Here is a 142,067-nt window from a genome sequence, read left to right as displayed (position 1 = left end):
GCGGACCGTATATCATGGACTGAACACAGTCATGTGCATTGGGCCTTAGAGTCTAGCGTCAAAATCAGGTGAACCTGGGCCGATATCGGTGATCTAGGTATATATGCTCAATGCTTGTCAAGCCAAAATTGGGGTTGAGAGGAGGCTCTCTGTTACTGTCTCTCAAGGGCCAATGTATGCATAGAGCCAACCCTGGTTGGAAGCCTCCTTTCATTTGGGAATCATGTGGGGCACCAAACCGTATAAAGAAGGAGCCCTTGACTGAAGATGACATTTTTGGTGTTGTATAGAGGGTTAACTGCCCTACAGCTCCTATTGGCTAGGTGCCACTCCCCCGTTTGATGCTCCCCTAAAGGGACGGTACCGAGTGATGAAGGGATATGTAGGTGATAGTGGTTTCCCGCTTTGCAGGATATGTAATGTTTCTCCCCATGTATTGCAGCATAATGGTCTCTCCCAATATGATTTAAGAAGAGGAGACGTGTGTTCTCCCTCTTTCTGACTGCCTTCTCTGGAGTTGACCGTTCAAGTTTTCCTTCAACTATAAAAAAAAAAGTAGAGTAGTAGAGTAGAAAAAAATCGATAATATATTAAGACAGCGTTTTAACTTTTATACTGATCTTATGATATATTTCCTTTACAGCTGTTTGTTTCAGTGCTATTTGATACTTTACAAACAAGTCACAGCTGGCGGTCTGAGATGGTGGAGCTGAAGTTGGACTTGCCCGCTGGGAGTCTAGTGGCAGGCATACGGCTTCGGATCTCCTTATTTCTAAACATAAAATAATGGTTATGTGGAGATTTCACAACAAAATTTTTAATAAAGCTGTGACCGACCCCTGTCTATCAAAAGTTAAAAGGTGGTATGTTTTTATTGTGGGAGCGGGAGGGCAACTAACAGTTTGGGCTTATGGTCTCTGCAGTCTAACATTCTAGAATCATATAGATAAATGTAGGTGGATTTCCCTTTAAAAACATACAATATTTACTCACACACATCACGCTTTTTTGGCATTATTAATCGTGTATTTTATAGATTTACATGCTTGGTTCTGGTAACTTTTCAGTGGAAAAAAAGATAAGTCTAAATCTAAAAACAGAGATCAGATTACTGCATCTCTCCAGCATATATCACTGTAAAGATAAAATAGAATAAATTCAGCTGATGTAAGACCAATGACTTATCTTACAGATTATCTAATTACGGTAAGGTTCTCATATCACATAACACTGACGGTCAATTACATTCTCTGCTCATGGTTGGCGGTTAATTGACAGTTAGTTGGCAGCATGTTACAATGAATATGTGATAAGGTAGTAGTGTTCCTGCACTTATCATTTTTGGTTTTACCATTCTCTGTACAAGCCGGGCTGATTCTAGCTTTTCTGCTGCCTGAGGTAAAAATTAAATCGAGCGCTTCAGCCGCTTCGTTCTAGCGATTGGTGGGGGTCCCGGTGCTCGGACCCCCACCAATACAAACTTCTGACATGTCACTATGACATGTCAGAAGTTTGTCAAATGTTTAGCTACACTTTAACCATTTATTTATGGTTCGGATGAGTGACATCTTCAGGAGGAGTAAAGATGGTGGACTATTATTAGGACTCTCTCAGTGGAATAATTTGTTGCAGATTTTTGTTCTAGTTTAGAGGAAAAAATGTGGGAAAATTATAACTTCTAAGACTTTCCAAATTCTTGAAAAGGTTGTTCAATTAAAGCAGACAATGCAGTGATCATAGCCAGAAAAGTTAAAAAGGAGCCCTGACATCTGTTTAGATTACTTGAACCATGAAGAACCTAACAAGTCAATTAAATGTTGGATATTATAAATTATTGATATTTTATTTACAACTAAAAGTCCAAATTCTGCCTATTTGAATTTGGTATAATTTTACAAATTCTTATGATGTTCGAAACGGTTTATCTGAAGTAGCTGATAAAATGACTATAGAATTAGTTCAATATGCAAGAACAAAAATAGAGGAAACCATCTGCATGGCGGGGCGCATGCCGGCTAGTATCGGGGTTGTGCTGTCTTGTCATTCAGGTGATGTCACAGCTCCCTTCTCTGCACTGTGCATGGCTCTACCAATCGAGGCCCGGCCATACTGAATGAGGTCATCTGTTGAAGACTTTAAAGGGGAATGATTTCTGGAGTTCCTTTCTTGGTCCTCAGCCCTGGTGGTGAGTTTCCCAGCAATTTTCCTGTTGTTCACTGCGATTCTTTATGTTTGACCTATCCTTTGTCGTGACTCCATTTCATCCAATTAACCCGTGTACCGACCTCTGACCTGACCCTGACCCCTGATATTGATTACTGGACCTACCATTGCCCTTTGATAACCGACCTGTTTGACCTAATGGGAACTATCCTGGTGATCGCGGCCCGGAAATCTTACCAGCAAAGTCCATGCCTCCTTAGGGGAAGGGGGGGTTAAAGAGTGAAAAATTGGGAATTCCTTAGACTCAGATCATTATTGCGTTGGCGCAAGCTAACCCATAATGCACAATCATTCATCGTACTTGGCTTCTATCAGATTGTCTTGCATTGGAGCACAACTTGTCCACAAAGTCTGCATGGTGTCATTGAAGTCTGTTCCCACTATGGTGTGCTACTCTGAATCATCACCCCTGATATGTAACTCTAGTTCCAACTAGCTATAGAGCAGAATTCAAGTACGCTCTTGGGTTTATAGTCAAAAAGGTAGCATTATACATAATTTACAAATTTCAGTAAAAAAAACTTTGACCTAGAAGAGTGGATCTGTTACACTGAAGAGGCTAGGTCTTCACCCTCACATTAGAGGGTTGTCCCATCAGGACAACCTCTGTCCATTTGCCCTGTTAAGGCATATGGATATCTTCGAGTGGGGTACCCCGCTCAGGACCCTCCTATGAGCCAGAGCAGAGAGCCTTTAACAAGCAGTGGCCCTAACGCTTGTGGATTCGGGCTATAACTGTATTACAGGGACGGCCATTCATCTGAATGCTGTGTAGTGGTAACTTCTCCTTGCAAAATCTGCTGCAGGGAAAATGTCTGGCTGGTGTGTGATGAGACAACTCCATCATTCCTACAAGGCTTTTAAATGACAGTTTGACTATCTTAATGCTCTGCCTGTACTGCCAGGATGTAAAGTAGAGAATATGCTGGGTAAGCCAAGTGGTTTATCTGCACAGGCAGCCCAGTACTGATTTGTTTAAAACAACGGCACCCACTACATATTTGCCATGAACGCACAAAATTCCACTATGGATATTATTTAAAAGGGTTGTCCTATCTGGAAAATCACTTTCCATATGCTCTTATCGGACATCTGCATGTCAAAGAGAGGGATCCCCTGCTTAGGCAGCCACTACTAAGAGCTGCTCCAGCAGACTGGACATGGCCATGTATAACGTGATTGCGCATTTATTTAAATGAGTGCCAAGTAATACTAGTGGAGACATTAGTGGCCACATGGACCTTCATAATTTGCAGTATTTTTCTTTAAAGGTCGCCGCCATGGGCTAAAAACAAATTTATGCCTATTAGCTAATCGCCAGGGTGGTTTTGTATTATGAAGCGGTTGTCCCTTTAAGGTAACAATGTATATTATGAATGGCCAATTATTTACATAAAATACTAGGTGACTTGTTCAGTTCCTAAATTAACCTAAACATTACATTATAAGTATATTGTGTACCGTCAGCAGATTTTTTTTGTGCTCTGTAAACTTTTTTTTTAATCAAAAATTGCAAGATCTATCCTGTCAATCAAAACATGAAGTTCCTGTAGAAGAAGAGCGGTATGCTGACTACAATGTATAGTTACATAGGCTTGTGTAGTGCGGGAGGTAAGGACTAACCTGAGTCTGTTTCCTCAGCTGCAGATACAGAGAAACAATACTGTATTTACATGCAACTGATTGGCAGGATGAAACTCACTTGTTAAGGCTCTGTTCACATCTGCCTCATTATTTGAGTTTTTCTGTTCCATTATAGGAAGAGCTGGATCCGTCACATCGGTGTCACAGGACAGGGAAGCAAGTATACAATGGGGTAACCTTTCCATTATCTTCTGCAAGTATAAGTCTATATACTGTTTATAGTCAAAGGGTGCAGAACCAAATTGACTCCCAGTACTTTTGGATGTCCAAGAGGATTCTTCAAGTTTGGCAGTAGATATAAAATTTGCGCTCGCATTAGCAAATGCATTTTCCAGATCACCATCATGAACCCCAGTCAAAAAAAGCATCATTGAGAAGCAATTCGATCTCACGCTTATAGTTGGATGTTGTATCTGCTAACAAATGTTTGTATACATTCTCATCCCATAATTGTCCCTCAGCCTCTATAGAGAATTTCTCTCTGTCCATAATGACAGTGGCCCCACCATTATCTGCCTCGTTTATTATAAGTGATTAACCCCCCTTCAAGTTTTCAATCGGTTTCATTTTCCCTTTACATAAATTAATGTTTCCTTTATCCTATTTTATGATTCCAATTTTCTTTAACCTAACTGGACACCACCTGCTGAAACGACTCCAATATTTTACTTGTTCACTTGTTAGATTTTTTTGTTTGTTTTTAAGAATAGAAGCTTCAGCTTTGTTATTTTATGTGGAATACAGGGATTACTAAAAAAAAAAAAAAAAGGCGTCAGAAGAGCTGACTGGTCCTTTTGAAGAAGGCCCTGTGACAGAGCGGACCGTTGCATTGCATTGACATGGATAAATTTTGATTTAAAAAAATTAGATTTTCAACATTTTTGCTGTGATTTCTTCGTTTTGTATTTGTCTTGGAGCCTGGATCAAGGTCACGTTTGTCTGTCACCCTGTTTACACTTTCATTGTGCTGCTCCTTATTCATATATACAGTATATCTATATTTTCTATCTATATATTTACCTATAGATGCACGCTGCAGGCGCTCCTATTATAGAGATATAATGTACAGTGCAGGGACCCCCTGTATCTTAAAACTATCATTTAAATGGCATTTTGGATTTCAAGGCAAGGTTTGGTGCTGCAAAAAATATACAACCAGCAGTGAAGTTGGCAAGAAAAAAAAATATTGTTTAGTTTTACATAAGTATTGCAGTGTATTATACCAGCGGTCAGCAAGTGTGACTAAAAAAACCAGTTAAAGAATATGTTATAGAAGAAGAATAAAATAAAAGTTTGATTCAAAGATCGCATATTTTCCCAAAATATGTATTTTATTATTATTGAAAAAGAAACAAAATTATAATTGGTATTGTCTCATCCGTAACGACCCAAATGATAAAACTATCATGTTATTTATCCTGCACGGAAAAAAATAAAATAAAAATATGGCGATACAAAAAAAGTTTCTTTAAAAGAAAAAAAAAGTTATTTTATTGTTCAAACGGTGTAAAACAAGAAAAAAATCATAAATTTGCTATTGACGTAATCGTACTGACCCACCTGAAAAAGTTAACATTTCATTTATAGCGCACGGTGAACGCTATTAAAAAAAATCAATGGAAAATAAAAAGGGGCTCTAGTAAGGTGGGAATGAAAAAGAATCCTGGTGTGTAGGCCGGAGGGGAACATTCGTTCAGTTTCAAGAAGTGGTTATCAAGGCCCTAATACAGTACTTGGGAACCAGGAAGGGGAGTGCCCAAGCACATCTGGTAGAAGCGAGGGTGCCCATATTGTACCAGGGCAACACTTTCCCAGTGGAGATTCCCAAATAGCAAAGAAGAGAAGGTCTCAAAAAAGGTGCAGAGTGTGTTTCAAATGGGGGATAAGAATGGACACTATATTTCAGTGCGACACTGTTCTTTGTATAAAGGTATGCTTCTATGGATTAGTTTTATAATTTATCTACCCCATTATTATACCACCTTATTATGTGCTGATATACATTAATATACCAGTAAAACCCAAGCTATACTACTACCAAGCAAAATCCGTGCTCCAAAAGCTAAATGGCGCTCCTTCCCTTCTGAGCCCTACAGTGTGCCCAAACAGCAGTTTACATCCACATATATGTCATTGCCATACCCCGGAGAACAGGGGTATCTGTCTCTAGTGGTACAAACTGGGCACAACATGTTACGCACTGAAACGGCATATCGGTGGAAAAATGTACATTTTCACTTGGCATCATCCACATTAATTTCTGGAAAACACCTGCTCACTTCAGTCCTTGAAAAATGCGTTGAGCCTTCTGACGTCCTAAAAAAAAATAAAAGGACAATTAAAAAGTAACGCCAACAAGCCAAGTAGACATATGGGGAATGTTAATTAATAACTATTTTGTGTGTCTGTCTTACATATTTTGAAAAGTGCTATTATTTCCAAATTTTGGATAAATGGCTGCGGCAGTAAGGGTTTAAATCTATGTCTCTGCAGGGATTTGGAGCAGTGTTTCAGAAAAAAAGAACTACACTCCTTAACATTGAAATTGCAACACCAAGAAAGGCAAGCCGTAAGGTTAAGCAAATCAAGGAAGTAGTAGGTGCTGCTAAGATCTGCAAATGATTACATTTTCAAGCACCTAGCTCCAATCTGTGGCATGTGGAGGGGCATAAAAGCCAGCTAGAAAGCAACGTTTTTTAACCACATGAAATCTCAAAAATCAGATCAAGTGTTGTGGGATGATTGTGTGATGCCTCCTGTTCGACGACGTGACAGTTATCGATACTTGTCACAAACTGAGAGGGACAGAATCCTTGAACTGTGAGATGTTGGTTTATCACCACGGCAGACCGCTACGTGCCTAGGCTGAGATGTCAACACTGTTCATCATTGCATATCCCAGAGGCTGGGAGAACAAGAAACGGGAATAACAGCAAGAGGTGAGCGGAGGCGAACATCTGCATGGACAGATCATCTGATTAGAAGGGTGGCGCGTAGTGATCCAACCAGTGTTGACACAAATCATCAGAAAAAGTGTTTGCACGACATTGGACTATCAGTCAGATGTCCAGCTACAGTTGTTCCATTGACCACACTTCACCACTCCCAAAGGTTATCATGGTGAACAGCAAGACGGCAATGGAGGTCTATCCTCTTTAGCGGAGAGTCCCGCTTTTATCGGAGATTGGTCTGGAGTCCACGTGGGCAAAGACATAAAGGCCTTCACAAGGGAACTTCACACTGGTCCTACTCCCGTAATTATGGTGTGAGTTGGTATAATGTAAGGTACACAGACCCCTCTAACCTTCATGTTAGGTAAACTAACAGCTCGGCGTTACTTTGATTTGGTCGTGGAACCAGTGGTACGGCCATTTGTCTGGTGTCCCGGAAGTAGTTTTTCAACAGGGCAAGGTCAGGCCGCATGTTTCTCATGCTACTGTGAACAGCCTGCGTGGCCTAAATGTGCTACCATGGCCTGCAGTGTCTCCGGACTTGGTTCCCATCGTGCATATCTGGGATGTCATTGGTCGGCAATTGCAAAGGGGGCTGCGAGCAGCCAATCTTGATGATATGCGTACCCAAGTGCATTCAGCATGGCATAACATTCCTCAGACAACCATTAATAACCTTATTGATAGAAAGCCAAGGCGTGTAAGTGCGTGTATTTCTGCGCATGGCTCATACCCGATACTGAATAAATCAAGATGTTTGGAATATTTTGTTTCCATTTTTTTTATCATTTACATATCATTAACATGACTATCTATCCTGTGATTTCCGCAATTCCAATACTTTTCCTTCTTGGTGTTGTAATTTCAATGTTGAGGAGTGTATGACTGCTATAAAGATATAGTAAGAAACTAATAAGCATGAAAAATGGTGTTCAAAGGTAGACATCCAATGTCATATTGTCCTTCAATATCAAGACTTTTATGGCAGCAATAATGGAGTACAGAAGTGTTTTGTTGTTGTCAGACTTCTTATAATTTGTTAGTTTGTCCTTGCTCACAGTTTGTGTTTTGTCTTGTACATAAAAGTAGTTAATCTACATTTCTTACTTTCATGGAGCAATGTTTTTTTTTGGTTTTTGTGAATTTCCTGGAATTAAAGGAGTATTCCCAACTTAGACATTTAAACTATTGTCCAGTCTTAAGAAATTGATGGCCTATTCCTTCAGGAATTTTGAAGCAGATTTTGGAATTGACAGCATTTTGACCTTTTTTTGCGGTTTTTTTTTAAGCCGTTGAAGCCAATGCAAAAGACGCAGGCAAAAAAGCACTCCAAACTAGGAGCCGAATCCCCGGCCACATGGAGATTCCACTCCTTCAGGGAGCTACAGTGGCGCTAGTAGATAGCAGAGCAGGGAAATAACTCCCTGCTCTGCTATACTGTTGTCGCTGCCATGGGCACAGTAGTGACGCCACTGAGTAAAGAAGCGCCCGGGCGGAAAGACGGCTGCCGAGTCGCCGGGCCCTGGCGCTTCTCAAACAGCCAGGGGAAGGGAGCCAGCGCAGCGTCCCCTTCCACCTGCTGGAGTGATGCGCTTTGTGCAATGGCACAAGTCGCACACCCCTAATGCCGGCCCTGTGCGCTGCCATCTCTCCTCTAGTCCCCACCTGCAATCTACAGCATGTAGCCGCTGCACTAGGCGAAACGGAGGTCGAGTGACCCTGTGGATATGCCATAAATGTCTAAGTTGAAAATACTCATTTAAGAAATGTATTTGGAAACATTTCCTTCCTTCTTGAATCTGATATGTCTGAAGATCTGTTTCATATTTACTAGCTTACTCATATCCATCCGATGATGTTAGGAACATCTAGTACCAGGCTTTGTATCACAATATACTGTTTTATAAAACCAAGAATTACGGTAAGTTATGTCATTTAACATCTGGAAATAAGTGGCTTCTTCTAAATAACTATTCTTCTATATGAAGAAGCTGTAATTTACATTCCTGCAGGGATGGAATCTGAATGGTATGTAGTCCGTATAAATTGCACAAAATAACATGACAGATACACCGACCGTACCATCATACCTGAAAAAATATTATAATAATAAACTAAATTGTAACTTTATTTTTATGTATGCCTGCATATTTTGCCTTTGAATAGGTTGTATACCTCAAATAGACTATCTCCAAAATGATTCCAGTCCTGGTAATCACCAGTTTAAGAAATGTCATCCCCTTATGCCCTGAACAGGTTTGATTGTGGGACCAAAGAGCTTAAATGCCAGAGTTAAGAGTCAATGTAAATTACAGATCTGGTCCTGCACCTGTGACCACCTTGACATAATAGTTTATCAAGGTACCAGAAGTACCTTAGACCCATGACGTACGATGATGTTGAGTTGTAGGAAGGTTGTTTTTTTTTTTGTATTTTTGAAATGAAAAAAAAAAAGGACCGGTTAAAAGATAAAATTAAATAATTTAACAAAAAAAATAAAACCAGCACTCTGGTCTACGAGTCTGGTATTGCAGCTCAGCCCCATTGAAGTGAAATAGCAGTCCCCCTTTTCTAATCTCAGGAAGCCCCTGTCAGGGTAGGACCACACATAGAGCTTTTCTGCAGCGGAATTGGTTACAAATCCACAGCAAAATTGACATGTTACGTGCGGATTTTGCAGCATAAACTATATGATCAGATGATGAACAAGCGTATGCTCATTCATCGGCTGACCGTTGCCCTGTTTAAACAAGGCAATGATCGGGAAAAAGTGATGCCAGCCTCAACTATGTTGTAAAGTAGAGTGAGATAGTAGGCAACCACATCAACAGCATCTCATGCCAGACAATTTACTGAAATGTGTGCAATGCTCTATTTTTTCCATTTTGCATTTATTCATCTGCACCCGGGGCAGAGATTGAGTTTGCTGCCCTAGCCCTGTATCCAAATTACTTGGCCAAGATAGAGTGGCATGCTAACACCATTTATGAAGCACCACAGCTACTTAGTTCTAGCAATTGGTGGGGTTCTCAGTGTCCGGACTCCCTCTGATATTTCTTGTCATCTTGGAAGGAATATGAGATCCCAGTAGAATAAGGGATTCCCTTGGATCTGTGGGATCCTGCTGACTGGGCTTAGTCCCATTCACTACTAAGGATAGGCCATCAATGTGAGTACTAGACAACCCTTTAAAGGGGTATTCCCATTTAGACATTTGTGGCATATGCACAACATATGCCATAAATTTCTGATAGATGCGGTGCTGTGATATAAGCCCAGCACGGGTGTCTTGTGCCAACTAGAGCAGGTGTTAGGCGGCCTAAAGACAGCCAGGCTCGATCCCGCCCGTTTAACCCCATCCCTTAGATGCCACGGTCAATAGCGACCACGGCATCTAAGTGGTTTTATAGGGAGGAGGCCTCTTATATCCCACCGGCACAATCACGGGGTGACGATGGTTTTTATGGCAGCCATGAATGCCTCTTAGGCCCTGGCTTTGGCAAGCACTAACAGAATGTCAGTTTTACACTGGAATATTACACTTTAAGGCCCCATGCACGCGGCCGTGCCCGTAATCGCAGGCTGCGATTGCGGGCACGGCCGGTCGCCCACATTTTCGTCCCGTGCTCCCATACAAAGTATGGGAGCACGGTCTGTAAAAAGCAAAAGATAGGACATGTCCTATCTTTTGCGGTACACTTCTACAGCCCGGACACCTTCCCGTAAATAAACGGGAAGGCGTCCGTGGACAATTGAAGTGAATGGGTCCGTAATTGCGGTACGCAATTACTGACGATTTTTACAATCATGTGCATGGGGCCTAATACGGAAGTATTGCAGTGTATTATAAAAGCAAACAAACGTTCACAGAGTGAAGTCCCATATTGGGACTAAAAAAAGAACTACTAAATTACTAATAAATACATGAAAAATCCAAAGAATTTTTTTTTTAAAAAACACACTCTAAAAAATGCTTTATTATAACAAAATCGAAAGAAAATTAAGAAAGCTAAACATAATTGATATTGCCGTGCCAGTAACGAACTGAACTTTAGGACTATTATGTTTTATTAACCTGCAGGGTAAATGCCATAAAACAAAATATTAAACATTAAATAAAATAAATGCTGGAATTGCAGTTTTTCGTTTATCCCGCCTTCCAAAAAATGCAATAAAAAAGGCAATAAAAAAGTTAATCAATAAATTTTATGGGCGTCGTGAGTTTGGCACCAAGTGCTCCAGATCTTAAGAAACAAAGAATGGGTATAAGTATTCCAACTAGAAATTTCCTCAAATCTATATATATCTTGTGCATTATCAAGCCATTCTTGTAATACGGGAGGATTACCATCCAGCCAATGAAGAGGAATCAAAGCTCTCACAACATACAACAGATGCGTTAACAAATTAGTTTTAGATGGGCGATAAGTCTTGGTGTTGCTTTCTCTGCCTTCCATCTCAATCGATAAGGGAGAAGAGAGTAAGCCTATGTCTTCTGAACGTTCTACATCGGACCAGAAGTTGCGGATTTTGGGACACGACCACCAGATATGAGACAAGAAACCTTTAGTGGTGTGACATCTTCAGTAAAGATTATCTACGAGATTTAGACGATACAATGCCTCTGGAGTCTGGTACCATCTAGCAAGTAATTTAAAGGAACTGTCTTGCATTTTAATACAGTGAGAGAAACCATGGGAATTTCTCATTAAAGCTTGGAAATCGTTATTTGAGAAGATGGTGCCCAACTCGACTTCCCAAGACCGAAGATACATCGGTTCTCCCGGATATTGAAGAGACATGAACTTATTATACAATGTGGATAACATTTTCGGAATAGGTTTTGGTAACACAACAAACCATTCAAACCAAGAAATATCACGTGAAGTTGGTACTATGGAAAGGAACGTTACACGATTTGTTAAGGTGAGATAAATGGGCTAGACCTAGCTGCCTTCCCCCCAGAAACTCCACTCTTGTGTAGATGGAAAATTGCGATCTGACAATAGTTGCGACCACGGAATGGACGAGAGATCCTTCCAAATATTGAAAGGATCCTTGAAAGAAGCATCTAGCATATATGGAATAACACTGGAAGGCGCTACAGGAGATGGAAAAAGTGACAAATTAAGTTGGGAATTTAACTCATGCCATACGGAAATAGTGTTCCAGGTAATATCAGAAGTTTTATCTAAAGAATTAGTGGCCGGGAATTCAGTCCACAACAAATGCAACTGATCAGCACCTAGCAAGGTAAGTTGAACTTCAATTCCCAGCGTCCTAGGAGGAGAGCTAACCAGGTCAAGCCACCTACCAAGTTGAAGAGCTCTGCAATAGGTGTAAACGTCCGGCAAGCCTATAGCATCAGAACATTTAGATCTAATCAGTGTGTGATGTGCAATTCTAGATTTCCTATGAGCCCAGAGATAGAGAAAACTTGCGTCTAATATTGGAAAAATAAGAAATAGGTAAATGAATAGGAACCATGTTCATCAAATATAACACAGTAGGCATAATATAAGTTTTTAAAACATTTTTACATCCCATCCATGAAAGCATAGGTATATCACATGTCTTAAGTTTGGATTTTAAAGACTCTCTGTTCCACTTGAGACCATCAGCCCTCTCTGCAGGATCATTTTGCCTGGGGCATAAACAAGATTTTCTTAAAATTTCCAATCATTGTTGAAAATCCTTATAAAGCCAGATGATCGCAAACAAGGCTTAATAATTACTTATGGTATTCCAACCGAAGACAGCATAAATATCATCCTGATCCCATGCCTGCCAGTCACATTATTTCCTTAGTAGTTCCACAAAAACATTTAAACCCTTTTAAGGATAAACCATCATTGTCCTTTCTGCTGTTGCACACTCTTTCCATTTAGTTTGATAACATTTGGATTTTTTTCTAACTTGCCATGCTATTTTTTTTCTTCTCAAGACAGACAGATTTTTTGAGTTCATAATTAAGATCTATTTTTCTATTTTCAGTGAATGTCATTTTTTAATTTTAGTTTCATTAATTAGATTATTTTTTCGATTTTATTTTTCAATTACATTTATCCAAGAAAATTAGTGACATGCTCATGTTTTTCTTTTTTTATTACTTTCTTGCTGAATGTATAACAGTGGTTACATTAATCCAGTAGACTAAAAAGACAAATTGTCAAAAATGATCATCCCCAATGTACTTAGAGAAATTGTAGTAAATTCAAACTTTTGGGAGAGAGCATATGAATGAAGATATAGTAGACGGCTAGGTCAGTATAACTGTGTAAAAAGGGATGGTGTGAAAAATGGAGAATATAGGGGCAATTACACCACAGGACCAACCTAGCGAGTTGCTTGATGCCTAATAACAGGGAGTAGACCCTGTAACCCTATGAGGGGGAGAGCAGAAAGCAAATTGAGGTGAGCATATTCGTATGGCCATAATATAGGCAGGTATATAGAATTTTTTTTATGGTGGTCAAGTCTTCGAGTATCTGCGGGGAGAAGATGGAAACAGACCACGGAAATTTTTTCTGGTGGAGAGAATTCCAGGGTATATCTGTTCATCTTATGGGCAATTCCATGGTTCCTCATCAGCAAGCTTGTCTGTAGGACAGTCGGTGGCTGGTAAAGTGGCCACAGCAATCATAGTGCAACTAGTAATCAAAATATCAGGGCGGTCAACTGGAGCCAATTAACCTGGATGGACCTCGGAGAGAAAAAGGCTTGACAAAGATCCCATAGAGACGGATCGAAACGTTGCCTGCCTGGGGTGAATAAAGACACCACTTTTTTTTCACCAATTTCCCTGGAGTGCTGCCTCTTCATTTTTGGGGGATTTTATATAATATAAATATATATACATACACACAGATGTAGCCAAGTTTATTTTGATTCGGATAATTTGCTGCAGTGTAATATCACACAAAAAAAAAAAAACATGAAAGAGAGAGAAAGAGAGAGAGAAAGAGAAAGAGAGAGAGAAAGAGAGAGAGAGAGTTCTCACTTTAAATAAGTATTAACACCAACTTAGTCAATGAGCAAATACCAGCTGTATAGGTAGAAAATTATCAAAATAACGAGTAACATGAAAATACAATTTAGAGAATCTCAACAAAAAGCACTTGGACATTTCAACTTTATCAATGTACAAAGTGCATCCGCTACGGATTCCCTTATCAGTTTTAAAAAAAAAAACTTTACAGGAGACTCCTGACTCGGGAAATGTATGATTCTGTGATAACATTCAAAAGCATTTCCTTGGAACTCAATGTTTTCCTATGTAAATGAAGGGACGGTTGAACAGTCAGTGCTCTAAAATATGTTAGCATTGCAGGTTTACACAATATTCTTTATGATAAATTTCATGTAAATAGGCACATTAAACAGTCACATATTTCACAATTCTCAAAAAAAAATGATCAAATGATTCTTAAAGGACGAGTGTCGCGGAAATTTTTTTTTTTATATCAATTTGCTTTTAGTGTTTTATTAAACATTTTTTTTATTTGTGTGTTTGTGTTTAACTTTTTTTTATTTTTTCACTTTTTCTTGTCCATGGGGGCTGCCATTTTTTTTTTCCATCTCTGTATGTGTCGATTAACGACACATACAGACATGGAATACGGCACATACAGTCCCATAGTGAATGCGAACGGGGCCCGTTCCATCCACTATGCTGTACGCCGTCACAAACAAGGAGATCAAATGTACTCAAAATCACAGGAAAAGGCCATACTTACTGATACAAGGGCAGGTAAAAACCAATTCCCAGCAGAATGGAAACAAGCCACAATGCTATATGGGGCAGGTCAAACAGGTTCATAATACTGATGAGCATCCACTTGCACACCTGCCATTCATATGGGGAAGGAGGTTGTTTAGTATTATAATTGCACACAGGTAAGTCTATAGGGTGCCAGTCACGCAGTTACGTGTAGTTGCTTTTTTGGGGGGGATTATGAGATTAGAAAAAGGGCTTTTTTTTTTTTTTAATCTTAACCAATGAAGCCGCTCATCTTCATGTGCTGTGTCTGGTCTTGCTGCTCAGCTCTTTTTACATGAATGGGTCTGAGCTGCAATACCAGACAACTGAAATTATTGTGGACATGTTTATGGGGATGAAAAAGTAGATTTTAGACAACTGCATCTCATTTAATTGATAAGTTTATGTAATGTTAAAGCATACACACATTATATATATATATATATATATATATATAGTAGATCATATACACTGTTCAGCCATAACGTTTAGGCCCCATGCACACGAACGTGTTTTTGCGTCCGCAATTCCCCTCAAAAATCCACGGGAGAATTGCGGCCCTATTCATTTCTATGGGGCCATGCACACGACTGTGGTTTCCACGGTCCGTGCCTGGACCACAGAAAGAACGCACGTCTTATTACAGCCGTGTTCTGTGTTCTAGGCTCATAGAAAATAATGGCCGCGGCCCGCAGGCAGCTCGCAGGAGACACTCCGCGGCCGGCCGGAAAATCACGGCCGTGCACATGGCTACGGTCGTGTGCATGAGGCCTAAGACCACTGACTTGAATAATATTATGTCGCTACAATGGCACCTGTCAAGGGGTGGGATATATTAGCAAATGTACAGTCAGTTCTTGAAGTTGTTGTGTTAGAAGCAGAAAAAAAAAATGGGCAAGCGTAAGGATCTGAGCAACTTTGACAAGGGCTAAATTGTGTGGGCTAGACAATTGCGTCAGAGAATCTATAAAAAAATAAAATAAAAGGCAGGTCTTGTGGGGTGTTCCCGGGGTGCAGTGGTTAGAAACGGACAATAGTAGTCCAAAAAAAGACAACGGCGAACCAGCAACAGGGCTATGGGTGCCAAAGGATCATTGATGCACGTGGAGAGTGAAGGCTAGCCATACAGGTCCAATCCCACAGAAGAGCTACTGTACCAGAAATTGCTGAAAAAGTTAGTGCTGACTATGATAGAAGGGTGTGAGAACACAGAGCATTGCAGCTTACTGCTTTGCTGCAGACCAGTCAGCGCCCATGCGGACCCCTGTCCATCGCCGAAAACCCCAACAATGGGCATCAGAACTGGACCATGGAGTAGTAGAAGAAGGTGGCCTGAACAGGTGAACCACATTTTTTTTTTTTTATATATATTATGTGAACTGTCGGGTGCATCTGTCATTTACCTGGCAGAGATGGCACTAGGACGCACTATGGGAAGAAGGCAAGCGGACAGAAGTAGTGTGATGCTATGAGCAATGTTCTGCTACAAACCTTGGATCCTGGCATTCACGTGAATGTTAATTTGACACAACACCTTCCTTAACATTGTTGCAGACGACGCACACCCCTGTAACGGGGTTCCATAATAACCATGGCCTGTTTCAGCAGGATAATGCGCCTGGCCACAATGCAAAAAATTGTTCAGGAACATTACAGAGTTCAAGGTGTTGATGTGGCCGCCAAATTCTTCAGATCTCAATGCGATTCAGCATCTGCTGCGAATAATTAGTTGCCAGATACCACAGGACACAGTCAGAAATCTTGTGCCGTCTATGCTTTAATGTGTCAGAGCAGTTTTGCCTGCACCAGTGGGATCTACACAATATTAGGTAGGCGGTTTTTATATTATGGTTATTTTTGGTAATATTTCACATTTTAATGTTTCAGACCATCCAACAAATTTTAATCTGGAAAGGCAACTTAAGTAAAAACACAAAATGCAGCTTTTAACTTTCAGGACAGCCATTTATTTAATATTGTTTTTCACTCCCCGCTTTCCAAGAGCCATAACTTTATTTTTCCGTCAATAGAGTGGTGTGAGAGCTTATCTTCTGGGGCACAAGTTGTAGTTTGTATTGGTAGTATTTAACCCCTTAATGACCGGGCCTGAAAAGACCTTAATGACATCTAAATTTTTCTGTTTTTGCCTCTGCGTTTCAGCAGCCATAACTTTTTTATTTTTTCTCTGACGTGGCTGTATGAGGCCTTGTTTTATGCGAGAGAAATAGTATTTTATTTTTCCCACAGTTTGGGGGTAAAAAAATTTTTTTTTTACGGCGTGAATATAGGAAAAAGCGATTCTCGCAATAGTTTTTTTTGTTTCTTTTTTATCCCGTTCACGTTTCACGCTAAATAACCCGTTAGATTAATTCTTCAGGTTATTACGGTCGTGTAGATACCTAATATGCGTAGGTTTTTTGTTTTTATTTAGTGTAGGGGCAATAAAATGTATTTAATGCAAAATAAAGACTTTTTTTTATTTATTTATTTGTTTTGTTACTTTTTTTTTTTTAATCCCATCAAGGGATAACTTTATTTGTAACTTTATTTTTTACTTGTAATGTATTAGCATACTTCTGTACGCTAATACATTACACTATGTCACTATGACACAGGCTGCTGATCGGGCAGCACATAGTGTGCCCGAACAGTAGGCACACGGAACAGACAGCCCTGGGGTTCTTTATAGGTCCCCAGGACTGACTGCAGAGGGATTCCCCGGTGTTTGATCGCATCACTGGAATCCCGGTGATGCGCTCAAAGAGGGAAATTCCCTTTGATCATGCCGCGATCACGGACCGCGGTAATCAAAGGGTTACACAGCTGGGGTCCGAATGTTTGCCGACCCCAGCTGTGTTCAGGAGGCTGCTCTAAGATTAGGAGCTGTTAGTAACAGCTCCTGCTTAGAGGATAAGTGCTCACACGATCGCTCATCAGCCTGATCTGCAGCGACGCCAAAAGACGTCTCTGTAGATTAAGCACCCGCACCGCCTGACGTCAAAAGACAGTGGGCGGTCGGGAAGGTGTTAAAAGTACCATGGAAAGTGACATTTTTTTTGTGCGGGATGAAATTGGAAAAAACAGATTCCTCCATATTTTTTTTTAGGTTTAGTCTTTACAGCTTTCACCATGCGGTAAAAATGACAACTTAAACTTTATTCTGTAGCTCAATAAGACTACGGCGATACCAAACTTATCTTAATTTGTTAAAAATAAAATGGTTTTGTTTCACCACATTCTGAGAGCCAAACGTTTATATTTTTCCGTGGATTGAGCGGTGTGAGGGCTAATTTTTTGCAGGACAAAATTTATTTTAGAGCGAAGGTGACCAAAAAAAAAAACAAAAAAAAAAACAATTTTGGTGGTTTACATTTTTTTTTTCAAATTAAAAGTTACATAGGATGGCAATGTATGTTTTTGGAGTGTGGGGGGGGAATCCATGCGTGGAGAGAGAAAGAGAGCGAAAAAGAAAGCGATGAGAGAAAGAGAAAGAAAAAGAAAGAAAAAGGAGAGAGAGAAAAAGAAAGTGAAAGAAAAAGATAATTTTTTTTTAATAAAAAAAATAAAAAATTGAATTTGTACCAGAATTTTCGCTCAATTGAATTCTGAAGTACTTGCTGTGCGCCACATTTATTACGTTTGACACTTTTTGAACCATGCTAAAAAAAGGGCGTGATCTAGTGGAAAGGTCGTGGCTTAAACCGCACCCATCGTTCGCAAATACCTGGGGTAAACTTATCCAACCAAGAAGTGATTAGGAAAAAATAAAAAATAAAAAAAAGTGTCTAACTAGATGCGGCAAATTATAGAACATGCACCGCTGTGATAAATTTGGCGCACCTTCTAACGGCCTGGTTTATACGGTCTTAATCTTACACTATTAGTAAATTTACCCCAATGTTCAGGCAGTATTGTCAACTGAATTTTAAAAAGGTTACTATATATACGGAGCCATTGCATTTCGGAATAAAGGTTTCCTTGATTTCACAATGTATTGATAATCACAGCTTATAACTTTGTGGTTTCATAATGCATCTTGAAGGAGTAGAATTACACAAAAATGATTCAGCAACTTGCATAGCACTTTGATTACATTCTGGAAAATGTAATCTCTTTCTGGAATTTTAAATCTTTCACAATTTATTAAAAAAATAAAAATTTGACTGACAAAATAGTTTAAATGTAGTAATTGGAAATTAATAATGTATAGTTTACAATGATTAAAATAGCAACTTTAGAAATGTATTATAAAAGACAATCAGACCTTGTTAATTAAATTATTGGAATTTTATTCATAGAATATATACAGTCTTATTCCAGACATACATGCAAAATTAAAAAGTTTTATTTACAAACCAAAGGAAGTTATTGGGTAAAGACATAGAAAAGTTGGAAGCATTGACAAAATTTTTTTTTCCCCCTTTAGAATGAAAAAAATCTAGAGTTCAAAATTACTTACAAAGTAATAAGACGGTCAGTATTACAAATATTTACATACAAAAAAACAAAACGTAAAAAAACTAAAATGAAAAGCATGTTCCACGCAGACACCATTTTTAAAGAGTCTACGACAAAAGACGACTGTGCTACTCAATAAGCAATGTCTGCTCTGACGGAAATCAGTATTTACAGTAAGGATACTACAACTGAGGCAAAATATATTATTTTCAGTATTTAATGAAATTAAGCAATCACAGCGGCGCAGAGCGTACATTTCTCAAATTTATTTTGTAGATTTTAAATATATATTTACTTACACTACTATGCATTGAACATTTAAAATGTCAGATCTGTATATCTCAGAATTAAGATAAGCTCATATTTATTTTCTTCAAGGAGATTTCCACCCTAGAATACTGTTCATATATTAGTAAATCAGAAGTATGAACAGTAAACCACCTCTCTTCTGTTGTGGCAGCCATGTGTGTAAAGGTGACAACAGGAGGTGCAGTCATATTTGTTGTCACTTATGAATTAGCGTCAGAATAGGTTGATAAAGTGGCAGTTTTACCACCAGTTTCTAGCACTTCCGGTTGTCTTTTACAAACATGGCCGCCTCAACTAAAACAGAAAAACTCCAATAGCTCCGAAAGTAAACCAAACATCACGAAAATTAGTGATGACTTTACGTTCTGATTTACTAGTATAGGGTCAATTTAATGTTACGGGTGCAAATTTGTAAAAACAGAAAAATGTTTACATGGCAGCAATGAATGTTTCATCCTGTCTTATGGCTAAAATACATTTTTAAGGAACGCCGATCACCATGACAGGCTCTTGGTTGTGGGCTTTGTCCTACCAAAACTGAACTAACGGGTGCAGCTCAACTCACAAAGTAGAATGAATGGCACATTGGGCCAAAGAAAGCGGGCTCTGCCCATTGACTCCCTAGAACCAGGGTTAAGGTCTCAGGTCAGAGCTCATGGAAGTGTGTCGTGTGATCTGTGTAGGCTCTGCTAAAATTGACAGCTTACCGAGGAGAGGGCAAGTTCGATTATTCTTGGCCATTTTGGAGACTATTAAATAGGCCAACTGCACCCATTGTCTTTAAGAAAACTTCTTCCATTAGCCCTATTAGGGCATATGGACATCATAGAGGGGGGGTCTCCCACTAACAAAGAGCTGCTCTTGCTCTGGTAAACCCAGCTCATCTCAACGGCTGCCATGTAATACTACATTTCCCACTGAAGGGTACATGTTGGACTGTTCACAGCTTTCTCTAGCAAAACCAGCTGATCACTGGGGTTCCTTGAGCCAAAAACCTAAAGGAAATCAGCGGATTGCCGTGGCGGCTTGGATTACCTTCATGAGACAACCAATTAAAGTTCAGGCACCTCTTCAGGTACATGATCTATCTTCAGTGCAATTACTTTTTAACTTCCTAACTTGAAGTAGACACAATACTGGTGTAAAATGTTAAAGTGTAACTAAACATTTGACAAACTTCTGACATGTCATAGTGACATGTCAGAAGTTTGGAATGGTGGGGGTCTGAGCACTGAGACCCCCACCAATCGCTAGAACGAAGCAGCTGAAGCGCTTGTGTGAGCCGCTTCGTGTCTGTTCGGCTTTTTCCAGAAAGCCGATGTATCGGACACGAAGCGGCTGAGCGCTGACACGAGCGCTTCGTTCTAGTGATTGGTGGGAGTCTCAGTGCTCAGACCCCCACTATTCCAAACTTCTGACATGTCACTATGACATGTCAAAAGTTTGTCAAACGTTTAGCTACACTTTAAGTCTTCTAAAAAGCACATAGCCAAGATAATATAATTTTGATCCTTTAGACTTGAAATGGTTTCTCCCAAAAAAGGTATAGAGGTGGTTAAAAAGTATACAACAAGATGACATTGTGGTAATTAGGTTCACGGATCTAAAAGAAGACTTAAAATAAAATCATTTCCATTTCTTCCATTGTGAAAGTTTCTAGGAATAGCTAAAAATAGAGAATCCGCAAAACATTTTAAAGGAATTTCACAAGAAAGGAAATGTTTATAACCGGAGTGTCCAAAATTGAGAAATGCAATGGGAGAGTTATGTGCACGTGTACAATCTGGAACCTTGTAGATACTCTCTATCTTCCCATTTTCTTCCGGTCCTTATTACATCAAAGTTTATCAGCTTGAACACAGCAGTGTCCGTCTACACAAAGGTCAGTTCATCTGCAGGCGTTGTTAGCTCAGAGCTTTTCCCTGGTTAACATACTAAACAATGACAGCCATCACCTTAGAAGAATTACAAGTTCCTTCTCGATTACCTGGGAAATATTCTAGAGGTCAAAGAAGGTGCCAACCATATCTCTACGTGCAAAATGGTTGATTCCCTTCCCGGAGAGTTGAGAATCGGTGTTGTGCCTAGTGAAGGGTCTGAGGATGTGGTACATGACACAGGGATTCACAGAACACCAAAGAGCATCAGTGTCATTTACTGTCCTTCCGTCTAATCCTTGCACTGGGAATACCAGTATCTGTCTTGCCTGGAGTTGTCCTTTAAAAGGTTAAAGTTAACCCCCCACATACACACTTCCCCTCCTGAATACACCCATCCCTTCTGTACACAGTCAATTGTATCAACAAGAGCACCGTTAAAATATCGGTCAGCTGCCTAGTGACTTAGCTTTGCCTGAAGATAAAAATCATCAAGACAAAACTATAATATAACTGTGCCGCATTTCCAGCAATCACTTTTTAATGTAACTGGTTCGGACTATATTAGATTCTATATTTTTGCAGAATACTATGTACCAAGTGATTTCTAAAGAGGCAGCAGAATATGTTTTTACATTGGCAATAGAGTATTCAATATGGCTTTATAACTTCATGTCATAGATAGGATCACTTAAATACCATTGTTTTAATGGGACATATTTAGAAGTTCAAGAAAATAAACATAATACTACACGGATATGACGTTACATTAGACTACATTTCTTCAGGATTTTGCTACCAGTCTTATTGGTCAGGCCCATTGTACACCAAGGTATAAAAAGCAACAGTAACTGGAAAGCGGTGGCAGGAAGTGGGGTAAATATGTTGGAAGAATCAGCGAGTTTGATCATAACGCCGTTATGATAATATTTTCCATTATAATTTAGAGAATTTGGGGTGGAAAATAATTTGCGGAAGTCCAACCCATCTGCTTGATCAACTATCAAAAACCATTAAAACGTTGTCTTGATGTGTCTTATTTTTAAGCATCTCTTCATGTTATAACATGCATGGGCAGTACCTCAAATTCCAACCGAATCGTCATACAACTGGATATCATGCAAAATAAAAAACTACGTAAGCAACGTATAGGTATGGTGACGGTGAAACGGGCAGTGGATTAGTTGCTTTACTGCCAAGGAAATAAAGCAAAAATTAGACCAAACTTGGCTTATATAGCCAGCTGAAACGAATGCCCACTTTTTTGAACTTTAAAGCCAACATTTTGTGCGGATTCATTTCTTAATAAATTTTTATAGCAGTCCACAAGATGTCAAATGTCCGATAAGTGCGGGTCCCAGAGGTAGGATCCACACCTATCTCTAAAACGGGGCCCCCTAAAACCTGTTCTAGCTTACTCTGCTCTGCTGCCACCTGGCCACTTCCTGGTTAGGTGGTCGGGAGTTACGGAAACAGCAGAGAGCTTGCTGTGTTATGCGGTTTCCGTAACTCCCATTGAAGTAAATGGGAGTTACGGAAACAGCGTAGCTCAGCTGTTACCATATCTCACAACCACCTAAACAGGATGTGGCAGGGAGGCAACGGGAGCAGAGTAAGCTAGAACGGGGGTTCAGTGGGCCCCGCTCTAGAGATGGGTGTGGGTCCCAGAGGTGGGACCTGCATCTATATGCTATAAACGTCCAAGATGGAAAAACAGTAAAACAAAAAATAAAAGTACATTACACAATATTTTCTGATAAAACACGTATTAGACTCGCATCCATCCCAAACTTTTTATTGGAACAAATGCTCCCCGCTTGAGGGCCCAGGTTAAAGAGATTCTTAATGGCTATAGTAAGCATCTCTTGCTCTGTGGTATCCTGCAAATCCATGTATTACACGGACAGCCAATTGACTCCCAGAAGATCTTTGTAATGTTTTATTTCCCCTGTGGTGGCGCTGCAGGAAAATTGATTACAGCTGATTACTGGGGGGACACCCTCTAAATAGATCATTGCTTTGGACCATCCCTATTTTGTTATCCGAGCAGACAGGATATGCAGAAATGTTGTTGACTATCAACTACTGACCGAACTATAAATGCATTAAGATACACGATTGAGTTATTTGGGGGTATTTTAGGACATAATTTAACCAGCAATTTGGCACATTAGTCGTGTCTGTGACTGAAAACATCAGATTCGAGGGAAAACCTTGTGGTACACCATTTCTCCGAACCTCATTTGTAATTTACACCCTAATTGTTGGTCATCTCCACTATTGAAGCCGAAGAGAACGAAAAGCCTCTCTATACTGCAGTAACTCTATACTCCAATTACGGTGCAATTCAGGTTACCTAGAAATTGTTTGTGGTCCTGGCTGGATGAACCACTTAAGTATATGTAGCCACATATACTGAAGTGGTCACTAAACGTTATATTGGCTATATAACAGACTGCCTCTCCATAAAGCACTGACATGTTTAAGTCCCTCCTACTCAGACCGCAGGAAGCATGGGACGATTACACAGAAAATCATGCAGCTTAAAAGGCTATGTAAACCTTTGAAGAATTTGTGTTTTTACTAAAACCATGTATTCTACGGTTTAATGCAACCTTGTGATTGGTTTTGATCAAAAATAGTTTTTACTTTGAGATATAGCTTCTCTGTGTCCTGGATACAAAAGCTGTATAAGACAGGTCAGCAGGACAGACTGCTTTGGTGACAGAGGGTCCTTTGTGTCTCTGACACGCAGGATCACATCTAAGTTATAAATATCACACACTATAAGGCCTGATTTACACGAGCGTGTGCGTTTTGCGCACGCAAAAAAACGCAGCGTTTTGCGTGCGCCAAAGGCACTTGACAGCTCCGTGTGTCATCAGTGTATGATGCGCGGCTGCGATGATGCGCGGCTGCGTGAGGCTAGTCGACGTCAGTCACTGTCCAGGGTGCTGAAAGAGTTAACTGATCGGCAGTAACTCTTTCAGCACCCTCGACCGTGAATTCCGATCACCATATCGAGTAACCTGTTTAAAAAAAAAAAAAAAGGAGGTTCTTACTTACTGAGAACTTCCCAGCTGTTGCCTTGGTGACGCGTCCTTGGTGACGCGCCTCTCTTGACATCTGGCCCCACCTCCCTGGATGACGCGGCAGTCCATGTGACCGCTGCAGCCTGCGCTTGGCTGCAGCTGTCACTTGGACTGAATTGTCATCCCGGGAGGTCAGACTGGAGGAAGAAGCCGGGAGTTATCGGTAAGTCAGAACTTTTTTTTTTTTTTTCTACACGTTCACGTATATTGGGATCGGAAGTCGCTGTCCAGGGTGCTGAACCAGTTTAACTCTTTCAGCACCCTGGACAGTGACTGTCTCCTGCCGGGTTCGGTCAAACCGAGTTCGGCCGAACCCGGTGAAGTTCGGTACGCTCATCTCTAAGACACTCCGTTCGGATGTTTGTAAACAGAAAAGCACGTGGTGCTTTTCTGTTTACATTCAGTTTGACAGTTCTTGCGCGAATCACGCAGTTCGCACGGAAGTGCTTCTGTGCGACCTTCGTGGTTTTCACGCACCCATTGACTTCAATGGGTGCGTGATGCGCGAAAAACGCACGATTATAGAACATGTCGTGAGTTTTACGCAACGCACTCGCGCAGCGCAAAATTCACGCATTGTCTGCACTGCCCCATAGAGTAATATAGGTGCGTACGACACGCGTGAAAAGCACGCGCGTATATTACGCTCGTGTAAATGAGGCCTAATGCATTGACTTTTTTCAACCGTACGAACTATGGGATTTAAAAAAAAAAAAAAAAAAAAAAGTCTTCAAAAGTTTTACATAGCCTTTAAGCATATGTTCACACAACTTTGCCCCATACGTCAGATGAATGAGTCAATTTGCCATATATTTACCGGGTTTCCATCAGAACAGATTTTTTTCCGCCCCGTATAAAGATGTAGGTCGTGATACTATTGAATGCTTAAAAAGTGTTAAAGCATATATATCCATAGCAGACTTATACAGCTGTATGACAGTCGTATACATTTAGTCGTACATTTTGCAGGAAAAAGTTGTATGCTATATTGTACGAGGAAGGAGGAAACACTTTGAAGTAGATACACTTCCGCAATCAGGATGTATGCATTTTTATTTGACAGTCCAATTATCCTGCACTGAACTGTCCCCTATTGCTTCTTAGGCTATGTTCACACGGGGTATTTTGCCGAGTTTTTTGACGCGGAAACCGCGTTGCAAAACTCGGCAGAAACGGCCCGAGAACGCCTCCCATTGATTTCAATGGGAGGCGTCGGCGTCTTTTTCCCGCGAGCAGTAAAACTGCCTCGCGGGAAAAAGAAGCGACATGCCCTATCTTCGGGCGCTTCCGCCTCCGACCTCCCATTGACTTCAATGGGAGGCAGGAGAAAGCGTATATCTCGCTGTTTTATGCCCGCGGCGCTCAATGGCCGCGGGCGAAAAACGGCGCGATAATTGCCGCGAAAATCGGCGTGCAGGGAGAGGAATATCTGCCTCAAAGTTCCAAACGGAATTTTGAGGCAGATATTCCTCCCCCAAAATACTCCGTGTGAACATAGCCTTACTCAAACGTCTCATTTTCATGGCACTACCTCTGCTACTCATCATCCTGTAAGGCTATGTTGACATCTGCATTGTGGCTTCCATTTATAACGGAAACCGCTACGCAATGGATTCGGACGGTGGCGATATCATCTGAGAGTTTGCAGACTGAAAACTGGAGAATTAAGTTACCACTATCTGGTATAAATAAAATCAGGAGAATTTTGAATGAGTACTGTAAGCGTCTATGTGAATGAACGAAGATCACAGCATGAACTGACTTGAGATCGATGTGAAGACAGTAAAGCAAAGTTACTCAACTTCTCATATACATTTCAACTGTAGATTTTGTTAAAAGGTGAAACCGCTTTAAATCCAAATGGTCACATGATTACCAACAGCGCCGAAGTAAAAGTCACTTCCTGTTCAGCTGGGCGTAAACTTTTTTTTCTTTTTTGTTAATTGTAATCATGACGTGCCTTTGGCATTTAATTCTGACCAGATTTTTGAAAATATTTCCGTTCACAATTTCTTTATCCTTAACTGATGAATAAATCAGTAAAAACAAAAATAAAGAAAATTAAAAGAAAAATAATGAGTTCGGGGGACAAGTTGTTTCCTGCTAATGTCATTCAAAATGCAAATATACATACTCACACACTCTGCTGCACTTCCAGTGATGTACTTCGGATTTCTATTTTAGCTTAAAAATAATAACGTTTACAATTTAAAAAAATTTTTTTCAATAAGCAAAGAAACGACATTAAAATATCCTAAATTATATATATAAAAAAAAATAATAAATAAGTGAAACCCTGTTAATATCTTAACATTACAAAACTGACATCACAAAGTCTCCATTCACTTGGTAGAAATTCTGAATCTATGACGTCAGCTACACAGGCACTTCACATGTAAACAGTCTACAACCTAAGAGATTTTGGCACCAACTCAGACTATAAAAATAATAGATAAAAAAATTACAAATATATACAGATATAAAACCAGAGAAATGAAGTCGGTATCATCGTGTCGCAGTCACAAAATGAAAATACCAAGATGCCAAAAAGTATATAAAATTACCAGAAGTGCAATAAATAATCAAATACCTTAAAACGAATTCTACTGGCTTATAAAACAGAGCGCTCAGACTATTAACACTGCGCTAGCGGAAAACTAAAACATGTTAAAGCAACAGCTGTATCTAGAGTTAATATCCACCCTCTAACACCATTTGTTTTATCCAAACACATTCTGTGCTGGTTACATATTTAATATATTTTTGCTCTGTTTTTCTAATACAAAGCATCCAAATCGAAGAAGATATAGATTTAAGACAGAACGTTCGGTCTGTCTTCAGCCGCCACTAAGTGGTTACGGTTTATACATTAAACTTAAAGGGGTTTTCCAGCGCTAAAAATTGACAGCCTATCCTCAGGATAAGCCATCAATAGCTGATGGGTCTGGGTCCAACTTTCAGACCCCCGCCGATCAGCTCTTTTGAATAGGCTGCAGCGCTCGTACAAGCGCCGCTTCCCCTTAGTTTCTTCTTGCTCATGGCGAGTCGACACGCATTGAAGCTGATGGGACGGGTTCCAACTTTAGGCACTCCCGCTGATCAGCTATTGATGGTTTATCCTGTGGATAGGTCATCAATTTTTACTGGCTGAAAAACCCAGTATGCAGTAGTCTCCTAAGCTCCCCCTAGTGGTGGCTGCAGGAAGCCAGAATGAGATCTTTTAACTACATCTATTAAGAGGAATTAGGTTAGGGCTGGATGGAGACTTTGGCTGCAACACAGCTTGCACGGCAAAAAAATGTTTGTCACCCAGATAATGAAAGTCAATGTGCCCTGCATTGCGACCCCCAGGTTGCAACGACAGCCGCAAAAAAAAAACCCTGGTTTAGCTTCTTTGTGACTGTCGTGTCCTTGTCACAGAAACCTGGGGGTCACATTGACTTTTCTTAACTGGAATGCAGGCAGGGCGACACACTCATCTCTGGTCGTGCAACCAAATTTGTGTCGTGGCCAAAGTCGCCGTTAAGCCCCTAGCCTTAACGCTCTGTATCAGAAAAATAGAGCTCAGATTCCTATAAAGAAACTCATTAGCACAGAATTTTGGACATAAAAACAACATGGTGATACAAAAAGTGGACATTCACTTTAAAAGCCAGCTATAAAAATAAATTCCACATTATAAACAGCCATAGTTCATTTCTAAAGGTGTGTTTACAATTTCCGGTAAAATTGAGATTGCCGCGATTTTCACAAAACTGTGGCAAAGAGACTCAATTTGATCGCGGCATGTTAGCACACTCTTATTTAACGGATTTATAAAACTTTTCAATCAAACATAATATAAAAGCCACATGGGTTTTCTGTAGTGGATAATTTTAGGCTAGAGCTACAGGGTAATATGGACCACATGACGAGCTGCATCCCTTTGAAAAGATCTGTAAAACGTGCAGCTCAGATTTGTCAACTTTGGCTATTGTCAGGACAAGCATAAACAATTGGTGGATTGCAGTGACGGCACTGCATGCTACCTGCAGACATTGAATGTAGCTCTAGCCCTGGAGATTAATAACAGTATGCAGTAGTCACCTAAGCTCCCCCTAGTGGTGGCTGCAGGAAGCCAGAATGAGATCTTTTAACTACATCTATTAAGAGGATGTTCTTACCCTACCGCCTCCTCGACACACATAACTGAGGTAAATGATTGTTCCTCCCTAGTATACTTGCAATAAACGTCTCCACCATCAAAAATATAGAAATGGTGTAAAACCAGATTAATGCCAGTTCAGAGCTTGCCTGCAAAATTATGAAGGAGTTAATATAAATCTGCGCTTATAAAACCACCCATGTGACATAACTGCCTCTCCAAAACGTGTGTATGTGAATGTATACGGTATATTCATAAACAAGCACACAGATTATGCAGTCGGCAGCAATTTACAATTAAAAGCATTAATAAAAATAAGTTTCGAAATTAAAAGTCTAAAAAAGTTCACTGTAATTTAGTACATTGAGTGAGGGGACAGTAGCTGTGCACAGTTCACATGTTAGGTCTAACAGGACTGTAGAAGAGAAGGCGCCAGAGAATCCACTATTGAGGCTTGAGAATGAGACTTTAGAACGTCAGTGCTTGTAGTAGTAGTAGTCGTCGGCATTCCATGGCATTCACACGGAAGAAAGATGGGAAGTTCTCAATAATGGAAGTTCCAATAGTGCTTGAACTGTGACACCAACTTTCACCAGCCCCCTCTCTTCTAAGATATGGTGGGGTAAACATAGCCTGTCCTGCAAGACAAAACAGATCATTCACCACAAAGCTGCGAACAATATGTCAAAGCCCTTACATACACGTTGGAGTGGGTGATGGATGTGGACAGTCACTCCACTATCCTACCCAAAAACAATTAAAAACAAGTCAGAGCAACAGTGCTGGGCATGGACCTCTACATTCAATGCATCAGTTGGGTCTAAAATGAGAAAATCAAAAAATAAAACTGCAGTACCCCTTTAAGAGTCTTTGGGAAAAACACAATTGACATGCGTATCATCAACTTCTCTAAGTAGCCTGCTAATATAGCCCTTGGATAGCAACCTCACTTCCTCTCATCCCCAATCTTAATTTACTACTACGTGTACACAAAGAAACTCGCTAAGTAACTGGTCCTTCCACCTTCACGCTCTGTGCTGTAATAGTACGTTGCGATAAGAGGTTCTACGGTTACGGTGCCGACTCTGATCTCAGCCAGTTAACCACTTCGATGCAGCTGCTGAAGAGTTGGGCAGGGGAACCTGACACCTCATGAGCTCCCCCTCAACACTTAACGCAGATTAGTTTAACAAAGCAGCTGGGGGCCTAACAGAGGCCTCCCCGAGTTTAAAAAGGAGCCTGGTCTAATAGATTGCCTTACAGTACATCACAGGCATGCATTATAAATGGGATCAAGTGATCGCAGCTTCAAGTCCAAAAGTAAAAATCTAAATGAAATAAACACCCTTTTTTTTCTACAATAAAAATGTTAATAGTATACCAATAGTAAACCGTAAAAAAAAAAAAATACCATTAGGTATTGCCACAATCACAACGCCCCGTAGTATAAGGTTTACATGTTATTTATACTGCAACGCAATCGGCGTGAAAAAAATATATTTTCCTTGTTGCTTCTATCACTATATAGCACAACATATTGTGTAGCACGGTGACACTTTCTACTTGAGGCAATGGGGTTAAGCCGGTGTCACGCATACAGGCACCAGAACTATGATAATTACATGGACTGTTCCCCACAGGTTCTCCACAGGGTGCAGGAAGATTCCAATCAGTTATTAAGGACTACACAGATTCCTTTCACACAGTTTTAGTGAATAGCTCAGCTTCCCTGGATCTATACTTCTTATCTAGGAGAATATTGATGGAAGGATATTCACACGGTCCTCCTAGCAGGCATAGATGGTACTGGCTCTTACTGCACATGTGATGCTCCGAGCAACATAAAATCGTAGAATCAATATGGTGTCTGATCAGAAGTAGGCAGGATGCTGGACTGGGGGGGGGGGGGGGGGGTTCCCCTAGAAGTATTCTTTAACACAAATATTCAAGAGTTCATGATCATTACGGTGTCCAATGTGCATCCCTCTTATTAGTAGCCGTTTTTCCTCCCACAGTCAGACTCTGAGTAAGGGGTCAGTTTTGCAAATGATGACATGAATAGATGAACTCATTAAACTCACATGTGGAACGCCAAGTTTCTTACATGCCTCCAGAAAGTTTTCTACATTACGCCTGCATTTTGCCATGCTGAGTTTTGGCTGCAAAAAAAAAACAAAAACACGATATCACATCTGTTAGACACAAAACAGAGCCACGACTGGTAGTTTTGTTACACAGGGAGCGACTTCATATTTTAACGAAACTTCAATACAAATACTTAAATTTATGGCAGCATTGGCTTCCTGGCTTTGTGAGACCTGAATCAGTTATCTTCCATTTAAAAGACTAGGACTTAATGGTCATCCAAATACAATGGTCATTCATCCAACCAAAGTTGCAACATCAATGTATTAGTAGGCTTGTTCCAGCATGCACAGTGCTGAACTCAATGACTAATGAGTCCTGATCACTGATGCCTAAAAATAAGGGACCACAGCCCTCGATAAAGTGAAGTAAGGCTATGTTCACAGAGGGCGGATACGCTTCATAAAAGTACACAGCGTATCTGTCCTGATACCCACAGGGAATTCCGGACTAAAAACCGCACTGAATTGTGGTGCATTTTTTCGGGCGGAATCTCGACTGCGAAAAACAGTGGTAGAGGAATAAAATAAAATTCTTACCCCATTGTCATAGCAAAGCATTCTTCTGTTCTCATCTAGGCCGGCCCCCTGGGAAGATGCGGTAGCCCATATGACCGCTGCAGTCACACGAGATGAAACGTCACCCGAGGAGGCCAGCCGGGACGGAGAACAGAAGAACCCCGGTGCTATGACAACGGGCCAAGTATTAACCTTATTATTAACCCAAAAGTGTTTTTTCTGACTTGCGGTGGCAGAATCGCAGCTTTTTCATGGCAAAAATAGCAAAGTTTGCCTATTTATTGTGGGTTTTATCTCCTCATTGAATTCAGTGGGTAAAACCCGCAAAAGAAAAGCAGCGATTCCAAAGCATAAATTGACATGCTGCGGAATAATAAAAAGAAAAAATGAAAAAACAAGGTCAATTAATGAACGGGTTTCCGGCTGATTTCTTTCACAGCGTGTGGATGAGATTTGTTCAAATCTCATCCACACTGCTCCTACTGTATTATGCTGCGGGTTATCCGCAATGAAATCCATTGCGGAAAATCCGCAGTGTTTATGCTGCGTGTTAACACACCCTAATAGCTGCAACGTGCTGCCAAACACCGAACATAATCAGCTATAGACAAAAAGAATTAAATAGAATAAGATATCAATGACCGAAAAGGGGTTAAAACACTTCTACAGCAGACGTTCTGGATTCAATTGCGGAGCTAAAGAATTCACTGTGGTCAATGGCAGATTACCATGACGGTTTTTCATTATTTTTAAACATTTATTTCTCGAAGACTCTTTCAACTCCTCGCCTAACTATCTTACATCACACAGTAAAAATGGCATTCTTGCAATTAAATACATTCTTAGGAAAGTATAAATTTAGAACTAGACCCAGATACTTCCGAGTTACCAGAGTTCAGCACAATTCACGGCTGCAACCAAAGAGAACAAGATTTCAAGCGGACCATACAGATACACCAAAAGAGGTCATTAAAAAGGATCGCAGTGGTGGTCGCTCATCACAATACATCCACCTACTAGCAGATTCGTTCAGCTGGCCTCTCACGTAAGGGAACTTTGTTCGCAACGCAAAAATTAATACAACAAATTTTTATTATATGTCTATTGGATATATGAAGATGAAGTGCAATTTTTATTGACTAATATCTATCTAACACACACACACACACACACTTTACTTTCGATCTCCACCCAATCATACAATGGGCATGTAGAAAAGTAGGTGGCACGTTTGCGGAGGGAAACGAAAGATGCCGAGGAAAATTGTGCACGGGTCCTATTCCAATGAACGAGTGCGGGCACCTCAGGTTTGCCTTGGCAGCGTGCTAGGAGATTAAAGGTCAAGTTGAGACTTTAAAGGGGTTATGTGGGGACCAAAAAGTATTAGCAGTTTACTCACTGCAGTACGGGAGTACATCGCTAATATACATTCCAGTCACCCTGATTCTGAGATTTTCATAGCGCCGCGGGGGGACCGGTAGTCTAGTTGCACAGCCTTCTTTGATGACGATACGACTCTTAGTCATGTGACCAGCCCCAATCTACTGTATGTATAAGCGGTAGTACAGCGATTACACAGAGTACAGCGGGGCCGGTCACATGACGACTAGTCGTGTAGTCATAAAGGAAGACTGTGGCACTAGATTTTTGGTCCCCCGTCAGTGCTATAAAAACCTATTAAAATCGTAATCAGCGCAATGGGACCGGTATTTATATTAGCGAATGTACTCGCATACTGCAGGGAGAACACCGCTAATTTGTTTAAAGGCTTTGTAAACCTTTGAAGACTTTTTTTTTTTACTAAAACAGTATACTTTAGTTTACAGTCCAACTTTGTAATTTGTTAAAACATGTTTTTACTTTTTCAGATACAGCATCCATGGATCTTGAATAGCACTGAAACCTGAATCCATCATGTCAGCGGCACTGACTGGTTCAGTGTCAGCAGGTCCTGTTGGTCTCCGACACGCAGGATCCACGTGTTATCGATCACATTTAGGCCTGATTTACACGAGCGTGTGTGTTTTGCGCGCGCAAAAAACGCAGCGTTTTGCGCGCGCAAAAGGCACTTGACAGCTCAGTGTGTCATCCGTGTATGATGCGCGGCTGCGTGATTTTCGCGCAGCCGCCATCATAGAGATGAGGCCAGTCGACGTCCGTCACTGTCCAGGGTGCTGAAAGAGCTAACTGATCGGCAGTAACTCTTTCAGCACCCTCGACAGTGAATTCCGATCACAATATACACCAACCTGTGAATAAAAAAAAAAAGACGTTCATACTTACCAAGATCTTCCTGCTTCCTCCAGTCCGGTCTCCCGGCCGTTGCCTTGGTGACGCGTCCCTCTCTTGTCATCCGGCCCCACCTCCCAGGATGACGCGGCAGTCCAAGTGACCGCTGCAGCCTGTGCTTGGCCTGTGATTGGCTGCAGCTGTCACTTGAACTGAATTGTCATCCCGGGAGGTCAGACTGGAGGAAGAACCCGGGAGTTATCGGTAAGTCAGAACTTCTGTTTTTTTTTACACGTACATGTATATTGTGATCGGAAGTCACTGTCCATGGTGCTGAACCAGTTTAACTCTTTCAGCACCGTGGACAGTGACTGTCTCCCGACGTCGCGTACCGGAAAATTTTTTGCCGGGTTCGGTCAAAACGAGTTCGGCCGAACCCGGTGAAGTTCGGTGCGCTCATCTCTAATTTGACACTCCGTTTGGATGTTTGTAAACAGAAAAGCACGTGGTGCTTTTCTGTTTACATTCATCCTTTTGACAGCTCTTGCGCGAATCACGCAGTTCGCACGGAAGTGCTTCCGTGCGGCATGCGTGGTTTTCACGCACCCATTGACTTCAATGGGTGCGTGATGCGCGAAAAACGCACGATTATAGAACATGTCGTGAGTTTTACGCAACGCACTCGCGCTGCGCAAAATTCATGCATCGTCTGCACTGCCCCATAGAGTAATATAGCTGCGTACGACACGCGTGAAAAGCACGCGCGTATATTACGCTCGTGTAAATGAGGCCTTAAGTTCATAACTTTGATGTGATTGATTAGGTCTTGACTCAAAATAGACACCAAGATTAAAGGCTTTAATTCCATCAAACAAATATTAGGTTCGGTCAAGCTCAAACAACGAAGAACGTATTTATATATTTTTTTAAATATGGTTTAAAATAGCCTAATTATTTCCTCAGTGCATGGAAATAGCAAATTACTTAGAAACACATCTCAACATTCATTAGAAATTTTTTATGTAATAGTCTAAAGAGGATTTGTCGCGAAAGAAAGACTTTATCCAGAAGTCTGCCAATCCAAGCGTCCTGTGCGATAACACCCGACTCATTGCGTTACATATGTAGGATGCTGGGGGATATCTGTAATTATCAGAGGAAGAGAGAAGCATAAGGAATGCGGAGACTCTGGAAGACATTTTGGAGAGCAGAAAACAGGCCACAGGAACATTCAGGAACCGGGCCGCGCATAGGTTGACAAAACATTTGCCATGTAAAGTACAAAATTTTATTTGGACCGGAGGGTCGCTTTAAAAAGGAGTTGTCCAAGAAAGGGGCGTTTAAATTTTATATACTGATGATCTAACCACAGGATAGCGTATCAGTATATGATCGATAGGGTCAGACACCCGGACCCCGCACCGATCAGTTGTTAGACTGCCTCCGGGCTCCAGATGTTATGCAGTTGCCAGTGTTTGAAGCAGATGGCCCCGGACACTGTATAGCGGCCCTGCTGCAGTACTGCTCCTATACACTTCAGTAGTAGCAGAGTTACAGTACGGCCGCTGTACAGTGGCCAGAGCCATTCGGAAAGGACATTCTGTGCCCGGAGGCAGTAGATCAGAGCAGGATCCGGGTGTCGGACCCCCACCGATCACATGGCCTCTCCTGTGGATAGGTCATCAGTATGAAAACCTGCCCCGTGCCCAGACAACACCTTTAAGGAATTACACTAAAAGCAGGAGCTTCATTGAGGGCTTTGACCAATCATGTACACTGCCACTTTGCAATATACATGAGGGCACATGAAGGGTCGGCCAGCTGTCTGCATGTACAGGAAGATGCTAAATTATAAATTCTAAGAGGGCTGGTCATTAGAAATGGACATTCAATACACCTGGAGAAACATCAAATCTTACCACTGCTGGTGATGGAACGTGAATACTTGCCACTGAACGTGGTCTTATATGATTGGCAAGATGACATAAAACTACTCCGTCCATAAGTGCTCCTCCAATATCTTCTGGCAGAATGACCTTCAGCCTGGATTCTAGATTCTGTGGAAATAATGCATAAAGGAGTATAAGCTGCATGCATTTATGTATAAGGAGGAGAGGGAGAGAGAATGCCTCATAAAAGAAACAAAAAAATATATATTAGACTTGAATTTCCAGGTTTTCATTCAGCTTCGGCTTTGAGAGTGGGTCGCGTGATGTCCCACAAACTCCATCCTCAAGCCATGCTCACAAGTAATCCAAGGAATTGAGCCTTATACTGCTGTTTGTCAGTGCTGGGGGGTAGTTTTAGCCAGTCCTTCTGTAGACAACCACTGCAGAGAGAACACGGCGGTCACTATCCACTAATAAAAGGAGTCCGATTTCTTAGTCGGGAAGAGTGAGGGGGGGGGACCACTGGTTTTTACTCATTTTTCTGCATGTCACAGAATACCAGGCTCAGCTAAACCAGTCCTCGAATGAGGAAGGACCGGCAAAACATTTGTATGCATCTGATCTTTGTGATTAGGTAGAAATTGAGTTTCAAGTCTGATGTGCAGTTTTGCTTCAGCTGATTCATATAGCAAATTCTAAGCAAACTACCAATGACTAAATTGGAATCTATGTCACCACCACAGCCAAAGAGCTGGGTCTTAACCCCTTAACGACCGCCCACCGTCTTTTGACGGCAGGCGGTGCATGTCCTTAATCTAAAGCGACCCCTTTTGGCGTTGCTGTAGAAGAGGCTGATGAGCGCTCATCCTTTAAGCAGGCGATGTAACTTACAGCTCCTGATCTTAGAGCAGCCTGCTGAATACAGCTGGGGTCAGAAAACGGTCTGTGACCGTGGCAAGATTAAAAGGAAATCCCTGCTTTGATCTAGTCATCGGAAACCTGGTCCTAGAAAGGACCCCAGGGCTGTCTGTTCAGTAAGCCTGCTGTTCGGGCACACTATGTGCTGCCCTAACAGCAACCTGTGTCATAGTGATACAGTATGATGTATTAGCATACAAAAAAGTTTTTAATAAAGTTATCCCTTAATGGGATTTATATAAAAAATAGGCATTATTTTGCATAAAATATATTTTATTGCCCCTACACTAAATAAAAACCAAAAACCTACAAATTAGGTATCTAAACGACCGTAATAACCTGAAGAATTAATGTAACAGGTTATTTAGCGTAGCAAACCGAGCAATGCCCCAAATTGTGCCAATGGTCACAGTGACCAATGGTCACCCCTGACGAAGCACCAGCGAAACGCGCGTCGGGTCTGGCAGCGGTCTCCCCTCCCGGTCCTGATCTCGTGCTCATTTTCCACTACGTAGGTGCAGGTATACTGCTCATTAGTTTGCCTATGTATATTTTTTTAGGTATCTATCTGTGCAAATGTACTATGCTTAGCACCTGCCTAATAATATTGATTTATGCTCTTTGTGGGATCTTGTGACCATTTTAACATCTGGGGGACCAGGCTGCTTTCATGTTCGGATTCCATCTCTTTATGAGGGTTCATTCTTTTTACTGTGTATAGTTGTAATGTGCTTTTTCTGTGTATTTTTGACTGAAATAAAGATTGTTTGTAATTTTGCAAATACTTGGTCGTGACTTTTCTTCTCTTTCTGGTTTAGGTTATTTAGCGTGAAACCTGAACGGGATAAAAAATAAATGAGAAAAAGAATGCAGAGAATCGCATGGTCTTATATTCACACCGTAAAAAATGTTTTCTACCTCCAAACTCTGAATTTTTTTTTTACAAACTTCTCCCGTATAAAAAAAAGGCCTTATACGGCCACGTCAATGAAAAAATAGAAAAAAAAGTTATGGCTGCTGAAATACAGAGGTAAAAACTGAAAAATGCAGCAGGTCATTAAGACCTATTCAGGGCCGGTCATTAAGGGGTTAAACAATTTATCCTTCCCATCTTTCAGACAGTCATGGGATATCCTAGAAAGATGGCATAAAAAGTGTCAGAGATAGGAATACCCTTTGTAAGGGCAGTATATCACAGGGACAGATCTGCTGTACTATAAGCCCAATAGAGCATAACAAAGAAAACAGCGGATATCCTATGCTATATATATATGTCTGAGATGGGGAAACTCCTTTACATAGGAGAGCATATTCCGGTGACAAATCTGAATAGACAAAGTGAATAGACAGGGGTCCCCTGTTGAAAATCCCATCTATCAGCTACTGGAGAGCAGCTTCAAAGTGCTGGGTGGTAGGGATAAGCGGACGCTAAGGAGCGATATTAGCCATGAGATGGATCATGATTTTGCAGCCATTTGCCAAATTACTGCATTGCATTACCTAAGGGCTCACTCAGATGAGCGTATATGTAGTTCGTGAGTCGGCCATTAAAACAACGGCCGTCACACGGAGCGTGTGAAGGGTCCGTGAAAAAAGACGACGTGTCCTATTTTACTGCGTGTCACGCAGTGGATCCGTGACAAGGTGCCCCGCACGAGTGCACCACGGACGTGGAAAACGATAGTTTTTCACGTCAGAGGTTAGCTACGCTCGTCTTAATGCAGCCTAAGGATGTCAAGGGCTGGGACAACATGATGATTAAGAATTACAATTAAACCTGGTTATACACATTGCATTCTAATAATTGTGAGAGAAACCGAACCCTTAAAGCATTTCTGCTACACCTGTCCACAGGTTGTGCAAGGTATTTCTGCTCCATTCACTTCAGTAGAGCTGTGCTGCAATACCAGACAACTCATGAACAGGTCTGGCTCTGTTTTTAGAAGAAAGCAACCATGGTTTTTCTAAATCCTGTGCCATCCCTTTAACTAAAATATACCTCTACGACAAGAGTACAAGTTTTCATAGGTCAAACATTTATAAAATCAGAAACCAGCTGTGGGTCTATAGCAAAACAAAAATTTCAAAAAATTCAAGTAGAGATCTGATGGATTGCTATAAACAAAATCTGCCCCCGAATCCTTCTCATACATGAGGCCCTATATTGTGATAAATGCAACTTCCGTCACGTTTTGTGATTGATCCCCCATGCTATGACTGGCCTAGAACTTTAAAAGTTAATTTAGTAATGCACACAGAGATCATTTAAAATGGTACATTCCCCTCAAGTTGGGACTGATTTAGACTAACATAAAATGACGTCCGCGTGCTGTGCGTCTAAATAACGGACAGCACACAAACCTGCGCAAATCAATGCAGCTATTCACACATGCGTGACTTTTCATGCAGCGTGTGTCCGTTGCTTGAAACTCACTGCATGTCCTATTTTGGTCGGTTTTTCGGACCACGTCGCCCATTGAAGTCAACAGGTACGTGAAAAAAACGGACAGCATACAGACGACCTCTGTGTGCTGTCTGTGTTTGTCACAAACCAGTTGGTAAAAAATGAGAAAAAACAAAATAACAAAAACCGGAACACTGATGACAATCGCATTAAATATAGTCCGTTTTTTTGCGGACACAAAACGGACACGTTCGTCTGAATCAGACCTTCTAGTATCTTTTTCACTAGTTGTACTGCTGAGTAAAGAGGCTGAAGCCCCAGAAAGCATATACAATCCACTCTCACATACATTCCGCAGCTGTTTTATCAGTTCTCTCTCTTCTCTTAGATGCTCCATCTTCCTTCGCATTGTGAAACCCGGATCTAATGCCCCCAAGTCCTGCCGAGAGGAACGACTAAAAGCTGAAAGAAGAAATCCGTCAATGTGACAACACACAATCTACTATACAAATCTCCTGAAACAGAAGAAAAACAGTTCTGTATGAAAAAGTCTAAGGGTATGTGCACACACACTAATTACGTCCGTAATTGACGGACGTAATTCGGCCGCAAGTACCGGACCGAACACAGTGCAGGGAGCCGGGCTCCTAGCATCATACTTATGTATGACGCTAGGAGTCCCTGCCTCGCTGCAGGACAACTGTCCCGTACTGTAATCATGTTTTCAGTATGGGACAGTCGTCCTGCAGAGAGGCAGGGACTCCTAGCATCGTACATAACTATGATGCTAGGAGCCCGGCCCCCTGCAGTGTGTTCGGTCTGGGTCTTCCGGCCGAAATACGTCCGTCAATTACGGACGTAATTAGTGTGTGTGCACATACCCTAAGTGTTTTTTGCCCATCTCTGAACAAGTCTATGGGGGTTGAACTTGCAGCAAAGGATTTTTTTTTTTTTTTGTTTACGACCATTACCAGAAGAAATTACATTTAGGGGGAACATAATCACAATGTTACAGCTCCACATTGGGAAGTCTTGGAAAAAGTTCACGGGTTATAAATAAGTGGATAATACAGCCAGACATACTTACCAGATCTTGGCTTTAATCCAAATGGTGTCGGTGAATTACTATGTGATCTTTCACAATCCTATAATTGAAAGAAAAAAAACAAAAACTTGCAACACAAATACCATTTTTTTTGGTCTTTTTTTTTTTCAAAGGACCAAAAAGACACAAACTTACTGCAAATGTTACCATTTCTCCTGCTTCTGTACATCATACATCCAAAAACAAGGGTATTATCCCCCATTTTAGGCTGGGTTCACACAGTTTTGTTTTTTTTTACGCGAAAACTTCATCAGAAAACGCGCCAAAAAACGTCTGAAAATGCCTCCCATTGATTTCAATGGGAGGCAGGGAAGTTTTTTTCCCGCGAGCAAAAAAACCGGCTCAAGGGAAAAAGAAGGGACATGCCCCATCTTCGGGCGTCTACGCCTCTGACCTCCCATTGACATCAATGGGAGGCAGATAAAGCGTATTTCGCGGCGTTTTATGCCCACGGCGCTCAATGGCGTGCAGGCAGAGGAAAATCTGCCTCTAAATTCCAAACGGAATTTAGAGGCAGATTTTCTTCCTGCAAAAAACTCAGTGTGAACCCAGCCTGAATGGTGGTCTCACTTTTTAAATAGAAACTGGCCTGGCAATCAGAAGATCACTGCGGGTCCAGCTTCTCTACCCCCTGGCGATCAGCTATTAATGACAGGGAATGTAGTAAATATGACGAGTAATACATAAGTAGAGGTTCACCAAACAAAATGTATTAGAGAATGCTATATAGAGCAATTCTGAATTCAAATTTTATTATAGCGAGTCTTCAACACATGCACTGTTTTAACCCTTTCAGAACATACAATTTTTTTTTCTTTTTCACTCCCTACGTTCCATGAGCCAGAACTTTTTTTATTTTTCCGTCAATCGAGTGTTGAGGGCTTTTTTTTTTTGCGGGAGGAGATGTATTTTCTATTGGTACCATATTATGTACTGGGAAACTGGGAAAAAATATTCTTTACGGGCTGAAATTGGACAAAACTGCGTTTCCTCTATTTTTTGGGGGTTCGTTTTCACAGCTCTTACCGTGCAGTAAAAAAAACAACAACAACAACTAAGGGCCTGTTCACATCACCGTTCATTTCCGTTCTGGGGTTCAGTCGAGTGAACTCCGAAACGGAAAGTGAAACTGACAGCACAGCTTCCGTTTCAGTCACCATTGATCTCAATGGTGACGGAAACATCGCTAATGCTTTCCATTCGTCACCGTTCCGGCTGGTTTCCGGTGGAATCAATAACGCAGTCGACTACCCTATTGATTCTGTCGGAAAAACGGAAACCAGACGGAATGGTGACAAACGGAAAGCATTAGCGATGTTTCCGTCACCATTGAGATCAATGGTGACTGAAACGGAAGCTGTGCTGTCAGTTTTACTTTCCGTTGCGGGGTTCACCCGACGGAAACCCTCCGACGGAAATGAACGGTGATGTGAACAGGCCCTTTATTTTATTCTGCGGCTCAATACGATTACATGAATGGATAGAAGTGCATGACGCTGATTGGTCACTGATTGGTTAGCGTCATACACTTCTCTCCACAACGCCCACTTGGTCATATAGTAAAACACGCCTAGTTGTCAATTAGGAAACTAATTAGCATAAAGCTAAAATAGGTCATAACTCAGTCAAAAATGATCGTTTTTCCAAATAAAAAAAACACTGCTGTAATCTACATTACAGCGCCGATCACATCATGTACAAGATAGGCCACTTATAATGTGGTGACAGAGACGCTTTAAGGCTGGGTTCCCACTTAGCGTAAACGCCGTTGAATTTTTGCAAAGTAATTATGTGCGAAAATAGCGTAGTATTTACAGTAGCCGCAAAGTAAACCTCATGCAAACTCTGCGGAAAAAAAAGCAGCAAGAACGTTTATAAATTGACCTGCAGTGCGGATTTTAAACCCGCAGCATGTCAATTTATGCTTTTTTGTTGCGGGTTTCCCCCATTGAATTCAATAAGGATGTAAAAGCCGCAACAAATAGCCAAGTATTGTGACTTTTGCAGCTGAAACGTTGCGATTCTCCTGGAAAAAATACAAATAAGGGGGGAAAAATAAAAAAAATGAATGGGTTTAAGATGAAAATAAATTATGTTCTTCCAGGCCGGCCTCCTAGATTGACGTTTCATCCCATTTGACTGCTGCAGCATCATCCCAGGAGGCCGGACTGCACAGGCGTCCCCATGATTAGGGCCCGGGGTTAGTATAAACTTTATCTATTTTTTTTAATCGCTGCTATCTGCAGCGGAAATTCTGCAAGGACAAACTGCAAACAAACTGCAAAGTGTTGTACCCAACATATCCGACCCATGGGAACCCGGCCTTACTGACCTGGAGTGACAAAGTAAAGCTCCAGATTTTAACTTAACCCCTTGATGACCAAGCCTATTTTGGCCTAAATGACCATCATTTATGTTTCAAGAGTCATAAAGAGGTTAAGTCATCAAGGGACAGTCCTATGCAGACTTCTTGTTTTCTGCAGGACTAGTTGTGTTTTTGGGTGCATATACTATATTCATTAACTTTATTTGGGAAAAAAATAATAAGTATTCCAGCATTGTTTTGCGCATTTTAAATTTTACCCCGTTCACCATGCAGCGTAACTAACAGGTTACCTTTATCTTAGGAGTTGGTGCGATACTTAATATGTATAGGTTTTATTTTTTATGTTCTACTGCGTTTGCAAAATAAACAAAAATTTGTAATTGCATCGCCGCATTTCAAGAGCCAAAGCCATTTTATTTTTTCATCGATGTCGCCATATGTGAGTTTTTTTGCTGGACTAGGCGTAGTTTGCATGGATACTGTTGTGGTATGTGGGACTTATTGATTAACTAACTATATATTTGTACAGTGTTCACCATGCGGTTTAATTAATGGTCTTAACTATGTTCGGGTCGTTACGATCACAGCAATAAACATAGATGTGGATTTTTTATTTTTTACTAAATAAAACAAATTTTTATGAGAAAAATGTTTTTATTTTATTTTTAAATAAGCTAATTTTATTTTCTTTTTTTATAGTTCCACTAGGGGACTTCACAATTCGATCTTCTGAACGCTTCTATAATGCTTTGGTATATTCCGTAAACCAAAGCATTACTGCCTTTCATTACAGCCTTCTAGGCATAAAGCCACGGCAACCCATAGTTTCTAAAAATGCTAGCATTATTTTCATTTAGTGTCATGTTATACATGCTTTGGTCTGACGTTTTTTTTTTAAAGACCTATAGAGAAGTCTATGGAAAAAACAAAACACAAAAAAAAAGCACCATACCCAAATAAAAAAAAAACACGGAACACAAAATTTAAAACGGACAGGCATCTGCTAGGACATGCCTCTGACATGACCTAGCAGGCATTCACTACAGGTAGACCTGGGGGCCTTTATTAGGCCCCCGGCTGCCATAGAAGACACGGACACTCGGCGATCTTACCACCGGATGTCAGTGGGATGGGAGAGGGAGCTTCCTCCCTCTCTCCAAAACAACTCAGATGCGGCACGCACTATTGAGCGCCGCATCTGAGGGGCTGAACGGGTGAGATTTATACGAATATTGATCTCACAAGTTCAAGTAGGGACGCCCCCAGCTGAGAGCAGGGACATTTAACGGCTCCCTGCTATGTTTATTTATACTGATGCAGTGCCGTGAAAAGGCTTATGCATCAGAATAAAGCCCACTAAATGACCGCCGTGAAAAGGCTTATCGGCGGTTATTAAGGGGTTAAACAAACAAAAAAAAAACCCACCCTGTCATAGGACTATAAATAACTATTTAACACCTATAAATATTTTTTTCTAGGTGACTGCATGGATGTCCGTTCATGTAGCTGCCCATAACACAAAAAAAAAAAAAAAACACAACACAAGAGGAAAGAGCCACGCTAGTTTGTCTCATGTCAGCTCGAACGTTGGCTGAACATTGAACGGTTAAATAACGTTGGCAAAATTTAAACAGTCCGACACACTGGCCAGGCCCTGCTTAATGTATACCCAAGAGAAATTGGAGGATAATGGGTTCACCACATTAAGATCTAACATGCTCGACCCTTGTTTTCCTGGGATTTCCTTACATATATAATTGTTAGAGGATCCTGCAAATAATGTATAATATACAAAGCATTCGGTAAGTCTTCAGAGCCTTTGAAGCCCCCCCCCCCCCATGATTCTGCACTCAATACCACATAATGATCAAGTGAAAACAGAATGTTAGTAATATTTGCCAATTTATTGAAAAAGGAAAAATCTAAAAAACATTGCATTGGTCATAAGTATTCAGACCCTTTAGGTCTCATGCACACGTCAGTATTCTAGTCAGTATTTTGCTTCCGTATTTGGAAGCCAAAACCAGGAGCGGAGCCAAAACACAAATCTTTCCATTATAGGTTCTCTCTGTTTATGTTCCACTACTGGTTTTGACTTCCAAATACTGAAGCAAAATACGGACGTGTGCATGAGGCCTTACTCCGTACTTAGTTGAAGCACCTTCGGCAGCGATAACAGCATCCAGTCTATTTGGGTTATGATGCCACAAGGTTTGCACACCTGGATTTTCTGCCATTCTTCTCTGCAGATCCTCTCAAGCTCTGTTGGGTTGGATGGCGACGTCGGTTGACAGCCATTTTCAGGTCTCTCCAGGGATGTCTGACTGGGTTTAAGTCAGGGCTCTGTGAATGTCCAGTGGCCCAATTAGAGTTGTCCCTAAACCACTCCTGTGTGGTCTTGGCTGTGTGCTTCGGTTCATGGTCTTGTTAGAAGGTGAATCTTCGGCCCAGAACACTCTGGATCAGATTTACATTAAGAACATCTCTGTACGGGGGCGTGGCCTAGAGGTGAATGTGAGAGGACGTGTGTGACCGGAGCTCCTGCTGTAATCATCCTTTAAGGTCCATATATCCCGTAAAACTCGGGGAAAATAGCTTCCCTAGGGGCTTACCAGAGTGTGGAGGTGGAGGAGCACGAATACCCGGTCATAATGACGCGCTCTAAGAAGCAGAAGTCGCCGCCAGCGAGTCCCGGGTCCCGCGCTCAAGATGGCGCCGAGGAGAAGGAAGGCCGCAATAGAGGCCTCCGGCAGGAAGTTGTGGAAAAGCTGGAGAGGTTCGCCCGCACGCCGAGAGCAGGGGGGGCGGCTGCACAGCAGCGAAAGTCGGCTGGAGATCAGGCAGCTGGAAGCTCATCATATGGATCCAGGTATTCTCCTTTGGCGGGGGACATGAGAAGTGAGGAGGAGGAGGAGGAGGAGATGAGTGGCGCCATGCAGGATCAGCCAGGTGCTGGAGGGAAAAGTGGAGTAAGGAAGGAGGAACCCTCCCTAAAGGACATTTTGGCAGCGGTGAAGCAGAATTCTATGGTCCTTAATACCTTAGCAAGTCAGATGGGTGGATTGAAGGAGGACATTTTGCTGCTCAGGAATGATTTGCAGAAAGTTGCGGAACGCACCACTGCCGTGGAAGGGAGAGTCTCAGACATGGAGGATGCGATTCCTCACATAAAGCAGGATGTACAGGCACATTCGCAGGCAGTGGCGACATTGATGGCTAAGACAGACGATATGGAAAATCGGCTGAGACGAAATAATGTGCGCCTTGTGGGGGTTCCGGAAAGAGTGGAGGGAACGAATCTGGATGACTTCTTTGAAAAGTGGCTGATAGACACATTTGGTAGAGAGGAATTGACCCCTTTATTTGCGGTGGAGAGAGCGCACAGGGTGCCGACCAGACCTGGCCCTCCCGGAAGGCCGCCGAGACCGGTGCTGATAAAGATTCTACATTATAAAGATAGAGACAAGATCCTGAGGAAAGCTAGAGAACGTCAAGACATCTCCTTTAATGGGGTGAAAGTGTCCTTCTTCCCGGACTTCTCTTTGGAAGTACAACGGAAAAGATCACAGTTTATGGATATAAAAAGACGACTAAGGGCATTACAAGTGCAATATTCGATGATGTATCCTGCCCGTTTGAGAGTGGTGGCGCTGGGAACAACTTCCTTTTTTGAGACACCGAGAGAAGCGGTTAGATGGTTGGATAGCCATGAAAGTCAGCTGAGACCGGCAGAGGGACGGCGTTGATCCGGAACAGACCGGCTGGCAAAAGGAGGCTGGGGATGCAGGACTGAACCAGGTGTCGTAGGAAAAATTGCAAGATTTGGCATTTGATTGGACTTGGAGTTGGAGGGCATGGTTGCGGGGACCGCGGAAGACCGGAAGAGGAGGAATGTGTTTATGGACATTGAGGGGTATTGATATGCTGAAGGGATGGTAGTTTATTTGTAAGAAAATGGCAGCGGGAGGGATGGTCAGTTAAGCGGGAAAAGCACATAACGAGTTATGGCATTGTTGAATGTATGGTGGGCGGAGTTGACCTGCCGATGTTTGTTATGGGTAATGGCAGATACGTTCTGTTGCCCCAACCCTTGGAAAGGGGTAGGTTTACGGGGGAGGTTGCAGGGGGGGGGAGGGGAGGTTGCAGGGGGGGAGGGGAGGGAGGGAAAGAAGACCCAGCCGGTCGGATATGTAAAATTAAGAGAACAGGATAGGAGGAGCTGTGATATGTTGAGGGATGATGGGATCAATTAATTGTTTGTCCTGGAATGTACGGGGCCTGCGGGAAGCCAGAAAACGACAGGCGGTATTTGATTTTATTAGAAAACAGGAGTCGAGGGTGATAGGACTACAGGAGACACATATGACTAGGGATTCAGTTTCCATGATGCATAGGGCCTGGGTAGGCCATAGTTTTCATTCTTACCATACTACATATTCAAGGGGGGTGAGTCTTCTCATACATAGGGCAGTGCCATTTGTATGTCACGACTCCTTCCAGGATGGGGAGGGGCGGTATGTGGGGGTACACTGTACATTGTATCATTGGAATTGTGTGTTGGTGGTGTTGTATGTACCCCCTCCGTTTTCTAGTGGATGTATCAAGAAAGTGGTGGAGGAACTGGCTAGGTACCCGGAGGTGCCGTTACTAGTGATGGGGGATTTTAACGCAGTATTGAATACCAATATGGATAAATTTGGCATGACAGGGGGAGGTGTAACAGCTTTTGGCCATCTGGTTGCTGAAATGGGCTGGCGGGACATATGGAGGGATAAACATCCAAATAGCTTTCAGTATTCTTGTGCGTCTTCCACATATCAGTCTTTATCCAGGATAGACTTAATCTTGTGCTCACCGACAGCGGTACCATTTGTAGCTCAGATAGAATACTTGCAAAGAGCGTTATCGGATCATTCTCCTGTGTTAATGAAGGTAGAGACGGAGGAGAGGACAGGGCGGGGGCAAGGGTGTTGGAAACTTAATGCCTTTTGGCTAAAGCTGATAGACAAACAAATTTTAGACCTCATAAAGGAGTACTTTCAGTTCAATTCAGGAACGGTACCGCAAGAGATACTGTGGGACGCGATGAAGGCGTGGCTGAGAGGGGTGTTCATCCAGCACATTTCAGCAGTAAAAACACGGTCTAGACAATTAGGAGAAGCACTGTTGGGAAGGGTAGAGGAGACAGAAAGGCTGCATATAATAGATAACACAACAGACACATTGAAGCATTGGGTGGAGGCGCAGCGGTTGTTAAAGCAACATCAGTTGGAGAGGGCAGATAACAAAAGGATGTTTTTAAAACGCCAATATTATGAGGAGGGGGAAACCACTGGACGGTTACTGGCAAGGATGGCGCAGGCTCAGAGGGAGAATAATTACATACACACCATTAAAGGGGAGGGGGGGAAGTTGGAGACTGATACAGGACAGATTTTGAAAGTGTTTCAGCAGTTCTATTCGGATTTGTATGCCTCTAGGGCAGAGCACACGCCTCAGCAGCTGGAAGAGTATATAGGGGAGATAGAATTTCCTAGGTTGAGGGGGGAGGAGAGAGGGACATTGGAGGAGCCAATATCTCTGGAGGAAATACAGGCGGCTATAGGGATACTAGCCAGTGAAAAGGCGCCGGGGCCGGATGGTCTTCCGGTGGAAGTTTTTAAGGAATATGGGGAGGAGCTTGCGCCGCAGTTACTGGCCACTCTTTTAGATAGCTTCAATAGGGGGCGGCTTCCAGAAACAATGTATGAAGCGACTATAGTAGTTCTGCCTAAAGAGGGGAAGGATCCTCAACTCCCGGGCTCTTATAGACCAGTCTCACTGCTGACGGCGGATATTAAAATCATGGCGAAAGTATTGGCGCTTCGACTAGCTAAAGTAGTAGCTGGGGTGGTACACGGAGATCAGGCCGGTTTTATGCCATCCAAATCGACGGCGGTAAATCTGAGGCGGCTGTTTTTGAATCTACAAGTTATGCCGGATAATCGTGGGGGGAGAGCCATAATGTCCTTAGATGCGGCCAAAGCATTCGATTGTGTGGAGTGGAATTATTTGTGGTCAGTTCTGGAAAAAAATGGGATTTGGCCCTAATTATATAAAATGGGTAAAATTGTTGTATGTAGCCCCGACAGCAAAGATAAGGGTGAATGGGGTGTTATCGGATCGGTTTGCGCTGGAGCGGGGAACGCGTCAGGGATGTCCATTGTCCCCATTGTTGTTTGCGTTGGCGGTGGAACCCTTGGCGTGTGCAGTGAGACAACATGAATAAATTCAGGGGTTGAGATATGGGGGGGTGGAGGAAAGAATTGCATTATACGCAGATGATATGCTGCTATTCATGGCGGATACCGAACGCACATTACCGTTAGTGATGGCCCTAATTAAGCGGTTTGGGAAATATTCAGGACTACTCATTAATTGGTCAAAATCGGCCCTAATGCTCATGGACCCGGGGGATATCCAGAATGGGGAAGAGGAGGTGGAGATACCTGTGGTGAAGGAGTTTAAGTATTTGGGGGTGAGGGTGACGGCGAAAGTACAGGATTATATGTCCCTTAATGTAATGCCACTGTTAACAAAGATAAAAGCCAAAGTAGAGGCGTGGAATAAGTTGCCCCTATCGGCTCTGGGTAGGACAAATTTGATTAAAATGATCCTTATGCCCCAGGTGTTGTATGTCCTACATAACTCACCGGTATGGATCCCCAAATATTGGTTCAGGAGATTGCATAACCTTTTTAGGGACCTAGTATGGAAGAAGGGGGTACCTAGGATTAAACTGGAGAAATTACAGCTGCCAAAGGAGGAGGGGGGCCTGGCTGTTCCCAATGCTTGGGTGTATTATTTAGCTGCCCAATGTCAGCATTTCTGGGGGTGGGAGCAGGAAGAGACATGGGGGTCCAGTGCGCGCATCCTATCATATCTGGGGGGGGGGGGGGAGAACCCATTGGCAGGACTGGAAGCGCACAGATATAAACAGATGGCGAGTACCAGACCCACTCTGCTTCTCATACATAAGGTGTGGTGGCAGTGCAAGCAATTGCTGGGGATAGGGGAGTGCACTAAATATACACCGCTCTGGAGAAATGCTTATTTGGGGGAATTGGGTAAATTGGAAGGGATGCAGGGGTGGGAGCAGCAAGGCATAATACGGTTGAATCAGTTGTATGAGGGAGACATACTCAAATCTTTTCAGCAAGTAAGGGAGGAGTTTCAACTGGACTCCCGCATGTTTTATCAGTACCTGCAGATTCGGCACGCAGTGCAGACACAAGCGGTCAGTGTGGACCTGACGATGCATGCAGCGGGGGTGTTGGAGCATATTGCAAAGGCAGTAACATCAAAAGGATTAATCTCATTGGTTTATCGCAGGTTGTTGGTGGAACATCTGGGAGATCCTATGGCAACAGTGAAAGCTATATGGGAGAGGGATGTGGGTCCTATTACAACAGACCACTGGGAGGCGGTATTGGCAGCAACATGTACTTTGTCCATTAATGTAGCACAACGAAGATCGCAGTTGTTTCTGATACATAGGGTGTACAGGACCCCGTGGGTGCTGAAACAAATGGGATTAAGAGCGGATGCAAAGTGCCCTAGGTGCCCGGAAGAAAAAGCAGACATCCTTCATATGTTCTGGACATGTGGGAAGCTGGGGAGTCTGTGGACGGAAATATTGGAACTAGTGGGGAGAGTGTTTGAGGTACAGATCCCATGGGATCCTGTAGTAATGCTGCTAGGGTATGTTGGAGATTTGGGGGGAGATAGGATGTCAGGGTTGGCAATTGCTAAAATACTGTATCAAGTTCGGAAAGGAATTGCAAAGCACTGGCTGGATGCGGAGCCACCATCAAAACAAGAAATCATAGGGGCACTTAACTCACAGGTTCTGATGGAGTATAGGATATACTCCAAGAGGGGGTCCAGGGTCAAGTTCGACAAACAATGGGCTAGGTGGATTGATCAATCTGGGTATGCTTCTGTGGAGCTAATGACACTAAGGCAACAAGTGCAGGTATAGGGCCACTGAGGGGAGAGGATTGGAAAAGTGGTACTGAGGAGATCGGCAGGGGGGGATACAGGGGGGAGTTGGGGGGAAGGGAATGTTTGGTTAAATGTAAAGAATTGGGTCTGTTGAAAATTGCTTGTACACTGTATGAGAACGTACAATGACCTGTAATAATGTGGAGTTTTGTTGAATAAACTTGAACTGATTAAAAAAAAAAAAAGAACATCTCTGTACTTTGGTCTGGGTTGAGGGAAAGAAGAATGGAGCAGTCTCCCTGTCCTATCTGCTGAAAATCATCCCCGCAGCATGATGCCATCACCATGCTTCACTGTAGGGATGGTATTGGGCAGGTGATGGGCACTGCCTGGTTTCCTCCAAACACAACACTTAGAATGGAGGCCAAAAAGTTTAATCTTGGTTTCATCAGACCACAGAATCTTGTTTCTCATAGTCTTTTATGTTCTTTTTTTGCAAACTCCAGGAGCGCTTTCATCTGTCTTTTACTGAGGAGAGGCTTATTTCTGGCCACTCTGCCATAAAGCCCAGATTGGTGGAGTGCTGCAGCGTTGGTTGACCTTCTGGAAGTTTCTCGATCTGCACACAGGGTCTTTGGTCACCTTCTGACCCTTCTCCCACCAGATTATTTAGTTTGGTGGGGTGGCCAGCTCTAGGAAGAACCATGGTTGTGACAAACTATTTCCATTTAAAAATTATGGAGGCCACTTTCAGTGCACAAGAAAAAACGTACTCTTTTCCAGATCTCTGCCTCCACACAATCCTGTCTCTGAGCTTGCAGGCAGTTCTTTCCTCCTCATGGCTTGGTTTTTGCTCTGATATACACTATCAGCTGTGAGATCTTATATAGATAGGGGCGTGTCTTTCCAAATCATTTCCAATCAAATGAATTTATCCCAGGTGGACTGCAATCAAGGTGTAGAAACTTTTCAAAGATCTAGAGAAATTGGGGGCTCCAGAGCTAAATTTCAAGTGTCATAGCAAAGGGTCTGAATACTTATGTCCATGAAAAATTGGAGTTCATCTTTAAAAACCTTTCCAAAATTCTGTTTTCACTTTGTTATTATGGGGTACTGAGTGCAGAATGACGGGGAAAAACTTTGTTTTACTTATATTTTTTTAATTCCAGCACAAGGCCTCAACATAACAAAGTGTGATAAAAGTGAAAGGGTCAGAAGACTTTCCGAATGCACTTTACATAACCAGTTTAGGTATAGGACTATGGATGAAATTCTACCAACACTGAGCTGCCAAACCATCTCCCTCCTACCATTGACCATTTCACAATATGATGATCTCCCAATCATGGCAAACGCACTAAACAAAAAAAATGGTAGGGGACGGGACCAAAAAATAAACTGGCATGTTTGGTATTAACAAAGGAACAATACAATTGAGCTTAAAATGCGTTAAAAAGCATTGAAACTTTTGAAGAAAGAAAAAAAACAAACGTGACAGAAAAAAAACCGAAAAAAAAAACCAGAAGATGTACCTCTGATGATACAGGAGATGAGGGTGACACATTTGCACTATCACTGTTTTGCTAAAATGAAATGAGACAAAAAACGGTGTTAAAATGAAGTAATTCTAAATATAAAACTTATAAAAATATTGAGATCCATGATTTCATATTGTAAAATGTATTACAGAGACTTACCTGGCTACTAAACTAGAAGGAGTTACTGAAAGTGCAGGTTCATAAACATCAGTGGTCCTGAATTTGTGGCTCTCCAGCTGTTGCGAAACGACAACTCACAGCAAGTCCAGCCATGCTGAAAGTTAACGCTCCACAACATCTGCAGAGCCACAGGCTGTAGGTCACGGCTATACACCAGCTACAATTTCCCGATGTGCATCTAATAACCAAATCACTTCCCTTACAAGCAGGAACAATTCAGGCAATGGGAGGAGACAAACTGCAGGGAGATCCATTTCCCCACACCTTCTCTCTCGGCAGTCAGCACTATTTCACGTCACCTGTATTCAGTCAGTGGGGAGAGAAGAGAAGCTGTTGTATCAGCCCATCTGCTCTTTCCATTGATAGAATTAAGGCTTTGCATAAATTTAAAAAACTGGGCCCAAATATGGGGCTCCCCTTTAAATAACGGCTTTTAATATAATCTACAGAACAGAAAGTGATTGCATACATCAGCGATATTCCGTTATTTCACCAGGGGGGGGAAACTTTCCCCTTCTCAGAGATTATTATGCAGTCAAGGCTCGGCTTACATCTGCGTCAAAGGCGCCATTCGAGGCCTCCATCACAGGCAACGTCAAATCGACTGACACCACACCGGAGCCAGATGGACCCATTTCTCAGTCATTTGTCGGTCGCAGGTGATATCCATCATACAATGGAGTGTTGTTGCTTCAGTTATGAACGGAAGCCACAATGCAAGTGTGAACATACCGTAATCCCTATGGGAGTTACAGAAACCTACAAGGGAGGGCACTCACAGGTTTACCTAACTACCTCGTGTGTGGGATCCAAAAAGTAACAAAGCATAAAGAAAGCAATGGATTGGGTGAGAGACACCTGTATTTCATGTAGATCATGCGTGAAAATCATAACTCAGGCGGAACACAGAAGACCTTTGTGAGTGTCTCACCTCATCATTGTCATTTCCACTTGAACACTTTCGAGAAGATTTGTACTGTGAAAATAAACAAAATCAGAGTTGGTAATATGTCATGTGAAGGTTACAGGCCGGCGTATCAGGAAAACGTCTATGTAGTCGTTTTATATACACAATGTAAGTATAGTAGAATGCATTAATGTATGATAACCGACAGGGCTACTGCAATCTCCCTGCTCTGGGACATCGGTATAAGGCAGGCTGTATTTTGGCAATGTTCCTTTTATCTTTTGATAACATTATGGGGTTGGTACAGAAGTATTTTCTTCATATAATAAAATGGCATTAAACAGTCTTTTTTTTTTTTTTTTTTACAAGAAAACACTTCTATAAAAACTAGACTGCATGAATGAAGAGGATTTAGTTAGAACATATATGCTACATTACAGGTCTTTATTGCATTTCCCCTGACCTGATCTACTATAGGCTTCACATTGTGAGTCTAAACACCCATTCTATACATACTAACAAGCCGTATGCCAATCCTTGTACCTTAAAGTACTCCCTCCTGGTCTGTTTGGACCGCCGCCTCTCCTCTGCCTGCCATACTGCACACTCTGCTGCTGGCCATCCTTGCTCATTAATCCGGTCCTTCTCCCCGTCCTGCAGAACATTAGGATACAGATTAGGATACAGATCGTTACTTTTAATACTTTAGGCCCTATAATGACATATGGATGTCATGAATCGATGGACAACTCAGAACCTCACTTTATTAGCCACTGAAAAGAGCCGACAATGTAGTACACGGACGCAGATTAATCGGGCACCATGTAATACAACATATTGTCCCCGTGTGGCCGCCCACAGCTCCATGTACAGCTGGATTTTATACCGATGCTTTTTATTTCGCTTTTGGATTCAGCACAAATCAGACAAAGAAACATTGTACATGATCCATTAGACGCCGCATGTATAGGAGCTTTTCCCCATATACATTTCTTCAAGGGGAGAATCGCTCCGTATAAAAAGGAACCAGACAGAGACTGTACAACAGCACAAGGAGGCTTTACAGATCCAAACTAGGAAGCCTTCCTGCCTCCATGCATTGCTGTAAACTTTCTGTGTACACCGTTCTGCCATGTGCATGAGGCCCAAGAGTCCGTGATTATTAGTATGGTGCCAATTAGAGAATGCATAGACATGTTTAACTCACAGGAGTGTAATGCAAAAGAAGAAGGTTTTTACCTGCCAATTACATGGTGACAATTGTGAATGATCTCCCGAAGAGCAGCTGAAAATACAAGAGGTTCAGAATTCATATATTTCTTGTAATACTTTGCTAATTAAAAGGCTCAAGAACAAAAAAACAAACAAAAAAAAAAAAAACACACAAACAACAACATAAGCTCTTTTCTCAATGAGTTTATGCAAATTCTAAATGAAATATGAAAATGTTCTAATTATGTGTTACGCCATTTTTACTGTTCAAATATTTAATCAAGCAAATATCAGCATTTATTAGCAATAATAGTAACTACACTGTCAAAAGTACTTTATAGCGCCATCAGCAGCAACATCCTCCTGTCTAAGGGACAAACACACAATTTTACATGGTACTACACTGCCACCTGTTGGAGAAAGATTAAATAAAACATTTCCTTTAAATCTCCCATCTCATGTTGTGCTAGTCATTGCCAGTAGGGGTTGTAAGCCAGTTTCCCACATATTCTGAATGGCATGTATACCTTCAATATATACATTCTATAACCAACCCAGAAACCTTTATCATAGTAACTTTGGCCTAATGCTAAGAAGTTTCTCCCTTCTGAACACCATTGCTGCATTATTAATGAAATGTTCTAGCACTTACAGTGGGAACTTGTGACCACATCGATTAACACTTTAAATAATATATTGGGGCTCTGCATAAAAATCGTAATTTTAAGTGTCGCCAAATTTGCTTTACTGTAAGAAAATGGGGAAACTCCCTTCTACTAACAGTTCACAACAGAGTCGCAGGCTGGATCTCAGTCAGAAGACCCCTTTAAACTAATTGCCCTGACAAATTCAGAGAACTTAAATGTCATATGACTTTCATGAGGGGCAAGAAGCAGAGATGAAACCGCTCTACATCATTAACACAAACATTTACAATAGTCAAAGTACCAATGTCTAAACTAGTGTCCATCCAATACTGATCTGAAACCCAACGTGACGGAGCATGGAGAGTGCACTCTAGGCAGTATTGTTGCTGTTTGCAACCGCACAACGGGCGAATAATATTCTGCATGGTCTTATCCTAGGGTGTATGGCTAGAGATGGATTTGTAAATGTAATGTTAATGGAGCACTCGGTAAGATACTGAAGTCAATAGTTACGTCCTCCAGCTGTACTCTTCTAAAGCCCAGTCCTCTGCTTCTCCTATCCTCACCCCCCTGATCATCCAAGACTCTCTTCCCGAACCAGGAGAAGCGGAATGAACTGCTGCTTTCCTGGAGCACCGGCCTTACTTTATTATAGCATGCACTACATTCAGTCCTTTCATATCCTGTCCTATGATAGAAAGTAGTGCATGCTATATTAAAGTAAGGCCAAAATTGCAGGAAAGAGATGTTCATGCAGTTGATAGATTGAAAAATAGTGCACGGCAGCAGTGTGGCTCTGCTGTGTAGGGAGACCGCACTGTGCTGACCCACATGTTCCCAATGCCCTCTTCTCTCTGACAGCCATGTGGGGGCAGGCTGAAGGTCCGCCAATCAATCAAAAAGTACAACGCCACATCAGAGGGGCAGATAGGAGAAAACACATCAGGACGAGTCATTTTTCAATAAAAACAATGCAAGTACAGGAAAATTATACTATATGTGGATTTAGCCACATTTAAAATAAATAGTGAGACAACCCCCTTTAACCCCTTCCCTCTTTAGCCACTTTTGACCTTCCTGACAGAGCCTCATTTTTCAAATCTGACATGTGTCACTTTATGTGGTAATAACTCCGGAATGCTTTCACCTATCCAAGCGATTCTGAGAATGTTTTCTCGTGACACATTGGACTTTATGTTACTGGCAAAATTTGCTCGATATGTTCAGTATTTAATTGTGAAAAACACCAAAAATTAGCGAAAAATTGCAAAAATTAGCATTTTTCTCAATTTAAATGTATCTGCTTGTAAGACAGGCAGTTATACCACACAAAATTGTTGCTAATTAACATCACCCATATGTCTACTTTAGATTGGCATCGTTTTTTGAACATCCTTTTATTTTTCTATGACCTCACAAGGCTTAGAACTTTAGCAGCAATTTCTCACATTTTCAAGAAAATTTCAAAAGGCTATTTTTACAGGGGCCAGTTCAGTTGTGAAGTGGTTTTGAGGGCCTTATATATTAGAAACCCCAAAAAAGTCACCCCATTTTAAAAACTTCACCCCTCAAAGTATTCAAAACAGCATTTAGAAAATGTCTTAACCCTTTACACATTTCACAGGAATTAAAGCAAAGTAGAGGTGAAATTTACAAATTTCATATTTTTCTGCAGAAATAAATTTTTAATACAATTTTTTTTATAACACAGAAGGTTTTACCAGAAAAATGCAACTCCATATTTGTTGCCCAGTTTCTGCAGTTTTAGGAAATATCCCACATGTGGCCGTAGCGTGCTACTGGACTGAAGCACCGGCCTCAGAAGCAAAGGAGCACCTAGTGGATTTTGGGGCCTTATTTTTGTTAGAATATATTTTAGGCACCATGTCAGGTTTGAAGGGCTCTTGCGGTGCCAAAACAGTCAAAATCCCCCAAAAGTGACCCCATCTGGGAAACTACACACCTCAAGGAAATTATCTAGGGATGTAGTGAGCATTTTGACCGCACAGGTTTTTTACAGAAATTATTGGAAGTAGGCCGTGAAAATTAAAATCAACATTTCTTCAAAGAAAATGTAGGTTCAGCGATTTTTTTTCTCATTTCCACAAGGACTAAAGGAGAAAAAGCACCGCAAAATTTGTAAAGCAATTTCTCCCGAGTAAAACAATACCTCACATGTGGTAATAAACGGTTGTTTGGAGACACGGCGTGGCTGAGAAGGGAAAGAGCGCTATTTGGCTTTTGGAGTTCACATTTAGAAGGAATGGTTTGCGGAGGCCATGTCGCATTTACAAAGCCCCTGAGGGGACAAAACAGTGGAAACCCCAAACAAGTGACCCCATTTTGGAAACTATACCCCTTGAGGAAATTATCTAGGGGTGTAGTGAGCATTTTGACCCCACAGGTTTTTTGCAGAAATTTTTGCAAGTAGGCTGTGAAAATGAAAATCTACATTTTTTCAAATAAAATGTAGGTTTAGCTAATTTTTTTTCATTTCCACAAGGACTAAAGGAGAAAAAGCACCATAAAATTTGTAAAGAAATTTCTCCCGAGTAAAACAATACCCCACATGTGGTAATAAACGGCTGTTTGGACACACGGCAGGGCTTAGAAGGGAAAGAGCACTATTTGACTTTTTGAGATCACATTTAGCAGGAATGATTTGCGGAGGCCAGGTCACATTTGCAAAGCCCCTGAGGGGACAAAACAATGAAAACGCCCAAAAAGGGACTCCATTTAGGAAACTACACCTCTTGAGGAATGCATCTAGGGGTGTAGTGAGCATTTTGACCCCACAGATGTTTCATAGAATTTGTTAGAATTAGGCAGTGAAAATAAAAACAGTCCTTTTTCTTCAATAAGACGTAGCTTTAGCGCAAATTTTTTCATTTTCTCAACAAATAAAGGAAAAAAAGAACCCAACATTTGTAAAGCTATTTCTCCTCAGTACGGCAATACCCCATATGTGGTCATAAACTGCTGTTTGGGCAAACCGCAGGGCTCAGATGGGAAGGACCGCCATTTGGAGTGCAGATGTTGCTGGATTGGTTTCTGGGCACCTGTGGGCCCAAAACAGTGGAAACCCCCCAGAAGTGACCCCATTTTGGAAACTACACCCCTCAATGCATTTACCAAGGGGTGTAGTAAGCATTTTAACCCTGCAGGTGTTTTGTAGAAATTAGTGTGCGCTCAATGTTGCAGAGTGAAAATGGGATTTTTTTCCATAGATATGCCAATATGTGGTGCCCGGCTTGTGCCACCATAACAAGACAGCTCTCTAATTATTATGCGGTGTTTCCCGGTTTTAGAAACACCCTACATGTGGCCCTAATCTTTTGTCTGGACATATGACAGGGCTCAGAAGTGAAGAGTACCATGCGGAGTGGAGGCCTAATTTGGCGATTTACAAAGTATTGGTTCACAACTGCAGAGGCTCAGATGTGAAATAATAAAAAGAAACCCCTGATAAGTGACCCCCACTATGGAACTGCACCCCTCAAGGCATTAATTAAGGGGTGTAGTGAGCATTTTCACCCCACAGGTCTTTTCCATAAATGAATGCGCTGCGGATGGTGCAAATTAAAAATGTATATTTTTCCCTAGATATGCCATTCAGTGGCAAATATGTCATGCCCAGCTTATGACGCTGGAGACACACACCCCAAAAATTGTTAAAAGGGTTCTCCCGGGTATGACGATGCCATATATGTTGAAGGAAACTGCTGTTTGGGGACACTGTAGGGTTCAGGGCCGAGGGAGCACCATTTGGCTTTTGGAGAGCGGATTTTGCTTGGTACTATATTTGTTTGAGTATTGCTGGTGTTTTATAATGTGGGGGTACATTTAAGCGGGGCGGAGTATATAAGGGGCATAGTCAGGTGGTATAAAAAAATAAAAATAATCCATAGATGTGTGTTACGCTGTGAAGCAATCCTTTCTGCACAGGCCGGTGTCGCACTGATAAATAGTGACATTTCTTATCCCCCTTTTGGTCCACACTCCGCGCCTTTGTAGTTTGGGGAATTTTGCTGGGAAAGTATTATCCTGGTAGAATACGGGCACCGTCGCTTCCAGAGGATATGTTTGGGCCCTCCCCTTCCTGGTTCCCTAATTTTAGGTCCTTGATAAATCGCCTCTTGAAACAGAAGAAATGTTCCCCTCGGGCACAAATGCATATTTTTTTATTTCCTGACTTATTGGAGCCATAACTGATTTTATTTTTCATAGATGTAGCGGTATGAGGGCTGGTTTGTTGCGGGACGAGCTGTAGTTATTATTGGTACCATTTTGGGGTACATGCAACTTTTTGATCACCTTTTATCCTATTTTTTGGGATGCTAGGTAAACAAAAAAACGCAATTCTGGCACAGCTTTTTTTGTTTTTTTTTTATACAGCGTTCACCACGCGTTATAAACTACATGTTAACTTTATTCTGCGGGTCAGTACGATTCTGGCGATACCTAATTTATAGCACTTTTTTATGTTTTACAACTTTTTGCACAATAAAATTACTTTTGTAAAAAGAATGTATTTTTTCTGTCGCTAAGTTGTGAGAACCATAACTTTTTAATTTTTTTGTCGACGGAGGTGTATGAGGGCTTGTTTTTTGCGGGACGAGCTATAGTTTTTATAGGTACCATTTTTGGATACGTGCGACTTTTTGATCACTTTTTATTGTAATATTTGTAGGGCAAAGTGACCAAAAAACAGAAACTCTGGTAACGTTTTTTACGGGTTTTTTTTACGCTGTTCACCGCGTGCAATAAATACAATATTTTGATACCTCAGGTTGTTACGGTCGTGGCGATACCAAATACATATGGTTTATTATTATTTTTCAATAATAAAGGACTTGATAAGAGTAAAAGGGGGATTGTGTGTTATTTGATTACTTGAAACTTTTATTGTTTTCAAACTTTTATTTTTTGCACTTTTTTTACACTTTTTCTCAAGTCCCACTAGGGGACTTGAAGGTCCAACGGTCAGATTTTTTTCTTTCTAATACATTGCACTACCTATGTAGTGCAATGTATTAGATCTGTCAGTCATTCACTGACAGCAAGCCGTTTAGGCTTCGCCTCCCGGCGGGGCCTAAATCGGCTTCCGTAATGGCAGAGCAGGAGACCATTGTGTCTCCTGTTGCCATAACAGCAGTCGCCAGTCCCGATTGCCTGTCAGGGCTGGCGATCTGCTTGTAACCGCTACGATGCAGCAATCGCTTTCGATTGCTGCATCAAAGGGGTTAATGGCAGGGATCGGAGCTAGCTCCGGTTCCTGCCGTTACAGGTGGATGTCAGCTGCACAGTACAGCTGACATCCACCGCTGATGACGCCGGATCAGCTCCTGACCCGGCGCCATCTTGCCGGCAGCTACGGAAGCCGATCGGGCTCCGCCGCCGGGCGGATCTTGACCGGCTTCGGTGCTAGGCAGACCGGGAGGCCAGTATTAGGCCTCCGGTTGCCATTGCAGCCACCGGAACCCCGGCAATTTCATTGCTGGGGCTCCGATGAGCTGCAAACACCTTAAGTGCAGCGATCGCGTTTGAGCGCTGCACTTAAGGGGTTAATGGCGGGGATCGAAGCTAATTTCGGTCCCCGCCGTTACAGTCGGATGTCAGCTGTAAGATACAGCTGAGATCCGACGATGATGGCACCGACTCAGCTTCTGAGCCGGTGCCAAACGTTTGACGTACATGTACGGCATTTTGCGGGAAGTCAATGCTTTCCATGACGTACATGTACGTCAAATGTCGGGAAGGGGTTAAAAAGGTATTTTCTAAAATTTTAGGAGGATTTAAACTTCATTCGCTTAATTGATGTGATCTAACAGGTCTCCTGGTGATTGGTGGGACCCCTGCAGATCAGATAGTGATGGCAAAGAGAGAAATGCCATCTCTCTCTATAGTGGTAAAATCTGGAAAAAATAAAGACTCTGCAATAAAATGTACTCGCTATCTGAAGATCTTCCTCTGCCTGCCTTTTTTAAATCTCCAAGAACTACAAATATTGGGTAGGACTGTAGTTTAGGGAGGCAAACAAGGGTTCACAGAATGCTGGTTCCCGATAATCGCCCTGTGTAAACAGGGCAACGATCCACCGATGAAAAAGCAAACGCTCGTTCACTGGCTGATTGTATAGTTTTAATTGCCCAAAATATTAAAAATTGGATTTGAAATGAAACAACTGAGAGGCAATTGAAGTGTGGACTTTCAGGATTAATTCAAGGGGATGAACAAAAATATCCTGTGAATGGTTTAGGAATTACAACCATTTTTCTACACAACCTCCTCATTTCAGGGGCTCAAAAGTAAATTGGACAAATGAACATTACCATAAATAATGTTGTTTTTTTTTTAATACTTTGTAGAGAATCCTTTGCAAGCAATGACGGCCTGAAGTCTGGAACCCATGGACATCACCAAACGCTGGGTTTCCTCCTTTGTGAAGCTTTGCCCGGCCTTTACTGACGCTGTCTTCAGTTGTTACTTGTTTGTGGGTCTTTCTGCCTTAACTTTTGTCTTAAGCAAGTGAAATGGAGCTCGATCGGGTTGAGATCTGGTGATTGTCTTGGCCATTGCAGAATATTCCACTTCTTTGCCATAATAAACTCCTGGGTTGCTTTTGCAGTATTTTTTGGGTCATTGTCCATCTGTCCTGTGAAGCGACGTCCAATCAACCTTGCTGCATTTGGTTGAATCTGAGCAGAAAGTAAATCACTGAACACTTCAGAATTCATCCGGCTGCTTCTGTCTTCAGTCACATTATCAATAAACACTAGTGACCCAGTGTCTTTGGCAGCCATGCATGCCCATGCCATCACACTGGCCCCACCACGCCGTCACACTGCCTCCACCATGTTTTACAGAGGATGTGCTGTGCTTTGGATCATGAGCCGTTCCAAGCCTTCTCCATACTTTCTTCCTCCCATCATTCTGAAGGAAGGAAAAAATGGATCGTCTGGAGCCGGTGCTGCGTGGTGAAAATGTAAAGATGACGGTAGAGTCCAGATATAATAATATCATTTATTTTGAGATGTGGCTACGCGTTTCGACGCTCAACAAGCGTCTTCCTCAGGCCATGTACACATTACACTTCTGACACTTATATATCAGAGTGAATTCGAATTAACAGAAGTGAAAAAACCGCCAAGTCTGCCGAGGTCAGAGTGCGACCGTGACGTCACACCCGGTTCTATCGTAAAAAACAGTTAAAACAAAGACGAAGCATTATTAAAATAAATACATTGTTTTGTTTGCAGATATAGACCCTTGGTGATAGGGATACAGTAGGGTGGTGCATGAAATGTATAAATTACATAAAATAACATAAAATGATGGTCTTGAGAATACATTCCCGGTATTTTAATCTGCAGTGCATTAAAACAAATGAAACAGGCTTTGGACTGACATTTTAATATAAATGGTTAATAAAACTTCCAATGTTGTTGATGGGTTTAAAGTGAAATAACTTTATGATGAAAGTAGTTGTATCGGGTTGCTAGGTTACAACGAGACCGCTGAGACGCGTCTCCGTGACCTAGACAACCAGTCACACTACGGAGGCCTAGGATGGTCATGACATCAGAGGGAACAGGACGTGATGGACCAAACAGACTACAGGTAAGTTTGCAAAGAAGTAGAAATACTTGTATGTGTACTTATTTGACTAATGCCTTGTGTAAAATAGTGAATGGTAATAATTACATCAAATGGATTACATTGATTTCGATATATGATAGTGGATATGCCAGAAGAAGTACCCATTAAAAATAATTTTATTTACAATGTTATGAACATGTTATCAATGGCTTTTATTGTTCTCATTGCCTGGAATTGGGATATATTAGTCTAATGTAGACTCAGAGATGTCATTAAGACCCCCTGGATGTAGTGTTTGTAGTTTGAATATCCAATAGTTTTCCCTCTGAGTTTGCTGAACCTATTGGGAACATCTGGATGGATATTGGTGTGATATTGATTTGATTAAATTGGCAATTGTGTACCTGGGAGCAATGACAGGACACGCTATGTTTTAGAAAACCCGTATTCACATTAAATCGGTTTATTTAATCTGGAACGCAGGCATTGTGTGGTTCTCCCTATATATTGTAATTGGCAAGTGCATTCCATTAGATAGATCACATAAGAGCTACTGCAATTGAGAAATGACTTAATAGGAAATAATTCTTTTGTAACAGTGGATGCATATGTATATTTCTTGTGGGTGATGCTGTTGCAACAGAGACACCGTGAGTGACCACATTTAAAGGAGCCATTTAGTTTGGACAGAAAGTTTGTTTTGCTCTCTCTCTTCCCATCATTCTGGTACAGGTTGATCTTAGTTTCATGCTGTTCCAGAACTGGGCGGCTTCTTTACATGTTGTTTGGCAAAGTCTAATCCGGCATTTCTATATTGGAGTCTGATTAATGGCTTGCACCTTGTGGTGAACCCTCTGTATTTGCTGTCATGAAGTCTTCTCTTTATGGTAGACTTAGATACTGATCCACCTACATCCAGGAGAGTGTTCTTCACTTGGGTAAATGTTGTGAAGGGGTTTTTCTTCACCATGGAAAGGATTCTGCGATCATGCACCACTGTTGTCTTCCGTGGACGTCCAGGCCTTTTGGCGTTCACGAGATCACCAGCGCGCTCTTTTGTTTTTTTTTCAACAATGTACCAAACTGTTGATTTGGCCACTCCTAACATTTGTGCTCTCTCTCTGATTGATTTCTTAATTGTTTTCAGCCTAACGATGGTCTGTTTCACTTGCATTGAGAGCTCCTTTGACCGCATGTTGTGGGTTCACAGCAACAGCTTCCAAATGCAAATGCCACACCTGGAATCAACTGCAGACCCTTTACCTGCTTAATTGATGATGGATTAAGAAGGGAATAGGCCATGCAGCCCATTAAATAGCTTTTGAGCTAAATGTCCAATTACCTTTGGTCCCTTGAAAAAGAGGCAGCTACATATGAAAGAGCTGTAATTCCTAAACCCTTCCTCAAATTAGGACGTGAACACCCTCAAATTAAAGCTGAGAGTCTGCCCTTTAAGCCCATATTCATTATATAACTGTATATTCAATAAGTTTTGGTAAATAGCTAAAATGACAAAACTTGTCACTGTCCAAATAATTCTAGACCTAACAGGATGTGTTGCTGGTATACAAAGACCTTATTCTACAGTGTGTCAAAATTGCAGCCACAAAAAATAAATAAAATAAAGTTGTTTTTCATGTATATGACTATACGTGTTGCATCAGTGTGGTTTCTGTGTGTCACCCGTTCTGCTCCTGGTTTTACTTTTCTCTGAAGTTCTTTTTTTTTTTTTTCGGCACCCATAGACTTTAATGGGTGAGACCTATCCGCAAAAACGGACCATAATAGGACACGTGGAGAGTTTCACGTAACGAACACACGCTTCGTGAAAAAACATGGATGTGTGAATAGTTCCATTGAATTGCATTGGTCGACGTGCTGTCAGTTATTTAAACGAACAGCAAACTGATGTGAAATATGTTGGTGTGAATAAGGCCTAACAAACATGAAGCTGACAAGTTGATTGCCTTGATTTACATTCACATGCTATACATAGTCTAACAAAACATCCACGTGCAGAGGATAGCGGAGCACACAGGGAGCAAACACCGCATAATTCTAACACATGTTGTATTAAAGATTTCAAGTGTACCTCCAGTTATAAATGAAAAATCACATGGTTGATTAGCAAAGTCTTTCTTTCTGAGCTCCAGCAGCACAGACACCCGTGCTGCACTCCTGCACCGGACCACATATAACGGAATTGCTGCAGAAAATCTCTGGTAGCGCAGGGCTCGGTCTGCAGCTGGAGCAGCATAGGATTTTTCATAATGATTTTACACATCAGATCAGAAAATAAATCCATTTTAGGAAGCGTGCAATTAAATACAGCCACAATAAAATCGGCTGAACACTTTATAGTTTACCGAAAAGAAAAATCTCTTAAAATGCGATACCTTGATGCCCGCCCAGCGGCTCTTGTCCTCTGGAAGAGCTTTTCACTGAACGAAGTTCTATAACTTAAAGGCCTCCGTCTGTAGACACATTTCAATCAAACCAACCAAACCCAAAGATGGAGAAAGTAGTAGGAGATAGTTCGGAAAGTGAAGAGGAGTTAGTTTTGTCAGGAAGGGAAAGAAGAAACAGATTAAATGTCATGATTAAGGACAGTGGAGGGAAGAATAAAATCAGAACAGCGGTAAAGCGTCCCTTCAATTCTTGGCAGTAAATTTGGGATATCGTATGATGCACAGATCGTCTCATCCACGAGCCCTATTTTAACCCCTTCAGGACCGAGCTTATTTTGGGCCGGTCACAACTTATTTTTTGGGTTTTTTGGACCACTGCATTCCGAGAACCAAAGCTTTTGTTTTTCCATTGACGTAGTTGTATTTTTCAATGGCTCCATTTAATAGTTAACTTTTAAAATCAACCCTTTGTGAGGGAGAATGGAAAAAAAACTGCAAGTCCGCCACGGTTAATGCGTTATAAATTCTGTGCTGTTCACCATGCAGGATAAATAACATGTTGCCTTTATTTTATGGGTCGGTACAATTACGCCAATACCAAATATTTATAGCTTAGGCTTCGTTCACATCTGCGTCAGGGATCCGTTCCATCGGAGCTTTCCATCGGAACGGAGCCCTGACTGAAACTGAAACCGTAGGTTTCAGTTTTCATTATGGATGATGGATCCGGTGCCAATGATTTCAGTTTGTCTCTGTTCAGGGTTCTGTCGTTTTGCCATAGCGTAATCGACTGCACTATCCATCCGGTCAAAACGACAGAACCCCTGCACAACGGAGACAAACAAAGCAGAAACTGATTTCACCGGATCAGTCACCATTGAAATCAATGGTGATGGAAACTTGTCAGTCAGGGCTCTGCTCCGACGGAAAGGAGCCCTGACGCAGATGTGAACCAAGCCTTATTTATATTTTATTACTTTTAAATAATAAAAGCACGTTTCATTGGAAAAAAAGTTGTTTTTTTTAATGCCGCGACATTCCAAGACCCAAAACTTTATTTTTCCATTGATTTTGCTGTATAAGGGCCTGTTTTTTGCAGGAAGAGTCATATTTAATAGAAACATTCTGGGGTTCATATAAATTATTGATTACCTTTGTTAACTATATATTTGAGGCAAGAATAGAAAAAAAAATTCTGCCGTTTTTGGTGGGGGATTTTTTTTTAAGCCATTTACTGTGTGGTTGAAATAATGTGATAACTTTATTGTATGGGTCATTAAGATTCTAGCGATGCCACATAAGTGTATTTTTTTTGTTGTTGAGAAAATGGGTTTTAATTAAAAAACTTTATTTAAATGTATTTAAACGCCCAGGATCGGAACATAGATCTTGGCCATTGCAGTGGGATGTTGGCTGTATATGTCAGCCGATGCCCGCGATGCTCAATGTAACTGTAGGTAGATTTGTGGGAATGCACCACTAAAATGGACGTACAGGAACGTCCAAATGGGGAAGGGGTTAATAGAATCCCTGCAAGAGACCGTCTGGGCTTCGTACGTTTCGGCAACTATACTGCCCAGCGTGCACCCTGAGCCTTTGGGCGGGAGAATTGAATTAGAGGAACACTTTAAATAGTTAAGATGGGCATTAAAACCCAAAATTGTTGCACTGCATGCCAAGCGTTAATAAACCATGCTGACAGACACGCATACAGAAAAGAGCAAGAGGCAAAAGTGATAAAAGTACAAGGGAAAAAGAAGTTTCCCTTATGTCAATGTGCACCCAACATGCCAAGGACCATGTCCATCCTCTCAGTAACAAAGACCACCAATATTATAAATGCTTAAAACCTAGTCCCAAGATTAGTTACCATTACATACCTTTGAAGAATCTATGTTTCATATATTTCTTGCAAGCAGGAAATTATACCTGTGTTTACAATATCCTGGATTCTCTCAATAAAGTGGAATGAGGGGCTGTGTCAATTTTCTGGTTGGCATAGTGGGAGCGCCTCTACTCTAAATATCCACAGAACCAATGTACTGTTAAATAGGCGTAGAGACAAAATCGTAATTTAAATTACCCGTTAATAGGATTACTACCGATAGCCCATACACAAAACAATTGCATAGATTAGAGAATAGTAGTGAAATGGTTCTAAATGTGGAGCTTATCTGGTTTTCAACACATCTATGGATTCAACATTACAGATTCTGTACAGCAGGTGGCGCATCAGCCACTGCAATATTTTTATCTCTAGGACAGCGTTTTGCACATGGGGCTCCATGGAAGCTGGTTAGGGGGTCTCCCAGAAGACAAGATCTGTAGACACGGGGTAGATGTAGGGGTTCTTTGAGAAGTCACATTTTTCAGGGTTTTCACCATAGTAAGAATGTAGGAAACTATGGCTCTTGAAGCAGAACCTGTAACGCTAAAACGACTTCCCTGTATCAGTGTGACACAGTAGTAGTTCTTGGTTACAATAGAAAATTCACTATCTACACTACCTGTTGTGCTTTTCTTGCTGTAACAACTGTGCTGCTATTTTCCTCAGGTCTGTAACTTCCTTTATTTCATCCTCTTCTTCCTCTTCTAATAATTGTTCCTTCTGAAGCCTAATATGTAAAAAAATAAAATGAATTAATATATGCCAGTCTGTTTTAAGCGGAGTATGAGTAGGTTTAGAATTAAATAAAAAGCAACACGCCCATAATTATCATGATTTTTTTTATCTCAGCACCCGGTAATGGTCAGGCAGGTAATCCTCTGACCGGGCGCTTTGTTGCCGTACTATTACCTCTGATCCCAGCTACCGGTATGTCACATGACCGCACAGTGACTACCCGATTCCTACAGCATCTGCTGTGTGGAGAGGAAGTCAAATTCTAGAAGACGGTCAACGCGAGTTACATAGAGAGAGTGACTTCTGGTCCACACAGCAAACGCTGGAGGAATCGGGTAGTCACTGTGCGGTCACGTGACATACCGGTAGCTGGGATCAGAGGAGGCAACAAAGCAGCCAATAAGAGGTATAATAACCTGCCCTACCTTTTACTGGGTGTACTTTCCAAAATAGGGATGTCACGATACCAGAATTTTGACTTCGATACCGATACTTCGTTTAGTATTGCGATTTCGATACCAATTCGATACTTTGCCAACAGTAATAAAAAAAAAAGTTCTTCCGTTTTGTGATGTGAGGCGCGAGGTGTGATTTTGAATTCAACCTCCATGTGCCTCACATTAATAGTAATTAACAACATCATGTTTCTCAGTCACGGGTTAATGTGTAAGGTACATGATGGTGTAAATTACTATTAATGTGAGGCACATGGAGGTTAGATTCATCACACCTCGCGCCTCACATTAATAAGTGATCGAAAGCAGTTTTTATTCTATTTTTTTTTACAGCGTACACATCATAAATGATGCAAAAAAATTGTTGTGCAGGTTATTACGGCCGCGCCAATACTGAATGTGTGTATGTTTTATGTATTGAGACTTATTTTAATGTTTATTGTAAAAAAGGTGTACGTGTTTTTTTTTAAATTTAACATTACTTTATTTTTTAAACTTTAATGTACAGGCATATATCTATATTCCAGTACATTAGCCTGTGTACAGATAGGTATGCCCTAACAGGAAATATGGTATTCGAGCCCTGGGGTTCTTCAATGGACCCTGGGCTGTCTGCCCATATATGGTATGTCCCTCAAACACGTCACAGGAATTCCCTGTGACACGATCCAAGGGGCATCCCCCCTTCTCATTTTCCCCTGAATGCTGCAGTCAGCTGTGATCGCAGCATTCACGGGAATAGCGCAGGAGATGAGAGGTTTCTCTCATCTCCGCCAGCGGGGCTGCGGCTGTGTAATACAGTCATTGCCCTGCTCCTAACAGAAAGTGCGTGCGCGGTCCGCATGAGGTGATGCGGCCGGCGCTGCACTAATGAGCGGCGGTTCAGGCACTGAAGACAGAACATGGGGGTGTTTTGTAGTATGCCCGCCATGTTCTGTCTTCAGTGCAGGCAATCATTAGTGCAGCGCCGGCTGCATCACATCATCCTTACCCCGCGCACTTGTTATCAGGACTCAGGAGCGGGGCGATGGCTGTATTTCACAGTCGCAGCTCCGTTCTCATACACTCATGTGTTACAATACTGAGCTGTGCGGCCGCACAGCTAAGTATCGAAATACATGAAATAACTGTATCGAATAGTTTGGGGATGCAGAGTATCGAAAACGTATCGAAGTTCCCATGCATCGTGCATCCCTATTCCAAAAGGAGGGCAGGAGTAAAAGATTTAAAAAAATTATCAGAGTGATGCTTTAACATGCAACTGGAAAAAAAATTAAAAAAACACAAAGATGTTGATGGAAAATAAAAACATCCCTGTGCAATAAACCAGATAAACAATCTATACTCTTCCATTATCAATGGACTGGGTGGCTGAATAGAACACATCCAGCGTGTACAGCTTACGTCTGACTATAGACTATTTCATGACACTGCTAGGATGCAACATCAGTGCCGTAACCATGATTGGCTGCCTTGGCAATGTGGTGTGCTGTTGAGTTGAACATCACGTCACTACCCGGCATTATAAACAGAAGCTGAGTGAGTGAGGCAGAGTGATGTGGTAACACAACAAAGGGGTTTTCCAACAGTCGCTTGAATCTTGGAAAACCCCTTAATGGGCTTTCTGTAACCTTGATATCGATGGCCTATCCTTAGGTTAGGCCATCAATTTTTCATTGGTGGAAGTCAAACTCACGGCACCCCCTCGATCAGCTGACTGAAGTGGTATAGTCTATGCCAGGAATTAAAGCTCTGTCCAATTCACTTGAATAAGACTAACCTGCAGTACCAGGCACAACCGCTACCGAATGTATGGTGCTGTGACTGGTAAATAATAAAGGTGACAGCGCCACAGTCCCTCAACTGAGCTAATCGGTGGGGTGTTAGGACTCAGACCCCAACCGATCTGCTATTTACAGCCTATCCCTAAGGATTTTTGCATTTTAGTCATGATCATGGGTTTTTTCCAGTGTTCTGGTCATGTGATTTTCCATAGATGCAGTTTTAGGCCACTTTCACAGGTGTAACGCGGGTGCTTTTTTGCATCCTCTATTAAAGACGTATCATCTGAACATCACGCAGTCCATCAGAACCAGAGTAGGTGCCCAATAGAAGCCTATGCTCTAAAGGCCATTTTATACCGGACAATGATGGGGCATTCATACAAACGCTTGTTCCCGATCATTGCCCTGTGTAACGAGAGCAATGATCAGACGATTAATGGGGAAACACTCGTTCATTGACTGATCCGATCGTTTATGCAGCACTAAATATGATCATTGTCTTCTGGACGGACGCCACTGACTATTGATATGGGAGACTCTTGACGAGTTCCTTGAGATTTCTTATAATGCGGTTTTATGATCTGTTCTGATGGTTATATACTGTTCTATATTTGAGCATGTACTATAAGGTGGCACCGACAACACGCTTTGTTCCTTATGTGAATACTGATTTATAAATGTAAACATCTTTTGAAAGGTTGCTATGGCACTTGGAATATTTCTACTGCCTATGCTCGGTTATATTCTCTGGTTTGTGCACTGAAAATCTATGTCGATATGTATATTTATCCTGATTGCAACAATTGAAATAAAACGAATGTAAAAATATCATCATTGTCGGCAGCACATGGCCCCGTGTAAACAGAGATGTGTTGCCGACATGATGCAAATGCAGGTGGACGAACAATTCCAATTAACAATCGCTCGCCTCCATACATTAATGATTATTGCTCCTTGTGAAAGGGGTTAACGAGCGCCGATCAACAAGCTGTAAAGTGGAATGGCGCTCGTTTTTCTGGCCAGTATCAGGCTGACTAAAAGCACTTTTACCCCAGTTGTGATTAAACGAGAGAGGGCGGCATAAAGTTGCTGACAGGTTCCCTTTAATATTATGGTGGCAAAAGCAGGTGAATCCACACTTTTCTAGCTGACCATTATTATCCACTAGGCAAACAAGATGAAATAATGAAGTAATAAAGTGCAATCTACGAGGCCTCCTATGCTGCAGCGCTCTATGTATGAGCTTCTATGCAGGAAGAGCGGTCACTATGTGGGGCGGGGTTAGCAGGCTTTTTATATAAAAATACTGACTCCAATTCTAAAAAACTATAAAATCAGTCTACGGTCTCCCCCTCTAGACAGAGACATGACACTTCATAATCTGTCATGGAGAGTTCTCAGTTTACAAGTTTAACATTGGACCAGTCAAAAATATAAGCACGTTCTCCATGGAGTATTGGAGTGCATGGATCACGGGTTTTTTAAATGGGAAATCTACCTTTGCTCTTCTTCCCATTCTTCATTCTCTTCAAGTCTCTCTGATTTATCATTCAGTTTCCCTCTTTCCTTAAAGATAAGTAAATGGATCAGGACTCCGAACTCCACAACAGAAAAGATAGAGAACACAATTGACAATTGTACTGCAACTACCTTAATATAAGAAACAAAGGGACCAGTAAGCTGGACATCACCATGGTCAGACAAAGCAGTATCTTCAGCGCTGGGGTCATAGTCATAAATCTCCTGATCGTGACCTGCATTGTTAAAAGTTAATGACGTAAACGAGAGAGATCAGAATCATTTAAGGCTGGATTCACACATGGCGTAGATGTTGCAAATTTTTGAGCCAAAGCCAGAAGTGGTTTCAAAAGGAATAGGAAATATAAAAAAGGAAAAAAGGAAAAAAAAAAAAAGTCTACCTCTCCTTCCTCTTGGATCCACTTCTGGCTTTGGCTTAAAAATCTCCAAAAAATATGCAATGTGAGAATTTAGCCTTACCATTAAAATAAAAATGTGTATTTTGGATCTTGGCCAATGCCACACAATGTTGCTTTTTTGTTTTTGTGAAAAACCATCCATGTCGTTACACAAAATTTCTTACAGGTCAGTGACGCGTCGGAAGCTTTGATCTGTGGAGGTCTGGGCGGTGAGAACAACCCCAAATCACCCCGGCCAATTGCTACAACAAAAGGGCAGAAGTACTCAGTCGAACGCTGTGCCCCTTCTACATTGATCTGATTTTCCTGGGAGAGATGGGGTTAGCAGTGTATGGGCTAATCCCAGAAACTAGATCTCCACCGATTTAAAAAAACAAAAAAAAAAACTTTTACTAAACTATATGTACATTTAAAGAGCTTATTCTATGTTTTAAAGTGGTGGGAGTTTGTTCCCCTTGTATAAGCACTAATAGAAGCGGAATGTGAGCGTGCTTGTATGTGTCATTCACTTTAGGGTGAAATGAGAAACTGGTCCATGTTAGAAGTTTTATATTTGAGGTACAAGCTTAGAGTTCTACTGTAAGATTATTCTACAATCGCCATATTATCGGAGATCTCTTTTGGTAGGTTTACAGGCACTTGTGGTTTCCATATTTTACCACAGCAGCAAATGCTGCACTTTTTTGCGGGATGCCATACCCTGGGCATATTTTTGTTTTTGTAAATTCTTTGTGGGATAGGGAGGGACCAAAAGCTGGGGAACAGCGTGTAAAAACAAAAAGAAAAGTACAATTATATTATCTGCATGCAATGAAATTTCACATAGAAACAGTTATAGGAATATTTTGTAAAAGTGCAAAGAATAAAAAAAATAAAAAATCTCAGATGACAATTTGAAGGTATATGTGATTTTTGTACAAACACAACACAAACAGGCCCTTACAGAAGGTCAGAATCAACCCTCATTATAAATGGTTACCTTTATGAGAGTCCAGTTTACTGCCTAGTAAATGATTGTCATTTTTCAGTGCCTGGTCTCTTGATTCTGATACCTGAGAGTGAAGGCTGATTGTGTCGTCGTCAGAAGGCTGCATATTAAGAGAGAGAATTATTGGTCACAGGTGAAGCTACAGAGTTAATCCTAATCGTACACTCCACGCATATTTCTATCTACGGAGACACAAGTGGATATCATCATTTGGGCTGTTCTCTTTGCATCAGTATCACAATCCATGGAAAAAACAGAAACCAGCATGTATAGTAATGACAGGTGCCATAATCCGCTGTAACGTCAGGTCCACACGTAGCAGAAACCCTGCGATATTCCAACCAGATGTTCTGTGCAGAAATTCTACAGTGTTTTCGCAAGGGAAATTGACATGTTGCAGATTGAAAATCCACACTGTGGGTCAGTTTCCGGACAGACATTTGTAGCGTTTGCAGTACATATGGACGTACCCTATATGTTGAGAAAAATGATTTATTTCAGCTCTGCAATGCTTTGTAAACTGTACATAGCACAGCAACTCAAATGTCAGTGGAGTTCACATTTTCAGGAGCCTTCTGGGTAGTGGTTTCCTCTTGTATCTGACCTGGCGACTGTTCTGTGTTGAAACGCATTGTCTGCACAATAAAAGCTTGAACTATTATTTATACCACCTTCTTTTGATGGTAGCAGCGCTATGCTTTGGTCTATTTTTCTACCTACCTCACTTCCTATTTTAGCAGTTTCCTTGCCCAGCGGAGCGGCTTCTGAACCCGGCTGCAGCTTCACCTCATCCACTAATTGTTTTTCACCAGCGTTGTGCCCGTCGTTGCACAACTTTAACAGGTGAGCAGTGATCATCAAATATGTCTTGATGTTCATTTATATTTTGTGACCTGCCCCATGTGGCGCCGTGCTTTTTGCCCTCTCTCAGATTATGGGTAGTTGAACACTAGAACGTTAGTTGTTACAGATCCAACGTTACATTGAAGGAAAAATAAAGTGAAAAGTTCACGCTGAGTTTTTTGGCGCTGATATGGAGAAGGAAACCGCACTGGAGTCCGTGCCAAAAAAATGGCCCAAATCGCCCCCCATTGATTTCAGTAGAAGGCAGAGGCTTATTTTTCTCTGGCGGCTTTTGGCCGCTCACAGAAAGAAAGTCAACCGGAATGCTCTTTCTTCGAGCGGTTTGTGCCTCTGACATTCCATTGAAATCGATGCTCATTTCTGATTTTTGCATTATATTTAACGGCCACAAACAAACAACAAAAAAAAAAAAAAAAGTTAAAAACAATAGTGGCAGTTCAAAATCTGCCTCAAAATTCCTGAAGGAATTTCTATCCATCCTTTCATAGGAATTCCTATGAATAAAAGGGACCATAGTGCTCTCTATGTATTCCAACTTCAAACTCAGAAGTTTCCCATTCACGGTTAGAAGAGTAAAGCATATACAGCTCCAACTATAGAATTCCCAAATCCCAAAATCTCAGCTACAGAAAACGAAGGGCTCCTGCACATGACCATTGCCGCAAACTACAGATCTTAAGTGTCCACATTCCTCAGAGTTGCTTCCGCAACCATTCCGTATGTTCATATATTTCAACAGAGTTGTTTCCACATGTCAATGTTTCACTGTCCGCACCCATAGGAAGGTCAAGTGATCGGATTTTCCTAGCATTTTCTAGCAACGCATCTGCAAAATGCGGACAGCACACCGATGGCTACCATGTTGTGTCTCAAAAATGGATAGGGATAGGACATGCCCTATAATTTGCAGAATGGAACAACGGATCCGCAAAAAACACTGATGTGTGCGTGGCCCCATAGAAATGAATGGGTGGGTTAGTGTGCCATCAGCAATCACACTGAAGAAAAACATGGTCGTGTGCGCGAGCCCTAAGGGACATAGTACTCAGTGACATGTAAGATGAGGTTTTGGATGAACCTTACCTTTAAAGTTAAAACCAAAATGTATTATTCAATAAAGTAAAATTGTATACCCTGAAATATTTCATTACGGTTGTGTCTATGGGGCAAAAATATATATTTTTCTCTTATACAGAACAGGAACATTCCACGTATCACAAGTTGCACAACATCTATGTGACACTTATTACGGACAATTTTATGACAGAAAACAGCTTCACTGTAACTAAAGAAGTGGATTACACCACGTACTTCCGTTGTTGACAGGCGTTTATCTCCATTGTCGCTGCCAATTCCAGAGTCCGGTCCATGGTTTTTATTTGGGTAAAAATCTTCAATACTAAATCAAAAAGTGAAATAAAAACTAAAAATTAAAACCGCCTTTGTGAGATCCTAAAAGAAAGGTAGACATGCCAGTCTCTAGATCATTTACGGATAGGATTTTGATAATATTCAGAATACATGTAGCTCCAATTATCGTAAATGTGCATAACGTAGGCCTAAGAAGACTGGAGGATGAAATTTTACTTTTGACCCTCTAGATAAGATTATGCGGAGTGCACATAATAGTCCGACAAATATTGTACTGATGTTGAGTTTTTTTGACATTTCATTGTCCGTTGTCATGGAGGTTGCTTGTTTGAATCCAAAGGATTGCTCTGACATGTCGCTAAGGTTTTGCACATATGCAGCAGTACTGATGCAACACAAAAGGAGCATCTCCAAAAACCATGTTTTTTTCTGAACTTCGGCTTCATTCACATCTGCGTCAGGGCTCCATCGGAGCTGAAAAAGAGAAACCATAGCTTTCCGTTTGCATCACCATTGATTTCAATGGTGACGGACCCGGTGCAAATGGTTTCCGTTTGTCACCGTTGTTTTAGGGCTCCGACGGAATCAATACCGTAGTAGACTGAGCTATTCATTACGTCAAAACGAAAGAACCCTTAAACAACTGTGACAAACGGAAACCATTTGCACCGGATCCATCACCAATGAAATCAATGGTTTCTCTTTGTTACAGTTTGGATTCCGTTCATGGGTTTCCCTGACAGAAATGTCAGACGGGACCGAAGAACGAAGTCCTGCCGCAGATGTGAACGAAGCCTTGTTGGTTAGTCAAGTTTTTTGTTTTTTTTCTTATAAACATTTCTGCTTCTATGGAAAACCCCATAGTGGTACTGCAAGTAAAAAAAAGAAAAAAAAAAGCAAAAGTGATTTTCCTGGCTTGTATTTTACTCCAATAAAATCCACAATGTTCACAAAGTGGGACTTAAATTATTATTTTTTTTTTTTTTTTTTTAATCAAATGTCATTCTGTAACATTATACACAAATTTCCAAGTGCCTAGAGTTTACACTGCATCTCTAGGAATGCAAATCAGCAGAACACTGCACCAAACCCTCTGGGAGCTGCTGGGAGATGTGGTCAGAACTGGCAGGTAGCCTGCAGAAGTGTATTCTGGGTCGTACAAAGTTATGCCACAACACGAGCGCTCTCGTCTCCCATGTTACAAGAGTGCCATGCAGCACCAACATTTGGCAGGCAGTGCTGCATTACATTGAAAATAATTAAAAAGAAAAGGGTAGATTAGAAAATAATTTGCCTTGAGCATTAGGGCACGTTCAGACGTGGCAGATTTTTTCCGCTGCAAATGTTGGTGCAGATTTGGGGCAATTACGCAACGAATCTGCACCAACATTTGCATATTTGACAGGTAATTCAGACATTGCAGAAAACACAGCGGACTTTCGCTCAGATTTCAGTTTTTGCATTACAAAGGCTGAAATACGCAGTGAAATTCTGCTTCTTCTCCGAAACAGACAGTGCATGCTGCGGACTGAAAACTCCGCACCGCAGCCTATGGTCCGCAACGTCTGAACACAGTTACTGAAAAATTTATAGAAACAAATGTAAAAAACGGCCGCTGGAGAATTCCACTGCAATTCCGCCACGTGTGAATGTGCCCTTACTGTGGAAAAAATAAATCCTCAAGGAAAAGCAAAGACCATGTACCTGTCTGTGAGAGGCTGAGAAGGGAGTCTTTTCACTAGTGAAGGCAAGTCGAGAGAGTCCGGCTTTTTCTCTGTCCTGCAGCAAGCGTGAATATTCAGAAACTTAAATATGTGAACTTTCCCTTTTAGGCAAATCTGGATCAATATGAAAAAAAAAGAGGAGTTTGGTAGATTAGATATTCTTTATTAGCAGATAGATTTTTATTTTTTTCTTAATTAGGCGTTTCCTACTCGGCTATCTCTTCTCAGTTTCCTGCTTCTGAGCTGGTTAAACTCCTGATTATGGCATGTTTAGGAAAAGAACAGCAGGCTATCAGACGTTCAAGTGCTGGGAACAGGAATACATTTTCTCTCCCACGAATTGGGATTAGATTTTTTGGATCCGGCCTTGATATTCAGACACCTGCTTTGGATTTTTTTCTTATGCATTTATTGAAACTGGAGAAGTAAAAGGGGTTGTTTGGGCACGGGGAGGTTTTTTATACTGATGACCTATCCACAGGATAGGTCATCAATATCTGATTGGTGGGGGTCTGACACTCAGACCCTACACCGATCAGCTGTTCACCGTCTCCATGCACCGGGTGTAATGCAGTGGTCAGTGCCGGAAGCAGATTGCAGACGTCCTGCGTTACTGCAACTCTGCTCCTATTCAAGTCCATTACCATGACTGTAGTCTACTGCTTCCAGCACCAACCGCTGCCCGAAAGCAGCCGGACCAGTTGATTGGTGCGAGGTGGATTTATCCTCTGGATAGATCAGTAGGGCTGGGCAATGAATTGGAAAAAGAAAACGAAACAGAAATTCAGCGCCGATAACCGAGGTCATCTTGCGCATTTTGTTGTTCTTCCGGTCTCAACTGTATCGGCGTCCTCAGGACACAGATACACTTGACTTGTATAGTAGAGCAGTTCCCTGCTCTATTCATTGTAGAACGCTGGCCGGTAATGGCTCAGCGCAGACAGGCGCGATGAAGTCACTGCCTCTAGATGTATTTAGAGTCCGCTGCACTTCTTCCACATACAGGCATTTCAAGCAGCTTATTGGACCATGGGGTCCCCAATGCGCGTCCAAATGGTATATGCACGGATGATGGGGTTTATATACGCGGATGATGTGGGTTATATAAAGGGATGGCCATCACCCCTGCATGTACCAGCCCACCATCACCCCTGCATGTACCAGCCCACCATCACCCCTGCATGTACCAGCCCACCATCACCCCTGCATGTACCAGCCCACCATCACCCCTGCATGTACCAGCCCACCATCACCCCTGCATGTACCAGCCCACCATCACCCCTGCATGTACCAGCCCACCATCACCCCTGCATGTACCAGCCCACCATCACCCCTGCATGTACCAGCCCACCATCACCCCTGCATGTACCAGCCCACCATCACCCCTGCATGTACCAGCCCACCATCACCCCTGCATGTACCAGCCCACCATCACCCCTGCATGTACCAGCCCACCATCACCCCTGCATGTACCAGCCCACCATCACCCCTGCATGTACCAGCCCACCATCACCCCTGCATGTACCAGCCCACCATCACCCCTGCATGTACCAGCCCACCATCACCCCTGCATGTACCAGCCCACCATCACCCCTGCATGTACCAGCCCACCATCACCCCTGCATGTACCAGCCCACCATCACCCCTGCATGTACCAGCCCACCATCACCCCTGCATGTACCAGCCCACCATCACCCCTGCATGTACCAGCCCACCATCCACCCTGCATGTACCAGCCCACCATCACCCCTGCATGTACCAGCCCACCATCACCCCTGCAGTTAACCCCAGTCATGCCCTGCATTTAACCCCAGTCATGCCCTGCATTTACCCCTGTCATTCCCTAGATATGCTGTTGGGGTGGGCATGGTCCACTCGCCGTGCGCGTGGGCATGGAAGCTTAACAAGTAGTAAATGGGGTGGGCATTGAGGACACTGTGGACCAATAGGATGCCTGTAACGCTGGTATATGCCAGAAGTGCAGAGGAACCTGGAAAAAAAAAATAAAAAAAAAAGTGTCAAGCCACACCGACCGGAGGAGCAGAGGGATCTCCTCCACTCATCAGAACAGGGTTAGGGGAGTATGTATTTTTATTAAGCACAATTGGGCTGTATGGGGGCAATATACTGTGTGGGGACAGAATACTAAATAGGGCAGCTAAAGGGACATTATACTGTGTGAGGGGCAGTGTCAGGGAGTATATCATATACAGTTGCATACAGCAGGTTCAGGGGATCTAGATTAAATGGAGTGGCATGCAAAAGGGGTGTGGCCTAAAATTGTTTATTATTTGTAATAGAGGTTACATATTCAATTAATCCTGATTTTGGTTTAGGTCATAATTTCCCAGCTCTAATCATCAGTATGAAAAACTGACCCATGCCCAGACAACCCCTTTAAAAGGACCCCCACTGATCAACGGTTATGAAGGGGGGTGCAGCGCTCATACGAGCGCTGCTTCCCCTTTGTTTCTACTTGCTCACTGTAAATTGCGAATACTGATGTAGTGGCGATTCACAGGTATTGCTGCATTTTTTTTTCCGCATACACTTCAATGGGAGACGAAGGCTGCAATACTTGTGAATCGCCGCTACATCTGTGCTGACAATTCACAGTGAGCAAGAAGACATGAAGGGGAAGCAGCAATCGTACGAGCGCTGCAACACCTTAAAAACAGCTGATGAGCAGGGGTCCCGGGAGTCGGACCCCAACCCATCAACTATTGATGGCCTATCCTGAGAATAGGCCATCAATTTTTCCTGGCTGGAAAATCCCTTTAAAAGGCTATGTAAACCTTTGCCCAAACTAAAACAGTGTACAATGGTATTTAAAAAAAACAAAAAAAAAAACTTTGCAATTGTTTTTTTTAGTAAAAAAACAAACAAAACACATTTTGTACTTTGAGATACAGCTTCCATGTATCCTGCGCTCCAACTCAAATCACTCAGGTCAGTGGGTCCTGCGTGTCTCCGACATGCAGGATCCACCTGATATCAATCACATCTAAGTTCAAGAACTTCGGCAGGAATTACCGAAGACTACAGCGCAGCATTCTGCGCTATTGCGTCCGTTAAAATCACAACACCGACAGACCCTATTAAAGTCAAGGGGTTCCGCCGGCGTCCGTTGTGCAATGGAACCGTTGGTTCCGTTATTCCCTTGTTCTGCTCCTCTGACGGAGCAGAACAATGGAATGACAAAGCAGGCATGAACCCAGACTTCGAGGTTATCGATAACAGGTGGATGTTACCGAAGCGGTCAGTCTTGGTGACCTGACAGATTCGAGTTTGCGCATCAGATACAGTTTCTAGGATACTTAGAAGCTGCATCTCAAAATTAAATTTTGTTTTAATAAAAAGCAATTACAAAAGTTGTTCAAAATACCACAACATACATACATATACATATATATATATATATATATATATATATATATATAAATAAAAAACAAAAAGAAGTGGTCTGCTAGACCAGGGCAACAAGAGAACTTTTAGGCTCCGTTCTTTTCTGAAACTGAATTTGTTGCGGAGAATACGTAGGAAATTCAGTAGAAGCATGATGGATGAGATCAAACAAATCTCATCCACACGATGCGTAAATACGGAGCGGAAAAAACGCTTAGAAATTGACCTGCGGTGCGGCATTTTATTCCACAGCATGTCAGTTGTATTTGCATAAACTCTGCTTATTTGTTGCAGGTTTTCCCAATTAAATTCAACGGGGAGGTAAAACCCGCAAATAGAAGTTATTGATTTTTTTGCGGCGGGTTCCCAGCGATTCCACTGCATAAAACACAGCTGAGAAACAAAAAAAAACAAACACAATTTCTACTTAACCAGGAGTCTGCGTTTCTTCCTCCATGCTGGCCTCCTGGGATGACGTTCCATCCCATGTGACCACTGCAGCCAATCACAGGTCTCCTGGGATGAAACGTCATCGGCGGAGGCAGGCCAGCTATGGTCTGCGGTGGACATTCCAGGCGAAAATCTGCACCACAGTTTGGTCTTGTTTTTCACCTGGCATTCCCTGTGGCGTACAGGACGGATGTGCCGCGTGCTTTTACACCGCATATCAGCCCCGTGTGAACTCACCCTTACAGCCACGCTTCAAACAAAAAATAAGGGACATTTCGATCAGCATCATAAGATAATAAGGTATTAAGTCAGTACAGACGCCCTAGTTCAGAACGGCAACAAATACCATCGAAACCGTTTAGTACGGAAATAAGAGTGTTCATGGCGGCGTTCAGCCGTCCACCTACCTGTGCTGGAGGTATTTGCATAGGATTATTATCCAATATTAATACTTCAAGTTGCCGTAGCTTTCTGTAGCTTACTGGGATTTCTGTAATCCTATTACAGGAAAAGTCCAGTTTTACCAGTGGAAGTGATGACAACGCTAGTGGAAAAAAAACACAAGTGTAAATCAATTCATTAATTAAATAATAATCAGAAAGAATATTAGAAAAAAGTTCTCAGAGATGCATAGAACATACATAGTGGTTAGTAATGAAAAGGATAAAATGGAATTTTATAGCCCCTTTGAGAAGCAAAGTTACAATATATACACCCACAAAAAAAATAAAAAAATTGAAAAAATAATGTATTTCTTATATCATTTGTGCTAGTTCTGTGGGAGTGAAATGTTCCATAGTTTACCCACACAAAATTGACATACTCCTGTTAGAAGGTGGTCATTTGACTCGTGGCATTTTCTTCTGCAACACTTGGATGGATCAAAGGTGATGGTCTTTTATGTTCCATTTACCTCTTGTCCGGCGTTAACCATAGTGCAAGACAAAGGGAATGCAGTGTAAGACAGAATCAACGTTATCCTGCCCAATTGAGGTGTCCAGGTTAGGCCACAGGCGCTAAAGGATCTTCTTCCAGTATCTCGATACAGCTCTCGGACGGTTAAGAAAGCAGCCGTAGCACTGGCAAACATTTTTTACTTTTTCCTGAAATACACGTTTAACATATGGAGTATATTTTAGGCATTGTTCACATCTACGTTGGAGGCTTCATTAGGGGCCTCGGTCAAAGATCCAGCCGAGACAACCGGAAACGATAGCGAAGCATGCTGTGTGCGATTGTTTCCAGTAAATCCACAGACACCCCCACAGAACCCATTAAAATCAATGGGCTCAGTCGGCTGTCGGCGTTGTCCATGTTGCAACGGAACAGTCGCTTCCAGATTTTCCCTTGTCCTGCTCTTTTGACAGACCAAGGACCAACGAAGGTGTGAACACAGCTTTACCTCCACATGTTTGATCATTGCATCCTCCGGATCAAGTGAGAACTTGTTCTTATTTTCCAATACATCCCTATCTCAATATAACGACATCAATGCAACAGATGCACGTTATCTCACAGAACTTAGATAAAATACAAACTTACCATCTGGTAGGACTTGGAGATTATTCCTTCTCAAATTAAGTTCCCTAAGTAAATGGAGCTTTCCTACTTGTGGTGGAAGAACTTGTAACTCATTGCAGCTGACATCCTATAATAAAGGGTAATGAATTTGGTCAAATCAACACAAAAAATAAAAGAAATTACGAAAATAGAAGTTTACGCACCAGTTCCATTACGTCTTTTAATTTTCCAACTTCTTCAGGAATAGAAACTAGTTTATTATTACTGACAACCAACACTTTCAGTGGCAAGTCGAAGAGATATTTTGGCAATGTTGATAAAAGGTTGCGACTAAAAAAAAAAAAAAGAGAGAATATAAAAAACACGTTAGGTGGTAAAATAAAAAAAAACACTGCAAGTATCACCTTCACCGTCGACCTGACGTTTAGTTTCAGGTGCCCATTTCACATTAAGAAAAAAAGAACACATTTTATTGATAATAAAAGGAACACCCTCTGTACTCTAATGCACATGCTGTTGCGGAACGTTGAGTTGTTACAGAAGCATAAAGCTAGCCATAATACACAAGACAAGCCGTATGTATAATAGTCATCAGCATGAAGTCCCTTAAAACGCCGAACCTGGATGTTTTATTTCTATGGAAAAAAAAAAAAAAAAAAAAAAAAAAGATTGAGAGTCTGGTGAAGACCTACGGCCCCACCAAAAACACTGAAGATATCCAATCCCCAGCCAATTCTAGCAAGTCCTGGATTGTTGACAGATCCCCCTAAAATGTCAGGATCTGCCTGGGGAGTAACCTTATCTTCCGTTTGTATCACCGTTGATCTCAATGGTGACGAAAACTTTGCTAATGGTTTCCGTTTGTCAACGTTGTGAATGGGTTCCATTGTTTTGCTGGAATCAATAGTGCAGTTGACTACGCTATTGATTCCATCAAAACGGAACCCGTTCACAACGGCGACAAACGGAAACCATTAGCAAAGTTTCCATCACCATTGAGATCAATGGTGATGCAAACCAACTCTGACATCTGTGGTATGTGAAATATTTAAAAAGGTATTTTAAAAGGGATGAACTGCAAAATGACATTCCAGCAAATAATCAAATAACTGACGACTATCATGGATTCATGAAAAACAGGTCGTGACTAACCAATATGACCCATTGACAGTAAAGGGTCAGTTTTTACTGATTATACAAAACTTTGTAGAATACGTAAAACTCAGCTAGATAGTACAATTTTACAGAAAGACCTAGATAAGCTGGCAGCCTGGGCAATAAGGTGGCCGATAAAATGTAATGTTGATAAATGTGATTAAAGAGGCTCTGTCACCAGATTATAAATGCCCTATCTCCTACATAATCTGATCGGCGTTGTAATGTAGTTAAGTGTTATTTATTCTGAAAAACGATAAATTTTGAGAAAGTTATGCACAATTTTAGATTTATGCTAATTACTTTCTTAATAGACAACTGGGCGTGTTTTTACTTTTTTACCAACTGGGCGTTGTAAACAAAAGTGTATGACGCTGACCAATCAGCGTCATACACTTCTCTCCATTCATTTTTAGCAGTACTCGCAACACAGCGTGATCTCGCGAGATTACGCTGTGCAGTCACATACTCCCACATTAACTTTACCGGAGTGTCTTGAGAGTGAATAGACATTGCCTTTAGGAAAGGATGCGATGTCTATTGACACGGTCTACACTTTGGTAAAGTTTCTGTGAACGACAGCACAGCGATCTCGCGAGATCACGCCGTCCTGTGTGAGTAAGTCCCCAAGAAACCTTACGAAGTGTGAATAGATATCGCGTCCTGGCTGGAGGAAATGTCTATTCACTCTCAAGACACTTCGGTAAAGTTAATGTGGGAGTATGTGACAGTACAGCGTGATCTTGCGAGATCACGATGTGCTGAGTACAAATGGACACGAATGGAGAGAAGTGTATGATGCGGATTGGTCAGTGTCATACACTTCTCTTTACAACGCCCACTTGGTCAAAAGTAAAAACACGCTCAGTTGTCTATTAAGAAACAAATTAGCATAAGTCTAAAATTTTGCATAACTTGGGGGGATAGACTAATATAGGAAAGCGTGGTTTACAATTAGGATGTGTTCACATGGGTTGGATTTGCCATAGATATATGAAAAATCCCGGCAGCGTCTCTCTACAAACATACACATTTGCCATTAAAATCAACGGGAGGGGGATTTCACGTAAAATCTAGAAAATATGAACCGAGCCTTAGTGTAAAGTAGTCAGGCTATGTAATGCCCTAGCCCAAGTGGTAGTAATAGCACATACTATGACAGCATTATCAAATGACAAATTAAATGGGAGGGTAAAAAAAAATTTATTCAGCAGTGAATGATGTCGAATTCTGAGAAGCTGAACTTGATGGGTATACGTTTTTTTTAAACTTTTTGAAAATAATAATAAATTTGTGTAAAACATTGTCTAATTTCAAAGGCGAGAAATCACTTACCTGATATTTAAGTAAGTTAACATCTGGAGATTTTTAATGGTCTCTGGAATGCACTTGATGCAATTGTGATATAAATTTAAGGTTTCAAGTGGTGCGAACATGCAGACATCTAGTGGGATCTCTATAAACCGATTTTTGGATAGATCTAATAAAAATAAAAATGTATGCATTAATTATGAGACATATACTGCATTAAAAAAAAATTATATTATTTTAGGCTTTATTCAATTTCATTCATTAAATGATGAAACTTGCGTTTAGGTCAAGTGTAATAAACTAATGCAATGAAGATTAAAAGGGGTTGTACCACAACCAAAAATCATCACCTATCCACACCAGTGTCTTCACGGCCTGCTCATAGAAGTCTGTGGAGAGGGAAGGGGTAGCAAAAGCAAACAAGCACAAAGACGCTGCTGCCGATGGAAGTCTATGGAAAAAGAGAGAGACCGCTGTCCATAGTCTACAGAGAGAGGGGGGGGGCAGAAAGAGCAGAGACCCAGGTGGCTGTCAACCGAGCAGTCAGTGCAGCTTAGGGCCTGTTCACATCAGCGTTGGCTTTCCGTTCAGGGGGTTTTGTCAGAGGTTTCCGTCGGGTTAACCCCTCAACGGAAAGTCAAGCGGAAACCTTAGCTTCCGTTTGCATCACCATTGATATCAATGGTGATGCAAACGGAAGCGAAGGTTTCCGTTTGGATTTCCGTTGAGGGGTTCACTTGACTGAAACCTCCAATGGAACCCCTGAACAGAAAGCCAACGCTGATGTGAACAGGCCCAAAATGACGGATTTAGAGCAGAACGGCTTTCTGCAGCTTCTATGTACTTTAATACATAAATGCAAATATGAAACAGTGATTGTTTCCCTTTTAATAAAAGTCAATTACAAAAAAGTTACACAAAATAAATGCATTTCAATCAGGAGGAAAAATAAATATAAGACGACTCCAAAACGTGTCCATAGCCTTCAAATGCCTCATTTTTAATACATTGGCTTGATGTCAGCAAATAGGAAAAATCTTCTTTGAATCCAGACAGTTATTTGTGCTGCTGGTGCATGTAGTAAACTCCCAGGATGGAGAATGGTTTCAGCCTCTGGATGTCAATAAGGCTCAGTTCATACTGTGCCAGTCTGCCTGGGTTTCTGTAGTTAATTACCCATACGGAAACAACCTGGAAAATTAACATATCAGTCCTCTTAGAGGTGGGCAAACATCTGTCAGGATGCTTCCATTCTTTGCAGAGGAGACCCTTAAACTCACTATGAATTTGGAAAAAAAACAGAGACTGGTGCTGGTGACTGCAGAAAGGCATCTCTCCCTGGGTGTGAGGGGCGGTCATCCTTGTAAGGTGTCCCTGAGAGCACAAAACAATTCCTGCATAGCGGCTGCCATATTAGTGTCTTGTTCAGACTGATTTAGAGTTGGTGGATTCCCCAGGGGGAGGGGGGGGACAAACATCCTGCAGAGAGGCAGCTACCACGGTGCTGGTTCTATCAGGAGAATCTGGTGAAGAGCCAGAAAAAGACAGAACCTGTCCTTCGTGCTCCTGGGTCTTTTGTGTAACAGCATGATCCGTGAGAGAGTTACCAGGGGGAATTAATCTGGACCACTTTCTGTGATGGCTGGCATTCCGGAGACTTGGCCATGATCTAGGAGTCTGGAGAGGTACCCCAAGGACTTGGGAAAAGACTATGCCCAGTCAGGAGGAGGGCCACATTCTGTAATGGTGCTGTATGAAGGGGGCCCTGGATTGCAGGCACGAAGGGCATAGTGGAGTAGGCTGGACGCATGTGAATTTAGCGTTACAGCACATAGTGTGTCACTAATGCCATGAGGCGGAGTCCTGTTGTCAGCTGGATTCCTCCCAGGTGGGTGGGGACCTGCTGGGGAGAGGGTCTCCTACACTTGTTAATGCTTGTCAGTGGAAAGCAGCTCCACTGATGGAAACGCGACCCACTAGAAAAATAATTAAAAAAAAGATACAGCACTGAGCAGACCTACAGAACCCCTGGTGGTGTGTCCCAACAACATAAAACTGTAGAGGTGGCTGGACGATCCTGGGAAGAATTACAGGATAGAGAAGGTCTGACCAGGCCCTCCTAGATGGCGGTGACCACAGCTATAGCGCAGCAAGAGAAGCATGACACGCCCCTTCAGCAGGGAACACAGCGTCTGATAGGCCTAGAGGACATACGTGGCCTGTAGAGAGCGGGGAGACCGCTGAGAAGATTGCAGCCTATTCCTCCATGAACTAAATTACTGAGTCCCAACCAGCGTCACAGTTAGAAAAAATAAAAACAATGGGGCGATGTATACATTGACATATACCTGTAGTCACCCTCTGGCATCTTCAAGTGTGTGCTTGTCACCTCTTGCATATAGTAGGGTTACACGAATGAGAACTGCAGAAGCAGAAACAAGCGCTGTGCAGTTTACTACCTGGCTTCCTATATTAGGTTGAATATGTTAAGACTGACAAACTACCCTGAAAAGGAAAGAAATAGAACTAAAAAGTGCAGCACACCTGAGAAGAATGTGTTGTCTGCCTCCTACAGACACTAGGCTAAAAACGGATTCGCTCAGTGTCTGTGGGAAGCATAGCCGGTCTTTACGAAGCCATCACTCGCTTACCTAGTGTCAGCCCCCTAGGGGCAAGAGGATATATGTATACCCAAGGATATCAAGAAATAACCTTTATGAGAAAACCAATTTAACCCCTTAGTGACCAACAATACGCCTTTTCACGTTCGTCACTAAGGGGCCTTAGGCTAGGCTGACGCCTTTTCACGTGAGCCTAGTCTAAGTCCTGCACGGGTCTCCCGTGCAGGCTGGAGCCGGGGCTCTGCTGTCTGATGACAGCTGAGCTCCTGCTCCAATGCCCGCGATCGAAGTTTACTTCGATCGCGGCCGTTTAACCCGTTAAATGCCGCCAATAGCGACTGTGGCATTTAACTTGTCTACAGAGGGAGTGAGCTCCCTCCGTCACCCATCGGCGGCCCGCAAATGCAATCGCGGGTCTCCGATGGGTTGTCATGGCAGCCGGGGGCTTGATAAAAGCCCCCAGGTCTGCAGTGGACATATGCCTGTTAGGACGCGCCGGAGGCATGTGCTAATAGATTGCCTGTCCGATTTACACTGAAAGGCAATAATGCTCTGGTATACGAAGTATACCAAAGCATTATAGCAGCGATCTGAAGATCGCACAGTAAAGTCCCCTAGTGGGACTAATGAAATAAATAAATGTGAAATAAAGATTAATAAAAATGACAGTAAAAAAAAAAAAAAAAAAATAAAACCATTTTTTTCCATAAAAAGTGGATTTAGTAAAAGTGTAAAAAATAAATAAAAGTACACATATGTGGTATCGCCACGACCGTAATGACTCCATTAATAAAGTTAATATGTAATTTAAACTGCAAGGTGAACACTGTAAAAAACGCAAAAAAACAATGGCGAAATAGCAATTTTTTTTCCATTGCCCCCCAAAAAAGTCATAATAAAAAAAGAATCAATAAGTCCCATACACCCCAAAACAGTACCAATCAAAACTACGTCTTGTCCCGCAGAAAACAAGCCCAAAAAAATTACTACATTGATGGAAAAATAAAAAAGTTACGGCTCTTGGACAGAGACTATGCAATATCAAATAATTTTAGTTCAAAAGTGTTTTTATTGTGCAAAAGTCGTAAAAAAAAAAACCTCTACATATGTGGTATCGCCGTAATCGTACCGACCCATAGAATAAAGATAACATGTTATTTACGCCCCACAGTGAACGGCGTCAATTTAAAAACGCATAGAACAATGGTGGAATTTCAGTTTTTTTTTAGAATCCCCCACAAAAAAAAAAAAAAAAGTTATTAAAAGTTATATGTACCCAGAAATGGTGCTATTAAAAAGTACAGCTAATCCCGCAAAAAACAAGTCCTCATACAGCTATGTAGACGAAAAAATAAAAAATATAAAAGTTAGAGCTCTTTGCGACTATAGAAAAACGAATAAAATAGCTTGGTCATTAGGGCCTAAAATGAGCTGGTCACTAAGGGGTTAAGATGGAGAGATTGGGTATCTTAAAGTCAGAATCTGATCCTATATCGAATGGTTATTAACCCAATATATTTGTTTGATGAAAAACAGTGAGCTAAATGTAAGGTAACGGCTTTCATGAACGTCCATTAAAAAAACTAATAAAAAAAAAGTTAAAATTAGTTAAAGGGTTTTTTTATGTAAAAAATAAACAAAAATGTAAAGTTCAAAAAACACACCCTTCTCCCATTTTCCCCCTAGAGCATAGTAAAAACAAACATAATTGGTATTGCCGCGTCCATAAAAGTCTGAACTATTACAATATATCATTATTTAACACAAAAAAAATAAAATGTGATCAAACCGTCGCATGTACCCCAAAATGGTATTATTAAAAACTACAGCTTATCCCGCAAAACATAAGCCCTCATACCACCTAATCGACGAAAAACAAGTTTATGGCTCTCTGAATTTGGTGACACAAAATTAATTATTTTTTACACTTCAGTATTGCTGTTTTTTTCATTTTCTACCCCACGAATAATTTTCCAGTTTCCTAGTACAATAAATGGTGCTACGAAAAACTACAACTCGTCCTTCAAAAATCAAGCCCTCATATCGACAGAAAAATAAAGAAGTTATGGCTCTTGGAAGGTGGGGAGGAAAAAACTAAAATGAAAATCTGAAAAAAGGGCTGCGGCTGTAAGGGGTTAAAAACAACAATGCATTTCAGGCAACCACAAGAGGAAGAGGCTTTGTCACTATTTTAAGGAAACTGCTCATTACCCCTTCAAGCAGTTTCTACCCTTAGGGTATGTTCACACGGCCTATTTACGGACGTAATTCGGGCGTTTTGGCCCCGAATTACGTCTGAAAATAGCGCCTCAATAGCGCTGACAAACATCTGCCCATTGAAAGCAATGGGCAGACGTTTGTCTGTTCACACGAGGCGTATATTTACGCGCCGCTGTCAAATGACGGCGCGTAACTAGACGCCCGCGTCAAAGAAGTGACCTGTCACTTCTTTGGCCGTAATTGGAGCCGCTATTCATTGACTCCAATGAATAGCAGCGCTAATTACGGCCGTAATTGACGCGGCGTTCAAGCGCCTGCACATGCCGGTACGGCTGAAATTACGGGGATGTTTTCAGGCTGAAACATCCCCGTAATTTCAGCCGTTACGGACCCCCGCCGTGTGAACATACCCTTATAGCAAACAGTCCATTACTAATCCTAGGTGCAGTTTGGAATAAAATGTGATGTTGATTGAGATGACAGGAGACTGTACTGATAGCCCACATGTTTTATTCTATCCTGTATCCTCAGCATCTGTACAAGGCAACAACTCCCAGTTTGTCCCGAACGTTTCCTTAATCACGACACTGGAAAATCTGCAGCCGGTGGCTTTATATGGCTGCGTTCACACATTACGGTCAAAAGGCATTTTTTTCTACGATTGTGAAAATGTTTGTATAGAAATCGCAAATGGACTGCGACGTGTGAACGCAGCCTAACAAATCTTCCTAGCAGAAAACAATAGAGTAGTCTCCACTTCATTAGGTGCCATACAGACAGAAAAAGTGGATGTTTTAGCGATCACATTTCCTGCGCAGACTCGTTCCTCTTTTTATGCAGACATGAGAAATGTCACACTGGAAAAGTGAGAGGAGAATTTGAAAGAAACAAGAACATTATTTTTAGGTAACTGCACCAGATACTTGTTCTAGAGAGCAAATATTTTTTATTGTAACTAGAGACAATAAGATGCAATCATAGTGGTCAACCATTTGAGACTATGGGGGAGGTTTATCAAAGGAAAAATTGAGTAGTTGCCCATAGCAACCAATCAGTTACCACCTTTCATTTCCCAAAGGGCAACTTGAAAATGAAAGGAGGAATCTGATTGGTTGCTATTGGCAACTACTCCACTTTTCCTTTGCGCCAGTTCTGATGAATCTCCCCTTATATCTAAGGGTATATTCACACGGAGTGTTTCAGCCGTTTTTCGGGACGTAAACTTCCCGAAAAAACGGCTGAAAAATCAGAAGCAGAACGGCTCCAAACATCTGCCCATTGATTTCAATGGGAAAAACTGCTTTCTGTTCCGACGGGCCATTTTTTACACAGCCGCTTTTCAAAATGGCCGCGAAAAAGAAGTGCATGTCGCTTGTTCAGCCGTTTTAGGAGAAGTTTTTTCATAGACTCTATAGAAAAACAGCTCCAAAAACGCAGCGAAAAAACGTCTGAAAATCAGGAGCTGTTTTCCCTTTAAAACAGCTCTGTATTTTCAGACATTTTTTATTTTGTGTGCGCACATACCCGAACAGTCTGTAGTTACGGGTCAGCAACAATTTTATCATCATCCTGCTCTCACAAGACGTCAATCTGGTATATGGAGATCTGACAGCCGAAATTCACCCCGAGAGCTAGCAATTCAAACAGCTCGTATTATGCTTTTCACCCCTTTTGGCCTAGTTCACAGAGCTTTTTTTGGCGCGGTTTCTGACACTGAAAACGCTAAAAAACACTGCCGAAATAGCCTCTCATTGATTTCAATGGGAGGCGTTTTTTTCCCTCAAGCGGTTTTTCTGCTCACGGAAAAAAACGCCTGCAAATGAAAGCAATTGGAGGCGATTTCTGCTGTTTTTTGGCACGACTTCTGACAGAGAAAAAGCGACATGGTCTCTTTCAGGCGTTTCCGTCTCATCTCCCATTGACATTAATGGGAGGCAGAGAAAGCCGTTTTCGCTGCATTTTGTCCTGCGGCGCTTAGTGGCCGCAGCAGAAAGACGCTGCAAAAAACCCAGCAAAAATAGTGCAGGCAGGTCAAAATCTTTTTTCTGCCTGCAAAAAAACTCAGTGTGAACATAACCTTACATAAATATTACAGTCTGGGAGGAAAAATAAAACTCTAAAATAAAAATTAGTGGCGTATTCGGAGTCACGTCCATGAACACATTTTATGACTTTTAGTCAGTCCACGATGTGTTAACCAGAATGATAATCAGACATGGACTCATACTCACACTATCTTAGCTCGTGAGGGCATCTTGTCTAGTGTTTAACCTAGATAAAAACATGTCTCCAGTATCTCTATGTACAGCATTACATAAAACATAAGATAATACTACATACATGGTAGCAGATCCTACACTACATGGCCAAAGTATGTGGAACCCCCCACCCCCCCCCCCTCCTAATTACAGAGATCAGATGTTTCAGACACACCCATTGCAAACAGATGCATAAAATCAAGCACACAGTCATGCAATCTCCATAGACCAGTATGGGTCGTATAGCTGTGTCACCAGATTGTAAATGCTCTATCTCCTACATAATCTGATCGGTGCTGTAATGTAGAGAACAGTGGCTTTTATTTTGAAAAACGATTGAGCGAGTTATGCACAATTTTAGATTTATTGTAATTCGTTTCTTAATAGACAACTGGGCGTTTTTTAACCAACTGGGCGTTGTAAAGAGAAGTGTATGACGCTGACCAATCATACACTTCTTTACATTCATTTTTAGCTGTAATCGCAGTAGAGCGTGATCTCGCGAGATCACGCTGTGCTGTCACATACTCCCACATTAACTTTACCGAAGTATCTTGAGAGTGAATAGACATCGCTTTCAACCAGGATGTGATGTCTATTCACTCTCAAGACACTTCGGTAAAGTTAATGTGGGAGTATGTGACAGCACAGTGTTATCTCGCGAGATCACGCTGTGCTGCAATTACAGCTAAAAATGAATAGAGACAAGTACATGACGCTGATTGGCCAGGGTCATACACTTCTCTTTACAACGGCCAGTTGGTAAAAAGGTAAAAAAACGCCTAGTTGTCTATTAAGAAAGTAATTAGCATAAATCTAAAATTGTTCATAACTTGCTCAAAAATGATAGTTTTTAAAAATAAAAACCACTGTTATCTACATTACAGCGCCGATCAGATTATGTAGGAGATAGGGCACTTATAATCTTGTGACAGCCTCTTTAAGGGCTCATTCAGACGAGTATTATATTAGTCCGTATGCTGTGCGTTGAAATCACTCACCTCACACGGACCCATGCAATTCAATGGGGCCATTCACACATGCGTTATTTTTCATGCAGAGTGTCTCCCTTTGCGTGAAACTCACTGCATGTCCTATATTGGTGTGTATTCACACTCCTAGTCGCCCATTGAAGTCTATGGGCGCGTGAAAGCCACAGACCGCACACGGACTACATCCATGTGCTCTCCGTGTTTCATGCAACAAATACACTGAAAAGCAGAGAAATAAAATTTTAAAATATTGCAAGTGCTTGCACAGACGTGAAAAACGAATACCACACACAAATCACACGGATGCCGATGTGCAACCAACAAGAAATGTAGGAAAACCGCTGTGTATTTTACGTGCGTAAATCATACAGGCTCTTAATGTGACAAGTCAGTTTGTGAAATTTCTGATCTATGAACCGTAAGTGCTATTATTGTGAGCTGGAAGCGTCTAGGAGCAGCAGCTGAGCCACGAAGCGATAGACCACGTAAACTCGCAGAGCAGGGCTGCAGAGTGATGACGTGCCAGACGCTCAAAAATCCGTTATCCTCGGTCATTACACTGTAGAGGTCCCGGCTGCCTCCAGAAGGGACAACACAAGGCCTTAGGCCCCCCGCAGATTCAGTTGCAGTAAATTTCTGCAACTGAAGATCAATTTCATACAACTAAATGGGGTTATTTCTGCAGCAGGAGCAAATATTTCTACAAGCTGCATTCAGGTGTATCGGACACTCGCAGAATTTTCTACACCAAATCTGCCGCGTGTGGCTATACGCTTAGAGAAATAGTGGCTGTGTGGACCAGAACAATCAAGTTAGGTCATAAAATAAAAGATGAACTGAAAAATTGCCATGCTTTACTTTGATACAGAAGACTTTGTGAATGCAAGATTTAAGCTACTTGCTCGATATGGATTTAGAGCTTTATGGGTAAAACTAAGGGTATGTTTACACGGCCTATTTACGGACGTAATTCGGGCGTTTTTGCCCCGAATTACGTCTGAAAATAGCGCCTCAATAGCGCTAACATCTGCCCATTGAAAGCAATGGGCAGACGTTTGTCTGTTCACACGAGGCGTAATTTACGCGCCGCTGTCAAAAGACCGCGCGTAAATAGACGCCCGCGTCAAAGAAGTGACCTGTCACTTCTTTGGCCGTAATTGGAGCCGTTATTCATTGACTCCAATGAATAGCAGCGCTAATTACGCCCGTAATGGACGCGGCGTTGAAGCGCCTGCACATGCCGGTACGGCTGAATTTACGGGGATGTTTTCAGGCTGAAACATCCCCGTAATTTCAGCCGTTACGGACGCCCTCGTGTGAACATACCCTTAGGTCTGGTGAATATTGGTTGTGTGTCAGTCATCTGTCAATTTTTTGCAACTTGTACATCCCAAAATGCCTTCATCAGTTACATACAGGTAACGAGTCACCTGGAGCATCCAAAAATAAGAACTGATCACATTACACACCAAAAAACCGGTTACACTATGCAAATATTGAAGCTGAGAGAGACCCAACCTCACAGCTCCCCGGGCTACGGAGCCATCCTTTTCGTTATTGTATTAACCTCACAAGCAGTGAATAGAAAAAAAAAAATGTGACAATAGGCCCCATACTGCATAAATACTACCAAATATCCTCCTGCTAAAAATAGTAGAATCTGCTGATACACAGTCGAGTCACATCATTATGACCACCTCCTTTCGACGTTGGCAGCGAGTAGCCCATGAAGTGGTGTCTTGTGGGCTGGCTTGGTGGGTATAGAAGGTGTGGGATAGGCTGTCTTAACACACATCACTCGTTGTTTCTATGGGTAAAAGGGGCGATTTATCAGAGTTGTAAAAAGGGATGATTATTGGCTTTCGTGCCAAGGGTGGCAGTATTTCTCAAACAGCTCAGGTTGTGATCTGTTCGTGTGCTGCTGTGGTGACAGGGTATGGTGAGCGGACAAATGGCACCATTGGGAATAACCGACGTGCAAACTGCAGCACCACGTGCTATTGATGTAAGCGGTGAACAACAGCTGCGAAGGTGCGCGAGGACCGACCGACTCGCTACAGTGGAGCAGAACAACGTGAAAATCAACCAGGGGGCTACCAGACGTGCATCTAAAACAGTTCAGCAAACCCTACTGCGTATGGGGCCCCGAAACAGATGGATGGTCACTGCTCCTAACAAAATGCTAACCGATGCGAACAAGAGGTGCATAGGAAAAAAAGGCTTCAATTTACACGGCAGTTGGATCACCGATGATTGGCAAAGGGTTGCCATCTCCAAGGAGTCACGCTTTCTGCTTCATCAAAACGGATGGACGTTGGCGTGTCAGGCGAGAAATATCAGAGCACAAACACCCTGCAACCATTGCTGGAAGAACACAAGCTGGTGGCGGCAGCGTTTTGGTCTGGGGAATTTTTTCATGGCATTCTCTGGGCCCACTCATCCACGTGGAAGGCATTCTGAACCGATTTGGTTATGAATCCATTGTTGCAGATCACGTCCGTCCACCCATACATGCGGTTTGTCTTCCCTGGAGCAGGTGGAATCTTCCAGCAAAGACATTGCGGCACATCACAGGGCAAGAAATGTCCGCCAGTGGTTGGAAGAGCACGACTAAGACTTCCAAGTACTTCCCTTCCCCCTAATTGGCCGGACTTGATCGCAACTGAGCATTTGTGGGACCACCTCCGTGATCTTGTTCACTCTATGGATTCTCCCCCACGCACCCTCCATCAAATGTGGGATGCACTGCAGTCATCACGGCCCCAGATACCGAGACAACCGACCAGCACCTTATTGAGTCACTCCCTGCCTGTCTAGCTGCTGTCCGTGCTGCACACGGTGGTTACTCTGGATATTAGCTGGTGGTAATATCAATGTGACTCAGTGTAGAATAATAAGAATAATAATAAGAATAATAGGTATGGTCAGCACAACATTTTAATATTTAAAAAATTAAATACCAAGGGGATCTACGTGACAAATTGCATCCAGCAGAGACCAATCAAGCAATAAAACACTGTGTGCATAGAAATCTGCTCTGAAAGATTACAAAGTACCGTACATCGCTTATGCATTTCCATTTGGGTCAGACTGCCTGGGCTGACACATAACCCAAGAAAGAACAGCGAGCTCTCGGCTGCTTTGAAAATCGGGAAGTTATTTTTGGACGGTGCTTTGCTTAACAGAATTCTCATCCTGAGCTGTAGCAGTAAATAGCTGCCTCCTTCATTTCGTAGACACAAAAGGAGCAGGAGAGGAAGAGCAGTAATCTACAGTATTTAGGCAGCGTCATTAAAGTGAATCAGTCATGGCAGAGCAGCTTCACTAGATGTGAAATCTTGCCTAGATGTAGAACCGCAGACTTGTTATCTTGATACATTAGTTATCCACTCCATTCCCTACAGTGACCAGTGTCTAATATACGTTAGCGGCCCACGTCATATTTTACAGGGGACTCATAGTCAGTTGTGGAATTGTGCATTGTTCTAGGGCCAGTTCACATATTCTGTAATAGTCAAACATTCATCCCCTATAGAGCTGACGCTACTGTAACAATATTCTTCCTGGAGAACATACCGGATGCTTGTCTTTTAGGCATTTTGTACTTTCGTAAGAGTCAGAAGTTTAAATATTAGTGGTGGTCCAGAGACCCCCCACTATCCACTAGAAGTGCTGTGCCCCTTCAGATAACAGATATATAGCATGTACATGGCTGAGCGAACAAAAACCCAAAAATGAGAGCACCGGAACCCAATAACTGTAAAATGTATGACACTTCTACCACAGTCCAGAACATACAAGTGGGTATAGGTGACCAGGAGTCATTGATGTGTTTTGGAAAAATGTACTAAAAAAAAAAAGTGAATATTATATTTCTTATTTTTGTGGGACAATATTTGCCTCGCTTATGCACCAAGGAAGAGTTAAAAAAGGTTTTTCCATAATTTTACATCGATGGGCTAGCCTTAGGATAGGCCATGAATGTACGATCGGTGGGGATCCAAATCTTGAAAGAACTGAGCTGCAGTACCAGACACATCCAAGGGCGTCGCTGTGTCAGGCACTGAAGTGAAGAGGGGACATGCCTCATTCTGCTAATCGATGACAAGCCAACCGATCAGTCATCAATGGCCTATACTAAGACAATCAGACAAGGATTAATATTTTTGGTTTATTTCTGAATGATGTGGATACATTATTATAAGACTACAATAATAGTAGGTATGGGCTGGAAGCTATGCACAGAGTTAATTTTTATTTATTTTTTCCTTTTTGTAATTATTTTTTATTTTACAATTTCTTTTAGAAACATGTTTATTACTTATGTCAGGAAACCAGCACTTAAATAGGACACCACGTCTGCCTCTTTATGGGCATTTACACATCAAGTTTTGGCCCTACATTTAACATATACAACGGGTAAAGCTCTCAAACGCATACATTAAAACATAGGCCGTGACTGATGCCTTAAAGAGGCTCTGTCACCCCATTATAAGTGGCCTATCTTGTACATAATGGGATCGGCGCTGTAATGTAGATCACAGCAGTGTTTTTTATTTAGAAAAATCATCATTTTTGATGGAGTTAGGACCTATATTAACTTTATGCTAATGACTTTCTTAATGGACAACTGGGCGTGTTTTACTTTTTGACCAAGTGGGCGTTGTGGAGAGAAGTGTATGACGCTGACCAATCAGTGACCAATCAGCGTCATACACTTCTCCCCATTCATTTACACAGCACATAGTAATCTTACTAGATCACTATGTGCAGCCACATACACACACATTAACGTTCCTCAAATGTCCTGAGAGTGAATAGACATCACTACCAGCCAGGACGTGATGTCTAGTCAGAATCCTGACTACAGCTAGGCAAGCATAATCTCGCGAAATTACGCTGTAAACTTATATTTAAAACAAGATTACGCTTGCCTTGCTGTAAATCTCACACAAACGTTACTGAAGGGTCAGGATTCTGAATAGACATCACGGCCTGGCTGGTAGTGATGTCTATTCACTGTCAGGACACTTGAGTAACGTTAATGTGTGTGTATGTGGCTGCACATAGTGATCTAGTAAGAATACTATGTGCTGTGTAAATGAATGGGGAGAAGTGTATGACGCCGATCTCTCCACAACGCCCACTTGGTCAAAAAGTAAAACACGCCCAGTTGTCCATTAAGAAAGTCATTAGCATAAAGCGAATATAGGTCATAACTGTTAAAAATGATAACATTTAATAATAATAATAATTTAATAAAAAACACTGCTGTAATCTAGTTTACAGCGCCGATCTCATTATGTACAAGATAGGCCACTTATGTGGTGACAGAGCCTCTTTAAGTGATATCTGTACCCATAGAGTTAAATGGTATAGGTTTAATTTATAAGTCATGAAAAGCTATTGAAAAAGCCAACGTATACGCTAAACATACCTGTGACATATGCCATATGGTGGCACACTTTACCCAAAAAATGCCATGTTAAAAAAAAAAAAAAAAGTATACAGCGCAGTATACGTTTTTTTGTGGGATCCGGCAGAATGGAATAGTATAGTCTAAAACACTATTTCATCCTCAAAAAAACGGCCAATAGAACCGGGCGGGTCCGTAATAGCGGATGGTATTGTGGTCCGCAATTATGGAGATTTTTCACGGTCGTGTGAAAGGGGCCTAAACGTAAGCAAAAAAAACGTGAAGTACACTGACCTTCAGTTTCATATCACATTAGCAGGATCAAGTTGTCACGATGACAGTCTTGTGTCGGTCATTGCACTGTGCTATTATCTTCAATTTGCCATCAAGCCCAGGACTTTTACACATGGTGGCCTTGTTAGGGTTAAGTGGCTGCAGTGCAGATGTGTATATGACATAGGGACATTTTACTGGCCATACAAATAAGAGGATGGCTGATCTATGCTATATACATACACACATATATATATATATATATATATATATACACACACATACATAACCTTTCATTATAATACTAGCTAGAATTATAATTGTCTACATTCTTAATTTAAAGATTAAAAAAAAAATTAAAAAAAATCACCACCAGCAATTACCAGTTCCCGTCCTATAAAATCCAGCTCATTGAAATTCCATAGTGAGAGATCACAAAGACCATAAATATACCCCTGCCTCCAGCAACAAAAGCGCCTCATGTAGGCCTGGAAACATGAAAGCGGCTGCAATAAATGGATGGGTAACACTCACATGGGCGGCCTCCCTGTCTGAACACCCCACAGTATCCTAGATAGGTCATCATCACAGAACTAGATAAATACCTGAGCACACATGGCTGCAGGGAAAGGGGAGGGAGATCAATTCCTAAACATTAATTGGAGAAGGTAATGACACATTTATAACGAGACTGGCCTTTGTGTACTTCTTAGAAGAATACTACGAGAAATATCCATCATATACCCTTTATCAGATACTCATTACTCAAGAAGCAGAGCACAGAACAAGACTCTCATTTCCTCGCATATGATTTGCAAGGCTGAACAGCACGGAAACTGGGGACTCCCTGTTTCCAATACAGAGACGACACAGATTGTTGGAAATGAATTAAAGGGGCAGATGACTATTCAACAGCACAGCACCTGCCTACACAGCAACAGAGGCACCCAAGCACGAAGCATTGGTTCTTGTGGAAAGCTGAGCCAGATGCTAGAGGAAGAGATGCCTGCCAGAAATGCATTCAGCCCTTCTGCAACGAGAACCGTAATAAAGTAAATGCTGAACGCAGAGCGTCAGGGGTGTCTCTAAACTTCAGACATATCTACAGTAATAAAAAAAAATTATATATATATATATATATATATATATATATATATATATATATATATATATATATTATAATAAAATCATCATCATCATCATCACAATACTTTATTTTACCAAACAAGAAGCTCTGGATGAACAGTTTTATAGACCGGAGCTGCTACTTATGTAGTGGCTGGGGGCACTACAGGAGATGGGCAGGTATGGCAGAGGCTAGAGATGCTATGAGGGAGAGGCATTGTGGAGGTGATAGAAAGCAATATTTGGTGAACGTTTAAAGCTTAGATTTGGATTTTGATACAAGGTAGAAAACCTCCAATATGTCATGAAATGGAGAATGCCACAACATTTTTCTCCATGTGCCTCCAAAGGAAAAATCAGAGATACAAGGAGGGTACAGAATACAACAATTGCAGACTTTGGCGTGGTATTTGGGATATGTGCAACTCCTAAGTTCTACAATACTGTTCTAACAGTTTATCGGAGAAAGGCCTTGCAAGGTGAACAGGTTCTGTTCACAAAACCGTCATGGCTTCAGTTCATTACCATGCCCAATATTACAGTCCCAACCAAAATGGACAGATCCCATTGACTATTTGGGTCCATCAGATTTCCGGTGTTTCTGACAGCAAGAATAGCTATGAAGCCTGCACTATTCTTGCTATTAAAATAAAAAAATAACAAAAAACACTGACGGAAAGAAAAGCTAATATGAACAGAGTCCAATACGGACTTCAATGGCATTAGTGACTACAGGGGAAACAGGAGTATAGTAACCACTGACAGTAATAGGCAGGGGAGCATGTCCGGGCAGCTGTAAGTAGAGAATATAGCGGTGCAATACAGGTAAAGGTTACTATTATATTAAAGTTGTGGTTACCGAAATTATATATATATATATATACACACACACACACACACATACATACAAACACATGTATATGTACATACACACACATACATCTATACACAAATATACATACGTTGTAAATTGTTAAAATCATCAAGATATATACAATTCCTATCTCTATGTCACACAAAGAGAAAGCATTAAGGGAGGGGGGCTTCCTGACAAAAGACCTGTTCTTGTAATAAGTGCAAGTATTTCCCAGGGAAAAATAGCAGAAGGGATATCCTGTGTCATAACTGTAGTGTATGTAGTAAAGAAAGGGCTAGCCTGGAAAGTAGTAAATGGAGACGATACACCAATAACTACATAGACAGTAAGTAGTGGATCAGCCATCCAGGCAGAATATCTACTTATAAGGCTCAGTTCACATCTAGTTTTTGCTGTACGTATGATCTGGAAATTTTGACATGGGGAAAAAAACCTGTCAAAACGTGTACATCGATTTCTATTGTCAGGACAGACACCCTAATGCTGTCGTTTGCGCATACGTTTTGGGTGCTTATGGTCTATCTTTTTTTCTATGTCCTGAAGAGCATAGTCTACTACGCTTTCCCAAAACGTATACCACAGGTATACGTTTTATTTGTATTGAAGTCAATGGCGATGCATGCAATCTTAAACCCTGTTTGCATACATAAAACGTATACGTTTTGTCCCATATATGGGAAATCTTGACTTTACAAAGTATGATTTAGCTCAACAACAAAAAAACGTGTTTAGAAGAACGGACACAAAAGTATAAAAACGTATGCTACAAAAAAACTTTAAGTCTATGATAAAAATGCATACCTTTTTGTAACTTTAAAAACGTATACGTCATCGTATACCACAAACGTGTGCAAAAAAACGAGATCTGAACTTTGCCTAATGTAGAAGGTAAATGAGGAGTGACCATCCGTAATATAAGTAGTATATGAGGCATAAACAAATAAAGAAACCCCGGGAACATAGACACGAGGCTTGCTTTGTAGAGAACCGGCTTATATACAGACCTTATCAAAGTATAGAATGAAAAGGTTTCCCTAAAATAACAATCCTAACTACAAGAAAAACAAAAAGGTGGCTCACTTTGGACAATCCCTTCTTACTAAAGCGCCCTGAAAAGAAATAACTGGTGCCCTGCAGCTGGGCGGGCACCTCAGCCATCAACTAATCTCCAGGGGAACCTGGCAGCAAGGATTCAACTGCAATATCTAGTACAGAGAACAGCCGGTTACTCCATTCATTTACTGCCGTTACTTAGGAGGCCGTACAATCATCAGTCTAGTAGAGCTCATGGTCCACGTTATAATGCAGTGGTCGGCAACCTGCGAGTCCTTACTGTTACAAAACTACAACTCACAACATGTCCTGATGTACAGATGTCGTTTTGCAACAGCCGAGAGGCAGAGGTTGGAGATCACAGTGAGGCTGGGTTCACACGACAATGTTACGTCCGTAATCATGATTACAGTACGGGACAGTTGTCCTGCAGCGAGGCAGGGACTCCTAGCATCGTACATAACTATGATGCTAGGAGCCCGGCCCCCTGCATTGTGTTCGGTCCGGGTCTTCCGGCCGAAATACGTTCCGTACATTACGGACGTAACATGGTCGTGTGAACCCAGCCTTATAGTGGCTTTCATATAAGAACATAGCTCGTGCAACTTTTTGCAATAACTTTTAGAATCTTTAGTTCCGGACCAGTAGGTTTATAACACGATGTTCTATGGTTCCAAATGAATGATAAGTAATATAGCCTGGAGATGGAGGCGTCTCCTCCTCATAGACCACCGCATGAGGCAAAGGCTTCCTAATGACATAAGGCTACCACCTCTTGCTACATGGCCTACGTCACGACATAAGGCTACCACCGCCTGCGACATGGCCTACGTCACGACACAAGGCTCCCACCGCCTGCGACATGGCCGACACCAGGCTCCCACCGCCTGCGACATGGCCGACACCAGGCTCCCACCGCCTGCGACATGGCCGACACCAGGCTCCCACCGCCTGCGACATGGCCGACACCAGGCTCCCACCGCCTGCGACATGGCCGACACCAGGCTCCCACCGCCTGCGACATGGCCGACACCAGGCTCCCACCGCCTGCGACATGGCCGACACCAGGCTCCCACCGCCTGCGACATGGCCGACACCAGGCTCCCACCGCCTGCGACATGGCCGACACCAGGCTCCCACCGCCTGCGACATGGCCGACACCAGGCTCCCACCGCCTGCGACATGGCCGACACCAGGCTCCCACCGCCTGCGACATGGCCGACACCAGGCTCCCACCGCCTGCGACATGGCCGACACCAGGCTCCCACCGCCTGCGACATGGCCGACACCAGGCTCCCACCGCCTGCGACATGGCCGACACCAGGCTCCCACCGCCTGCGACATGGCCGACACCAGGCTCCCACCGCCTGCGACATGGCCGACACCAGGCTCCCACCGCCTGCGACATGGCCGACACCAGGCTCCCACCGCCTGCGACATGGCCGACACCAGGCTCCCACCGCCTGCGACATGGCCGACACCAGGCTCCCACCGCCTGCGACATGGCCGACACCAGGCTCCCACCGCCTGCGACATGGCCGACACCAGGCTCCCACCGCCTGCGACATGGCCGACACCAGGCTCCCACCGCCTGCGACATGGCCGACACCAGGCTCCCACCGCCTGCGACATGGCCGACACCAGGCTCCCACCGCCTGCGACATGGCCGACACCAGGCTCCCACCGCCTGCGACATGGCCGACACCAGGCTCCCACCGCCTGCGACATGGCCGACACCAGGCTCCCACCGCCTGCGACATGGCCGACACCAGGCTCCCACCGCCTGCGACATGGCCGACACCAGGCTCCCACCGCCTGCGACATGGCCGACACCAGGCTCCCACCGCCTGCGACATGGCCGACACCAGGCTCCCACCGCCTGCGACATGGCCGACACCAGGCTCCCACCGCCTGCGACATGGCCGACACCAGGCTCCCACCGCCTGCGACATGGCCGACACCAGGCTCCCACCGCCTGCGACATGGCCGACACCAGGCTCCCACCGCCTGCGACATGGCCGACACCAGGCTCCCACCGCCTGCGACATGGCCGACACCAGGCTCCCACCGCCTGCGACATGGCCGACACCAGGCTCCCACCGCCTGCGACATGGCCGACACCAGGCTCCCACCGCCTGCGACATGGCCGACACCAGGCTCCCACCGCCTGCGACATGGCCGACACCAGGCTCCCACCGCCTGCGACATGGCCGACACCAGGCTCCCACCGCCTGCGACATGGCCGACACCAGGCTCCCACCGCCTGCGACATGGCCGACACCAGGCTCCCACCGCCTGCGACATGGCCGACACCAGGCTCCCACCGCCTGCGACATGGCCGACACCAGGCTCCCACCGCCTGCGACATGGCCGACACCAGGCTCCCACCGCCTGCGACATGGCCGACACCAGGCTCCCACCGCCTGCGACATGGCCGACACCAGGCTCCCACCGCCTGCGACATGGCCGACACCAGGCTCCCACCGCCTGCGACATGGCCGACACCAGGCTCCCACCGCCTGCGACATGGCCGACACCAGGCTCCCACCGCCTGCGACATGGCCGACACCAGGCTCCCACCGCCTGCGACATGGCCGACACCAGGCTCCCACCGCCTGCGACATGGCCGACACCAGGCTCCCACCGCCTGCGACATGGCCGACACCAGGCTCCCACCGCCTGCGACATGGCCGACACCAGGCTCCCACCGCCTGCGACATGGCCGACACCAGGCTCCCACCGCCTGCGACATGGCCGACACCAGGCTCCCACCGCCTGCGACATGGCCGACACCAGGCTCCCACCGCCTGCGACATGGCCGACACCAGGCTCCCACCGCCTGCGACATGGCCGACACCAGGCTCCCACCGCCTGCGACATGGCCGACACCAGGCTCCCACCGCCTGCGACATGGCCGACACCAGGCTCCCACCGCCTGCGACATGGCCGACACCAGGCTCCCACCGCCTGCGACATGGCCGACACCAGGCTCCCACCGCCTGCGACATGGCCGACACCAGGCTCCCACCGCCTGCGACATGGCCGACACCAGGCTCCCACCGCCTGCGACATGGCCGACACCAGGCTCCCACCGCCTGCGACATGGCCGACACCAGGCTCCCACCGCCTGCGACATGGCCGACACCAGGCTCCCACCCCCTGCTACATGGCCGACACCAGGCTCCCACCGCCTGCTACATGGCCGACATCAGGCTCCCACCGCCTGCTACATGGCCGACATCAGGCTCCCACCGCCTGCTACATGGTCTACATCAGGCTCCCACCGCCTGCTACATGGCCGACATCAGGCTCCCACCGCCTGCTACATGGCCGACATCAGGCTCCCACCGCCTGCTACATGGCCGACATCAGGCTCCCACCGCCTGCTACATGGCCGACATCAGGCTCCCACCGCCTGCTACATGGCCGACATCAGGCTCCCACCGCCTGCTACATGGCCGACATCAGGCTCCCACCGCCTGCTACATGGCCGACATCAGGCTCCCACCGCCTGCTACATGGCCGACATCAGGCTCCCACCGCCTGCTACATGGCCGACATCAGGCTCCCACCGCCTGCTACATGGCCGACATCAGGCTCCCACCGCCTGCTACATGGCCGACATCAGGCTCCCACCGCCTGCTACATGGCCGACATCAGGCTCCCACCGCCTGCTACATGGCCGACATCAGGCTCCCACCGCCTGCTACATGGCCGACATCAGGCTCCCACCGCCTGCTACATGGCCGACATCAGGCTACCACCGCCTGCTACATGGCCGACATCAGGCTCCCACCGCCTGCTACATGGCCGACATCAGGCTCCCACCGCCTGCTACATGGCCGACATCAGGCTACCACCACCCGCTAGGACTGACAGGCTTCTTAGGTGACCAGTAACGCAGTCCTTTACACCAGGTCATCACGTTGTCACATCGTTTGGGGTAACACGCATGCATCAGAGTATCTGACATAAAAATGATTATACATTTCACAGACATTATACTTCACACGCTGGAAGGTTTTTTCCTGTTTACGTCCAACAATCCGACCGACCAGGATTTCCATTGAACGCAAACAATTGCTTTGTTTTACAACCCTATGAATACAACAGGTGTAATATATGTGGCACCCTCCTATTCTACCCATACCACAGTACAAACGAGCACCATTTCTGGTGGCCTGTGTCATTCTAGTGCCACAGAACAGGCGCACAGTGCCATGTACAGATCGTGTGAATTATCAATGTATATGACCGGCCAATCACAATCACCCCCAACACTGAAGACCATCGTAGCGCTGGTGTGATCATGTCTATGGCCACCAGCTGATGACTGGATTGGTGGCTATGGTACAATGCTGAGCACTGGGGGGGGGGTCTATAGGGAGCGGATCATACAATGGCCCCACCTGCTTGTGTAGTGTCCGTCAGATCATAGCCGGTGCCCGGGAACTCCCTCAGCCTACGGCCGCTCAGGTTAAGGATGCCGGACGTCACCGCCTCCTCCAGGGCCCGGTCTAGGCTCCTCACCGTGTGCTGGTGCAGGGTCCCTGTGCTCCAGTGAGGTCCATTGGGGAAGCTGGGGAACATAGACAACGAGCCTGGGCAGACACCGGCTGTCGTATTCACAACACCCACTCCTCCGCCGCAGCCTCCACCTTGCCCAGTCCCTCCTCCACTCTGCCCACCGGTGCCCCCCGCAGCGGTAGCTGCCACCGCTGTCTGACTCGCCGCCATTTCTGCCAAGGAATAGCCCTGCTATAATGACACCGTTAGCAAGTGTTCGGCTCTATGCGCATGCGCAGTTGTGCTGATGGAGGGGGCTGTACCAAGACCGGAGATATGATGGGGGGCGTTACAGAAACCTGTATGCAGTGGGAGGCGAAACCAAAACAAAAGTGCTGCTCTGAGGGGCATGACACATTAGATATACAGTGAGGGCCGGTCACAGACACTGAGGTGTAAACATTTAGAAATACAATAAAATGGTTACTTTTTATGTAGCTTTGCAGTATTATATCCTTGATAAAAAATATACAGTTTGTGGCTCTGTTCCCATCTGCATAGGACGCAACCGTCTTCCAGTAAAATGCTGGAAACACAGTGAAACCCATTAACGTCAATGGGAGGAATATATCAACTGGTTTACGACAATTTAATGGCGTAAAAATGTCGCAAAATTTGTCCCATGCCACAGTTGCGCAAATTTTTTTGACTTTTTACTTTTCTCGTCATTTTCTGAAAGTGGTGCAAAAAAAAAAGGGTGTAGGGTGTAACCAAAGGGGGCAGGGCTTTAACTGTATGACAGATTTATCATCACTTACGCCAGAAACTAACGTAAGTTATGGCGCAAATCTACACCTGCTCAAAGATTTGCATTTCTGTGACATGGACAGCCAAAGAAGCGCTAAATATATTAAGAGGTGTGCACCTCTTAATATATTTGGCGCATTTTTCTTTAACGTACATTAGTTTATGACTGGCATGGCAGGGGTAGGAGGGATGGTTTAAAAAAAAAAAAAGAGCCATTACTCACCTCACAGATCCCCGGTGTTCCAGCGCCGCTGCTCCGGTCCTCCCCTCCGCTGTTTATTAACATGGCTACAGCGATGATATGCTCGTATACCTCCATGATGGCTGCAGCCAATAACTGGTCTCAGTGGGTATATGGCACAGGATTGCTAAGGCCAGTGATTGGCTGCAGCGATCACGTGGGTATATGGGCACGTCATCACTGCATCCATGTCAATAAACAGCGGAGGAAAGGACCGGCGCGGCGGCGCTGGAATGCTGGGAGATCTGTGAGGTGAGTAATGATTATTTTTTTTTTAATTAATTCCCTCCTACCTTGGTAAAAAAAAATAATAAGTTGGAAAACCCCTTTAATATATCCCCCCCCCCCCCCAATGCGTTCTGTTGCTTTCCGTCATATGACAGATCCGGCCCTTACATTATTTTAGTTTTTCTAAAACAAAGCAGAAAAACTGAATAACGGCACAGATGTGAACAGAGCTAAGCGGCCAATAATTTTAGGTGCCAATAATTCATCTGACCACTATGGAGTGGTCAGTGAGATAAACAATGGTGTACGCACGCTTATCAATAGTGTCGCCTACTCTCCATGACTAAAAATCACCATTTAATCTTAGTCCTCAAGTCATCCCATTCTGTCAAGTTTTTTAAGCATTGGATACCACCATTTCTATTATCAGGAACGCTGCATTGCGACAAATATGGCTGCTATTACAGCTGATCTAGTGATTGTCACTTAAAATTTCCAGATTCTTTGATGGCAAATTTGTCTGGTGCTCCAGTTGTCTGTTCTGCTAATAGAAGTAGGTCCAGAGCAGGAGATCCACTAACGTCTATATACCCTAAGAGGGCAACTCCTAAAGGAGGTTGTCCAGTCATAAGCAATTGATGGCCTATCCTCAGGATAGGCCATCAATAATCTGATCGGTGAGGGTCCGACTCCCGGCACCCCCGCCGATCAGTTGTTTTGAAGGGGCCGCGGCGCTCGTCTGCAGGTGAAACAGGTGATTGGCACGGGTGCCCGAAGTCGGACCCCCGCTGACCAGATATTGATGGCCTATCCTGAGGATAGGGCATCAATTTTTCATGACTGGACAAGCGCTTTAAGGTTGAATATGTAAAACAAGAACTTACGGTTTTCCATGGAGACCCTTTGTCCTGGGAATGGCTGCGACTGCAAAGACTTGCCCAGGACAAGACTTCAAGTCTCTATTCTATCTACTTAGTCAAGCAGAGAAGCTGTACACCCCCTATATATACACCCCTACAATGAATATTACACTCAATGGGGAGATTTATTAAAACTGGTGCAAAAGGAAAAGTGGAGGAGTTGCCTATGGCAACGAATCAGGCTGCATCTTTCATTTTACAAAGGGCCTCTGAAAAATAAAAGGTGGACTCTGATTGGTTTCCATAGGCAACTACTCCACTTTTTTTTGCACTAGTTTTGATAAATCTCCCCCAATGTCTAATGTGAACAGTACCTAGCATTGATAGCATATCCTTACCCTCAATTTGTGATTGGTGTGGGTCTGACCTCTTGGAGCCCCATTAATCATGAGAACTAAAGAGCCACGGCACTCAGATGCGCCTCATCCCTTTGCAGCTTTGCAGTCAAAGCGCCACTTTATTTCTGGAGATGTATCCAGTATTGCAGCTCAGTCCCATTTACTTGAATGGGGTTGAGCTGCAATACTGGATATTGCCCATGGACTACAATGGTGCGGTGTCTGGAAAAACTTTGAATGGGTGGGGCATTGCCCTGAGCGCAGTAGCCACCTTGTTCTTGTGAACAGTGGGGCTCTCAGCAGTCAGACCCACACATATTACAGGACAGGGCACCATATCTTCACCTACTGACTTTTTACAAGGGTTGTCCAGTCCTAAGAAATTAATGGCCTATCCTCTGGATAGGCTATCAATATCTGATCGGTCGGGGTCCGACTCCCGGCACCAGCTAATCAGCTGTTTCAAAGGGGTCGCGGCACTTGTACAAGCGCTGCGTCCCCTTAATTTCCTGCACTCCTCACACTGTGAATCGCCGATACACTTGTAGCGGCGTTTCACAGTATTACAGCCTTCTCCCATTCACTTGAATACTGCGAACCGCCACTACAAGTGTGTCGGCGATTCTCAGTGTGAGCAGTAAAGGAACTAAAGGTCAAGCAGCGCTTATATGAGCGCTGCGGCCCCCTCAAAACAGCTGATACGGAGTGCCAGGAGTCTGATCCCGACTGATCAGATATTGACGGCCTATCCTGAGTATAAACCCTCAATTTCTTAAGACCCCTTTGATCTGTAAGTTATGACAGTCATAAATGAAGCTTCCCAAGAACGCTGCTGACACCATTTATACAAAAGCTGCGATGTCCATAACTAGACACCAATAGACAAACTACTAAATAAACTATATCCGACATGTATAGCACTTGACATGCTCTTCTATCTGAGCTTTGCTGAGGTAAATGTTCAGGACCCTTTTAAGTCATGATCTGAATCCAGAAACTCCTTATAACGGGTAGAATTTCTTTGTAAACACTTAGAGAAAGGCACTTATATGGTAAGAATCACGCTATAGGACCTGCCTCATTGATATCATTCCAGCTATCTAACCAGGTACATGTAATATATAGCACACGCTGTTGCTATGCCAACAGTTTTGCTTAATACTAGCTTATCATTTCCGTTTCGCAGTATTTGAAATATATTCATTCAGATTTTATAATAGTGATAAATTATTCTGAAAATCGCTTAGAAATAGAAGTGTCATTTTATTAGGCATTTCTGTATGCTAAGAGCTGGTACCTTACCATGTTATCTCCCAGATGTCTTCTTACCTTTTCCTACATATTGCAGTCTTTCTCTACATCTCCTTTATATCTGTGGTTGCATGTACTGTCCATCATAAACTATTAGTAGCGTATATTAATAATAACTAGAATAACAATAATAATACACAGCTGCAAGGTGTAAACCTACGCTTAGGATCAGACAAAACCTCTTAGGGTATGTTCACACGGCGGGGGTCCGTTACGGCTGAAATTACGGGGATGTTTCAGCCTGAAAACATCCCCGTAATTTCAGCCGTACCGGCATGTGCAGGCGCTTGAACGCCGCGTCAATTACGGCCGTAATTAGCGCTGCTATTCATTGGAGTCAATGAATAGCGGCTCCAATTACGGCCAAAGAAGTGACAGGTCACTTCTTCTACGCGGGCGTCTATTTACGCGCCGTCATTTGACAGCGGCGCGTAAATATACGCCTCGTGTGAACAGACAAACGTCTGCCCATTGCTTTCAATGGGCAGATGTTTGTCAGCGCTATTGAGGCGCTATTTTCGGGCGTAATTCGGGGCAAAAACGCCCGATTTACGTCCGTAAATAGGCCGTGTGAACATACCCTGAGGTGACGTTGGCCGCAGGTAATGAAATTGAATGTGGTCGCCTTGCGACCCAAATTTGCAGCGGCTGTGGCACCACAGTCACAAGGAATTCAAACCCGTCGGACTTCTTGCGTCTTGTGTGTCGCAAAGTGTCCACATTCACGTTCATTACAAGCCAGCACTGCGACACAGCGATCTTTGGCCGTGCAACCTGTATCGCGGCCAAAGTTGCAGTGTAGTCCTAGCCTCAAAGTTGTGGGTTCAAGTATGAGCCATTAATATAGTACAGATTCTTAGGGGTAGAGATATCAAGGGGCCCATAGAAAAATATGCAATTGAACCACACAGACACCTACTACTTGGGGGTGCTGATCAGTCAATTTAATTGGAGGACATAAACTGGGCTATCAGTTTCGAAACCTATTATTATGTCATTTAGACATGTGGATTTAATGAATGTTTTGACCCCTTTGTGCAGAAAGTTAATGGGGGGGTTCCAGTTTGACAGGTCACATGGACCTGGCAATAACGAGGACACCATTTTTTTAATGCGAGTCTTGCGCCGTAACTACAGTGAGGGAACAGGAATTGAGTGCGGGTTTGTGCCATCTTCTTTCCTTCTTGATGCTGTTGAGCTTTTTGCCGTACAAAAAAATTTCGTTTTTATGACATGACACATCAGTGGGTTGTCCTGTTTGTGGGTTATATAAAAGTCAAGCCTTGACAAAACATTATGTTGGCCATATAGCTACGTGTAAGTATAAGAGGGAAATGAATACAGCTATACATTGAGCTAGCAGTTACATGACACTGTACAATACATGGCATAATGTCAAATATCTACGGTACTCACCAAATGAATAGCATTCTTTGTCCGCTGCTGCAGAATTTTCTCCTGTAACCCCAGTATAGTATAGGAGAAAATCAACAAGATATGCCATTTCTATAGAAACCTAAGGACACATAACACAGATCTCCACTGTCGACTGTCACAATACTTACATCGCCCATAGAAATGTGATGACGCTGTCAGGATCCCCTACAAGGGTCAGACACCCACAAACATAAAGTTAGGTGAGTAGCTAGAATTCATAGCGCTCCATAGCAACATCCGTAATGGCCCCAACAACTTGGTGACAGTAAACTGAACTGTAGTAATGCAAACAACATTACTACTTTAACTTGAACTGCAACCAGAAGATATCAGATCTTCTACACAAAGGAAAACCCATATAGTGGAGCCATACTTTCCCACTGCCCCGGATTCCGTTTGACAGTTTCGGATTGCGGGCGGTGTCCCGTTGTTCCGGGTGGACGGTGGTATGTCCCGGTTTCAAATGTGTCTGCGTCCTCAGGATGCAGATACAGTTGAATCCAATGCTGAAGCAGGGAGCTGTCAGCTCCCTGCTTTAAGATTCACTGTAAAGCCAGCTGTAAATGGCTCGGCACAGTCAAGCGCGGTGCATTGACATCATCGCACTTATCTGTGCCAAGACACACATAGAGCATAGGGATCTCCTCCACTTGTCGTGGGATCAGGGCTAGGTGAGTAATTCTTTTATTATTTTTTTATTAGGCACTATTGAGGCATTATACTTTATGGTGGCAGCTAGGGGGGCATTATAGTGTATAGGGAGATTATATTCTATTGGGCAGCTAATGGGGCATTATGCTGTATGGAGGCACCTGTGTGGGAAATATATGTTATGGGGCATCTGTATGGGGACAGCTGTGGGGAATTATTCTGTATGGGGCATCTAGGGGCATTATACTGTTTGGGGGCATTTGAGTGGGCATTATACTGTATGGGGCAGCTATGGGGCATAATGCTGTATGCGGACATCTATGGGGCATTATACTGTATGGGGGTATCTGTGTGGGCATCATACTGCATGGGGGCATTTATGGGGGCATTATACTGTATGGGGGCAGCTATGGGGTAATTATACTGTGTTGGGGCAGCTATTTGGCATTATACTGTGTGTGGCGGGTACTATCGGGGCATTATACTGTGTGGAGGCCACTATAGGGGCATTATACTGTGTAGAAACCACTATGGGGCATTATACTATGTGTGGGGCAGCTATGGTTGTATTATACTGTGTGTGGGGCAGCTATGAGGGCATTATACTGTGGGGGCAGCTATGAGGGCATTATACTGTGTGGGGACAACTATGAGGGCATTATACTGTGTGGAAACCACTATGGGGCATTATACTATGTGTGGGGCAGCTATGGTTGTATTATACTGTGTGTGGGGCAGCTATGAGGGCATTATACTGTGGGGGCAGCTATGAGGGCATTATACTGTGTGGGGATAACTATGAGGGCATTATACTGTGGGGGGGGCACTATGTTGAATTATACTGTTTGCGGGGCACTATGTTGAATTATACTGTGTGGGGGGCACTATGTTGAATTATACTGTGGGGGGGGCACTATGTTGAATTATACTGTGTGGGGGGCACTATGTTGAATTATACTGTGTGGGGAGTCCTTACACCACTCCGCTGATGAGAAAATAAAAAGTTATGGCTCTCAGAATATGGCAACACAAAACTATTTTTGTTAACAAATTGTTTCAACTTTGTAAAATATAATAATAGATTCAAAAATATGATAGAGATTAGTGATATTGGTGAGCCTGAGGGAACGGTACTCTCGCCGTTCTTATTTACGTAAAACTGCCATCTGCAGAAGTTCTCGGATGACACAGTAGTTATAGGGGCCATAAAAGAGGGTTCTGAACAAGAATATAGGTATATGATAAGGGATTTTGTTAGTTGGAGTATTAGGAACGGATTAGAATTGAATATTGGAAAGACCAAGGAAATGATTATTGACCTGTGTAGGAAAGCAGAGATTGCGGTGCCAGTGTCTTTTTTTCGGTCAGGAAGTTGAACGGGTGACATCATATAAATAACTAGGTGTATATCTGGATCATAAATTAAATTGGATTGAGAATACAGAGGTGTATGGAAAGGCAATAAGTTGATTGTATTTCTTGCGGAATTTGCGATCTTTTAATGTTTGTAATAAATTGTTAGTAATATTTTATGACTCTGTGGTGTCGAGAATCATCTTTTATGGTGCGGTCTGTTGGGGTGGTAATATCAGGAACGCGGAGATGAATAGGTTACATAAGGTGTTCAAAAAGGGAAGAGATATAATAGGTGAAGAAGTGCCATTGTTTGAAGAGGTATTGAGGAAAATAATTTTAGGGAAGATTTTTGTGATTATGTTGGACAAGTCAAATCTGTTACATAACATAGTGGAAGCGCGGCGTAGTTGTTTTAGGAGAGGTTAATGCACACAAACGTAAAAACGCCCGTAATCACGGGCCCATAGACTTCTATTAGCCACGGGTACCTCCCCGTATGCTTACGGGAAGGTGCCCGTGCCGTTGAAAAATATAGAAGGGCCTGTTCACATCAGCGTTGTCTTTCCGTTCTGGGGTTCCGTCGGAGGTTTCCGTCGGGTGAAGCCAGCAACGGAAAGTGAAAGTGAAACCACAGCTTCCGTTTCAGTCAACATTGATATCAATGGTTACGGAAACATCGCTAATGGTTTCCGTTCGTCACCATTCCGGCAGGTTTCCGGTCTTCCGACGGAATCAATAGCGGAGTCGACTGCAGGGATAAATCAAGTTTTATCTATCTATCTATCTATCTATCTATCTATCTATCTATCTATCTATCTATCTATCTATCTATCTATCTATCTATCTATCTATCTATCTATCTCATATCTATCTATCTATCTATCTATCTATCTATCTATCTATCTATCTATCTATCTTAAAAAAACTATATAAATTTCAGTATCGCTGAAATCATATTCACCCGAAAATAAAGTCATCATGTCATTTATACTGCTCGGTGAACGCCATAAAAACAAAACTCAAAAGACAATGGATAGAAATATTTTTGTTCGTTTCCCAGTACACTATATGGGACCTTTAAAAAAGACATCATACGGCTATGTCGACAGAAAAATTATAAAGTTATGGCTTTTGGGAAGCGGGGAGGAAAAAAACTAAAATGAAAAAATGGGCATCGGGACGCAGGTGCAACTACTACCTCTGCACCCACTATAGCAGTGGTGCCCAACCAGTGGATCTGGAGCAGTTCTGCGTGGCTCTCCATAGGAGTCCTGAGTTATGCCCATATGCACAACATATCCTAATTACCAAACAGTGCCAACCTAGACTCCACATATTTTTTATAAGACATTTGGGTATAAAGAGATTTAGAGAATTACTGATCATACAGGTTGTCCCATTCCTAAAGCACAGGGGATGAACAGCGCCATCTGCTGGCCACATACATATATTTCCTTACAGTTTCCTCCATGAGATAAACGCAGCATTCCTATTGATGTGAATAATACCGATATATCACTTGTCTGTAGCGTTTGTGCTGATATACAGCAGTCCCTGTGCCCATCCTCGCAGTGCCCATGACCCAGCCAGGGTCTGCCCTGTAGTTCGAGCTCCATGTCCCTATTTGGCATCCTCAGGAGATGGCATCGAGCCAGGACATGCGCTCCAGCCGGGAGAGGGCACGCAGCTCAGTGTCCGGTCCCAGCACCCAGTCATAGCCGTTGGCCATCGTGTCTGATCTCTGGGAGCTCCCCGGGCAGCCATGGAGGTGGAGGAGAGTCAGGCTGAAGCTGACATGCAGGAGGAGAATAAGAAAATTGACATGTCCTTGGGTAGGTCACCATTACTAATGTTTCATTGTGGAAAGTTCTCAGCTGACATGACAAGTGTTATTTATAATGTCCATGTGCTCACATATATATATAGGCACTACCCTGGCACATATACCCGACTACAGGGCTCACATTTTATATCCATTCTCTAACCAAACTATGTGATTATTTAGTAGAACCCATTATCATCAATGACCCCAGCGATTTTACTATCGTTCACAATAATCGTTATGTCTAAATAGAATTGTAACCAATATGTTGCCATCAGAACAAGATGCGATTTTGACCTTTTTCGCCCGACCATCGTTTCGAAATGATACGCGAACGATCGTTTTCAATGTCTGACGACTGTCTTCCAAAAAAGTGTTTTCTCATGTAGGAGTTTTTCAACCGTCGTCGGATAAAACCAGACGTGTATGGCATGACCGGCTGATTACGGCCGATCGTTCGTCCCTTTGCGTAAAGTCCCCGTGGCTGTTTTACACTATTTTTTACTAGGACCCTGATCTCCCAGTTTTATTAGGCATGTTGATGGATCATTTGTAGAAATGATCTGATGTACGATGAATCGGCCACATTCTGGCCGATCTTAGTGTTGATGATTTAAAAAATGTCTCAGTCATTATAGTAGATGCTGTGATCGAAACATTTATTGACCACCGTCAGAAAAAAGTGCATGTAGAGTAACGCAGAGGCATTATTTGTGTACGGTATTATTATTATTAGGCATATGGACATCATAGAGGAGGTCGCACACTCTATTAACCAGGAGGAAGAGCTGCTGCAAACTGTGACTTTTGCTCTGGTGTTCCGCCATTACAGTCATTTATGTGAATAACCAGCGTGTAATTTCATGTTTCCAAATGTATGGCCAGCTGGAGCTTCATCTGTTATCGCCAGGCGTTTCTGAAGCCGGATTTGTAGACCGACGGCGATCAGTAGATCAATGGATCGGTTTCAATATAGAAAGGGGTTGTCTTGCTGATACAACTTTTTGAACCTCTGAGTTAGGCTTCGTTCACATCTGCGTCAGGGCTCCGTTCTGAGGTTCCGTCTGAGCTTTCCAGCAGAACGGAGCCCTGACTGAAAAAGATGGAAACGGTTCTATCACCGTTGATTTCAATGGTGACGGATCCGGTGCAAATGTTTTCCGTTTGTCTCTGTTGTGCAAGGGTTCCGTCGTTTTTACGGAATGAATAGTGCCGTTTTCCTGATTAAAAAACAGTTTTTCTTTTTTTTTCTGGACCCCCAATTCCAGAGATATGGCCCACTGTTGTGCTTTCTTCCTATATGAGTATTTGCTGTAGTTAGCCAACAGGGCGTGAACTAACATCAAGCTGCCTCACGCTGATTGGTCAGCATCAGAGGCAGGGGAGCTAGCTCCACCTCGTTGCATTGACTAACTATAGCAAATGCGCATATAGGGAGCCAACACAGCAGTGGGCCATATCTCTGGAATGGTGGGATCCAGAGAAAAAAGCGCTGGAATGAGGAACACAGCGCTATTCAGATCGGTTACCCAGTTCAGCTTATACGACCTAGTGACAGGTCCTCTTAAAGGAAGGCCTTAAAGTATCTCCTCTACTGGATCCAATTCTGGATTTGGCTTAAAAATTGCATGCAAAATCTGCATCAAATCTGCACTGTGTGAACAAGACCTAAGGGTGCAGTCATATGCATCAGATTTTGTTTCAGAAATGAGTTCCATTCATCTGAATGTTGTTGTTTTTGCAGCAGGTGCGTGGATTTCTGCACGTTCCATTCAGATGACTGTAAGTGATTTTCAGTCACAGAAAATTTCTGTACCAAAATCTGCCACATGTGACTGCACTCATGAATCAATTATCATGCCATGTAAATGTAGTTGTAGCCTCTAAATTTCTATTCATAGGACAGAATATGCTGGATCTTACGTGGGATTACACTACCTTAGGCCCCATGCACACGACCGTATTTTTCATCCGTAATTACGAACCCATTCATTTCTATGGGCCAGGGACACCTTTCCATATTTTTACAGACTCTCAATAGAAGTCTATGGGCGCTTCTGTAATTACGTCCGTAACCGTCAGTACCCATTATTTGTATGGGAGAACAGGCCGAAAATGTGGGCTGGGGCCGGCCGTGCCCGCCATCGTAGGCCGTGATTACGGGCACGGCCGTGTACATGAGACCTTAGGCCCCATGCACACAACCGTATTTTTCATCCGTAATTACGGACCCATTCATTTCTAATGGCCACAGACACCTTTCAGTATTTTTACGGATGGGTGTCCGTGCTGAAAAAATTATAGAACCTGTCCTATTCTTGTCCGTAATTACGGCACGGACTCTCCCATAGAAGCCTATGGGCGCTTCGGTAAATACGGACGGCTACGGATGCGCATCTGTATACCATCCGTGTTTACTGAAGCGTTGCTATGCAACATGTTGGTGACATTTGCAGCCTCCCTCTTTTTTTTACGGATCCACCAAAATACGGATGCACGGATAAATTACGGATGACTACGGATCCGTATTTACGAACAGTATTTACGGATGGATGAAATATACTGTCGTGTGCATGGGGCCCAAGTTGTATATCTTGTGGATAAACAAATAGTATGGGCACAGTATGAGGATCTTTCCTTGGCAGTGCCCAGTGAAGATACGAGAGGTTATTTTTAGCAAGATATGAGTCAACACAGACCAATATATCCAAGACCGGTGACTATTCATGCCGTGAAATGCTTCCTGCAGAGAGTTAACACTGATACACTCACAGGCCTATATACTATTGCTTGCAATCATATATATTACAAGCGGGGCATGTGTCCTAGACCACTTGTTTTTCCCTTTCTTTGGTGGAGAGGTTGTGTAGCCATCCCGGCGATATAAAGATCGCCGTGGAGCCGACTTCTCTAACCCCCTTTTATTTTATGCTGTTATTTCACTACAAGGCCTCATGCACGCGGCCATACTATAACTCCGTGGTGTACAGACCTGAAATAAGGCACGCATAGAGGTGCATGGGACATTACCGTACCTCCATATACCTCTGTTTTCATATAAGTTTTCTCTGTCGGATTCCATACGTTTGTGATGTCCGTTTAGCGTGCATGTCAGGGAAAGCTCCCGCCGTAGACGGTAGACGTGTCCATAGGTCACCATGCACCCAGCATATGTCAAAAAAGGATCCTATTGACATACACTGGGACGGTTTACTAAACTTTCCTATGCAGTGGGACACAGTAAAAAACGTATACCGCGTGGTATAGTTTTTTTTACAATGGGAGTCAATGGCCGAAGTATGTCACTATACCTATAAAGTGGCATTTGTCGGTGAGAGATAAACGTCAGGGAATTCTCCCGACATCTACATCAGAAGTAGGCAAAGACGGAGTTTAAACAGACTCTAAGGGTATGTGCACATGGGCTATTTTCATGTATTTTCGAATAATCTGAAGCAGAACGCCTACAAACATCTGCCCATTGATTTCAATGGGAAATACGGCGTTCTGTTCCGACAGGGGGGTTTTTTATACCTCGTTTTCCAAAAACGCCACGTTTTTGATTTTGTGTGTGCACATACCCTAAGACAGAAAAAATAAATATGGCATGGGTCATCACATACTATTATAGAGGTATTCTAGGGGAGAATATCTCTGACAGACGTCACACGGCAAAGCAGCATACAGCAGCACACAGACTCTCTGCGGCTCCGTACTATGTGACCACGTGTGGACCCGTGTGCTGCCGTAAAGCATTCTTCTCTGCCATGTGCATGAGTCCTTATTCCTTTAGTTTACTTCTTCTGCTAGTCATTTTTAGAAGGCTGGTTGACATCTTTTATGGCTGCCATGCAGGTGTTGTCTCCCAGCTTTTTCTGTCTAGTTCCCACATTCCCTGCTCCCTTCTCTCTATAGAATTAAAGGGATTATCCGGGAAGTGAATTTTTTTTTTTATTAGCGGCTGCAAATGAAATAAATAAAACAAAAAAGCAATACTTATCTATCCTTTCCCCTCGGCAAACCAGCGCTGTCACTCCGGCGACAGTCCCGGTACGTGTTTGCCTGTGACCGCTGCAGCCAATCAGAGGGCTCAGCGGGGCTCATCAGCCATATGTTGTATTTTTGGCATTATGTCAGAAATACGATTTATCAGCAGAGAGCTCTGCGGAGTCCTCTGATTGGCTCCTGCGGTCACATGCTACATGCATGTAAACAAGCACCTGGAGTGCCGCCGGAGCGAAAGCGCTGAATCCCCGGGGGGGAAGGACAGGTAAGTATTGCTTTTTTGTTATATTTATTCAATTTGCAGCCTCTAAAAATAAAATTTCATTTCCCGGATAACCCCTTGTTAGGAAAGCTGGGTGACAACAACTTTCCCATAAATAGAAGAAGTAACATTTGACAGAAGAGGGATAATTGAGGACTTATGTTTCCACGTTTTACGAGTAAATGAATATAATAAATGTGCATTCTGCATCTGTAATATTGCAAAGACCGGTGAAGTATCTTATATGCGAAGTTTTATAGAAAATTACAATCTCTTTATTTTTTTTATTCAATATTTTCCTTTTGATCAAAGCAAACTGTATGAAAATACCTTCAGGCTTGAACGGAGAATTTTGTATATGTTGTGTTACTGTTTAATAATCCCTCCCTGTACCTGCAGCATATATTTAAGTCGTCTTCAAAGAGCAGAGACGCTTTGATTTATTATTTACAGGTACATGTGTTTGGTTGTAAAATATAATACGCTGGTTTCAATGTGTCACTGTCTGGATGGCAATGAAAGGAGCAGCAAGTCAGGTCCTTATGTCTGTGTATAGTCTTCATAGAAGAACCGGAACCACAGATCCACAAAGGAATCAGAATCACAAAATCTCAACATCACCCTACCGTGTGTAGGACAAACAATACAACCAAGAATGTTAGGGTTGCACTGGCCCACCAGATTACAAGTGGATCCTCTGGGGGGTCCCAAAGGTCCAGCAAAACACTATACCATTTGCAATTAAGGCTGGAGCTACACGGCGACTTTGCTGCAACTCTGGTCGCAAGGCCAAATATCGTGGTGTCGCGCTGCCTGACTCACAGGTAATAAAAGTGAATGCGTTCTCTTTACGACCCGCAAGTTACCGCAACACCACAGTCACAAGGAGTCCAAACCCGCTGGACGTCTTGCGACTGTTGTGTCACGTCAACTTGTGGGTCGTAAAGCGACCACATTCACTTTCATTACGTATGACAGAGCAATCTTTGGCCGTGCGGCCTGTGTCGTCGCCAAAGTCGCCCTTTCCTAATTGAAGCGAATCACTTGCTGCAAGGGACAATTCTCATGGAGTTGATTCACAAATAACCTAATAGAACATTTTAATGGTATGACTTTTGTACATAATAATAATAATAATGGCGTAGCGAAAGCTGCAATAAAAGTCAACATACACACGTTCTGTATAGATGGAGGCTGGGTCCTCTATATCACAGATTCTGAATGGCAAAAATATCAAACTAGCATCCAAAGTGTTTGGGTATTCAACAGAACTCATTGGTTCTTTCATTTTGGGTATTATCAGGGACCCCTTTAAAGAATAATAGGTTCCTACCTGTCGCTGTATACACAGCATTGAACAGACAGTCTCAGAACATCTCTATGTAGTAACTGTCTTACTAATCATACATGGAAGTGAAGCAATGTGTTCTGTGTTATCTTTTTGGCACCTCCTTGTCTATGTTCATGATAAGACTGCATGTAATGATCATCTTAAATATCATTTTTATGGCATGTCAATAAGGCACTGGTCAGACTCTTCTGCTACATATTCCCTATCGACCTCACAAAAGTGATATCTGGGGCAACCTCTAATTGTGTTGTAAACTCTGCTGCTATCTTGGCAAACACAAGACATACTAGTCCTTCTCTATGAATTAGAATATCATCAAAAAGTTTCTTTATTTCAGTAATTCAATTCAAAAAGTGAAACTCATATTCTATAGATTCATTACACACAGAGTGATCTATTTCCAGCATTTTTTTTTCATTTAATGTTGATTATGGTAACAGTTAATGAAAACCCAAAATTTAGTGTCTCAGAAAAATTAGAATATTATTTAAGCCCAATTTCCAAAATGATTTTTAATACCGAAATGTTGTCCTACTGAAAACTATGTACAGTATCTGCCCTCAATACTTGGTCGGGGCTCCTTTTGCATGAATTACTGCATCAGTGCGGCGTGGCATGGAGGCGATCAGCCTGTGGCACTGCGGAGGTGTTATCAATGCGGCGTGGCATGGAGGCGATCAGCCTGTGGCACTGCGGAGGTGTTATCAATGCGGCGTGGCATGGAGGCGATCAGCCTGTGGCACTGCGGAGGTGTTATCAATGCGGCGTGGCATGGAGGTGATCAGCCTGTGGCACTGCGGAGGTGTTATCAATGCGGTGCGGCATGTAGGAGATCAGCCTGTGTCTTTGCTGAGGTGTTATGGAGGCCCAGGTTGCTTTGATATCGGCCTTCAGCTCGTCTGCATTGTTGGGTCTGGTGTCTCTCATCTTCCTCTTGACAATACCCTATAGATTCTCTATGGGGTTTAGGTCAGGCGAGTTTGCTGGCCAATCAAGCGCAGTGATCCTGTGGTTATTAAACCAGGTATTGGCACTTTTGGCAGTGTGAGCAGGTGCCAAGTCCTGCTGGAAAATGAAATCAGCATCTCCATAAAGTTTGTCAGCAGAGGGAGGCATGAGGTGCTCGAAAATTTCCTCGTAGACGGCTGCGCTGACTCTGGACTTGAGAGACACCAGACCCAACAATGCAGACGAGCTGAAGGCCATTATCAAAGCAACCTGGGCTTCCATAACACCTCAGCAGTGCCACAGGCTGATCACCTCCATGCCACGCCGCATTGATGTAGTAATTCATGCAAAAGGAGCCTGACCAAGTATTGAGGGCAGATACTGTACATAGTTTTCAGTAGGACAACATTTTGGTATTAAAAATCATTTTTGAAATTGGGCTTATATAATCGAATTTTCTGAGACTACATTTTGGGTTTTCATTAACTGTTACCATAATCATCAACATTAAAATAAATAAATGCTGGAAATAGTTCACTCTGCGTGTAATTATTCTATCTAATATATGACTTTCACTTTTTGAATTAAATTACTGAAATAAATTAACTTTTTGATGATATTATAATTCATTGAGGAGGACTAGTATATAACAAGGACTAAAGGCCCATGTACACGGCCAATATTTGGGTGAACGAGCTTCTTTGTCGGCTGATCGCATCTTTTATACAGCCTATAAAATCATCATTGTTGGCAGCACATCTTCCCGTGTAAATAGATGATATGCCGCCGACAATGATTCAAACTGTATGGGGACAGAACGATCGTTCATCCCCTATAGAGTTTGCATCGGCCTGTGTGAACTGCAGAGTTATTCTGGCCTACAGCATTTTTTATCTATCCACTGGATAAATGATAAATGCTGGATCGTTTGGGTTCCGACCGCTGGGACAACCATTGATCGCCAGAACGGGGGACCCAATTGCCCCGTTCCCCCCCAGATGCAGGGGATGCGTGGTGCTGCTACATTGAAAGTCTATGGAGCTAATGGAAACAGCCAAGCGGGGTGCTAGGCTGTTTCCATCAGCCCCATAGACTTTGAATGGAGCAGAGACGCACATGTTTGGCCTCCGCTCCATTTAAACTCCTCCGAGCCGCAGTCTTGCATCTGGGAAGAACAGAGGACCGGGCTACCTGTTCTGGCGATCGGTAGGGTCCCAGTGGTCGACCCCCAATGATTAGCATTTATCATTATCCAGTGGACAGGTGAAAAATACTGCAGTCTGGAATACTCCCTTAGTGGAGCTCTGATCGACTTAATATATCGTCAATCTGTGCTCAGGGGCAGGAATCTGCCCGTGTATATCAGTCTTTAAGAAGATATGTTTCATCTGCCCATCCATCTTTAGCGGGAGTGGTCTTCTGCTGGACCTCATGAGCTCCTATCATTCTTAAGGGAACCCTTTGTCTATAGAAGTAACTAAATGGTGTAGAAAACAGAATAACCTGGCGCTGACAAAAAATAGTCCCAAAATCAATTTTGACCTACCCATATCAATTTTACGATCCAGAGGCTGACGTGATAGGAAAAGTTCAATAAAGTGTTTTATTCTATTTCATGCTAAATTATAATAAGATCAGGCGTACACAGTCGTATCATCTTTTACGTTCTCTGTTATAATTATGGTTATTATATGACATCAATCAGCTTTGACTGGTTTCCATAATGTTCCTCCAGCAGTCCTGATTCTATGATTTTATCTGTCCGGTTTTTGGTCTTCCCATATCAGCTGCATCTTCTCAAGTAAAACTTTGGGCTTGATTTGATCAAGAATCTTCTCAAAAGTCGTCACCGACCACAACGTTCAAAGGCATCGATACTTTTCCTGCATTTATATCCACGAGCGCAGGAAAACATGCTTAGATGAATTGTATTTGCGTGGTCTTATTGTAGGCATCATTTCACGGCCTGGATTAGAAATGCTAATCATGGAATCCGTGACAGCTGTTACATCTTTATCTGAAAATCCTATTTGGAGAAGCTGCTCTTTCCACAGCACAGGGCAATGAACTATCCAAAAAGTCTTTGATGACGAACTTAAAGCGAATCTCCATCTTTTATCATCATGACATTTTTAGGTACAACATTCTGTGCTGTTTAATAAAATATCTTAAAAGCAGTCGGAGCTCGTTTTTTTCTGATGCAAAGCTACAAATCCCCTGCAAAGACACAGCATTGAAGCTCTTTATCAAATAAAAACCAAGCTCTGGATGCTATAAAGACATATGAAGAGATGAATTGGCACAGAATTTGAACCTATTTAGGTTAAAAAAAAAACAACATAATTTTTCAAGGAATGGAAATACTTTAAGGCCCCATGCACACGAACGTGTTTTTTCGGCCGCAATTCCCCCGAAAATCCACGGGAGAATTGCGGCCCCATTCATTTCTATAGGCCCATGCACACGACCGTTGTTTCCACGGTCCGTGCATGGCCCAGGAGCCTGGACTGCAGAAAGAATTAACATGTCTTATTACGGCCGTGTTCTGCAGTCCAGGCTCATAGAAAATAATGGACGCGGCCATGTGCACGGCCCGCGACTTGCGGGCGGCTCGCGGGTGACACTCCGCGGCCGGCCCTAAAATCACGGCTGTTCACATGGCTACGGTTGTGTGCATGAGGCCTAACCAGTTCAGGACCAGGCTATTTTGAGCTTTCAGGACTAGACACCATTTGCCAATTTTAGCATGCGTTAGTTAAACGGCTAAAAGTATTTTATTTGTTGGGCTAGCGACGTGATTTTTGCGATGTTTTTTCCGTAGACAATGCAGGTTTATTTTTTTTATCATTTTCACACACCCTTTTTGCTATTTTAGAATTTTTAGGCTTAAAGATTGACAATAATAATAAAAAGGTTTACGTTTTAGCTATTTTTTTCTGGTGATAACATAGTTTTACCCTAAAATAGATCTTTTATTTGTGATCGTTCTTGTCTACCATAAATTTTATATATTACATGTCTATATTAGGTTAATTCGGTCAGGGCTAGCATTACAACAATGATTGGTGGGGGGAATGTTTTTTTTGGGGTGTGTATTTTATGTGTATTTATTATTAATTTTTTTTGCACTTTATTTTAATTACATTTTTTTATTATTATGGTCTGTCCCTCAAAGGTCAGAAAAGACCTATGGACGACTTTATATATTTTTTTACTTCTTTTACACCATGTTTTTCCACTGTAACTAGGGCTGCATAGCAGCCCAGTTATAGGGGAAATCAGCCCTCTTATAGTGACTATTGTCACTAATAGGGCTGTGCTGGATCATGTGACCATGTGCCGCTGCCTCTATTCATATACACAGCGCTCATAGAACGCTGTGTAGAAGACATCAGTGAAGATAGAAGCAGTGAAAGCTGCTTTTATTTTCTCTTCAGGGTCCCCGGCAGTCACTGACTGCCTGAGACCCGGCATTCAGCTGCCCGATCGCTCGGGCAGCAAGCTAAAACCCGTGCCGTAAATAGTATAAGGCGCGGGTTTTAAGGACCACGATCACCAGCCGTAAATACACAGCCAGCGGTCGGGAACCGGTTAAAGGGGTATGCCATAAATATCTGAAATATACAAGTCCCACCTCTAGGACTAGCACCTATCTCAGGAACAGGGTTCCACCGTGCATTCAGGCAGAGAATCAAGGGAGAGGTAGCAGGAATTTACAAAAACAGACGAGCTTGCTGTGCTCAGTGATTTCCGTAACTCCCATAGAAGTACTGTAAATGATCTGCTGTTTCCGTAACTCCCATAGAGGTGAATGGTCGGCTGTTTCCGTAACTCCCATAGAAGTGAACGATCGGCTGTTTCCGTAACTCCCATAGAAGGGAATGATCGGCTGTTTCCGTAACTCCCATAGGAGTGAATGATCGGCTGTTTCCGTAACTCCCATAGAAGTGAACGATCGGCTGTTTCCGTAACTCCCATATTAGTGAATGATCGGCTGTTTCCATAACTCCCACAGAAGTGAATGATCAGCTGATTCCGTAACTCCCATAGAAGTGAATGATCGGCTGATTCCGTAACTCCCATAGAAGTGAATGATCGGCTGTTTCCGTAGCTCCCATAGAAGTGAATGATTGGCTGTTTCTGTTACTTACATAGAAGTGAATGATCGTCTGTTTCCGTAACTCCCATAGAAGTGAATAATTGGCTGTTTTCGTAACTTCCATAGAAGTGAATGGTCGTCTGATTTTGTAACACCCATAGAATTGAATGATCGGCTGTTTCCAAAACTCCCATAGAAGTGCATGATCGGCTGTTTCCGTAACTCCCACATGAGTGAATGATCGGCTGTTTCCGTAACTCCAATAGAAGTGAATGATTGGCTGTTTCCGTATCTCTCATAGGAGTGAATGTTTGGCTGTTTCCGTAACTACCACAGGAGTGAGTGATCGGCTGTTTCCATAACTCCCATAGAAGTAAATGATTGGCTGTTTCCGTAACTCCCATAGAAGTAAATTTTTGTCTGTTTCCGTAACTCCCATAGAAGTGAATGATTGGCTGTTTCCGTAACGCCCACAGGAGTGAGAGATCGGCTGTTTCCGTTACTCCCATAGAAGTGAATTTTTGTCTGTTTCCGTAACTCCCATAGAAGTGAATGATTGGCTGTTTCCGTAACGCCCACAGGAGTGAGAGATCGGCTGTTTCCGTAACTCCCATAGAAGTGCATGATTGGCTGTTTCCGTAACTCCCATAGAAGTGATTAATTGGCTGTTTTCGTAGCTCCCATAGAAGTGAATGATCGGCTGTTTCCGTAACTCCCATAAAAGTTAATGATCGGCTGTTTCCAGAGCTCCCATAGAAGTGAATGATCGGCTAGTTAAGTAACTCCCATAGAAGTGAATGATCGGCTGTTTACGTAACTCCCATAGAAGTGAATAATCGGCTGTTTCCGTAACTCCCATAGAAGTGAATGATTCGCTGTTTCTATAACTCCCAAAGAAGTGAATGATCGGCTGTTTCCGTAACTCCCATAGAAGTGAATGATTGGCTGTTTCCGTAACTCCCATAGAAGTGATTAATTGGCTGTTTTCGTAGCTCCCATAGAAGTGAATGATCGGCTGTTTCCGTAACTCCCATAAAAGTGAATGATCGGCTGTTTCCAGAGCTCCCATAGAAGTGAATGATCGGCTAGTTAAGTAACTCCCATAGAAGTGAATGATCGGCTGTTTACGTAACTCCCATAGAAGTGAATAATCGGCTGTTTGCGTAACTCCCATAGAAGTGAATGCTCGGCTGTTTAAGTAACTCCCATAGAAGTGAATGATCGTCTGTGTTTGTAACTCCCATTAACTTCTATTAGAGTTACGGAGACAGCCGAACCCAGTGAGCTCGGCTGTTTACGTAATTTCCGGCCTCCTTATGGATTCACTAGCTTAGTACGCAGCCAGTGCTCCGCTCACCAGCCAGAATGGGTTCGGGGGACCTGGAGATAGGTAGGACTTGCACCTATCGGATATTTATGGCATATGCATAAATGTATAAGATGGGAATACCCCTTTAAGGCCTCATGCACATGTATTATGGATCCGTGCTGTTTGGGTCTGTAATACGGTGGCCATAGAATTCTCTCGGCGCATATTATACCCTTGTGTGCCCCCAATTTCATAAGTAGGCACACTGAGGTTTTTTCTCACTGATTCATACTGAATCTGTGAGAAAAAGAATCATGGTACGTTCCATCACATGGCTTATTATTATAATCTGGATATACAATTACTCTAAACTGTATAAGCGCCAAGTACATTGTGGGTGAGGATGGAGCATGTGGTATTGTTTCTGCTGCCACTTTGCATTATGTCTTGCTCAGGCACTCTGACAGCATCTAGCCACTTCACAAATCTTCTGTGCCCCATAATACGGTTCAGACTATATTCACCCTTCAGGCACAATTTCAATTTCTAAGGTGGAGAGTTGGGAATATGCATTTACAAAGGAATTCAGGGCAGCGATTGCAGAATAATAAGAAAAACCACACAGGCTGGAATAGTCATTGTAATGTATCCGGCCTGAGGTATCCGTATACAGGAGCATATACTTGTAGACAGACAACATGCACTGGGGGTATTATTATTATTTGGGGGAAACATCGCTCTGCACTTAGCTTTTACCTTCAGGGATATTTCTAACCTACTTACAATAAATATGATGAAAGTCTTGTTCCTATTGTGTAAAGTCATTTTTGGAACCTCTGAAGATTTTAAGATCTGCAATATTATTAATTCTCTGAAATATGGAGGCCATGTCTTCTAGAGCCAAGGAATAACATTAGGATCAACGTCTGTCTATCTATCTATCTATCTATCTATCTGTCTGTCTATCTATCTATCTATCTATCTATCTATCTATCTATCTATCTATCTATCTATCTATCTATCTATCTATCTATCGTACTGTCATCTGTCGTCCCTATCTATCTATCTATCTATCTATCTATCTATCCATCCATCCATCCATCCATCCATCCATCCATCCATCCATCCATCTATCTATCTATCTATCTATCTAGCGAAAGGCACCCATTCAAATAGTCTGGTTTTGACCTCACAAAGTGTTATTTTGACTGGGAGAACCCCTCTCTTTTAGTTATTTATATTCTTTAAGGGAGAAGGAAAGCTTTTATTGGAAGTAGACAACTACATTGAAGGGTTACCATCATGCTTTCCTTATTGTACCATCATACATAAGCCTATTCTCCACCGGTCTTTGTCTTGCTCATGTAATCTTTGTTCTATTTTACTTTTGTGTATTAAGTGACAACCGCTCTGAGCATTACAACAGAATGACACATTCCTTTTTGTACCCCCTGAACTGTAAAGTGCTGCGGAATATGTTGGCGTTATATAAATAAAAATGATTATTATTATTATTATTACCTTTTCCACGTTGCATAGATGTGTGGGATTTGATCATCTATCTCTCTGGTCCATGATATCACCAGTTTTGAAACCACATTTTAAAACTGTATATTAAACCCTAGTTCAGCAAAGTACAGTACATTGCGTAATGACCCTTTATAGTGATACAGAGGGTTAAGTGTCATTCGGGCCTAGATCATAAAGATGACACAGCTCAGAAAGTGCAGCAGCTGTGCCCCCCGCTCACTGCGGTGACACCCGGATTGTCTGACAGGAGCAGCTGCTGAAAGGAAAATCTGCATCGACTTTCCCTTGCTGGACATGTTAAGTGGGATCCTGTCATCTCGCACAGTTAATTGCACTACTGTCTCCATGATGGAGAAAGTAACAAGGACATGTATCTATAATGCATTCAATGGCTTCAAAGAACTATTCCACCCACAATATTATTAAGAATGACAGCGCAGATGAAAGAATAGAAGGGAGTCCTATCTGCATGGTAACAATACATATCGCTTCCTAGCACGGTCATAATTCTTCATCTACTGAAGTGTATAAAGTATCGTAAGAAATGTGAATGTTACCGGCAAGATATTACAACATAAAACTAAAATAACACATTCTCTTGTACTTGGGTTATTGTACGTTCATTTAGTCTACAAGGTATTTGGTACTTTTATACAGTTTTATCCCAATTTACATTGAGTCTATTTCGAGGTTTGTAAGGTTGGCTGCAATTAATTAATAGGCCCAGATTAGGGCCAATGGAGGCCTCTGAGCAAAACATTTGGTGGGGGCTCCCAACCCACCTTAGGGACCTAGACTCCACCTAATGTCCTATTGCAGCCACATATTGGAGAGTCATGCCTCCACAGAAGTTGCAGAGACAGCCAAGCCAGCAACTTGCTGCTGGAGTCCCCCTTGTGGTGTAGATCCCTCGGTCCCCAAGGTGGTGGAGATCCCAGGGCATGAGCCCTCACTATAATCTTGTCCTGTAAACTTACCGGCTGATACCCGGCCACCATCTTCTTTTCCTGTCAGCATGGACCAGGACCCGCGCCAACTCTGCGTTACAATGCCAGGTCTGCACAGGAGCATGCAGATCTGGAGTTGTCACTGATGAGCCACAAACATATTTCGACCTCTAATCAGCAAACAATGCTCAATGACACCAGTGGAGATGCCTCGGTGGGGCTGGTGTGGCATGTGCCCCATGTTCTGGGTGCCAACAAGCCACTCTGTTTTGGTCAGGATATTTAGATATAGGGCTAGAGGAGCAGACTGAATCTAGGCTAGCAAACTGATGGGAAAGTCTAGCTACGACTCTGCAGTTCCCTTTTGCAAACGATATAGTTCTTTGGGTTGTGTTTTCCTGCTGCTTACCTTCTACAATGATTGGCTGAAAAGCTATCAGTTATGCTTAAAATAATTTTTCTATGGAAGAATACCTCTGAAATACAGCATCAGACAGAATGAAACCTCTGTATACCTCCATATGAAATCAGAGGGATACTTAGGTACAATGTGACCCCACAGACTGTTACAGTATGGGTGACGTATTATAGTTTGAGGTTGTACAGAGTCATAACACGGTCGTGTACATGAGCCTTTATTGTGTCAAAATAGCTTTAAATGCATGTTCTATATCTGTTATTAAACGTTCCTATATACAATGAGTATCAATCAGACGTCTTTATATCTTTGTCGACCTTTAAAAACTATTTCCCTTTCAGATGACATCATAAAACTTCAAAAAGAAGAGTCAGGCGCTCAGTTCTCCTCGAATCAAAGCAGCCAGAATGGCAGAATTAAAAGGGCCAATTTCCAAAATAAGAGATATTTTAGGAACCCATCAAGAAATCAACAAGGTAAGGGCTTTTTATTATAATAACTTTATTGGCTTTTTATTTGTCATCGATAATCTGGTTTGGGGGAAATTCTGAGATTATTTTGTTCCCTAGGACCTGGCAGACCTAAACCAGGTTTTAAACAGCAAAGGTATACTGGTATGACTATGAGGAACAATACCCTTGGTCCAATAACAAGACAAAGAGCTGCTGCTTCACTGAATGGTGTGAGCCCGCTCAATAGGCCGAATCTTTCCACAATGGTAACTATTTAAAGGAAAACTCAGATAAGCACCTGCTGGTCCCTTGATTCCTGACAAAAGTGCAGTGCTAAATAAAAAAAAGTCCTTACCAAGGGATACACAAGCCAGTGATAGGTCCTGGCTTCCATCTTTTGCTTGCTTGTCCCCCATTCATGACCTTTATGTAATAGTCAGATCAAAAAGTGGCTTATAGAGAACCCATCACTAGGTCATATAAGTTGAACTGGTTAACTGACCTGAATAGTGCTGTCTCCCTGATTCCAGTGCTGTTGTGTTGTCTCCCTATATGCTAATTTGCTCTAGTTAGCCAATGGGGTGGAGCTAACTTCCCTGCCTCTGATGCACACCAATCAGTGCGAGGCAGCTTGAGGGTAGTTCACGCCTTGTTGGTTAACTACAGCAAATTAGCATATAGGGCACCAACACAACAGTGGGCCATATCTTTGGAACGGGGGTTTAGAGGAAAAAAACAGTGCTGAAATCAGTGAGACAGTTCTAGTCAGGTCAATAAACCAGTTCAAATTATATGACTTAGTGACAGGTTCTCTTCAGGCATCTTTCTCTTTGGAGGACCCAGCATGTCTGTGCATTACATTGGTTTTAATCGGCTCATTGGTTTCAATGGGCATCAGGCAATGCTTAATTTCTCCTATGGAGGCACTTCAGAGGAATTTAACACTTGTTGCTGGATTCCTTCACAGATGACAGCTAATTGCTGGGGGTCCCAACAGCAGAAAGCCCTGTGATCAATTTATCGCAATTGCGTGCACCTTCCAGTAACAGCACTTCATATATATGAACAGGGGTAGACTGAGTAGATAAATTAGCGGGCAGTGCCCAACGGCCTGGCAGTGGCAGGGATGCACAGGTTACCTGCCCATTCAGATGAAGCCTAGAGGTGGATCTCTATATGAAGCTGACAATAGAGGGGTGGGGTGGGATCCCAGCAGTCTTTCAGGACATTCTGGCAGTTGTAGTTTTTTAACATTTTGAGGATCATAGTATGTTTATGGCAATAGGACATAAACTTTAGACTTTTCCATCTTCCTGTTCCTTTATGTTGGAGGTGACTATATTCCCATCTTTTTTTACAGAGATCTCAGAAGATGGTGAACACACAAATGCAAAAGGTCCAACGAAACACAAAGAAATATAGAACCGCAAATATTCCTGTGCAGCCATTAACAAGGAGGTAAGAGAAGATGATTAGAGATTCCTCTCAAAACATTTTACTTGCATGTATAACTATAAATCTACTATGGGGGAAAATATACTTTAATTTACCATATTTTGTATTTCAGCAGAATTAACACCCAGAATAGAAGACCACAAATAGGTGAAGGACAAAGGCAGCAAAGAACAAATACAGTCAACCGAAATAGAAGAGTAAGTCATAAGATCTAAGTGATGTTTTTTTTTTTTTTTAAATATCCGCCTAGGATTTGCAGCCGTGTGGGCAATAATTTGACTTATTTCGAAATGTGATATACGGTAATAACCTCGATACTGACTGGACCAACAATGAAATTCTGTTCTTTTACAGTAATATTATAATCAGCCAATAAACAAAAGCCAACATAAACATTCAAAGCAAGCTGTCATGGCCAAGACTGGTAAATCACGTGAAAGGAAGACACATACCTATTGGCGCTGCCGGGGTCGCAGTCACACTTAGGACCGAAGACCTGAGGGAGCCCAACAGTCACACTAGCCCCTGGAATTGTCACAATACCTGAGAAGAATTGGCAAGAATAATTGCAAATAGAAATATTCCCTACCTAAAATGGAGAAGTTCTTACATGTTTGACGTGATACCAATCGGACTGCGCATGTCTGAGTAGTGGTGATCAGTTGCACAATAATACGTAGTGGCGCACCAAAAATTTTGATCAACAATAAGAATTCCTTAACCAACTCGGCGTATTACTGGTAAACCGGCGCATGTCTCAATAGCGAATCATACATGCGCAGTAGTACATATGAGTGTTCGACATGAATTAGATGGTACATCGTAGTATATTCATTTTAGATAGGGGATATTTCTATTTCTAATTATTCCTTCATCTTCTTTGGTATTGTGGCAATCCCGGGGGGTCTGGAAGTGGGATTGCCATTTGCTAGTGGAATTTCTTCGTATTATTTGCCACATTTTCGATTTGACTTTGCATATGTTATTACTTAAACAGACATTTTTGCATTCGGAACTTACCCCTGATGAAGCCGGTAATATGGCAATACGCGTGGATTTTTTTTTTTATCCACATGGAGCCATAGGCATATAGATTGCCATTGTGAGATCCTCACTTTTTATTCACATATTCTTTGATATTGCATTGTTATTTCCATCCACTATTCTTTCATGTTGCATGCATTGTAGGCTCTCCGATATATTGTATACCTCTTTGTTACCTATGGTTTAGTATTCACTTTCTATATGCATGGTTTGTCTCTCAGTGGTTAGAACTTGGTTCCTGCATATGTTTGTGCATTTTGTTGTCCGTGCTTTTTGAATTTTCTGATGTAATAATTTTCGGATCTTATTTGATAAACAGGTGCGGTCCAGTACACGTGTTTCCTTTTTTTAGTTTCCATGAGCTCACTTGCTGCTTAAGTTGGTCTTAAACTCTGTTCCCATTGCGTCTGAGCCCTGTGTTGGGGAAGGCTTTGAAAACACCCCCGGGGCATACGCCAAATGTATCCATAGTGCTCCATTCACCCGACAGATGCCAAAAGGACTATGCTATTCTATACAGATGCATCCCATAAAAAAATGTGTGACGTTTGCTGCTGTATGCCTATACAGTGGCATACGTTGCAGCCTTCCATCGGAGGTATATGTCGGGAAATCCTCCTAATATTCACCTCCGACAGAACGCTCAAATGCAATGGAAACAGAGAATTAAGGGAGTAAGGTCCCGGTTTCAGGTTTTGGTATAGGGTCCCGTGGTTATTTGTTACACCATTGATTACAATGATATGGGATGATATTGGTATGAAATTTATTTATTTCTATGTAAAATGTTAATGCATTTAATGTTTTGTCTTTCTCTGTCATTTGCAGTTAACACAAGTCACTATAAATCAGGGGAAAAGACAGACAAATGCAAGAAGGTCAATAATTCTATTAAGTTGATATCATTAAAGTCATTTGGAACTTGTAATAAATGTATTCTTCTTTAGCAGGTGGCAAAACAATGCTGGTTTAGGATCCACCTTAACTGTTTCTGTCCCGAACCCTAAAGCAAGCTTTGTTGCTCAGTGAGTATAGTTTTATCACCTTACATTGTGAAATACTTTATTTATTACGCAACTTCTCAATGAAATTGATGAATGATTTTGCCTTTTCTCTATATCACAGATCCGAAAAAACACCAATGAAGCGACCAAGAGGGAGATTTCGAAAATCAGAAGTACAGCCCAACGACCCCCGTCCAAAAGGAGTTCCACTGAAATTTAATTTCCGGGCTATGGCCAATCATGTGCGTTATTACCTTTTACTAAATTTGTAGTATATGTTTGAGCTAGATCTAATCCAATAGGTGATAAAGGATAATCTTTTCGGTGTTGAGTTGGACACCTCTTTTCAAATAGCATTAACTTACAACCACAGTCAATATGTCCTATTAGGGCAAAAGGATGTCAAAGGTGGTGTACCCCGCTCAGGACCCCCCTGTAAAAGCTAGAGCAGAGAGCAACTAACACATAATACATGTAAGACCATTTATCTGCTGCTGCAGGGAAATGTATGGCGGGCCAAACCTTCTCCAGCAGAATCAGCTGTAGACCGGGGGTCTTGGCAGTTAAAATTTTTACAGACAAATTTGAGGACCAAAAATGAATGAGAAGGTTGATAAGTAATACATGTCTATAGCTCTGAATACTGATATGAACACATGAGCAGAATTTACTATGTTCTGTACAATGACGATAATTACAAATCACAATAACCGGCACAAGCTGCACCACGAGCTTCACAAATAATCACAGACGCATCAATTTTGTAAAGTTTTGCTCAAGACCAATCATCCAAGAATCGCAGACCACCAGCTGACTACCAAAAATACTTTTTTGCACTTATGTGATACTATTAAAATATTCAAAGAAATGTGAAGTACAAATACATCTTTTTCCACAATTGGTAGAAAATTAGTTAGAAAATTAGGCTGTTTCCCCAAATCATGAACTAGGGACAAGTAAATCTCTACCATAATTTGATAACTTCTCTGTAATCCAACTATCATCGGTTTAATGATATTTGCCTAAAGAGAAAACCTCTACACAGCTTTTTGCCCATTGCAAAAAAATAAGGGGCAGATCATGAGTTAATGAGAAAATTGGCGAATGCGGAGGCTTAACTCACTTTAGGGAGTAATGTGAGTGAATATGTTTATCGAATATGAGCCCGTATTCAAATATCCTCTTATCACCTATCCACAGAATAGGTGGTAAATATCTGATCAGTGGGGGAATGACTGTTGGGACCCCCACCGATTACGAGAACGTGCTTACAATGTTGTTCCTGGGAGCCCCATAGGAATGGAGTGGTAATGCGCATGCTCGGCCACCACTGCATTCATTTCTATGGGGCTGACATACTTAGCCCCATAGAAATGAATGGAGCGGAGGTCGAACATGTCAACTACAGCTCCATTCCTATGAGGATCCCAGGAACGGCACGGTAAGTCCGTTCTTGTGTTTTGGTGGGGGCCCCAGTGGTCGGACCCCCACCGATCAGACATTCTTCACCTATCCTGTGGATAGGTGATAAGTAATGATTATGGGAAAACCAATTTAAGGTTAATAGTGGGGGATCCTCCTGTTTAGAACGCCCATCTATTAGCCAAAGGAGAGAAAGGGACAAAAAGCATCTGGAGCACCTGCCACCTCTGGGCATTACACAGAGAGCCCATTGATTTCCAAGGATACTGTGTAATGCTTTATTACTTCTGTGGTAGCAGGGAAATTGAACTCTTGTTGCTGGGTTTGCCAACAGATTACTCTGGGGTCTCAGCAGTGGGACACCCTGTGATCTGCTTATTACCTGGAGACCTTTCTAAAACAAATAAACTGTAAAGAGCAGGCAACCCTTCTAATTGCTTTTGGCGTACATAGAAGACAAGGGGCCTCATAGCAAAGATTAAAATGGGCCGACAATTATGGTTCCAGGTTTTGAGACCCAGGACAGAAGAACCTGGGATTTGCTTCCCCCTCCACTCCCTTTCCATGACCCTTTGCCTTTTACCCCACCTCCTATTGCTAAAAAAGCAGTTCCTCTGTAGAGGGGAGTCATGCACAGGTTCTTGCCACCCTATAATAAATGGATGTGACCAACCAGGGCTGGACTCCTCTCTCCAAGGGCCGCTGGATGGTCTGCATCTATAGTTTTGTACGCCCTTGTTCTTAGTGCAGTGCTTAGAATATACAATTTATATAATACTGTGCTGAAACCTTAATAGCACTTGATGGGTTGTCTTCTAAGTAGTTCTCTAGTTGGACGCCTTATATTTTGTGACAAGTTTTAAGATTTATTTGGGTTGAACATTCACATTTCATTGTTGCACAGTGAGAAGAAAAACCGCTGACGTGATATTGTGTATTTTTCAGACTAATGTCACACTGAATGATCGGTTCTCTACGCTCGAGATTAAAGGACAGTATACACCAGCAAGAAGAGGGGGGCGGACAGTCATGCTCACTTAACATTCATTTATCTGGACAGAGGGATATATTGCGCGTAATCCTCTGCTACTCTTCTCCAGGACTTTGGATGTGGATAGAGACAAGTCACTTCATGTAATGCACTGAAGACTCAAGGATCAGACCCATCATACTCACATATAATAAAGTTATAAGCCGTAATACTATTTGCCTTATTTGTGAAATGCTATTAAGGGCACTTAGGGGAGGTGTTATATTTTTATCGGAACTCACCGTTTTATAAATATCATATACAGATATATAACCCATAAGCGTGTAAGCTAGAGGTTAGTCAGCAATAGGCTGGATTGCTAGAATTGTGGTTTACTATGAAAGTATATTAGGTATTTATACTTTAAAGGAGAAATCCAGTCCAAAAGATTTAGCAGTAAATTCAGAGTGCATGAACGTTTAGGAGGGGAGGCTGATAAGTAGAGGAGGTATTTTTCTCTAATAAGATATATCCCTGTACTATTGATTTATGCAACGTTTGTTGAAAAGTTAGTGACCACTTAAAGAGAAGCCGTCAGCTTTTCTGACAAGTCTGTATTAGTAAATACTTGTATTGCCCACAAAATAACAATTCTGCAACATTTTGTTTTAGGCCTCATTCACACGGCAGGGTTTCCCGGCCGGGTGCCGGCCGTTCATAAATCGGCCGGCACCCGGCTGCATTAGGAATAATAGACCCCTAATGGGGCTATTCACACGACCGATTTTTTGACGGCCGGGAAAACCGGCCGTCAAAAAATAGGACATGCTCTATCTTCGCCCGGGTACCCGGCCACCCGGCTCCCATAGAAGTCTATGGGGCCGGGTAATACACGGCCATCACCGGGATGTGTCCCGAGTGATGGCCGGGTTTTCCGGAGCCTGCGCTCTATCTCCTCCTCCTCATAGCGCAGAGTGCATGTGAGGAGGAGTTGATGCCATTCTGACGAATGGCATCGCTGTACACTGTGTGGCAGGGCCGGGGTGTACAGCAGGTGGAAGGGAGCGCTGCGCTGGCTCCCTTCCCCTGCTTGTAAAGCACCCTGGCCCGGCGACACCTTCGATGGCGCCGTTAGCATCTGCAGCTGCTGCGGCTGCTACTACTGCAGCGACGCCACTATAGCAGAGCAGGGAGGTATCTCCCCGCTCTGCTATGTGCTAGCCGCACTTTAGCTCCTTGAAGGAGCGGAATCCCCGTGTTTTCGGGGATTCCGCTCCTGGACAGAGCGCTTGATGTCTCTGTCCATATCTGGGCAGTGACATCAGGGGAAACTCCTGAAGCGGAATCCCCGAACACATGGGGATTCCCCTTCAGGAGTTGCCGCTGATGTCACTGTCCGGATCTGCCCGGCACGGTTGCAAAACTGAATGTAAACCGGCCGGGCAAAATGGCCGATTTTACCGGCCGACACTCCCGCTCGGGAACGACCCGGTCGTGTGAATCCCGCCTTAGAACTCTGCATTGTGACATTCCTCTGTTATGCCTCCTGGAAATGTATTAAAATAAAGTGAAAAATAGCGTCAGAGTGTTTAACCCCTTAGTGACCACTAATACGCCTTTTCACGTCGGTCACTAATGGGCCTTAGGCTAGGCTGACGCCTTTTCACGTCAGCCTAGTCTAAGTCCTGCACGGGTCTCCCGTGCAGGCTGGAGCCGGGGCTCTGCTGTCTGATGACAGCTGAGCTCCTGCTCCAACGCCCGCGATCGAAGTTTACTGCCGTTAAATGCCGCCGTCAATAGCGACCGCGGCATTTAACTTTGTTTACAGAGGGAGTGCGCTCCCTCTGTCACCCATCGGCGGCCCGCGAATGAAATCACGGGTCTCCGATGGGGTGTCATGGCAGCCGGGGGCTTGATAAAAGCCCCCAGGTCTGCCCTGGACATATTCCTGTTAGGACGCGCCGGAGGCACGTCCTAACAGATTGCCTGTCAGATTTACACTGACAGGTAATAATGCTCTGGTATACGAAGTATACCAGAGCATTATAGCAGCGATCGGAACATCGCACAGTAAAGTCCCCTAGTGGGACTAATAAAATCAGTCATCAAAGTGAAATAAAGATTATTAATAAAAAGTACAGTAAAAAAATAAATAAAACCATTTTTTTCCATAAAAAGTGGTTTTATTTAGTAAAAGTGTAAAAAAATAAAAAAAGTACACATATGTGGTATCGCAGCGACCGTAATGACTCCATTAATAAAGTTAATATGTAATTTAAACCGCAAAGTGAACACCGTAAAAAAAAAACGCAAAAAACCATGGCGAAATTGCATTTTTTTTCCATTGCCCCACAAAAAAGTCATAATAAAAATGAATCAATAAGTCCCATGCACCCCAAAACAGAACCAATCAAAACTACGTCTTGTCCCGCAGAAAACAAGCCCAAAAAATCACTACATTGATGGAAAAATAAAAAAATTACGGCTCTTGGAAAGCGACGATGCAAAAGCAAATAATTTTAGTTCAAAAGTGTTTTTATTGTGCAAAAGTCGTAAAACATAAAAAAACCTCTACATATGTGGTATCGCCGTAATCGTACCGACCCATAGAATAAAGGTAACATGTTATTTACGTCGCATAGTGAACGGCGCCAATTTAAAAACGCATAGAACAATGGCGGAATTTCAGTTTTTTTTTATAATCCCCCCCAAAAGGGTTAATAAAAGTTAATATAAAAATTATATGTACCCAAAAATGGTGCTATTAAAAAGCTCAACTAATCCCGCAAAAAACAAGTCCTCATACAGCTATGTAGACGAAAAAATAAAAACGTTATAGCTCTTTGAATGCGACTATAGAAAAACGAATAAAATAGCTTGGTCATTAGGGCCTAAAATGGGCTGGTCACTAAGGGGTTAAGGACACACCGCATTGACAAGGGTAACGGAAATACCCAGTTATCATTTTAGTCATACATTTCTAGGAGGAATAACAGTGGAATGACAATGCAGAGTTCTAAGAAATGATGCTCCAGAATTATTGTTTTATGGAGAATTACAAGTATTTCCTAAACAGACATGTCAGGAGGTCACAGGTAGTATTCAACCCTCATGTTCTCACATGTGTCTGACGTATCAGAAGATTATTTTGACATGATTTCTGTCACTTAGTTGCCCTAGCTGCACTAGTTATTCTCAATGCAGATATTTATGGCATAGCCACAGGATATGCTATAAATTTGTGACAGATGCGGGTCGCTGATCTGGGACTTGCACCTATGTATATTTAGAACGGGTATATTCTGACCCACGTCACTCCTGGTGAGGTGGATTGCAGGCAGAGAATGAATAGAGAGGTGGCCACGCATGTAACGGCTCTCTCCTTTAGTTCTATGGGAGTTCTGAAAACAGCCGACCCTGCTCCTGTGGATATGCCATAAATGTCTCAATTAGGAATACCCCATTAACTTCTTGGCGACACGTGACGTAACTGTAAGTCAAGGCCGCGAACAGGGAGTACAAACAAACAAGGAACGATAGATGAATCACATTTTTTTCCCATTGCACCCCACAATTTTTTTTTTTTTAAAAGGTTTTCAGCACATTATATGGTACATTAAATTCTGCCATTAAAAATACATCTCATCCCGCAAAAAAAAAAAGCCCTAATACGGCTATATTGATGGAAAAATAAAAAAGTTATGACTTTTCGAATTTGGGGAGGGAAAAAAGAAAATTAAAAACCCAAAATGGTTGCGGTTAGGTTAACACGTAGCATGTTTGTTGTGAATTTTTAGATGCAGAGTCTGCTACAGTACAATGACATTTTGTTTTGTTTTTTTATTTTTTAACCCCTTCCCGACATTTGACGTATCCATACGCCAAAGTTGGGTAGGGGAAGTATGGAACGGGCTCACGGAGTGAACCCGCTCCATACAATGCCGGTGTCGGCTGTATGTTACAGCCGACACTTCAGAGTAACGAGCGGCATCGCGCTCGAGCTCAATCCCGCTAGTTTAACTCGTTAAATGCTGCAGTCAATAGCGACTGCGGCATTTAAATCGTTAGAAAGAGGGGGCGACCCCCTCTAACAGCTCATCGCGCCCCCCGCAATGCAATCGAGGGGGGTCAATGGTTGCTATGGCTGCCTGGGGGCCTAATGAAGGCCTCCGACAGGACTTAATAGATGCCTGTCAGAATCACGATATACTGCAATACATTAGTATTGGAGTATATTGTGCAAGCGATCTAACGATCGCTGGTTGAAGTCCCCTGGGGGGACTAATAAAAAAACTAAAAATTTGTAAAATAAAGGTTTGGTTTTTTTATGTATAAAAATTTTAAATATTAAAAGTAAAAAAAAAACCTTTTCCCAGTTTCCCCCTAGAGCATAGTAAAAAATAAATAAACATAATTGGTATCGCCGCGTCCGTAAAAGTCTGAGCTATTACAATATATCATTATTTAACCCGCACGGTGAGCGCCGTAAAAAAAAAAAATTGTAAACGCCAAAATCGCTATTTTTTGGTCACCTCATCTTCCACAAAAAAATGAAATATAAAGTGATCAAACCATCGCATTTACACCAAAAGGGTATTATTAAAAACTACAGCTTATCCCGTAAAAAAATAAGCCCTCATACCACTTAATCAACGGAAAAATAAAAAAGTTACGGCTCTCAGAATTTGGCGACACAAAATAAATGTTCTTTTTTACACTTAGGTTTTTACTTGTAAAAGTAGTAAAATATAGAAAAATATATATATATTTGGTATCGGCGTAATCGTATTGACTCGCAGAATAAAGTTAACATGTTGTTTTAATTGCACAGTGAATTCTGTAAAAACAAAGCGCGAAAAAGTATGGAGGAACCGCTGTTTTCTTAATTTTCTGCCCCACAAATAATTTTTTCCTCGTTTCGTAGTACATTATATGGCACAATAAATAGTGATATGAGAAACTACAACTAGTCCCGCATAAGTCAAGCTCTCATAGAACTATTTTGAGGGAAAAATAAAGACGTTATGGTGTTTGGAAGGTGGGGAGGAAAAAAATAAAATGAAAATCTGAAAAATGGCTGCGGCGGGAAGGGGTTAATGTAGCGTAAAAAATACTAACTGTTGAAGTATTTTGCTGTAGATTTCATGCATTACAATAAATAAGGTCAAATCTGTGGCCAAAATTTAAATGAAATCAAAAGCAAAATTGCCACATATTTTGGTGTAGATTTTTAGCCTAGATCAACAGCAAAAAAATTGTGGCATCTTCCATTGAACGCTCTAATATGGAGCTAATCTTCCCTATGAGCAAAGTGTTAAAAAACATTAAAAAAGTCACACATTTTGGTGCATCTTTGTCTTGCACAAAAATGTACGACTTTTTTCAAGTCTGCGTAACTCTCAACACTTTTAAAACAAATGGGTGCGGCTTAGTGGAAGGGGGTTTGTCCACTCAGGACCCAACACATTTACTATAATTTATGTCAAAAATTGCCGTAGACTTCAGTTTGTAGTGAAAGACCGCATAGACATCCCAAGATGCGATAATTAGTTGTCTCTGTATATACAGGTTCTGTGTCTCTTTGTATATACAGTTGTGAAAAATAAAGAAGCAGAGGGAAAACAGAACCCAGTGATTTAGTCACCAAAAGTCCTTTCTGTTTCCAAATATCAAGAATAAATCCCCCTAACTCTTTAATTACTTTTGTCCCCGCTTCTGATCCTGCTCTGGTTATGCTTTTTCTTTCATATACGCTGTTACTCAAATCTATGTTCTCGTCATGTCCATCGAAACAGTTTTTAATGCATCTAATAATACTATGTGCCTTGGTAGCAGCTGCCTGGCACTGGTTGCTACAACTCAGGCCCTTTCACACAATATTTCAAATTTTTATGAAAAAAAAGTAGTCTGTAGAAAGTTTACAAAGGTAGGCCAGAAATGGGCAATTTAAAACAGGAAATGTGTGGACTACTTTTGAATTTGTTTTTCTTCCCAAAGGGGTCGTCTCAGAAAGATTACCTCTTTCCATATCCCCAGAAAGGGCCCATTGAGGTCATTGTTGGGGTTCCCTTCACTTTGAGTAGGGTCGCACTATAGCATGCCTTTGGCCCATACAAAATTTTAAGGATATGTTCATAGTGTGTAAAGTGCCTAATTATTAACATAAATGTTCCTAAGTGTAATTTCGCACATGCCAAACTGCACCATCGCTTTGCCGATCTGCTGATTACCGCTCCGCAAAACTGCATGCATTTTACCACAATTTTCCACCATTTTGCGATGCGGATATTGCCCACACGACTTTAGGCCACGTTTGCACGAGTGTGATATACGTCTGTGCGACGCG

At 42.6% G+C, this 142,067-nt stretch overlaps 2 protein-coding genes across 5 annotated transcripts; one reads left to right on the top strand and one right to left on the bottom strand.

Annotated features, from left to right (window-relative positions):
• Positions 1–20,790: 20,790 nt before the first annotated feature.
• On the bottom strand, positions 20,791–105,671 carry LRCH2 (leucine rich repeats and calponin homology domain containing 2). 3 transcript variants are annotated; one of them, XM_075835977.1, is made up of 22 exons: positions 105,298–105,671; positions 84,078–84,222; positions 81,791–81,917; positions 81,609–81,714; positions 80,474–80,610; positions 76,192–76,325; positions 74,428–74,515; positions 72,244–72,352; positions 70,978–71,081; positions 70,826–70,893; positions 66,973–67,080; positions 64,454–64,531; positions 53,839–53,884; positions 53,143–53,253; positions 52,624–52,668; positions 51,507–51,557; positions 39,648–39,705; positions 38,910–39,022; positions 35,269–35,406; positions 30,539–30,616; positions 25,813–29,095; positions 20,791–25,412 (listed from the first exon to the last, which is right to left on the bottom strand). In XM_075835977.1, the coding sequence occupies exons 1-21, from the start codon at positions 105,623–105,625 to the stop codon at positions 28,976–28,978; spliced, it is 2,292 nt and encodes a 763-aa protein (XP_075692092.1). In that variant the 5' UTR covers positions 105,626–105,671; the 3' UTR covers positions 20,791–25,412; positions 25,813–28,975. The 3 variants fall into 3 exon arrangements, with proteins under 3 accessions (XP_075692092.1, XP_075692093.1, XP_075692094.1); XM_075835978.1 differs by lacking the exon at positions 51,507–51,557; XM_075835979.1 differs by lacking the exon at positions 64,454–64,531.
• An 8,635-nt stretch (positions 105,672–114,306) lies between these two features.
• LOC142658782 (UAP56-interacting factor-like) lies at positions 114,307–135,951 on the top strand. Of its 2 annotated transcripts, none has more exons than XM_075834396.1 (9): positions 114,307–114,515; positions 129,716–129,850; positions 129,944–130,092; positions 131,187–131,284; positions 131,394–131,478; positions 133,154–133,203; positions 133,276–133,350; positions 133,451–133,571; positions 135,697–135,951. In XM_075834396.1, exons 1-9 carry the CDS (start codon positions 114,446–114,448, stop codon positions 135,790–135,792), a joined length of 879 nt encoding a protein of 292 aa, XP_075690511.1. In that variant the 5' UTR covers positions 114,307–114,445; the 3' UTR covers positions 135,793–135,951. The 2 variants fall into 2 exon arrangements, with proteins under 2 accessions (XP_075690511.1, XP_075690512.1); XM_075834397.1 differs by having other exon boundaries at positions 114,310–114,515; positions 131,397–131,478.
• Positions 135,952–142,067: the final 6,116 nt, after the last annotated feature.

The sequence above is a fragment of the Rhinoderma darwinii genome, chromosome 8 (genome assembly GCF_050947455.1).
Source record: "Rhinoderma darwinii isolate aRhiDar2 chromosome 8, aRhiDar2.hap1, whole genome shotgun sequence".
NCBI classification, from domain to species: Eukaryota; Metazoa; Chordata; class Amphibia; order Anura; family Rhinodermatidae; genus Rhinoderma; species Rhinoderma darwinii.
This window is presented reverse-complemented; position numbering and strand designations above follow the sequence as displayed.

Excerpts from the sequence above, each read along its gene's own strand:
- LOC142658782 (XM_075834396.1), top strand. The coding sequence starts at position 114,446 with ATGGAGGTGGAGGAGAGTCAGGCTGAAGCTGACATGCAGGAGGAGAAT. Across the intron at positions 130,093-131,186 it reads GGCCGAATCTTTCCACAATG|AGATCTCAGAAGATGGTGAA; the intron begins GTAACTATTTAA and ends CTTTTTTTACAG. Across the intron at positions 133,351-133,450 it reads AAAGCAAGCTTTGTTGCTCA|ATCCGAAAAAACACCAATGA; the intron begins GTGAGTATAGTT and ends TCTATATCACAG.
- LRCH2 (XM_075835977.1), bottom strand. The coding sequence starts at position 105,625 with ATGGCGGCGAGTCAGACAGCGGTGGCAGCTACCGCTGCGGGGGGCACC. Across the intron at positions 35,407-38,909 it reads TGATAAAACAGCTGCGGAAT|AATCTAGAATCCAGGCTGAA; the intron begins GTATGTGAGAGT and ends TTATTTCCACAG. Across the intron at positions 29,096-30,538 it reads AGAAACTTGGCGTTCCACAT|GACAGGCTATGTTTACCCCA; the intron begins GTGAGTTTAATG and ends TTTGTCTTGCAG.